This window comes from Chelonia mydas, chromosome 19 (assembly GCF_015237465.2).
Source record: "Chelonia mydas isolate rCheMyd1 chromosome 19, rCheMyd1.pri.v2, whole genome shotgun sequence".
NCBI classification, from domain to species: Eukaryota; Metazoa; Chordata; order Testudines; family Cheloniidae; genus Chelonia; species Chelonia mydas.
In genome coordinates, this window is record NC_051259.2 from 19,566,870 (window position 1) to 19,707,663 (window position 140,794).

Below are 140,794 nucleotides of genomic sequence, written 5' to 3' on the forward strand. Positions count from 1 at the left end.
TATGTTCACTAAGTGACAAATTCCATCATATTTTAAATACAGTATTTGTTTGGTGCAAAATCTGAAAATGGCCAGTGTATTATCCCATTTTAAAATGTATGTGTTCTTAGGCTGTATGCTCTTTTCTTAGTCCTAACATTTTAATGCTTATAGAAAAGAGTTAATGAATTTTTTTTAATCTATGTATTTTAATAGCAAAATGTACACAATCATTTGTTTTAGGTTTTTGAACTATTTGCAGAAACTTCATATTTAACACCACTACCAATGCACGTAATAAACAATGGCCCTTAATTCACTTACCAAAAACAAACAAACCAAATTAAAACTCCTGTAATAAAAAACTATGAAGATTTACTGTAGGGTAAATCAAATACGGGTGAAAAATTGTAGTTTATTGAAACTCATAACTCAAAAAATATAAGATGCTGTAGTGTACAATATGTTACACAACGCACCCTTAGGTGCACATTCAAGTCAAGTAAGAACTCCATCTTTCCCCAAACCCTGGTACCCTAGTATTTGTTTCATATACAATCATGCACACTTACTTTGCAAGAGGAAGCCCCCAGTATTCTGAGGTGTTAATTAGCACCAAAAACAGCACATTTCATTTAAAAAAAATGAAACTGGGGAGCTAAATTAACTTAGCTAATACTTTTTGACAGACACATTCATGGAATTAAACAGCCTAATCTAACCTAAACAGTGTGTGTACTGTACCAGTTTCTGTTATAGTTTGCAATTCTTCCCGTATAGCAGTAGTGGAGAAGCCAGTTTCTAAACGAACTACTTATGTACTTCCTACACAAAGTTCATCTGACTTTTTTGTTGGAAATAAGCCTATAAGGGGTGTGGAAAATCTGGATCTTTCAAGGACAACTACTGGTCGTAAGTAATGGAGTTGTTTTAAGGCAAGGTCTCCGCAGTCTGTTAGTGCCTTGTCCAATATGGCCCTCAAGTTTTCTAAAGAAGGAATAGATGTTGACTCCGTTGATAATAAAGGCTGTATTTCTGTTAACTGTCCATGCACTGCAGGTCCATGATTTTGGGGTATGCTTACTTCTGTGTTTTCACACACAAAGTTGTCTACTATCACACTCCTTTGTAAGTCTCTATCTTTTTGTAAGACACCACCTATTTGAACTTGTTCTGGGGACTCCCATTCATCATCATCATCATCATCATCACCTTTTTCCTCACTTTCCTGAATAAATTTTAGAAATGAGGATTCAAATCCCATTGGTTTATATGCCTTTAAATCAAATGGTCTGGACAATGAATTCTTCTGAACCTTGTTTCTTGTGGGGTGGAGTGAATTTTTTTTAGCATTCTGATTGCTATGTTGCCAGCCTTCTGTCTCTTTCTCCCTTGGTAACTGCAAAGGTAAACTGTTAAAATAAGAACTGTTTTCTCTACTTTCAGGTAAACCTTCAGTTTTACACAAAGACTCCGTTATACTACATTCTTCAAAACAACTGCTTTTTGAACTATGGTTATATTTTAAAGTGCCTGAATACAAAAAAGCACCCGTGTCAAAAACCACATTATTTGCTGCACTCCTATTTTGATTTTCATTGCCAGTATCTTGATGATCATAAGCAGTGTTTGGTACACAATGTTTTCCATTTTCATGCAGGTTGTCTGTGTGCATTGTATTTTCCTTTTTAAACTCTCTGGGTTCCTCTTTATTTAACGATAGTTCTGTTTCCGAAGAGGGTTCCTTTTTAATCATTGTACCACTTTTAACACAAACTACCAGTTTCTCAGTCTGTTGTTCTATATACATATTGGTCATCTGATGTGTGCGTTTATAATGCCTCACAATACTGCTTTCCAATTTTACTACAGACAGACACCCTTGAACCATGCAAGGGTACTGAGTCTGGTTAGATTTCTCTCTGCACATTTTCAGGGCTTCCTCCTTTGTTTTAAAATGAATCAAATGTTTTTCTTTATTTTTGCCAATTTTCTTAGATTTTTCTTTTATCTGCTTCTCATTCTCATTTATATCATACTGATCTTTCAAACAGTCTTGTTCATTTTTATCATTAAGCAGATTATCCTGCTCCTTTTTATGTTTTCCAAGGAGACTATCATAATATTCACTATGGCGGAAATATACATGTTGAGAGTAATGGCTGTAATTTGTGAAAATCCTATCACAGCCATTAAGGTCACAATGAATTTCAAAGTCTTTGTTTAGTTCTTCTTCATTAGCATGCTGTTCTATCAAGTGATGCTTTAGCTTGTTAAAAGTATGAAATACAGCAGGGCATTGAGGCTGGTTACATCGAAATCTTGCAGATTCCATTTCAGAAAGCACTTTTTGATCCTCTAACTGATCAAGGTTATGAAAGTCACTGCAATGCTTAGCAAGAGCCTTAGAACATAAAAAGCGTTTACTACATTCTTTGTATTTGCATGCAAATATTTTTTTACATTTGACAAGTTCCCTTTTTGTTCTTGCTTTGTCTTTTTCTAAACAAAGCTGCTCTTTGTTATACTGATGTACAGTTCTATAGTGACGAATCAAGCCTTTCTGATTGGTAAAGGCAGAGTTGCAACTTTTATGAATACAATGGAATGGTTTGTGGTACTTGTGCAATATATAACATAAATTTCCTTTGGCAACTGTTCTTTTACTTCCTCTCCCCTCTCTTGCTTCCAATTCTTCCCTGTGGCTGTTTAGTGAGGATATTTTAGAGGGTTTTCCAGTTACATTACTATCTGTGTCTTCACTGGACTCCAAATCAGTTTCAGAACTACACTCTTCCTTCTTCGGGTGACACAGCTGCTCAGCAGATCGCTCAGTTTGTTCAGTATGGTCTTCATCTCTATTAGTACAGAAACCAGGCGTTGAAACTGCATTATTTTTTAGCTTGCCCTCTGCACATGCACCTATGTGCTCACATTTTTCATTAGCAAACAGCTTGTGAGTTATCTTCTCATTGCCAATTTGATGTTTGTTTCTATAATGAATTCTAAGGTGTGTTTTTCTTGTAAATGATCTTTGACAAATATGGCATTTAAATGGTGAATACCGATGTTGAAACATATTTAACTGAAGAACTTTTTCCTTGGAATAATTATGTTTTTTAACATAATGCATTAAGAGAGCTTCTCTGGTCACAAACTCATATTTACAGCCTTGACGTTCACAGAAAAATGGTTTAGCTGCCAGTTGAGTGAGATACTGTGTAGGTAAGTTGTCTTGTTGCTCTTGAAAATGAAGTTCTGAGGTAGTTTCATTGACAACTGATTGAGGACACTTGGCATCATTTGATGGATATGACTGTAATGACCCTAAAAAAGGCTTGTGTGTTAAAGTGGAAGAATTTGCAGTAAAGTTAGACTTTAAACTTAAATGTTTCAAGCCCAACAGAAGTTCCAACATGGCATCTTCAGTATTTGGCACCTTAGAACCTTCATAAAAGTAAGTTTCTGGAGAAGAACAAATTTCTTCCTTGAGACAATTTTTTCCTTTAGAATTTGTATTACAATACAGACTTTCTGGAGAGTCAGTATTTGTATCCGAATTATGCCTAAAATCTGCACTAAGATCTCCAGTAGTTTTGCTGTTTTGACTATCATTGATTAGATTAAAAATATCTTTAGCTTTGATCCCCATCTTTTTTTTATGTTTGAAATGGTATGGATGAACCCTTCGAAGATGTTTTTGCATACCTCTGGCATTTTTATATGTTGAACTACATCCTTCAAAACCACAGGTAATTTTTTTCCCATCAAAACAAACTGCCACATGGGAGCATTGTTGTTTTAAACCAGAAGGGTGAAAGACTCCCTGTTGGGATATTAGGCTACCAGGAATTGTTTGATTCTGAGTTATTGTTTCTATCAAAGGGGATGCCTGCTTTTTGGTTACTACAGTAGTGGTTCTGTGGCTCCCAAAATAAACACTACAGTTGCTTTCACTATCAGTTTCGTCATTGTCAGAGACAGCTTCTTCCTTAATCTGTAGGATTTCTTGAGAACTTGTTGAGCCCACAGATAAAGTAAGATTTTCATATGGACTGAAATTATCTGCTTGATCAACCAGTTGAGACTCAGGAAGGTAACTGCATCTGTCTTTTGAAATAGGCTCTTCAAGTTTAACTGACGTCTCCTTCACTTCTCCATTTGATATTGCAATATTATGCATTACAAGGTGATTCTGAAATTCTGTTTTTGAATAATAGAACTTTTTGCAACCAAGAAAGTTACATGTGTATGATGCATCCCTAAAATGCTGAGCTTCATGGTGGTAAAGCTGCCCCAAGTCACTGAAAACTATGTTGCAGCCATTTAATTCACACTTATAACGCAGATCTTCATGCATTTGTTTGTGATTTAATAATTCATTAACAGACCCAAATCTAGCATAACAATCCATAGACACACACATGTAAGGCTGAGGACCACAATGCACTCGTTCGTGCTCCTGCAGATGAAAGGATGTCATGAAGTGACGTCGGCAAAAAGCACACTTCTCTCTTCTGTTTTTCATATCCAAGTAGTGTTTTGCATTTTCATCATTGTTTTGATGTTCAGCCTTTAGATGTACACTTAAATATTTAAATTGCTTAAATACTCTAGAGCAGTCTGTGCCAGGACATGGATATACGTCTCTGTCTTGCAGATGGTAATTTTCTAATTGGCTAAATGTGACATATTCATGTATGTCACTTTTGTTTTTTTCAGATGATTGTGGTTGCTGCTGCTTTTCCTCTGGTGATGCAGAAGGATTTCTGGATGTACTGGTCTTTTGTGGTGATCTCTCTTTTTTCAACAGTATTTTCTTTTTTGGTCTATATGTTCTACTAGGTGGCATTTTAACATGCTCCATTACATGTGGTACAAAAAATTCCTTTCTCTTGAACTTTTTTGTACACACTGGGCATGTATAAATACCATCTTCCATGTGCATCTTAGAATGATGTAGTATTCTAGCCTCTATACATTCCCTTTTGCATAGCACACAGAAGAATTTGTATTGGAGCCATCTCTGGTATCTTTCAGAAGATCCGATTGGCTTTTTCACTCTTGTTTTCTCCTTAGGTTGATTTGTTGCCTCTTTTCCTCCTTCATAGTATTTATGTTCTTTAGTCTCATCACAATCACTCAAAAGAGTTTCTAACAAGTCAGTTTCATTGACTGACATATCATTACAACTTGCATCGTCTTCAGAATCAGAAGCGGCTTTCCCTAAGAGTTTAAGACAATGCCGTTTTAAAGTCTTCCAGTCCCAAAATTCAGGATCAAATGGCCAATACGCTTTTAAAGCTAACAGAAGCTCACAACGTAGTGAGTTTGGAACCAGTGCATTTTCTTCATCAAATTTCTGATCTGGTTGCAAATGCAATTCTTCCAGCACATTGTATCCATCCAAACTTGGCTCGATCAAAAACTCAGTGAGCTGACATGCTCTTCTAACTTCAAGATCCACTGGTAAAAGGCATGCAATTGTTTTACATACAGATGTCTTCATTTCATCATTTCCATTTGATCTGATCTGAAGCGCTCTCACACATAACAAAATAGACACAGCAAGACCTGCTTCTTCTGCCTGTGTGGAAAAATACACACAAAAGTTATTTTTCATTTTTTTGATAGATGCATTCTTCCCTGAATCACACACTGTGGAACAACTGTATCTACATCTTGAAGTCTGCCTAAAGCTAGAAGTGATGTTTAGAATAGCTATAATAAAACTCTTAGCAGAATAGGCAATTTGGCAGCAGAAAAAATTCCAAATGGAGAAATTTGGGAGAACAAAGACAGTGGTAAATTGCACACTAAATTCTATAAAATCAAAAATTAGATATTGAAAAGAATTATTAGGCACTTTTAAAATAAATACTGATGGGTTTGCAAGTATAATCTTGTATGTTGTGCCCTATAAATTCTAACTTACTTAGCTATTGAGCTTCTACCATTTCTCTTGGCAAACTCTCACTGGCCCCCACCTCCACTGTTGTTTTCTTCTAATAATCTAATTTTCCTTTGGCGAATTTCATTCTATCATTCCTAGTAATACACAACAATTCCACTTTGTCCTTAGAATTCATTCTAATATTTGTAAAATTGTAGTTTGGTCAAATTATCTACATTTCTTTTATTTTCTCTCCTTAATCATTTTAGTTGGTTTTCTTTGAATTTCCTCCAACTGTTTTTCAAGCTTTGTCAACTACGTATACCCCTGGACAAGTAACTGGGATCCACTTCTCCTGTGGATAGTGGTGATTTCTTTTTCTTTTTTTTTTTTTTTGGGGGGGGGAGGGGAATGTCAGGGGATAATAGACACCTGAAGTTCACCCTCCATTCCATATGGTATTATGTTGTGACAGTTCCTGCTCTTGGAGCTTCACGGCAGCCCTCAGCTTGGCCGTTTTTCTGAATTCACAGTCCAGGTCGACGACTCCTGTGTCTGACCAGGAGTTGGGAGGATTTGGGAGGAACCCGGGCCCACCCTCTACTCCAGGTTCCAGCCCAGGGCCCTGTGGAATGCAGCTGTCTAGAGTGCCTCCTGGAACAACTGTGTGACAGCTACAACTCCCTGGACTACTTCCCCATGGCCTCCTCCCAACACCTTCTTTATCCTCACCATAGGACCTTCCTCCTGGTGTCTGATAATGCTTGTACACCTCAATCCTCTAACAGTCTGCATTCTCACTCTCAGCTCCTAGTGCCTCTTGCTCCCAGCTCCTCACACGCACACCACAAACTGAAGTGAGCTCCTTTTTAAAACCCAGGTGCCCTGATTAGCCTGCCTTAATTGATTCTAGCAGCTTCTTGATTGGCTGCAGGTGTTCTAATCAGCCTGTCTTAATTGTCTCCAGAAGGTTCCTGATTATTCTGGAACCTTCCCTGTTACCTTACCCAGGGAAAAGGGTCCTACTTAGCCTGGGGCTAATATATCTGCCTTCTATTACTCTCCTATAGCCATCTGGCCCGACCCTGTCACATATCCCCCCCTCTGCTCAACATTACGGGGTTGGGCAACTTGGGACGTCAGGCAGTGTACTCGTGACAAGCCATCTGCATTGCCATGGTGGCTTCTAGCCCGGTGTCGTATGGTGAATTGGAAAGGTTGTAGGGACAGGAACCATCTGGTCACCCTTGCGTTCTTCTTTTTATTTCGCAGCATCCAGTGGAGGGGTGCGTGGTCGGTCACAAGGGTAAACCGTCGTCCCAGAAGATAATAACGTAGTGTTTCCATGGCCCATTTCACAGCTAGGCACTCTCTTTCAACCACGGCATACTTCTGCTCTCTCAGGAGGAGTTTCCTGCTGAGGTAGAGGATTGGATGTTCTTCATCTCCGACCATCTGCGATAGAACAGCTCCCAATCCTACTTCAGATGCATCTGTTTGTAAAATGAATTCTTTGTTGAAGTCTGGGGCTTTAAGCATGGGGTTACTGCAGAGGGCTGTCTGTAGATCCATGAATGCTTTCTCTGCGGCATCTGTCCACTTCACCATGTCTGGACCCCGGGCTTTTATCAGGTCTGTCAGGGGACTCGCTCTGGTAGCAAAATGGGGAATAAATCGTTGGTAGTACCCCACCACACCCACGAATGCCCAGACTTCCTTTTTCGAATTCGGCCGGGGCCAATTTTGGATAGCCTCTAGTTTGTTTAGTTGGGGCTTGACCATGCTCCTTCCTACAATGTAGCCAAGGTATTTAGCCTCGGCTAGCCCTATAGCACACTTGGCTGGGTTTGCTGTGAGGCCAGCCTGTCCTAGCATGTCCAGAACCGCTTCCACCTTTCCTAAGCGGGTTTCCCAGTCAGGGGTGTGAATAATCACATCATCCAGGTATGCCGCTGCATAACTGCTCTGGGGCTGTAGGAGCTTGTCCATAAGATGCTGGAAAGAAGTGGTTCGGGACTATTTAGAAAAGCTGGACAAGCACAGTCCATGGGGCTGGATGCGTTGCATTCGAGAGTGCTAAATGAGTTGGCGGATGTGATTGCAGAGCCATTGGCCATTATCTTTGAAAACTCATGGCGATCGGGGGAAGTCCCAGACGACTGGAAAAAGGCTAATGTAGTGCCCATCTTTAAAAAAGGGAAGGAGGAGGATCCTGGGAACTACAGGCCAGTCAGCCTCACCTCAGTCTCTGGAAAAATCATGGAGCAGGTCCTCAAGGAATCAATTCTGAAGCACTTAGAGGAGAGGAAAGTGATCAGGAACAGTCAGCACGGGTTCACCGAGGGAAAGTCATGCTTGACTAATCTAATTACCTTCTATGATGAGATAACTGGCTCTGTGGATGAGGGGAAAGCAGTGGACGTGTTGTTCCTTGACTTTAGCAAAGCTTTTGACACGGTCTCCCACAGTATTCTTGCCAGCAAGTTAAAGAAGTATGGGCTGGATGAATGGACTATAAGGTGGATAGAAAGCTGGCTAGATTGTCGGGCTCAACGGGTAGCGATCAATGGCTCCATGTCTAGTTTGCAGCTGGTATCAAGTGGAGTGCCCCAAGGGTTGGTCCTCGGTCCGGTTTTGTTCAGTATCTTCATTAATGATCTGGAGGATGGTGTGGATTGCATCCTCAGCAAGTTTGCAGATGACACTAAACTGGGAGGAGAGGTAGATACGCTGGAGGGTAGGGACTGGATACTGAGGGACCTAGACAAATTAGAGGATTGGGCCAAAAGAAATCTGATGAGGTTCAACAAGGACAAGTGCAGAGTCCTGCAATTAGGACGGAAGAATCCCACGCACCGCTACAGACTAGGGATCGAATGAGTAGGCCGCAATTCTGCAGAAAAGGACCTAGGGGTTACAATGGACGAGAAGCTGGATATGAGTCAACAGTGTGCCCTTGTTGTCAAGAAGGCCAATGGCATTTTGGGGTGTATAAGTAGGGGCATTGCAAGCAGATCGAGGGACGTGATCGTTCCCCTCTATTCAACATTAGATTAAAGGAGTAACTGAGTAAAATGTAATGGGCTATAACATGCTGGAGGTCAGATGAAATGATCTAATGGTTCCTGCTGGCCTTGAACTCTGTGGTTGTTAATTTGGTGATTAAAGAGCCCTTGAGTAGCTGGCGTTTTCTACCATTACAATACCTGTACACTGTAGTCATCTCAATCTCCTTTTTGATAAACTGAACAGACTGAGCTCTTTAAGTCTCATACTGTAAGGCATTTTCTTCAGCCCTTGAATAGTTTTTGTCTGCAACCTCTCCAAGTCTTCAACATCCTTTTTAAAATGGGAGTCTCACCAATGCCGGATACAGAAATAAAATAATGGCCCTAACTCCTACTCTCATTTATATATCTAAGGGCCATATTAGCCCTTTTTTCCACTGACTGACAACAGGCGCTCTTGATGAATGCCTTGTCTATTTTGACCCCCTAAATCCTTTTCATTGTCACTGCTTTCCAGGATACATTCCCCTACTCTGTAGGTATGACCTACGTTCCTTGTTACTAGATGCGTAACTTTGCATTTGGATGTGTTAAAACTCGTTTGACTAGGTCCAGTTTACCAAGTGATCCAGATGACTCTGTGTGACTGCTCAGTTCTAGTCATCATTATTTACCATTACACCAAACTGTCAGAGTGATTTCATATTTACTTCCAGTTCATCAGTGAAATTGTTGAATAGCATTGTGCCTACTACTGATCCCTTCAAAACCCAACTATAAACACTCCACTGACTACTTTGAGATGTCAGCCAGTTCATAATTCAAATAATGTGTGCTTTACTGATAGTGTACAGTGCTAATTTTTTACTCAGAATATTCTGCAGTACTAACTCAAATGCCTTACCAAAGTCTAAAATATTACACATATGCAGTTACCTTTATCAACCAAACTAGTAATCTCCCCAAAGAATGAAATCAGCTTTGACAAGATTCGCTCCCCCCTTCCGACATAAAACCGTGTTGACTGGTATTATCCTATTTTTTAACTCTTTATTAACTGAATCCCATATCAGCTTTTTCCATTATTTTATCCAGGACTTATAGCAGGTTAACTGGACTACAGTTATACAGGTCATCCCACTTGCCCTTCTTGAATACTGGCACAACATTAGCATTCCTCCAGTCTTCTGGAATTTCCTCAGTATTCCAAGATTTATTAAAAATGTGTTTAGTTGCAGGTTACCTAGTGCTTTGTTTAATTAAGGGTAACAGAAAAATGAATGCAAACATGTATATTTAGTTGTAGGTGTAGATGTAGGAAAGAGTTTCCTGGTGTGGTAAGCCAGTTAAGTACAAAGAGCAGCATCTGGGGTGGTAGATCCTCATAGCTAGGATGTAGCATTTCCCTTGCCTTCTTTAAGGGTGACTAGGTGTGGCACAGTTCATAGGGCAAAGGGTTTGTAGGTAAGAATAAGCACCCTTCTTGTAAATAAGACATCGACCTCCCTCTCCCATCAAAGGGGCAGACTTTGATTTGCAGGGATTCCCAAGCACTTTTATGAGGCTTGGTGGTAATTCCTGGGTAGCGGCATACTAAGGATCTTGGCCTTAGAATGAAGGCTCACATCAGGTGTGATTAAATGGGCTGGTTATGTCCTGGAATTTTTGAGAGGGTTTGGATGTAAGCCAATAGGAAAGAGGGTCTGGAACAGCCCCTCACAGGCCATCTTCCCTCTTAGCTGTTGTCGGGACAGGTGGTGTCTGAGGTTATTTTGTTAGTCTCTAAGGTGCCACAAGTACTCCTTTTCTTTTTGCGAATACGGACTAACATGGCTGCTACTCTGAAACCTGTTATTTTGTTGGAATTACCGTTCCTAATTGTGCTTTTGAATAAAGTTGTGGCCATTTAGCCAAAAATTCCAAGTATCTGCATCTTCACTGGCCCATTCCCCTTTGCAAATAATAATTATGCTAGTAATCACAGTCGTTGCTCAGATGAACATGTGGCAAACAGTCGTAAAACAGTATTTTTTTTTTATGACTGTGGCTGATGTTTGTCTGTCCTTTATGTAATATGCAGTGCAAATATTTTCTATTTTTGCTGTGACACCCACAAATGTTAGCAAATCAATATCTTCTGAGCAATTAATGTACTTTAAAATATTGTTAAAAATGTAGTGAGAATGTGTAAACAATTCATCTGTATGCAGATTTTAAAATTTGGTATATTTCCAGGTCAACAAAGACAAAAATGGAAAACAATGTTTCGATAAACTGACATAAGAATGTGTTTCTAGGTACAAAGTACTTAACTGCACTTATTGTAAATACGGTAACGAAATATATATCTAATTAAGATGTATTAGAACGAAATACTGATAACAAGTAACTGATCATGTTAATGATATGATTTAATTCTCTTGTTGTATTGCAGTATTGTTGTAGCCATGCTGGTCCCAGAATATTAGCGAGACATGGTGGGTGAGGTAAATATATTTTATTGGACCAACTTCTGTTGGTGAGAGAGACAAGCTTTTTAGCTTAGAGAGAGTCTGGAAGAAGCTTGAAAGCATGTCTCTCACCAACAGAAGTTGGTTAAATAAAAGATGTTACTTCACCCACCATGTCTCGCTAATTCTAAGCACATACAAACACACTTGTACATATATACACACATATATATGTATGCTAAAATATTTAAATTATTCTTGTGTCATACTTGATCTCTATACTATTTCCTACAAAAGCTTATTAAAAGATTATTAAGGTTTGCAAAGTCAAGAACTCAAAAGTTGGGAAATACCCAGATGAAGACTGCTTGTGTGACATTCATTCTCCCCCATTTGTGTCTAACTACAGGATCATATTCTATTTTTTTTCCCCCATGAGGACCCTATAATGCTCAGTGAATGAGGCAGCTGTTCAATATTTCTTTTCAAACACATAAACCAACCTGTGGCCTTATTTGCTGCCTATTCAAATCCTGCACTGAAAAAGGAATTTTTAGATTTCTTCATGGACTTTTCTGCACTGCACTTACCCTCTGTAGTATCTGAGCCTCCACAAACGTTAATTTACCTTCACAACACACCTGCTAACCCTTGACTGCACTGGAAAGTTTTTGCTATAAACTAAGGTGTGAATTTAAAAACTGCTATAGTTCACAGAATCATAGAATAACAGAGTTGGAAGGGACCTCTGGAGGCCATATAGTCCAACCCCCTGCCCAGAGCAGGACCAATCCCAACTAAATCATCCCAGCCAGGGCTTTGTCAAGCCTGACCTTAAAAACTTCTAAGGAAGGGGATTCCACCACCTCCCTAGGTATCACATTCCAGTGTTTCACCACCCTCCTAGTGAAAAAGTTTTTCCTAATATCCAACCTAAATCTCCCCCACTGCAACTTGAGACCACTACTCCTTGTCCTGTCATCTGCTACCACTGAGAACAGTCTAGATCCATCCTCTTTGGAAACCCCTTTCAGGTAGTTAAAAGCAGCTATCAAATCCCCCCTTTCTTCTCTTCCGTAGACTAAACAATCCCAGTTCCCTCAGCCTCTCCTCATAAGTCATGTGTTCCAGACCCCTAATCATTTTTGTTGCCCTTCGCTGGACTCTCTCCAATTTCTCCACATCCTTCTTGTAGTGTGGGGCCCAAAACTGGACACAGTACTCCAGATGAGGCCTCACCAGTGTCGAAGAGAGGGGAATGATCACGTCCCTTGATCTGCTGGCAATGCCCCTACTTATACACCCCAAAATGCCATTGGCCTTCTTGGCAACAAGGGCACACTGTTATACCAGTATCAACCCTCGCATGGCCACTCCTATCCTAATATGGAGTGGCTTTTTTCAGCTTAGTTTAAACCACTTCCCAAGCGATATAAACTAATTTAATTTTTTTTAAAGCCTTTCTTATACTGAAATAAGAGTGTCTACAAAGGTGGCTATATCATTATATCTGGTAAAACTTTTCCAGGCAGATAAGGCTTCAGATACAGAAATATTAGTCCCATTTTACAGCTGAGGAACTCAATAAGAGAGACAGAGACCAAAATTTATGGAATGGTCCATGAATTTTGGGTGCTCAACTTGAGACACCTACCCTTATTCTGAGGTGCCGAGTACCTCCAGCCCCCACTGTCTTCAGTAGGAGCTCTGAATGTTCATCCATTCTGAAAATCAGGCTCTCGGGTATCTCAAGCTGGGCACCAAGAAAATGAGGCATACGCTATTAGCAGTCACATCTGAAAATTCTTGTGTAAGTTACTTGCTTAGTAAAACAAAGGAAGTCTGTGGTGATTCCAAGAATAGAATACAGTACCCTTATGTCCCAGACCAGTACCTTAACCACGAGACCATCCATTTTCCTCTTGCAATCCACTGCCTTTTTCATTACACACCATATGAAGTTAATGAGGTGGGGTCCTTGAGACAACAATCTCAACACTATACATCCCTGTCTCATTCCCTGAGTATAGTCCATCCTGTGCACTGAATAAGGCAGGGTTCAGTGTAAAAAAAATAGTATGTGACCGTGTAATTAAAGACTAATATAATGCATAGACAGATAAGTGAGCAGAATGAAGGTTGTACAGGCTATACACAGGCCCCTAACTGTGGCATTTCTTAACTTCTGAGTGCTTCCCTTTGCAACCTTTATTATGTCTTTTTGTATGGAATGTCCTAGTTTTATTTAAATGAACAACCAACCAACCACATACTTTACCATGATTTGAACCTAGAGCCTCCACATTAACGTCAAGCCTCTACCACGTAAGATGAAAGAGTAACTATTAGTTACTAGTGTTTAGCAGGCTGTTATCCTCTACCTGCACCAGCTGTTTCCTGTGGATTGTACAAGTGTTTTCTAGACAGTTACAGGAATTGGCATTCCTATTCCAGGAAAGGAATGTGGTCTAGCAGTTAGGGCAGAGAACAGAGAGAGGACTCCTGGGTGCACTTTGTTTGTTAATGATGTATTCCATTTACATAGTACTTATACAACTGTGGATCTCAAAGGTGGCCATTAGAGACAAGCCATAGCATATTCATTCAGAGAAGTGTTGCGGTTAAGTAGATGAAGCTTGGGTGTGCCATATCAGAGACCTCGGTTTTATTCTTAGCTCTGTCAGAAGGTATCTTGTGCAACCCTTCAGATTGTCACTTTCCCCTCATTTGTAAAATGAGGGGAATGATACTTCCCTTCCTCCTCTTAGGCCTACTCAATAGGTTGTGATGTGCACGGAATTTACCTTAGTCAGAAGAAGAGATAAGGCTACAATTTATGGTCTCCTGGCTCCCAGGCAAGTGCACACTCAGGCCACAGGATATCTCAATGAGAAAAAGCACCAGTAGCAGCAGCAGTTTTCTGTGTCCCATTTTGAGTTCTAGTTCTGTGCTAGATATCCACATGATGCAGGAAACTCAGTGGAATCTGGTATGCACAGTGAGTTGGAACATTCAGAAAATTAAGATACATGTATCAAGTTCTACTTTGCATGTGCAAATGATTGCTTTTCAGCATCTAAATCAATGAAAACTGGATGGCACATCTCTAACCTCAGGACAACCCTCAGACCTAATTTCAGTTTTCTCCAATACACAAAGATGTTAGAGCAATTCAAAAAATGGTCAGAAAACGTTACCATTAGCAATCAGCCTATTTTTTGTACCCTTGTCCTCAAAAGTGTTTAACTTATTCTTTGCTAATTCCTTCCGCCACAAAAGATCCAGTCTGAGGCAAAGAACAAGCATGGAAAATTTCAGTCCAAACAGCTGAAATATGTCAAAAGTTATAAGCATTTGGAAACAAAGGATTATAATAGAAAGTATTAAGATACCTTAACCATAGGAATAACTATTGCTTTGCCTATTAATAGTGTCCCACCATATTTGTCACCTTTAAACTACACAATTCCAGTCTTCCATCTCCCCTCATGCAGAAATCTTCCCGGGCCTATAATAATTTTTTGTTGCCCATCTTTAGCATCCTTCTATTACTTTTTACAGTTATAGTGGAGGTGGGGGGATTTACAATTAATTTAGAACCCAGCAAAATACATAGCTCAAATGCATTACCTTGCATTTATCAGCAGTGAAATCCATCTGCCATCATGCTGCCTGGCTTTAACTCAAATCCTGTCTGAAATTCCTCAGTCTTCTTTAATCTTGACTAACCTAAATGACTCATCTGCAAATTTTACCACCTCATTGTTTACCACCTTTTCCAGCTCCTTATTGCACATTTTGAACATCAGTATATAGTATACATCTTGGGCCCACGCCATTAAGCTTTTGGGAAAAAAGGGAACAATGCTCATTTTAAAAATTATATTATTACAACTATACTTCAAAGCAGAGCTGCATTTTAAGATTAGTGAGTATGGCACTGTGGTGTATTTGCTCTTGTTTGAGGAAACGTTAGTTGAGCAATCTATGAGAAATGTGCCCAGGTACTACACTGATAGGTGCATTACAAATGTATGTAATAATTATAAAGTATGTTTATGACTTCTGTTGGAATTATGTTTTTTAAAAATCTTCAGTTATTCAATTTGTTAGTCTCTAAGGTGCCACAAGTCCTCCTTTTCTTTTTGAGGATACAGACTAACACGGCTGCTACTCTGAAACCTGTCAAATATTATTGTTATAGCAAAGCAACAAATTAAGTCATGTTCTATGGTGCAATTTGTACATGGACTCAATAATAAAATGAAATTAACAGCAGCAGACTGCAACATAAATTACTTACTTCAGATTGTATGACTCTAATAAGGAAGAATAAGTGTTGTAGCGTTTTAGCTATTATGCCAAACTGCCGACATCTCTCCAAAAAAGAATCTAAAGAAGGATCAATTCTTCTTTGCAACTTGCTCCAGAATAGAGTCAGCTCCCTGTGAAAAGAGTTCAAAGCAGATTGTAAACATAATGCAAGGTGAGGAAACTGTGTGAGATTTGTCTAAAATCTCCACAATGTAGCTTTAAGGGTTAACACAATATTAACTACTGGGGAAAAATCCATATTGCCTGATATTAATCAGGCCCCTATCTCTTAGGCAGCTAACATAAGGTTAGTACTGTTAAGGTTACTCTTATTAAACAGAAATCAGAACAAAACCTACCAGCTTGCTATTCTCTCTTCAAGCATGAAAGACAGTGGGGTCTTTAAAGATAGTTTGCTCTCCTAAAGCACCTTCCCAGATGCATGCTCCAATCATTAGGCTACAGAGAGTTACTCTCATGCGCGTGTACTCTCTCTAGCCCAAATGACTCAGAAAGCATGCACAAGCATGAGAATGACTCTTTAGCCTAGTGGTTAGAGGACGTGGGAGACCCAGGATCCAATCCCCCTGCTCTGATGACTAATTATTTATGTAAAGTAGAACAGCTTCAACTGGAGAAACAGAGGGAGCCTCACATCAGAATATCTATATCCCAGCAGTTAGGGCACTCACGTGAGAAGTGGCAGATCTTCACTCAAATTCCTTTTCCCCCTCAGGTGGAGAAAGGACTTGAATTGGGGGTCTCCCACATCCTAGGTAAGCCCCAAGTTAAAAGTTATGAGGAAGGTCCTCCTCCTCCACCCCGTTTGTGTGAACTCACATGAGGGCCCAATCCTGTACCTGACCTTTGAGAACACCTACTGGATCAAGCCCCACATGCAACTAAGGTGCTCAGCCACCCTGGTTTCTGAATCACTCTGGGACTCAGGCAGAAGGTAAGTATTTGGATGCCTAGAGGGAGGCAGTAGAGCACTTGCCCAGAGGCAGAAACACAGGTGCCTAAAGAACTTTTACTGCAAAACTTTAGGCACCTAGTGAATTTAGGAGCCTACAGAGTTTAGTTGGTTGGGAACTGCAGTGATGCCAACACCAGGATGTAGGCACCTAACACCTTTTGTGTATTCAGACCTATATTCTTCGCTCCAGCTGACATTAGGTATCCTGGATCCGGGCAGGGCCAGGAAAGACCTGTTTCAATTCTGAAGCCCGCTTCAGAGGGCTAAACTAAAGAAACCTGTGCCAAAGTTAATGCTCACCACCACATCCACAGCAAGGGGCCTGTCAGAGGAGAGTTCTTCAGTGTTGATGGACCATCAGTGCTGGAAAACAGCCTCATGCTTCCTCCAGCAGTGAAAGGACCTTAAAGAATCTTTGCTATGCTGGCGCCTTGGAAGTGGTTGATTCAGTTGATCCCTCCCCAGCCTCTGATGCCAAGCCTCCTTCAGACACCAGGAGGCCTCCTCTTTTCCCTGACCTGAAGCATAAAGCTAAGAGCATGTTTTGAATTCCCCAGCACTGAATGTGTTTATTCCCAGAAAGCAGTGGCAGCACACATTCAGGGACACAGGAAGCTATGTTGCTGATCCAGATTCACCAGTGCTACGGGCCCCGTCAGCCCATTTTTGTGCCACTGGATATCCCCAGATGTCAGCTTTGAGGCTAAGACCATTCCCTGTACCAGTGCCGTCTGGTTTCAAATCAGCTCCATTCAGATCCTTCCCGGATCCAGACAAGGAGGATTCTTCTTCTGGGTCTTAGTTATGTACAGTTGGCCTGCCACCTTACGAGGTGCTTACGGAACAGGAATTCTCTCATTTTCATGGGATCTGCTTCCTCTACAATCTCTCTCAGGTTTGTTGTGGGAGATTACAACATGCACTAATGTCATTGGGCTGACATCCCCTTGGATGATGGATCTCTAACGCCCAAGAGAGCCTTCAAATTATAAATGCAGGAAGGCCAAGCCTGCTATTTTCTTGCCCGTCAGACTCTCCCAGACCTGCATCTCCTCTTTTTACAGTTTCTCTAATCCTTATGGAGCTACCAAATCCACCTGCATCACTGGGTAATAGTAAAGACTAGCTGCCATGGAATGTTGATGTGGCACCAGATAAGGAGGGTGCTTTTGGTCATACAGATAGTCAGCTTAGGATGAAGCTCCTCAGAAGAGAGAACGGGTGCATATTTCTTCCACATCTGCAACAGTTAATCTCAAGCAGTTTGAGCAACTTCTTAGCAAGATGGCTGGAGCTCTGAACCTGGAAGCTATGTCAATATTAGAGAACACCACTTTTTGTTGTTGTTTTTTTTGGGATAGGTAGCGTTGTACCCATGTTGGTCCCAGGATATTAGAGAGACAAGGTGGGTAAGATCTTTTATATTTTATTGGACCAGCATCTGCTGACGACAGAGACATTGTTTCAAGCTTACACAGAGCTCAAAAGTGTGTTTCTCGCACCAAAAGTCAGTCCAATAAAAAGATAGTACCTCATGCACTCTCTCTTTTTTTTTTAAAATAGCTTCAGATCAAGAGAGTGGCAAAGTCATCTTGACAGTGAATGAGGGTGTCCTAGAGCTTGCTAGAGACAATGCCTAATTCCATACCTTCTACACCTCTACCCCGATATAACGTGGTCATCCGAAGACAAAAAATCTCACCGCATTATAGGCGAGACCGCGTTATATTCAACTTGCTTTGGCCCCCCCGTTCCTTGTTCCTTGACCGCCCCCTTCAGAGACACCCGTCCCTAATCACCCCCAGGACCTCACCCCCTACCCAACCCCCCTGCTCCCTGTCCCCTGACTGCTCCGACCCCTATCCACACCCCCCGCCCCCGACAGGCGCTCACCGGTAGCAGCGGGAAGCGGAGCAACACAGCCCCAGCCCGCTCCACTCCGCCACCTCCCAGCTGCGGCGTTCCACTTCCCGCTGCTGGTGAGTGCAGGGAGGTTGGGGAAAGGACACCCCCCTACTCACCTGCGGCGGGAAGCAGAGGGCTGCGGCTTGGAGCTGGTGGAGTGGAGCGAGCTGGGGCCGGGCTGCTCCGCTTCCACTGTTGCTGGTGAGTGTGGGGGGGATCCGTTCCCCCAAGCCCCCTCCCCTGAGCAACACTGCTGGGGCCGGGGAAGCGGAGCAGGCTGCTCCCAGCCCCCCACTAATCCCCCGGGCCACTCTGGGACTGCGGGGTCCCCAAAAGTGCCCTCCCACAGCTCCTGCCTCCCAGATCCTGACAACCCCCAAGACCCACTGCCCCTTATCCAACCCCTTGGCCCCAGCCCGGCCCGGCCCCCTTAACACGCTGCTCAGAGCAGTTGTCAGAGCTTTACCGCGTTGTATGTGAACCCACGTTATATCAGGTCGTGTTATATCAGGGTAGAGCTGTATCTCCAAGAAAGATAGGCTGTAGTAAGCACTTCAATATTTTAGGGTATTTTTTCACCACCCTATTCAGAAACTCGACTGTGCCGCCAAGAAGTCCTTGCATTCTGTACTTTCTGATAAAGGGAAGAATCTGGACACAGTTAGCCAGAAGATCATTTTGGGGACACATTAGGTATCTGGACAGCCAATTATCAAGCTAAAATGGCATGTAATCACTACAACCTCTGGGAAAAAATACCAGCCATTACTTCAGTATCTCCATTAGGAGAAGACTATTTATTTATTATTGTGTGTGTATGTGTGTGGTGACGCATGTACTCAAAGCAGCTTTTGAAAGGTCAGTGGCTCAGGCACATATCTCCAACACTACTGTTGGCTTTGCTAATTAGGGATAATGTTTGGATTCACAGGTTTATGCAGAAGAATTTACTTTTAATGGGATGGGTCTGTTCACCTCAGACTGACAATATGCTGGAGAAACTGAAATGCACTAAATAAGGAGCTTGTTGTTTTGGGACTGTTAAAATCACCTCAAAATAAGAAATGTTGACTTCATTTCAGATTCCAGCAGAAATACTTGTTGTCCTACAATTCTTAGTGTCAAATTTAGCCCTCAGCTATGCCTCCTGCCCAACATTCTGCCTGTCCACTAAATTCAATATTTTGGTCAAGCTAAAAATGTGATGGTGCATCTAAGCACCTAGAACCAGTTATGTTCTCCTTTACTTCCTCACCTTCTGTGGGGGGCAGTTTCTCTCAATACCTTGTGGAGTTACAGGGAGTCCTTGGACTTATGACACAATTCGTTCCTCAGAATTGCACTGTAAGTCTAAACCACTTTTCCCATAGGAATCAATGATATGAAGAGGGGATTGGTTCCTGAACCAAGGCTTGATACACTATTTTCAAAATAACCCAGGTTTTTGTATTAAATGAATTACAGATGACTAATCTATTTATTTGGTAAACAGCATTCAAATAAACATATAAAAATCACATATGCTTTGACTTTCCAGAACTTTTTGAAGGGCTCTTGGCTGGGGGCGTCTCTGAAGTCTAGGCTGCAGGTTTCTCTGGAGTCTTCTCTGCCGTCTTAAAGAGAGTGTCCAAGAAAGTTTGGACAGATGGTCTCGTCTCCTTGTAAATTTCTCTGCAGCAGCTATACATGTTGGATATGTCCCTATTCACAGATGCACTGTGTTCAATGTTGGGGTGGTGTTCCTCAAACAGGGACATGGCAGCTTCCAAATGGTGAAATGCCTCAGCCAACACTTTTGTTGTCAAGACTTTACAGGCAGGAGTCTCAGCAGTGGGTGCATCTTCTTCCTCTGCCTCCTTCTGCTTTTCCAATTCAATGAGGTCCTCATTAGTTAATTCCTCACAACGTGATGCCAGCAACTCATCAACATCCTCTGGTGCAACATCTAAGTTGAGTTCTTTGCCCATCTCAACAACTACTTGGGTCACCTCTTCAACAGTGCCCGTGAATCCTTGGAAATCAGACACAGAGTCAGGACACAATTTTTTCCAAACGCCATTCAAATTGGATTGTTTCACCTCATTCCATGGCTCACCAATGTTCTCAATTGCATGGTAAATGTTGAAGCCCTTCCAGAATTCCTTCAGAGTTGGTCCACCTTGCTTCTCAGTTGCCCTGATGGCCTGGGCAATTGTGCTCCTGAGATAGTAGGCCTTGAAGGATACAATTACCCGCTGGTCCATGAGGTGCAACAATGAGGTGGTGTTTGGGGGCAGAAACACCACTTTGACGTCAGGATGCATGTCGTCAAGGGTGGTTGGATGACCAGGAGCATTGTCGAGGATTAACAGTACTTTAAATGCAAGATTGTTGTTGCTGCAATAGCTCCAGACACTTGGCACAAAACGATGATTAAACCAATTCTCAAAAATGTTATTGACCCATGCCTTAGAATTGGATTTCCATATCACTGGGAGAAATGCCTTGGAATTTCCCTTGAAAGCCCTGGGTTTTTCCGACCGGTAAACAAGCAAGGGTTTGAGTTTAAAGTCACCTTCAGCATTTGCACTGAGCAAAAGAGCGAACCTTTCCTTAGCAGCTTTGAACCCTGTCATGGATTTCTCCTCTTTGCCTATGTAGGTTCTTGGTGGCATTTTTTTTTTTTTCCCCCCAAAAGAGCCCAGTTTTGTCAACATTAGGGTTGAAACTTGACAAGCACAATAGCCACCCTCCTCAATGATTTTAGCCAATGTGTCAGGAAAAGCATGAGCTGCCTCCTCATCAGCACTGGCAGCTTTGCCTGAGACCCTGATGTTGTGCAAATTGGCCCTGGCTTTAAAACGCATAAACCAACCCCTGCTTGAATTAAAGGGCTCATGAGTAGAACTCTCCCCGTGTTGTTTCTTTAGCTTTTCATGAAGACTCCTAGCCTTTTCCTGAATTATGCCTAAACTCACAGGAGCTTGGCGTTAATTTTGATCCTCCAGCCAAACAATTAACAGTTTTGCAACCTGAGCAATGAGTCCAACACGTTGCTTAGTTATCACAGTTGACTGCATAGGAGCCGAGCCCTTGACATGTTCCTGAATTCTGACCTTGTCTTTCAGGATGGTCATGAAAATTGTTCAGGGGATATCCAAAACTCTGCTGATTTCAGTTGCTGTCTCCGGTTTTCCAGATCTCTTAGTGACATCCATTTTTGTTTCCATAGTAATGGTTCTGCGTTTCTTAGAAGAAGAAACATCACCTGCACCAGATTTATGCTTTTCTGCCATTTAAAAAAAAAAATTAGAACCACAAAGAACAGCAACTGGGCGTCTTAAGTCAGGCTGAGCAGAAAGGCAGGATGGGCAGTATGCCAGGAACTCAGCTGCTCAGAATGCCGGCAACATACTATGCAGAATTGGGCTTGCTTTTTACAGAGTCGCTTGTAAATAACTTTGCGGTTGCATTATAATGAATGGAGCTGGAAGGGGTCCCTTGTATTCACTTGTCTGATTGGCTTCCATGGCCAGGGTAGCTTGTTGCCGGGTAACCTTGCCGCTTGTTTTTGATTGACTCCCAACCCTGGGTTCAGCCAATCAGAAAGCTTGAACAATGAAATCAGTGATTGGCAGAGGCTCAGCATGTGATGTGTGCTGTTCTCCCTGCCGGCTTTCGTTGTAAGGGCGAAACAAGTGTCGTAGGGGCAAAAAGAGCAGTCAATTGAAAAGCGTCATATGTGGCATCGGACACAAGTCAGGCGTCGCAAGTCCGAGGACTCCCTGTACTTTGTTCTTTGGGTATAAACAGTCATTGAATAGTTACACAATTCAATTTCACCCCCACTTCATGCTACCTCTCAACCAACTTCACTCATCACCTTTCAGGGATCACTCTCACAAAACAGTAATGAAGATGAAGGAAACTCTTGTTGACAGTGGGAACAACAGAAAAGGATCTAGAAGAGCAGTGAGAGAAGGGTTTCTACCCTAGATACTTCCTCATTCCAAAGAGAGACTGTAGGCTTTGCCCTGTCAGAGCTCAAGAAACTGTAGATTCTCAAGAAGTTCAAATTTTGTGTAACTGCCCAATCTTCCACCATTTTCTCAGTTTCCAAACAGAACCAGTTTGGGGCTGTCAAACTGAAGAATGCCTATTTCCTCGTCAGCATCAAGTGGTTCCATTAAAGATCTCGGATTATACTAGCAATACAAGTTCCTAGCTTTCAGTCTCTGCTCGGCACCCAAATTCTTCAAGTATGTAATTGTGGATTACACTCATATGAGATAAAGAATTTATGTCCATCAGTAGTTAGATAACTCTCTGATTCAATATTTGTCTTAGTCTTTGGACATTTTGGAAAAAACTTGCAACTTATTTCAGAAGGCAGGCCTTTTTAGTAACTGGAAGAAGCGAAATCCAAAAGGATTTTGTTCCTTTTAGCTATTTTGGACTCTGTTCACACAAAAGCTTTCCTGCCAGAGACAGGATATTTGAAACTGCATCAAGCCATAGGGACCTGAAGGTCAACTTGAGTAAGTTAGTGACATTTTGTCTCAGAGATCAAGGACTGATGACTTAACTATCTGCACATTTGAGAATAAGGCCTTTAGATAACTGCCTGGCTCAAAACTACAGGCTAAATGAGAACAAGTGTAGCTCCAAACGTACCCTGGTCATTTCAAATGATGGCAGCAATGACCAAATGTTCTAAGAGTGGAATTATTTACAACTCCATCACCAGATGCATTAACAGTTTTAGATGCCTCTAACTTGGGTTGGGGAGCTCACTGTCAAGACCTCAGGATTCAGGGATGGTGGAACATACTGGAGGTGAAGCTTATATATTCTATATGTGAGTGTTGCGGCTTCTGCACACCTGATGTCAGCTGCCCTAGCAGAGAATGCAGCTTTCTGATTCAGCCAACCATGATGATGTTCATAAAGAAAGACCACAGCTTCGGTTCGCTGGCGAAGACGCGTGGCCCCATAAGAACTACAGGTACACTAACACATGTATACCCATCAGTTCAATCAGGACACCAAATTTTGTGCCCAATGCTAGCACAAACATGCCCCTCCTATGGCTTTTTCTTTTATACATTGATGCAAACAAGTTAGGTATTACACTTCATATGCTTTTCATTAGTATTTTGTACCTTGTATTTATTAGTTCGAACAAAACAACTGCATCCATTATTTTATTTCCTCTTTATTTTATGAGGAGTCTGCATCTTTGTACCACCTTCTAGAAATGAGTTTACACAGTAATTTAAAAACTCTGGGTGTTTCAGTACCATCTGTGATATGACACTCCATATTCTTCATAGAAATATTGTTATGGTATGAATATGACCTAAGATATATTTTTTGCAAGATGGGTCTTGTAAGGTATTATTGGAAAGGTTATAATTTACTGAATGTGATTATCCATTTGTATGCATATATCATTTCTGTATCTGAAGTTATGAATATTGACTATGTAACAATTACAACTGTGTGTATACTTGGGGGAACGCCCACCAGACAGTGAGCATTCACCCTAGATAAGCCATTAAGGAGAAAAATAGAACTTTGAAAATGCTAATCTCACTCCTTCCTGAGAAGTTCACTGGGATGCTGCACTGTCACTACAAGAGGTCAGGTGATAATATCACCTGATGCAAAATACCATCTTGGATACTGCTGGTACTTTTCCACTGGAAACAAAGGCTTCCTGGCTTATGTAAATTCTATTTAAGGTTGGGGGGCAAGGCCATCAGGACTCTTCTCCCCTTCACTGCCTTCCCACCCAAGAAGTGAGACTGCTAAAAGTACCTGAAGAGACAACGGAACTAAGCTGAGGAAAAGGCAAGGGCTGAGTCCAGACTGAGACAGAGGAGTCTAGTCTGTAAAGAGAAATAACTGGAAATCTAAGCTACAGAAACTCTGCATCCCGCCCAAGTCAACATTTAGGGTGAGAAATTACATTTTGTAACCTGTTTCTTACGTGAATCAAACTTAGTTTGCGTGTTTTGTCTTATCTGCTTAGTAATCTGCTTTGTTCTGTTTGCTATCCCTTATAATCACTTAAAATTTACCTTTTATAGTTAATAAACTTATTTCTTGTTTATACCATAACCCCATTTGTGCAATTTTTAACTGGGTGGGAAAGAAGTTGTGCAAATCTCACTGCACATTGAGGGGGAGGGCGAATTTTTATGAGCTTGCGCTGTGCACATCTGTCTATACAGTGCAAGACAATATCTTGGGTGTACTTTCCAGAGGGAAGCTGCACTTGATTGTTGGGCAATTTCCTACCTGAACCTTCCCATAGAGAGCTGTTTGCAGCGTGTGTGTGTGTGTGTGCGCGCGCGCGCGTGGCCGCCAGAGGTCAGAGAGCCTAATTCAGCAAAACAGGGAGAGGGAGCCCAGGCTAGTGGAGCAGGCATGCTCAGTGAAATCCCAGTACATCAGGTGGCAACCCAGAAGGGGGGTTCAACGCATCACACCATCATTTCAAGAATGTGCTTAATGTTACCTAATACATGGTGCGTTGCTATTTTCCCAACGCCAGGCCTACTCTGGTTCACAGCCTTAATGTCACTTATGCTTACGGCCCCAACAAAGTCTACATTATATACTAGAATAACCTGTCAAAAGTGGATCTTCAGACCTTTCTCCTGCAAATATGAATCATTAGGTCTAGGTCACCACAGAAATAAACCTACAATGTACTACATCAACAAGCAGGGAGGAGCTCACTTCAGACAAACTCTGCGGGAAACTCTGTTACATAACTTGCATATAGGACAAATCTAGCCCATGACTATTTATTTATCTGCCCAAGGGTTGCTCTTTCATGCTCCAGACCCACATTAATGCTCCCTGAAAAAGATTAAGGTAAACTGGATATTTTGGAAGGTCACCTTGTGGCAAACGATACCCAAGGCAATGGACTGTCTCTAGGACTTTTCTTATACATTGGAGCAGGGTGACATTCTAAGCTTCCTCAGACAACTCTCCTGATTTCCACATATCTAGAAGACAAGACAGGGCTAGAGTCATCTTAGTGGCTCCAACATGAGCCAGACTGATCTGCTGGATATAGCTCAAATCTTCTCCCCATCTACTGCTTTCTCCAAAACTGCTAACTCAAGACAATGGCAAGATCCAATATCTCAACCCAGATTATGATAGCATGGATTGTGGGACTTTAACTGTGTAAGATTTAAAAGTTTTGTTCAAGTGCAGGAGATATTACAGCAGTCCAGAAAGTCATTCACTCTACAATGTTACTCTCACAAGTGGAAGAAATTCTGCATTTGGGTGGCAATAATTTTGGAGAATCCCTGCACCTAAAGTCTGTGTCTTTGAGAACAAAGAGGCTCTTGAAGAGTTAATGTTCTAGTTAAGTATTTTTTCACTAAAGACTTACAAGTCTCTCTATGGGATTTATATCTGGTGCTCATTAAACTGATAGAGGAACCATCTTATCCTCCTGAAAGGTGCTAATTATTCCAGGTATCCTTAAAAAAATGCACATTTTTAAATAGTGAGGGTAAATTAAACATTGGAAAATCTCACATATGGATGTGGTGGATTCTCCATCACTTGAAGTTTTTATATCTCAGAAGACTGGATATCTTTCTAAAAGATATATTATAGCTCAAACAGATATCACAGGTTGGAAGCAGAACCCACGAGATAAAAGTCTCTAAGTACACTACTGCCCTCTGTGCCTTTGATGAGAGATTTCTCATAGCAGTGTCCTTGCAGTCCACACATGCATGTTAGTCAGTCCAGCGTCCCTAGCTGTTATATCATAGAACATCAGGGTTGGAAGGGATCTCAGGAGGTCATCTAGTCCAAACCCCTGCTCAAAGCAGGGCCAATCCCCAACTAAATCATCCCAGCCAGGGCTTTGTCAAGCCTGACCTTAAAAATATCTAAGGAAAGAGATTCTACCACCTCCCTAGGTAACGCATTCCAGTGTTTCACCACCCTCCTAGTGAAAAAGTTTTTCCTAATATCCAACCTAAACCTCCCCCACTGCAACTTGAGACCATTACTCCTTGTTCTGTCATCAGCTACCACTGAGAACAGTCTAGAGCCATCCTCTTTGGAACCCCCTTTCAGGTAGTTGAAAGCAGCTATCAAATCCCCCCCTCATTCTTCTCTTCCACAGACTAAACAATCCCAGTTCCCTCAGCCTCTCCTCATATGTCATGTGTTCCAGTCCTCTAATCATTTTTCTTGCCCTCCGCTGGACGTTTTCCAATTTTTCCACAACCTTCTTGTAGTGTGGGGCCCAAAACTGGACACAGTACTCCAGATGAGGCCTCACCAATGTCGAATAGAGGGGAACGATCACATCCCTCGATTTGCTGGCAATGCCCCTACTTATACATCACAAAATGCCATTAGCCTTCTTGGCAACAAGGGCACACTGTTGACTCATATCCAGCTTCTCGTCCACTGTCACCCCTAGGTCCTTTTCTGCAGAACTGCTGCCGAGCCATTCGGTCCCTAGTCTGTAGCGATGCATGGGATTCTTCCGTCCTAAGTGCAGGACTCTGCACTTGTCCTTGCTGAACCTCATCAGATTTCTTTTGGCCCAATCCTCTAATTTGTCTAGGTCCCTCTGTATCCTATCCCTACCCTCCAGCGTATCTACCTCTCCTCCCAGTTTAGTGTCATATTGCATTGCACAGGTGGACCACCTACCTTCTCGACTGCAAAGCCCCATGGCAGAGAACTCTGAAGCAAAGGGGAAGGACTCCAAGTAGTGGAGCACCCATAGGGGGACATATCTTGAAGAACCACAGTTACTTTGCAGAGTAAGTAACCATTTCTTCTTCGAGTGGTGTCCCTATAGGGGCTCCACAATAGGCGATTATAGAGCAGTGCCCTCTAAGGTGGAGGGGAGCTTTGGAGTTGATTCCAGTATGGAGAAAAATACAGCCAATCCAAACACAGTATCAGAGGCAGAGTCGTCACTCATTGCATACTGATAAGTAAACATATGTATAGATGCCCAAAGTATAGGCTTTAGAGATTTCGATAACTGGCACGTTTTTGAGGAAGGCAGTAAAGGGACAATAGACCTTGCAGAATGAGTGCACATAATCTAAAGTGGTTGAATGTTGCAAGACTGGTCATAAGAGTTAATGCAGCCTGATATCCACTTGAAAAATCTCTGATTAGAGATTGCTGACCCTTTTGACCTATTGCTAGTGAGATGAAAAACTTGTCAGTCTATCTGATGGGCTTTTTTCTGTCTAGATAGAAGGCCAGGGCTCTCCTGACATCCAGGGTGTCCTGGCAATGAAGATGCAGTTTGGGGTGGAAGACAGGCAAGTGAATGGATTGTCTGAGATGGAACTTGGAAGAAACCTCAGGTGAGAATTTGAGGTGGGGCCACAGCATGACCCTGTCCTTAAAAAATGCAGTGTGTGGGGGGGTATGCCATCAGGGCCCCCATTTCTCCTACGCATTGCACTGATGTGATGGCTATCAGATATGCCATCTTCACAGACAAATGGAGCGGTGAGGAGGTAGTCAAAGGTTCAAAAGGTGGTCTTGTGAGGCAGATGGAGAGTCTGCCAAGAATGACCTTGAGTGGATCATTGCAGACTATGTGGCTCTGGGAAGAAAGATAAAAGAGTTTGGTGCACAAGTGGCATTCTCGTCCATCCTCCCGGTTGAAGGAAGAAGCCCGTGCAGGGACCATTGAATAATGCAAGTAAATGCGTGGCTACACAGGTTGTGTTGGCAAGAAGGCTTTTGGCTTCTTTGACAATGAGCTGATGTTCCAGGAAAGAGGATTACTGTACCGGGATGGGCTCAGTTGTCTGGCTAACTTGATAAGGAGAGCTTTAAACTAGGCCCTACGGGGGATGGTGACAAAAATCCAGCCAACGCGCATCCAGATCAAGTAATGACGACAAGATAAGTTCATGGAGAATACGTTCATCTATCAATGCCAATGATGGGCAAGGATGCAAAGTCATCCTCTGAAGCGTCCCTAGCCTGTTTACCAGAAGATGGGAATGGGTGACACGGAATGGATCACTTGATGATTACCCGAGTGCTGTAGGAGCTCATGGGGGGGGGGGGAAGGGTGTAAGCTGGGGGGCACCATGGGTGCTCATGGGGCCGGGGGGGAGAAGTAGCCCGGGGGACACCACAGGTGCTCATGGGGGAGCAACCCAGGGCTGGGTGGCAGGCTCTATACCCGGCTCCTTGGAAGCAGCGATATGTCCCTCCCTCAACTCCTAGTTCCACACGCTGCCTCCGCCTGCAGGCACTGCCCCCACAGGCCGCAGTTCCCAGCCAATGGGAGCCACGGAGCTGGCACTTGGGGCAGCGCGCGGAGATAGGTGCTGAGGGAGGGACATGTTGCTTCTGGGGCGGCCCCCAAGATAAGCACTGCCCAGAGCCCTCACCCCTTCCCACACCCAAACTCCTGCTGCTGCTGGGGGGGGAGAAGGGGGCAAGACTACCCCAGCAGCAGCCAAAGCAACTGGCCCGGGGGCCAACTGAGCCAGCCGCACCTGACACTGCAGAAGTCACGTAGGTCCTGGAACGCCACGGAATCCGTGACTTCAAACTCGCACCCTTAGTCATGGTATATGAAAAAAAAAAAAATGACTTAGTTAGCATTACAGAGACTTGGTGGGACAATTCCCATGTTTGGAGTACCAGCATTGAGGGATACAGCTTGTTCTGAAAGGATAGGTATGGGAAAAAAGGAGGCGGCGTTGCGCTATACGTCAAGAGGTACAGTAGAACTTCAAAGATACGAACACCAAAGTTACGGACTGACCAGTCAACTGGACACCATATGAAACCGGAAGTAACCAATCACGCAGAAGCAGAGATTCCCCCCCCCCCCCCCAAAAAAAAAAAAAGAGAAATATTGTACTGTGCCTGTATTACATCTTAAAGGTAGGAACATCTGGGCTGCCTGTCCCCGTCCCCACCCTCACACGTGGGGCAGCCACTTACAGCTACAATAAGAAGTGAAGACACTGGGACTGCCAGCCCAAGGCAGCCGGAGCCAGCAGAGCAGGAGCAATGCTGGGGTCTGCGCTGCTTTCACCTCCCTCCCCCTGGAGGGGGACCGTGCTGTTTTCATCCCTCCCCGACCTCGAGGGGGATGTGCTGTTTACACCCCCACACCCCACACCCACTCCCCCCCCCCCGACGGGAGGGAGACAAGTTTGAAAGAAGCTGTCTGCTGGAGCTGAGGAGGGAGCTCAGCTGCTGCTGAAACCTAGCCTGGAGTGTCAGCTGCTGGATCTGGTGTCCAAACTGTGCTTTGTTCAGAGTTACGAACAACCTCCATTCCTGAGGTGTCCGTAACTCGAAGGTTCTACTGTACCTTGCTCCGAGGTACAAGGGGAAGTGAGCAACAGACCTACTAAGAGTCTCTGTATGTGGATAAAAAGGGGAAAAAAAGAAGTGATATTATGGTGGGGGTTTAACAGAGAACACCAAATCAGGAAGAGGAAGTGGATGAGGCATTCTATAAGCAGGTATCAAGATTAGCTAACACAAGCTAGTAATGGGAAATTTTAACTTCGCCAATATCTGTTGGAAGATTATTACAGCAAAAAATAATATGTCCTGCAAATTCTTAGCATATGTAGAGGACAACTTTCCGATTCAGAAAGTTGAGGAAACAACAAGGCGGTCATCCATTTTGGATATGGTTTTGACCAATAGGGATGAATTAGTTGTGAACATGAAGGTGGTGAGGAACTTGGGAGGAAGTGCTCATGATCTGATACAATTCAAGATCCTATGGAAAGGAGAACACGAGAACAGCAAAACAAGGATACTGGACTTCAGCCGACTCAGAGAAAGAGCAGGCACGGTCCCATGGAAAGAGTTCAAGAGGGCTGTTCCTAAACTATGTAATACTAGTGGCTCAATATCAAGCTATTCTGGTGCAGAGGAAAAATAAGAGCCACAGGAGGCCAATGTGGCTGCACAAGGAGCTTTTTAGATACCTAAAAACGAAAACGGATACATACGGAATATGGAGGAATTTTATAGACAAAGAGTTCTTCAAATATGTTAGACAAAAAAGAAAGATCAAGGACGGTGTGGATCTGCTGCTCAATGGAGAAGATGAGCTGGTAACGGAAGACGATATCAAAGCAGAACTGCTCAATGCTTACTTTGCTTCGGTCTTCGTACAAAAAACAACATGTAAGTGGACGACTAGCGAAGTTACCGCAGACAATAAAGGGGAAAGGATGCAGATCAGAATAAGTAAAAGACATGTCAGAAACCTTCTGACAAATCTGAATGAATTCAAATCAGCAGGGCTGGATGCTATTCACGTGACAGGACTGAAGGAATTAAATGAAGAAATCTCAGAGCCATTGGCAATAATATTTATAAATTCATGGACAGCAGGAGAGGTCCCAGGGAGGTTTGGGTTGGGCATTAGGAAAAGCTTCCTAACTGTCAGGGTGGTTCAGTACTGGCATAAAATTGCCTAGGGAGGTTGCAGAATCTCCATCATTGGAAATTTTTAAGAGCAGGTTGGACAAACACCAGTCAGGAATGGTCTAGATAATATTTAGTCCTGCCATGAGTGCAGGGGACTGGACTAGATGGCCTCAAGGTCCCTTCCAGTCCTATGATTAGAGAAGAGCTAACTGTGCCCATCTTTAAAAAGGAGTAGCTGGGGAACTATAGTCAAGTCAGCCTGATTTCAATACCTGGGAAGTACTAAACCAATTAATAAAACATTCAAATTGTACATACTTGGAGGATGAAGGGGTAACCACGTAGCAGGCAGCATTGATTTACTAAGAATCAATCACGCCAAACCAGTTTGATTTCATTCTTTGACAGGATAACTGGTTTGATGTACGAGGGAGTGTGGACGACAAAATATACCTGAACTTCGGCAAGGCTTTTGACACAGTCCCACATGACTTTCTAATCGGTAAGCTGGAGAAATGCAGGCTTGGCCAAACTACCATTAAGTGAATACATAACTGGTTAAACAACCACAAAGAAAGAATAACTATTAATGGAATGTTTTAGAGTAGCAGCCGTGTTAGTCTGTATCCGTAAAAAAAAAAAAAAGGAGTACTTGTAGCACCTTAGAGACTAACAAATTTATTAGAGCATAAGCTTTCGTGAGCTATGGCTGAATATATCTGATGAAGTGAGCTGAAGCTCACGAAAGCTTATGCTCAAATAAATTTGTTAGTCTCTAAGGTGCCACAAGTACTCCTTTTCTTTTTATTAATCGAATGATATCAAATTGAAGGGCGGTCTCAAGTGGCGAATCCACAGGGATCTGTTCTGGTATTGTTTAACATCTTTATTAATGACCTCGATGTAGGAATAGAAAGCATACTGATCAAGTTTACAGATTACACAAAACTAGGGGGTTGCCAACATCTTGGATAAGAGAACTAAAATTCAGAGGGACCTTGATAAATTGGAGGACTAGGCTATTGACAACAAAATGAAATTCAACAAAGACAAATATAAGGCGCTACACTTAGGGAAGAAAAACCAAATGCACAAATACAAAATGCGGGATAACTGGCTTAGCAGTAGCCCTGCTGAGAAGGATCTGGGAGTTATGGTGGATCACAACTTCAAAATGAGTCAGCAATGTGATGCTGTTGCAAAAAAAGCAAACAATTTTAGGCTGCATTAACAGAGGCATAGCATGCAAGTCACGGGAGGGGATAGTACTGCTCTGCTCTATTGGAAAAAGGCAAATATAGTGCCCATATTTAAAAAAGGGAAGAAAGAGAACCTAGGGAACTATAGATGGGTCAGCCTCACTTCAGTCCCCTGCAAATTCATGGAGCAGGTCCTCAAGGAATCCATTTTGAAGCGCTTGGAGGAGAGGAAGGTGATCAGGAACAGTCAACATGGATTCACAAAGGGAAAGTCATGCCTGATCAACCTGATTGCCTTCTATGATGAGATAACTGGCTCTATGGATATGGGAAAAGCGGTGGATGTGATATATCTTGACTTTAACAAAGCTTTTGATATGGTCTCCCACAGTATTCTTGCCACCAAGTTAAAGAAGTATGGATTGGATGAATGGACTATAAGGTGGACAGAAAGCTGGCTAGATTGTCGGGCTCAACAGGTAGCAATCAACAGCTCGATGTCTAGTTGGCAGCCGGTATCAAGCTGAGTGCCCCAGGGGTCGGTCCTGGGGCCAGTTTTGTTCAACATCTTTATTAATGATCTGGATGGTGGAATGAATTGCACCCTCAGCAAATCTGCAGATGACACTAAGCTCGGGGGAGAGGAAGATAAGCTGGAGGGTAGGTATAGGGTCCAGAGTGACCTAAACAAATTGGAGGATTGGGCCAAAAGAAATAAGGTAAGGTTCAACAAGGACAAGTGCAGAATCCTGCATTTAGGAAGGAAGAATCCCATGCGCAGCTACAAGCTGAGGACCAATTGGCTAAGTGGCAGTTCTGCAGAAAAGGACCTGGGGATTACACTGAACGAGAGGCTGGATATGAGTCAGCTGTGCGCCCTTGTTTCCAAGAAGGCCAACGGAATATTGGGCAGCATTAGTAAGAGCACTGCCAGCAGATCGAGGGAAGTGATTATTCCCCTCTATTTGGCACTGGTGAGGCCACATCTGGAGTACTGTGTCCAGTTTTGGTCCCCCCACTACAGAAGAGATGTGGACAAATTTGAGAGAGTCCAGCAGATGGCAACGAAAATGATTAGGGGGCTGGCGCACATGACTTACGAGGAGAGGCTGAGGGAACTGGGATTATTTAGTCTGCAGAAGAAAAGAGTGATGGGGGATTTGATAGCAGCCTTCAACTAACTGAAGGGGGGGTCCAAAGAGGATGGAGCTAGGCTGTTCTCAGTGGTGGAAGATGACAGAACAAGAAGCAATGGTCTCAAGTTGCAGTCGGGGAGGTCTCGGTTGGATATTAGGAAACACTGTTTCACTAAGAGGGTGGTGAAGTACTGGAATGGGTTACCTAGGGAGGTGGTGGAATCTCCATCCTTAGAGGTTTTTAAGGTCAGGTTTGACAAAGCTCTAGCTGGGATGATTTAGTTGGTGCTGGTCCTGTTTTGAGCAGGGAATTGGACTAGATGACCTCCTGAGGTCTCTTCCAACCCTAATATTCTATGATTCTATGTTCAGTGCTGGTTAGGCCTCCACTGGAATACTTTTTCTAATTTTGGTCACCAATGTATAGAAAGGATCTAGAGGAACTGGAAAGGATCCACAGACGAGCAAAGATGATCAAAGGAATGGAATGCAAGCCGTCTGAGCAAAGGCTGAAGGAACTGGGTACATTTAGTTTGGAAAAGAGGAGATTAAGGGGGAGATATAATAGTCTTCAAAATACTTAAAAGGCTGCCATAAAAAAAGACAGAGAAAAGTTATTCTCTTTTGCCACAGAAGGCAGGATACGAGGCAATGGGTTCAAACTACAGAATAGCAGATTTAAATTAAATCTCAGGAAAAACTTCTTAACTGTAAGAACAGTAGGACAATGGAAGAGACTGTCTAGGGAGGTTGTGGAAGCTCCTTCACTGGAGGTTTTCAAAAAGAGGCTGAATAGCCAGCTGTCTTGGATGACTGAGACACAACAAATCCTGCATCTTGGCAGGGGGTTAAAATAGATGACCCTTGCAGTCCCTTCTAACCCTATGATTCTATGATTTAAGGACCAGATTGAGGTCCCATACAGCTTGAGCGGATCACTGCAGACTACGTAGCTCTGGGAAGAAGGATAAAGGAGTTTGAGGCGCAAGTGGTGTTCTCGTCCATCCTCCCTGTGGAAGGAAAAGGCCCGGGTAGAGACCGTCGAATCGTGGAAGTCAACAAATGGCTACGCAGGTGGTGTCGGAGAGAAGGCTTTGGATTCTTTGACCATGGGATGGTGTTCCAAGAAGGAGGAGTGCTAGGCAGAAACGGGCTCCACCTAACGAAGAGAGGGAAGAGCATCTTTGCAAGCAGGCTGGCTAACCTAGTGAGGAGGGCTTTAAACTAGGTTCACCTGGGGAAGGAGACCAAAGCCCTGAGGTAAGTGGGGAAGTGGGATACCGGGAGGAAGCACGAGCAGGAGAGCACAAGAGGGGAGGGCTCCTGCCTCATACTGAGAAAGCAGGACAATCAGTGAGTTATCTTAAGTGCCTATACACAAATGCAAGAAGGCTGGGAAACAAGCAGGGAGAACTGGAAGTCCTGGCACAGTCAAGGAATTATGATGTGATTGCAATAACAGAGACTTGGTGGGATAACTCACATGACTGGAGTACTGCCATGGATGGATATAAACTGTTCAGGAAGGCCAGGCAGGGCAGAAAAGGTGGAGGAGTTGCATTCTATGTAAGAGAGCAGTATGACTGCTCAGAGCTCAAGTATGAAACTGCAGAAAAACCTGAGAGTCTCTGGATTAAGTTTAGAAGTGTGAGCAACAAGGGTGAGGTTGTGGTGGGAGTCTGCTATAGACCACCAGATCAGGGGGATGAGGTGGATGAGGCTTTCTTCCGGCAACTCACGGAAGTTACTAAATCGCAGGCCCTGGTTCCCATGGGAGACTTCAATCACCCTGATATCTGCTGAGAGAGCAATATAGCGGTGCACAGACAATCCAAGAAGTTTTTGGAAAGCATAGGGGACAATTTCCTGGTGCAAGTGCTGGAGGAACCAACTAGGGGCAGAGCTCTTCTTGACCTGCTGCTCACAAAGAGGGACGAATTAGTAGGGGAAGCAAAAGTGGAGGGGAACCTGGGAAGCAGTGACCATCATATGGTCAAGTTCAGGATTCTGACAAAAGGAAGAAAGGTGAGCAGCAGAATATGGACCCTGGACTTCAGAAAAGCAGACCTTGACTTCCGCAGGGAACCGATGGGCAGAATCCCTGAGAGAATAACATGAGGGGGAAAGGAATCCAGGAGAGCTGGCTGTATTTTAAAGAATCCTTATTGAGGTTTTCGGAACAAACCATCCCGATGTGTAGAAAGAATAGTAAATATGGCAGGCGACCAGCTTGACTTAACAGTGAAATCCTTGCTGATCTTAAACACAAAAAAGAAGCTTATAAGAAGTGGAAGATTGGACAAATGACCAGGGAGGAGTATAAAAATATTGCTCAGGCGTTTAGGAGTGAAATCAGGAAGGCCAAATCACACTTAAAGTTGCAGCTAGCAAGAGATGGTAAGAGTAACAAGAAGGGTTTCTTCAGGTATGTTAGCAACAAGAAGAAAGTCAAGGGAAGTGTGGACCTCTTACCGAATGAGGGACGCAACCTAGTGACAGAGGATGTGGAAAAAGCTAAATGTACTCAGTGCTTTCTTTGCCTCTGTCTTCACGAACAAGGTCAGCTCCCAGACTGCTGCACTGGGCAGCACAGCATGGGGAGGAGGTGACCAGCCCCCTGTGGAGAAAGAAGTGGTTCGGGACTATTTAGAAAAGCTGGACAAGCACAAGTCCATGGGTCCGGATGCGCTTCATCCGAGAGTGCTAAAGGAGTTGGCGGGTGTGATTGCAGAGCCATTAGCCATTATCTTTGAAAACTCATGGCGATTGGGGGGGTCCCAGATGATTGGAAAAAGGCTAATGCAGTGCCCATCTTTAAAAAAGGGAAGGAGGAGGATCCAGGGAACTACAGACCAGTCAGCCTCACCTCAATCCCTGGAAAAATCATGGAGCAGGTCCTCAAGAAATCAATTCTGAAGCACTTGGAGGAGAGGAAACAGTGAGCATGGATTCACCAAGGACAAGTCATGCCTGACTAATCTAATTGCCTTCTACGATGAGAACTGGCTATGTGGATGAAGGGAAAGCAGTGGACGTGTTATTCCTTGACTTTAGCAAAGCTTTTGATATGGTCTCACAATATTCTTGCCAGCAAGTTAAAGGAGTATGGGCTGGATGAATGGACTATAAGGTGGATGGAAAGCTGGCTAGATCGTCGAGCTCAATGGGTAGTGATCAATGGCTCCATGTCTAGTTGGCAGCCAGTATCAAGCGGAGTGTCCCAAGGGTCGGTCCTGGGGCCGGTTTTGTTCAATATCTTCATTAATGATCTGGAGGATGGCGTGGACTGCACCCTCAGCAAGTCTGCAGATGACACTAAACTGGGAGGAGTGGTAGATACGCTGGAGGGTAGGGATAAGATACAGAGGGACCTAGACAAATTAGAGGATTGGGCCAAAAGAAATCTGATGAGGGTCAACAAGGACAAGTGCAGAGTCCTGCACTTAGGATGGAAGAATCCCATGCACTGCTACAGACTAGGGACCGAGTGGCTAGATAGCAGTTCTGCAGAAAAGGACCTAGGAGTTACAGTGGACGAGAAGCTGGGTAGGAGTCACCAGTGTGCCCTTGTTGCCAAGAAGGCTCACGGCATTTTGAGATGTATAAGGAGGGGCACTACCAGCATATCGAGGGGCGTGATTGTTCCCCTCTATTCGACATTGGTGAGGCCTCATCTGGAGTACTGTGTCCAGTTTTGGGCCCCACACTACAAGAAGGATGTGGAAAAATTGGAAAGAGTCCAGCGGAGGGCAACAAATATGATTAGGGGACTGGAACACATGACTTATGAGGAGAGGCTGAGGGAAGTGGAATTGTTTAGTCTGCAGAAGAGAAGGATGAGGGGGGATTTGATAGCTGCTTTCAACTACCTGAAAGGGGGCTCCAAGGAGGATGGCTCTAGACTGTTTTCAGTGGTAGCAGATGACAGAACAAGGAGTAATGGTCTCAAGTTGCAGTGGGGGAGGTTTAGGTTGGACGTTAGGAAAAACTTTTTCACTAGGAGGGTGGTGAAGCACTGGAATGCGTTACCTAGGGAGGTAGTAGAATCTCCTTCCTTAGAAGTTTTTAAGGTCAGGCTTGACAAAGCCCTGGCTGGGATGGTTTAGTTGGGGATTGGTCCTGCTTTGAGCAGGGGGTTGGACTAGATGACCTCCTGAGGTCCCCTCCAACCCTGATATTCTATGATTCTGTGGTATAGGACATTGGACCAGCAGATAGAGGTTACCCAGCCTGCTCAGGAATCTCACTGTGGTTGATTAGGCAAAGATGGAATAACTCTCTATTGGGGAGGGTGGCTGCCAGGTTGACTATTATAGAGCTCATCGAGAGACCCAAGGTTTTCAGAGTTAGTGTATATTCCAGTATATCCGAAGTGATGTGGTCACTGGTAGAATCTCTCTGCGATCACATCAGCTAGCAAACTGCATTCATTTTTGAGAATACATGCAGTGAACAGACTGTTTCCTGCGGTGTAATAGCACTCTTTTTATGTCTTCTCAACAGGCTCTCTCTAATCCCATAGCCATCAACCAACCATGCTTTAAGGTGGAGCACTGTGAGAGTAGGATGAAAAATCCTATCACCTCCCGTGATTTGCAAGCTATGCCTCTGTTAATGCAACCTCAAATTGCATTTGCTTTTTTTTTTTTTTTTGCAACGGCATCACATTGCTGACTCATGTTGAGGTTGTGATCCACCATAACTCCCAGATCTTTCTCAGGAGGACTACTGCCAAGCCATTTATCCCCCATTTTGTATTTGTGCATTTGTTTTTTGTCCCTAAGCATAGCACCTTACATTTGTCTTTGTTGAATTTCATTTTGTTGGGAGAGAAGGTGGGGAAAAGTGTGCAGAGTAATTAGAGAGCAAACAGACAGCTGTATCGGGTAAAGAAACCACATTTGCCTGGACTAGGTCAGAACTGTTAGAATGACTCTTGCTCTGTCTTCCTGTATTCTGAGCATAACTCTGGTTATTAGGAGAGTCCGCAGGAATACATATAGTAGAGCTGATGACTACTGAAGGATACCCTAAGTAACGGTGACCAAGTCAGGCCCTCAAGCAGAAGGAGGTGCATTTCTTGTTTGACTCTGTGGTGAATAACTCTATCTGAGGGGTGCCCAGTGATGGAATGCGTTGTGTAATGTGCTGAAGTTCATTTCCCATTCGTAGTCTTAGAAGAAGTGTCTGCTGAGTGCATCTGCAGTCACTTTCTGAATCTCTGAGAGATAGGTCACTGAAAGCCTGAGATTTCAGGCAAAGCCTGAAAACCTCGGTGCAAAGGGAGGGTGATTTTGCTCCTCCTTGGAAATTAATGTAAAACATCCATGATATATTGTCCGTCATGATCTTTGTGTGTTTGTCCCTAATTAGTGGTAGGAATTGGAGACAGGGTATCTGACTACTTGGATTTCTAGCAGACTGATGTGTAGCATCACCTCTTGTGACATCCACTTGCCCTGGATCGTGAAAGTTTCTAGATACACTCCCCATCCTAGCAGAAAGAAGTCTGTTGCTATAATGGCCATAGGGGGAGGACATGCAAATGGAACTGTGCACATGTTGTGATGGTCTTTCCACCAGTCGAGGGATTGTTTTATGAAGGTAGGTATGGAAAGAAGCATATTTAGACTGTCTGGTGAGTGAGCAGACAATTCTGAGCCACACTTGAAGGCAGTGCATTTGAAGTCTGGCATGTTCTGTAACAAAGTTGGTGGCTGCCATAGACTCATAGGACTGGAAGGGACCTTGAGAGGTCATCTAGTCCAGTCCCCTGCACTCATGATAGGACTAAGTATTATCTAGACTAGACCATTCCTGACAGGTGTTTGTCTAACCTGCTCTTAAAAATATCCAGTGATGAAGATTCCACAACCTCCCTAGGCAATTTATTCCAGTGCTTAACCACTCTGAGAGTTATGAAGTTCTTCCTAATGTCCAACCTAAACCTCCCTTGCTGCAATTTAAGCCCATTGCTTCTTGTCTATCCTCAGAGGTTAAGAAAAACAATTTTTCTCCCTCCACCTTTTAACAACCTTTTATGTACTTGAAAACTCTCAGTTGTCTCTTTTCCAGACTAAACAAACCCAATTTTCTCAATCTTCTCTGATAGGTCATGTTTTCTAGACCTTTAATCTTATTTGCTGCCCTGCTATGGACTCTCTCCCATTTGTCCACATCTTTCCTTTAATGTGGTGCCCAGAACTGGACACAATACTTCAGCTGAGGCCTAATCAATTCAGAGTAGAGCAGAAGAATTACTTCTCTTGTCTTCCTTACAATGCTCCTGCTAATACATCCTAGAATGATGTTGGCCTTTTTTTGCAACAACGTTACCCTGTTGACTCATATTTAGCTTGTGGTCCACTATGACCCCCAGATCCCTTTCCGCAGTATTCCTTCCCAGGCAGTCATTTCCCATTTTGTATGTGTGCAACCAATTGTTCCTTCGTAAATGGAGTACTTTGCATTTGACCGTATTGAATTTCATCCTATTTACTTCAGCCCATTTCTCCAGTTTGTCTAGTTCATTTTGAATTTTAATCCTATCCTCCAAAGCACTTGCAACCCCTCCCAGCTAGGTATCGTCTGCAAACTTTCTAAGTGTACTCTCTATACCATTATCTAAACCATTGATGAAGATATTGAACAGAACTGGACCCAGAACTGATCCCTGCAGGACCTGACTTGTTATGTCCTTCCAGCATGACTGTGCACCACTGATAACTACTCTCTAGGAACAGTTTTCCAACCAGTTTTGCACCCACCTTATAGTAGCTCCATCTAGGTTGCATTTCCCTCATTTGTTTAAGAGAAGGTCAGGCAAGACAGTATCAAAAGCTTTACTAAAAAGTCAAGATAGACCACGTCTACCCGCTTCCCCCCTATCCACAAGGCTTTTTACCCTGTCAAAGAAAGCTATCAGGTTAGTTTGACACGATTTGTTCTTGACAAATCCATGCTGACTGTTACTTATCACCTTATTATTGCCTAGATGTTTGCGAATTGATTGCTTCATTATTTGCTCCATTATCTTTCCGGGTATAGAAGTTAAGCTGACTGGTCTAATTCCCTGGGTTGTCCTTATTTCCCTTTTTATAGATGGGCACTATATTTGCCCTTTTCCAGTCTTTTGGAATCTCTCCATTCTTCTATGACTTTTCAAAGATAATTGCTAATGGCTCAGATATCTCCTCAGTCAGCTCCTTGAGTATTCCAGAGTGCATTTCATCAGGCCCTGGTGACTTGAAGACATCTAATTTGTGTAAGTAATTTTTAACTTGTTCTTTCCTATTTTAGCCTCTTCTGATCCTACCTCATTTTCACTGGTATTCACTATGTTAGATGTCCAATCACTGCCAACCTTCTTAGTGAAAACCGAAACAAAGAAAACATTAAGCAGTTCTGTCATTTCCACATTTTGTGTTATTGTTTTTCTCCCTTCATTGAGTAACAGTCTTACCCTGTCCTTGGTCTTCCTCTTGCTTCTAATGTATTTGTAGAATGTTTTCTTGTTACCCTTTATGTCTCTAGCTAGTTTGACATCGTTTTGTGCCTTGGCCTTTCTAATTTTGTCCCTACATACTTGTGTTATTTGTTTATATTCATCCTTTGTAATTTGACCGAGTTTCCACTTTTTGTAGGACTCTTTTTGATTTTTAGATCATTGAAGATCTCCTCGTTAAGCCAGAGTCGTCTCTTGCCATACTTCCTATCTTTCTTACGCAGTGGGATAGTTTGCTCTTGTGCCCTTAATAACGTCTCTTTGAAAAACTGCCAACTGTCTTCAATTGTTTTTCCCCTTAGACTTGCTTCCCATGGGATTTTAACTACCAACTCCACGAGTTTGCTAAAGTCTGCCTTCTTGAAATCCATTATCTTTATTTTGCTTTCTCCCTCCTACCATTCCTTAGAAACATGAACGCTACCATTTCATGATCACTTTTCACCCAAACTGCCTTCCACTTTCAAATTGTCAACCAGTTCTTCCCTATTTGTCAAAATCAAATCTAGAACAGCCTCTCCTCTAGTAGCTTTCTCCACCTTCTGTAATAAAAAATGGTCTCCAATACATTCCAAGAACTTGTTGGATAATCTGTGCCTTGCTCTGTTGTTTTCCCAAAAGATGTCTGAGTAGTTGAAGTCCCCCATCACCACCAAGTCCTGTGCTTTGGATGATTTTGAAAGTTGTTTAAAAAAAAGCCTCATCCACCTCTTCTTCCCGGTTAGGTGGTCTGTAGTAGACCGTACCATGACATCACTCGTTTTTTACCCCTTTTATCCTTACCCAGCGACTTTCAACAAGTCCGTCTCTTATTTCCACCTCAACCTCAGTCCAAGTGTATACTATAATATATAAGGCAACACCTCCTCCCTTTTCCCCCAGCCTGTCCATCCTGAGCAAGCTGTACCCTTCTATATCAATATTCCAGTCAGGCATATTATCCCACCAGGTCTCTGTGATGCCAACTATGTCATAGTTGTGTTTATTTATTTCCCATACTTCTTGCATTAGTATACAGACATCTAAGATACTGATTTGATTCCCCCACCCCCAGTTCTATCTTGTCTCTGATTTATCCCTGCTATTACAGCGCAAGCTCCCCCCAAAATCTGAACCTTCTCCCAGGTCTCCATGTTCTTGACTTACCTGTGGGCTTTGGTCACCTGCCCCCTTTAAGCCTAGTTTAAATCCCTCCTTACTAGGTTAGCCAGTCTGTATTCAAATATGCCCTTCCCCTTCCTCAATTAGCAGTCCTTCTTCCTGGAACAGCATCCCGTGGTCAAGGAAGCCGAAGCCCTCCTGGTGACACCATCTTTGCAGCTAGGCACTCACCTCCAGGATGCATCTGTCTCTGCCCGGGCCCCTACCCTTGATTGGAAGGATCAAAGAGACCACCATCTGTGCTCCCAACTCCTTCACCCTTACTCCCAAAGCCCTGTAGTCACTTTTGATCTGCTGAGGGTCACACCTCGCAGTATCATTAGTGCCCACATGGATGAGTAGCATGGGGTAGTAATCAGAGGGCCAGATGAACCTTGACAATCCCTCCATAATGTGCCACAGACGGGCCCCTGACAGGCAGCATACCTCCTGGGATGCCATGTCAGGGTAACAGATGGGGGCCTCCATCCCCCTCAGAAGAGAGTCACCAACCACCACTACCCTACGTTTACTCTGGGGAGCAGTGGCTGCGATTCTCCCAGCCTTGGGGGTACATGGCTTCTCCTCCTTCACCTTTGGGGGTGATTCCTCATCACTCATTGCCAGGGTGGGTGGGTTGGAAATAGGGGTGGAGTACTATCTGCTGCCAGAAGTAACCAGCTGCCAGTGTCCTCCCTGTGACTGAGCCATATCATCCTTCCCGGGAGGTGTGACAGCAATCCTCTGTATCTGGATAGCTTCCTCAGCCTTGGATGTCTCCATATGAATTCTCTCGAGGAATTCCTCATGGGCACAGATGATCCTCAGCCTAGCCACCTCCTCCTGTAGCTCTCCCACCTGCTTCCTTAGAGATTCCACCAGAAGGCACCTTTCACGCCGGATGGTCCCTCCAACCTGGCTTTCCATGAGCGGGAAATGCAGACCACAGTCTCTGCAAATTCACACCAGGATCTGGATAGAGGCATCCATGGTTAGGTTGTCTCTCTTGACACAGGCGCAGGAGGAGGACAAAGGAGCAGCATTGGCACTGGCAATGCAGCCCTTCCTAACCATAGCGACTATATTACAACTCCCTCCTACAAACTCCCCTGTTGGTGGTCCCATTTGCTAGCTCCCCTTGGTCGCTTAGCCTCTGGCTCTTAAGGCCTTCTCTCCTAGGTCAGCCGTACCCGCTCGTTAATCGCACAGAGGGAGGGTGATCGCAAGGCTGACTGAGGCTTGCCCCAGTAATTGAATGCAACTCCTGACTGTGGTTTGGTGGCTGAATTCTGTTTACTATGTTGGAAAGAGCCACAAACCCGTGCAGGGGAAGGTAGGCGCTCGTTGTCACTGATTCAAGATTAAAAGAACCCATCTGAAGAACTGGTGTTTTTCACCCACGAAAGCTTATGCCCAAATAAATCTGTTAGTCTTTAAGGTGCCACCGGACTCCTGGTTGTTTTTGTGGATACAGACTAACACGGCTACCCCGATACTTAATTCAAGATGGTCCCTCTGAACACAAGTTTTGCACAGGGGTCAAGGTGGATTTTTGTATGTTCAGTTGTAGGCCCAATCTGAGGAATAGGTCTATAGCATCGGAAGGAACCCAAGACATCAGTTCCAGGGAGCAGCCTTTCAGCAAGGGAATACTAAGATACCTTTTCGGCAGACCATCAAAAAGACCGTTAGGACAGATAAGCTGAAAGGGAACACTCAGTATTTAAAGTGGTCCTGGCCAACAATGAAATGGAGGAATTGTTTGTGGGATGGAGGTATAGCAATGTGGAAATATGCATCTTGAAGGTTGAAGGCTGAGAACCAATGGAATTATCGCTGCAAGCATCACCATTTTGAATTTCTGTGCCTTCACACAGGTGTTGAGTAGCCTCAGGTGAAGGATGGGTCTCCAGCCTCTACTCTTTTTGGTATCAGGAAGTACCTTGAATAAAAACCCTTCCCTTTGTGCTGCATTCTATAGCTCCCAAATGTAAGAGCATATTTCTTGATGAAGCATGTTTTCGTGAGAGAGTTCCCTGAAAAGGGACGGGAAAGAGGGGTTAATTGGTGGAAGTGAAGTAAAGTGGATGGTGTAACCTGTGGAGATGATCTCCAAAACCCACTTGTCACTAGTGACCGACTCCCAGGCTTGCCTGAAGCGGTGACGGTGGTCGCCGAAAGGAGGAAAACTGGTAAATCAGTGCAGCTGAAGAGGATGAGGATGGCAGGTCAAACCCTCAACCAACCCATCAAAACTGCTGCTTGGAGATGGATAGGTGCGAGGCAGGAGGCTGAGAAGAAGAAGGTTTCCTTCTCTGAAATCTCGGTCTTCTGGGAGATAAGGAATTGGAGGGCGTGGGATTTCTGGTCTGTTTCACACTTGCTGAGTTTTCTCTTGTAGGTCAGAGTTTAGATATCAAGAAAACACAAGGTCACTCCAGAGCCTTTCAATGTTTGCAGAGACTTGTCTGTGCTATTTGCGAGCAACTTTGACCCATTCTCTACTGTACTCAGAGAAGGTCCTCTACTGTATTCTGGACCTCCTTTGGGAATCCAGAGAGCTAAAGCCAGGAGACTCTCATCACCTCCGCTTCAGCAGCTGAACAGGCGGCAGTATCAGTGGCATCAAGGGAGGCTTGTAGGGCTGTCCTGGCAAGTAGTTGGTCCTCCCCAACAATTGCCTGGAGCTCTTCCCTGTTTTCTGTCAGTAGATCTTCAAACGAGGCCAGCTTGGTGTAGTTCACGTGGTTGTATTTTGATGGCAAAGCCTGATAATTGGCAATTCTAAATTGTAGGGAGGCCAAGGAGTAAGAGACTTTCTCCCTACTTGATCCAGGCACTTGTGGTCTTTGCCGTCAGGTGTGGATTTAGCATGGTGCTGTCTACCACGTTCATTCACTGCACCCACTACCAAGGAATTAGGTGAGGGATGGGAAAATAAAAATTCTCAATACTTTGCTGGGATGTAATACTTCTTATCTGCTCTTTTGTATGTAGGCAGAATAGAAGCTGGGGTGTGCCAGATGATCTTTGCTGGATTTAGAAGAACCTCAGAGTGGAGAATGTTGAGGCGCTTACAATGAGGCTCTGTAATTTCCTTGAGGGGAATTTGTAGGGAGTCTGCAACTCTCTTGACCAGGTCCTGGAAGTGTTTAAAATCATCCACCAGGAGATTATTCCTGGGAGAATTCTGCGCCAAAAAATTAAAAATTCTACACATAACATTTCTGCAAAATTCTGCATATTTTATTTGTCAAAACACAATATAATCATGCCAGTTTCAATTATTTTGGTAATTTATTTCAAAATCATCTGTCAGCAGGTATGTCTGTAACAATACAGAGCAAAAAAAAAAAAAAGATTCTGGTTAATTTTTTTTGGACAAACAGATTCCTTACTAGGCATATTAATTCAGAACTTTGTGCATTTCATTTAAATTACAATACAGAACTTATTTCCTGCACCTATCAGAAGCAGTGCAAAGGCTTAGGGGAGTCAGGGTAACAGAGGAGCTGAGGGAGAGGGAAGGAGCTAAGGAGTGAACCTAGAGGATGTTGGGTGTGAGGTTTTTTGTGTTTTTTTTTGGGGGGGGGGGGAATTGTTAGGGTGTTCGGAAGCCTCCCCCATGCAGACCCTGGCTGACCCCAAGCCTCTCCCTTCAGACAGGCATGTTTGCCCCTGTCCCCACACCTCTCATCTCCATGGATCTCTGCAGCCCCCCTTCCCCATCCCAATGCTCAACTCTATCACCCCACTAGCTTCTGAGCCCATGCTCCAGTGTGTGTTCCCCCCGCACTAGCCATCTGAACCCCAGTCTGTGACCCCCCAGCAGCCCTGTGTGTTCTACTCTAGCCTAACCTGGCTCCGCGGGCAGGGTGCTGTGATGAACTTCTACTCCTGGGGGAATTCTGCAGCACTGGGCACAGAATTTTGTATTTTCCCACATAAAATACGTTTTGCCTAAGAAGTGCTGCAGTTCTACCTTTTTCCCACCAGAGGTTGCTGTAGCACTAGAACAGCCAGCCTGAACGCAGATGGCTGTTCTGGCACCACAGAGGCCTCTGGTAGGCAAAAGGCAGAACTGCAGTACTTAAGCAAAATGTTTTTCATTTGGGAAAATACAAAATTGCGTGTGAGATGAATTCTGCATGTCCGCAGATACACAGAATTCCCCCGGAGTAGAAAATGAAGAGGAGATGTTGCCATAGGAGAGATCCCTTCATCAGCTCTAGCCTCCCTTGTCTTGAAGCATCAGGTCTCTGGAGGGAGTAGGTGAAGCTGGTTGCTCCTCTCTGTGGTGGGGGGCACTCGATATGCTGGATATTATTGGCAATAAGCTGCCCAGGGAGGAGGTGCATACGTTATAGGAGGCAGCACCCATGGGTGCTCATACCAGCACGGGGTTAGCGGTAATCGTGGGCCACGAACAGTTAATCCTTCAGAGGAGGGTTCTGGGAAGGGACCTCCATAGGAGTGAGGAGGAGAGCCCGGAACTGACACTTGAATCCTCTTCCTCACGTTCACTCAGGAAAGGTGGGGCATCTGGAGACATCTAAGGCGAAAGGTGATTGGTACAAAGGATGAAGTCTGCACTGAGGGAGTTATGGCTAAGGCCGCTGAGGGTTCCGCAGGCTTTGGGCGCTTAGAGGGAAGCATGGTTGCTGATAGCACCAAAATGTGGTTGGAGCCCAAGTGGGCTTCTTTGCTACCGAGGAAGCATAGGAAGAGCTCTTCTTGCTGCCTTGATCTGATAAGGTTATTAACGGTCTCTCCAGGCTTGTGGCTTTCCTGCCTTGTGGTCTAACCACACCCTGGGTACCTTAGGAAGTGGGAGCCTCAACAGCAACTGATTGAGGAGCCAGTGGTGGCAGGTTACCTGAGGAAACTGATGTTCTTGGCTTTTCAGAAGTAGGATCTCTACCAGGTGAACCCAGAGAACGTTCTTTTGAGGGCTTATGAGAGGAGTCTTGTCTCTTCCTCTTAGATGCCATGGAACTGTAGGGCTCTGAGGGAGCAGACTTGCAGGAGGACTGACATACAGGGAGGGTCCCTTTGGCCTGGGTCAGAGGCCAGATATAGAGTGCTCTCCATCATGAGGAGGTGAAGCTTTATCTCTCCATTTTTTTCTAGCTCTTGATTTCAGTGGCAGAGAAAAGTTGCAATTCTGACCAACGTGCAATTCCACAAGGCAACAGAAACTGTGGGAGTGTCTGTCACTGACCAGGATCGCCTCCCAGCAAGCCAGGAGAACTGGGCATTACCGCACAGTAAGAAGCAGTAATAACTATCTAATATCTAATAAGTAATAAGTAAAGTAATAAGCCACCAGGACCAGATGGTATTCACCAAAGAGTTCTGAAGGAATTCAATGTGAAATTGCAGGACTACTAACTGTAGTCTGTAATCTATCTTTCAAATCAGCTTCTGTACCAAATAACTGGAGGATAGCTAACGTGACACCAATTTTTAAAAGGGCTCCAGAGGTGAGCCCAGCAATTACAGGCTGGTAAGCCGGACTTCAGTACCGGGCAAACTGACTGAAACTATAGTAAAGAACAAAATTATCAGACATATAGATTAACAGGATTTGTTGGGGAATACTCAACATTTTTTTTGTAAAGGGAAATCATGCCTCACCAATCTACTAGAAATCTTTGAGGGGGTCAACAAGCATGTGGACAAGGGGGATCTAGTGGCTACAGTGTATTCAGATTTTCAGAAAGCTTTTGACAAAGTCCCTCACCAAAGACTCTTAACCAAAGTAAGTTGTGGGATAAGAGGGAAGGTTCTCTCATGGATTGGTAACTGGTTAAAAGATAGGAAACAAATGCTGGAATAAATGTTCAGTTTTCAGAATAGAGAGAGGTAAATAGTGGTGTCCCCCAGGGGTCTGTTCTGGGACCAGTCCTATTTAACATATTCATAAATGATCTGGAAAAAGGGGTAAACAGTGAGGTGGCAAAATTTGCAGATGATACAAAACTACTCAAGACAGTTAAGTCCCAGGCAGACTGCGAAGAGCTACAAAAGGATCTCGCAAAACTGGGTGACTGGGCAACAAAATGGGAGATGAAATTCAGCGTTGATAAATGCCAAGTAATGCACAATGGAAAACATAATCCCAACTATACATATACAATGATGGGGTCTAAATTAGCTGTTACCACTCAAGAAAGATCTTGGAGTCACTGTGGATAATTCTCTGAAAACATCCACTCAATGTGCAGCAGCAGTCAAAAAAGCAAACAGAATGTTGGGAATCGTTAAGAAAGGTATAGATAGCAAGACAGAAAATATCATATTGCCTCTATATAAATCCATGGTATGCCCCTATCTTGAATGCTGCTTGCAGATGTGGCTGCCCCATCTCAAAAGAGATATACTGGAATTGGAAAAGGTTCAGAAAAGGGCTGCAAAAATGATTAGGGGTATGGAATGTCTGCCATATGAGCAGAGATTAATAAGACTGGGACTTTTCAGCTTGAAAAAGAGATGACTAAGGGGGGATATGATAGAGGTCTGTAAAATCATGACTGATGTGGAGAAAGTAAATAAGGAAGTGTTATTTACTCCTCCTCATAACAAAAACTACGGGCCACCAAATGAAATTAATAGACAGCAGGTTTAAAACAAAAGGAAGTATTTTTTCACACAATGCACAGTCAACATGTGGAACTCCTTGCCAGAGGATCTTGTGAAGGTCAAGACTATAACAGGGTTTAAAAAAAGAACTAGATAAATTCATGGAGGATAGGTCCATCAGTGGCTATTAGCCAGGATGGGCAAGGATGGTGTCCCTAGCCTCTGTTTGCCAGAAGCTGGGAATCAGTGACAGGGAATGAATCAGTTGATGATTACCTGTTCTGTTCATTCAGTGTGGGGCACCTGGCATTGGCCACAGTTGGAAGACAGGCTGCTGGGCTGGATGGACCTTTGGTCTGACTCAGTATGGCCATACTTATGTAGAGAAAATGAAAAGATGCCCAATGCAGAATTTTGCAGAAATCCATGGGCTCGCAGAATTTCTTCCCCCATCCACAGAAATGGGTTGCAGAGATACTGGCCACCACTAGGGGCTGCTGAACTCGGTAGATCCCAGCTCACAAAGAGAAGACAAGTCCGGGGGAAGGAACTGGAGGGTTCCCAGCACACCCTGAAGGAAGGAGGCAGTGGTATGCAGGAAACTCCATTCAAGCCTAGGACCCAGCATCAGGTTATTTCTCCCTCTGGATCCCAGGGCTCTGGGAGGTAGAGCGTGAGAGTGTCTGGGCTGGAGGGGGTGGGGGGAGCAGCATGGCTGGGTTCTGGGGGAAGGGGGTGAGTGTTTGGTGGCCCTGCAGCTTGCGTCTGGGAGGGAAGGTGGTTGAGTGTCTGGCGCCCCCCAGCTGGGCTCTGGGGGGATAGGAGGCCGAGAAACAAACTGGGTTGTTGTAGGGGTTTCTTTAAATTCTACTCCCGAGGGAAATTTTGTGTGTGTGTATTGTTACATACTTGCTGACAGGTATTTTGAAATAAAATTACCAAAATAATTGAAATTGGTATGATTATAGAGTGTTATTTTGACAAATAAAATATGCAGAATTTTGCAATATTGTGTGCAGAATTTTTATTTTTTGACGCAGAATTCCCCCAGGAGTAAGCTTCTATCTATAGAAAACTAATGCTAGCACTACCATTACTATCATTATGAGAGAAAAATAGAGTTAAGGAAATCTCAACAGGACAATTGCGAGAGCTCCATCTCAGGCCGAGGCAGTTGAGAAGAAACTGAGGGTGGTTCACCAGTGCAATGCTATATAGAACAGCTGGCGGCACGAGACTGACTAACATGCATGCGTAGGCCGAACAGACACTACTATGAGATATCTCCAATCAAAGGCACAGGGGGCACTAGAGCACCTAGAATGGAGCACCCAGAGGGACACTACTCAAAGAAAGAACTACAAGTTGTTATAGCTAACCCCACAATCCTCACTCCCAAATTGTTATTCCACATGGTTGTCAGACATCTCTACCCCAATTCCTTCTTATAATTCCTTCTTATAACTCTAATTCTCCCTTCGTTTTGGGATTTTACTGTAACCAGACCATTATTTCTCAGATCCTCATTCACATCAAGGCTCTGCCAATGTGCTATTAGCTAGAGAGATGTAAAGTATTTAAGAAAAATAGACTGTTTGAATGAATATGAGGACCACTTTAAGAGAATCCCAGTACTTCCTGTCATCTATCCAAACAGATAAGAGTTTGAACAGAGATATGCTACACCTTAGCCAAGGTTCCTGGACCACAGCTATGGTTTTATTCAGCAAGAGTCAGCAGCTTCTCTGCACTGCTTCTGCCCCATTCCCACTGAGTTATGTAAGGGGTGCACTTCTTCCTGAATTAGACATGCAGATCTGATGTTTGGATTGGGAGAGTATTTTTGAAACACTGTTCAGTTAAGAACACCTAGTCCCAGCATTCTGGGGATTGTAATGCTTTCCAAATTTTCATCAGTGGGAATGTAAAGAGGTCACCTGAAAGAAAAAGAGGTTTCTTACAATAACTGAGTTTTTCAGGGGTGTTGCCCCTGCACATTCTCTCTACCCAACCCACTTTCACTTGTTCCCTATAGACCTATCTATCTACCTTTGGCTCTGGGGTTCAATGAAAGAAACTGAAGTACTTGAGTTACATGCTTCTTATAATCTTGGTCCCTAAATGTTCAGTGCCAAGACCAGGTACCTGTGCAGCTTATCCAATATTTCTGTGATCCTAAGGTGCTGGTCATGAATCCCAATAGTATGAATGTGCAGAAGCAACAACCCCAAGAACTCCAGTTAGTTACCCACAGATAACCTCTTTTTCACAGAACGTATATTTTTATGAACTGCACCAATTTATTCTTGTTAGTAGCTCAGCTACTTGGCTTTTTACTGCCTCTAGAATTCTCAAATGAATGTGATCAAGTTCTGGAGATTTAATTTCTCAAGAGGTACCATTATCTCTTTTTCGATACCTATCTGACAATGCTTCACCCTAACAGATTGAAAAAGTATGATTTCAGATAGGTCACTTTATCTCTCCTTAACACAATGATGAACAGTTTGCATATACTGTAGAAAAGCTAATTTGACATCCGGTTTTAGTCTAGTTATCACTTTCTTATATTTTTTATATGAAAAAGCAGCATTTAAAACTCATGGTAAACTGTTTGTTGCACTTTTCATAAACCATACATGAGAAGAAAAAATATATATATATTTATACATATATATGTGTATATATATATATACACGTGTGTGTGTGTGTTACTTACCAAGAGCAATACACGGTTGCAGTTTGAAGTTGCTGGGTAAGGTATGTTGTACAAAGAATAAACGCAGTGTTATCTTGCCCCTCAGATTCCAAATTACATATGATCTCTAGTACTTCTTTGCAATCCACTTTTGCAATCTAACAAAAACAATGTTATCATGTCAAAAAGAACAATGTAGAGTTTCTTCAGGGATTTTTTTTGCAAAATCTTCTAAATGATGTAAGTTAACAGACTGTATTTAACATTAGTTAATTTTTCTACTTGCAAATATTCCTAGCTTCTTTTGGACATGTGAAATTCAAGGTTTAGGGAAAACCAGGAAAAACTACTCCTGGAGTAAGCCAGTCTCATAACCTCTTTCTTCCTCTCTCAGACTCATAGACTTTAAGGTCAGAAGGGACCATTATGATCGTCTAGTCTGACCTCCTGCACAACGCAGGCCACAGAATCTTACCCACCCACTCCTGTAACAAACCTCTAACCTATGCCTGAGCTACTGAAGTCCTCAAATCGTGGTTTAAAGACTTTGAGGTGCAAAGAATCCTCCAGCAAGTGACCCGTGCCCCATGCTGCAGAGGAATGCGAAAAACCCCCAGGGCCTCTGCCAATCTGCCCTGGAGGAAAATTCCTTCCCGACCCCAAATATGGCAATCAGTTAAACCCTGAGCATGTGGGCAAGACTCATCAGCCAGGCACCCAGGAAAGAACTCTCTGTAGTAACTCAGATCCCACACCATCTAACAACCCATCACAGGCCATATCTACCGCTAATAGTTGAAGATCAATTAATTGCCAAAATTAGGCTAACCCATCACATCATCCCTTCCATAAATTTATCAAGCTTAGTCTTGAAGCCACATATGTCTTTTGCCCCCACTGCTTCCCTTGGAAGGCTGTTTCAGAACTTTACTCCTCTGATGGTTAAAAACCTTTATCTAATATCAAGTTTAAACCTCCTGATGGCCAGTTTATATCCATTTGTTCTTGTGTCCACATTGGTACTGAGCTTAAATAATTCTTCTCCCTCCGTGGTATTTATCCCTCTGATATATTTATAGAAAGCAACCATTATCTCCTGTCAGCCTTCTTTTGGTTAGGCTAAACAAGCCAAGCTCTTTGAGTCTCCTTTCATAAGACAGTTTTCCATTCCTCGGATCATCCTAGTAGCCCTTCTCTGTACCTGTTCCAGTTTGAATTCATCTTTCTTAAACATGGGAGACCAGAACTGCACACAATATTCCATATGAGGTCTCACCAGTGCCTTGTATAATGGTACTAACACCTCCTTATCTCTACTGGAAATACCTCGCCTGATGCATCCCAAGACCGCATTAGCTTTTTTCACGGCCAGGTTTTATGTTCTCCTATGTTCTCCAATAGTCCTCTGTTTATCCTTCCCCATATTTTCTGATATTTTAATTCTCTTTAATAGATTTTTGGCAAGACTCCCTTTGTTGCACTACTGCCAATGGGTTTAAGCTAAAGTACCACTTCAGTTGTGCACCAGACATGCCAAATCCACGGGAAAAAAAACAAACACATTCGGCTTGTTTTTGGCTTAATTGGCTTGAGTTGCTTGTTGGCTAGTTTTTGGCTTATAGCTTGTTGCTTCTTTTCTTCTTTTTTTTTTTTTTAAATCGGCTCCCGGCAAGCAGGGGCAAGAGAGGGAGGGAGAGAGAGAGTCAGGGGTGCACAGTGGGCCTACCACAGTCCCAGACTGCACGCTAGGGGGATCTAGTCACATAGAGTGTTGGGGTTCTTAGGGATTGGCTTGTTTTTGCCTTGTTTTGAAATGGAATTTGCTTGATTTTTGGCTTATTGTGAAAGTCGGGGTGCTTATTTACTGTGTGAAAGTTGGCAACTGTGTTGTGTACATTTCTTTAATTTTACAGTGTACCGGGATTAGATTAAAAAAACAATAATACCCTATTTAAGAGCTATCGACAATCTAGGTAGTCAGATATTTCAAATGTTTAAAAATGAGTACTAGCGAAATAGCTTCAATACTGTCTATTAATCACCAATATTAGCCTTCTGACACAAACACTACAGAATCATAGAAATGACTGACTGGAGGGAAACTTGAAAGATCATCTAGTCCCATCCCCTGCAGTCAAGGCAGGACTACATAATAACTAGATCTTTCCTGACAGGTGTTCATCTAATCTGTTCTTAAATAACTCCAATGATAGAGATTCCACAACCTCCCTAAGCAATTTGTTCCACTGCTTAACTACCCTGATAGTTAGGGATTTTTTCTGATGTCCAACCTAAACTTCCTTCACTGCAATTTAAGACCATTGCATCTTGTTTTATCCTCAGAGGTTAATGAGAACAATTTTTCTCCCTCCTCCTTGTAAGAACCTTTTATGTACTTGAAAAATGTTATGTCCCCCCTCAGTCTTCTATTTGCCAGACTAAACAAACACAGGTTTTTCAATCTTTCCTCATAGGTCATGTTTCCCAGAACTTTAATCATTTTTGTTGCTCTTCTCTGGATTTTCTCCTACTTGTCCACCTCTTTTCCAAAATGTGGCACTCAGAAGTGGATACAATACTCCAGTTGAGGCTTTATCAGCGCAGAGTAGAACGGAAAAATAACTTCTTGTGCCCTGCTTACAACACTCCTGCTGATACTTCCCAGAATTATGTTTGCTCCCCCCCCACCCGCAACACTAACACTTTGACTCCTTCAGCTTGTGATCTCATTAATGATCTGGATGATGGAATGGATTGCATCCTCAGCAAGTTTGCAGATGACACTAAGATGGGGGGGAAGAGGTAGATATGCTGCAGGGTAGTGATAGGGTCCAGAGTGACCTAGACAAATTGGAGGATTGAGCCAAAAGAAATCTGATGAGGTTCAACAAGGACAAGTGCAGAGTCCTGCACTTAGGAAGGAAGAATGCCATGCACTGCTACAGGCTGGGGACCGACTGGCTAAGCAGCAGTTCTGCAGAAAAGGACCTGGGGATTACAGTGGATGAGAAGCTGGATATGAGTCAATAGTGTGCCCTTGTTGCCAAGAAGCCAAACGGCATATTGGGCTGCATTAGTAGGAGCACTGCCAGGAGATCAAGGGAAGTGATTATTCCTCTCTAGATGTGGCCTCACCAGTGCCGAATAGAGTACTCTGTCCAGTTTTGGGCCCCCCACTACAGAAAGGATGTGCATAAATTGGACATAGTCCAGCGGAGGGCAATGGAAATGATTAGGGGGCTGGGGCACATGACTTACAAGGAGAGGCTGAGGGAACTGGGGTTATTTAGTCTGCAGAAGAGAAAAGTGAGGGGGGATTTGATAACAGCCTTCAACTACCTGAAGGGGGTTCCAAAGAGGATGGATCTAGACTGTTCAGTGGTAGCAGATGACAGAACAAGGAGTAATCATCTCAAGTTGCAGTGGGGGAGGTCTAGGTTGGATATTAGGAAAAACTATTTCACTAGGAAGGTGGTGAAGCACTGGAATGGATTACCTAGGGAGGTGGTGGAATCTCCATCCTTTGAGGTTTTTAAGGCCCTGTTTGACAAAGTCCTGGCTGGGATGATTTAGTTGGGGTTGGTCCTGTTTGGAGCCGGGGGGTTGGACAAGATGACTTCCTGAGGTCTCTTCCACCCCTAATCTTCTATGATCCACTATATTCCCCAGATCCCTTTTCACAGTCATTTCCCATTTTGTATGTGTGCAATTGACTGTCCTTCCTGAGTGGAGTACTTTGCATTAGTCCTTATTGAATTTCACCCTATATGCTTCAGATGATTTCTCCAGTTTGTCCAGATCATTCTGAATTGTAATCCTATCCTCCAAAGCACTTGCAACACCTCCCCACTTGGTACTGTCTGTAAATTTTATAAATGTACTTTCTGTGCCATTATCTAAATCTGTGATGAAGATACTGACCAGAACTGAAAGCAGGTCCAATCCCTGTGGGATCCCACTCAATATACCCTTCCATCTTGACTGTGAACCATTATGGAGATGAATGGGGTAATTCAGGGCTATTTTTTCCTCTGCACACTTGGGAAGACATAACCACTTGGTTCAAATTACAGGATTTCTTCATAACCATAAGGACTAGCAACTTAAGACGTGACTAAAACTTAAGTGTGGGATTCCATTTTTTTGTATCACAATGAAACTGCACACTATTAGCAAAGATATTCTTCCCAATCACCAGTACTGCAAAGTCAACCCAAATTTTGAGAGTCAATGCTGCATTCTTTCTACCTTGTGAGTAATCACTAGAAATAAACATTCTCTGGAATAAATTATGCCCTCTGACATCTTTGAAAAACACAGTTGTGCAGGTGTCCATGACAGGAACAATTCAATTGATAACTGAAGATGGAACAGAATCCAGCTCCACCTCTCTAGCAGTAAAATTTTTATTTGTCACTAAAGTAAAAAATACACACCAACAAATCAGTAAGGAATCATTTTTACTACAAAGTAGTGCTGGTATGGTATACCTCCAAATACCTGTTCAGTCTGACCCACAATTATTAACCCAACTTAATAATTGCTTAATTTAGTGATTTGAGCGTGAGACTTAATACATGCAAGGATTTGTGGAACTGTTTGTACAGAACACTGTAGAACAAACAATATACCACAAACAACCTACCACAATCCTAACTCTGGCCCAGTAGGAATGTCAGCCTGCTAGCACACCGTTCACCCAACATGAGCAATTTACATTTTCAAAAACTTACAGTCTCAACTGGATGAGTATTACAGTGGTGACTGTGAGCATTTGTATTAATAGGGAAGCAGTTATTGAATTAGATATTCACATATAACTTCTAGTGCAAGATGCTTTTTGTTTACATTCTGACCCAAATTCTCTTTCTGTTGCAGGTACTTTGTTCCACTCAGGACTTTAAAAAAAAAAAAAAAAAAGGAGTACTTGTGGCACCTTAGAGACTAACAAATTTATTTGAGCATAAGCTTTCATGAGCTACAGCTCACTTCATCGGATGCACGCAGTGGAAAATACAGTGGGGAGATTTTATATACACAGAGAACACGAAACAATGGGTGTTACCATACACAGTGTAACGAGAGAGTGATCAGGTAAGGTAAGCTATTACCAGCAGGAGAGAGGGGAAACAAACCAAAACAACACACACACACCTTTTGTAGAGATAATCAACGTGGGCCATTTCCAGCCGTTAACAAGAAACTCTCCCTCCCCGCCCCCCCTCCAAGTTCAGGGAGCACTGCCCTGTGATTTGGCTCAACTGTTGCTCCTTCCAGGGCTTCCTCAGGAGGACAGACCCATAGGGAACACAATGAGAAGGGGAAGGGGATTGAAGGAAGAGACAACTGTCTCATGGTTAAGGCAGCTGAATACCACCTTGGAGAACTGGATTCTATCCCTGCCTGTGCCACAGATTTGCTATGTGATGCTGATGCAACCAAAGCCTTGTCAACACTACAAATTCTTTCCTGGTATATTTATCTCAAACGAGCCCGCAGTGTAGATTAAGTACTTGTCAATAGGAATTTTTCGGCCCGGATCATACCACCAACTCCACAAATATTATCTATGCTGACAGAAGCTATGTCTACACCAGGGTTTTTGCAGACATAGCTATGTCAGCTGGGGGGGGGGGGGGGGGGGGGTGTTTTTCACACCCCTGACCGACATACCTATGCCAACGTATCTTTGTAGTATAGACCAGGCTCAAACTTTTCACAGGGGGTCATTAATGGTCCCTCTCACTATCACGATGGCTGAGCTGAGACTGGGGGTCTGATTTATGTAAATGGTGAATACACACACACACACACACACACACACACACACCTGCAACTGAAGTCAATGGAAACTGTGCTTTATATGTTCAAAGTACTATCAATAGGAAAAAGTTAAGTTAATGTAGACTTATGGTTGCTTGATGGTATATTGTCCCCTTACAGAGCACTGAGTTGAGGGGGGAAAATCAAGCAAGCAAGCAAGCTTCTGATAACCAGGAAATACAGAGTTAAGACTAAAAGAAAAGGAGTACTTGTGGCACCTTAGAGACTAACAAATTTAATGAAAATATATAAAATATAACGAAAGCTTATGCTCAAATAAATTTGTTAGTCTCTAAGGTGCCACAAGTACTCCTTTTCTTTTTGCGGATACAGACTAACACGGCTGCTACTCTGAAACCACAGTTAAGACTGGCCATGCAAAATTAACTCTCCTCCTCTTCAGCAGTGCTCCAATATACTCTAACACCAGACATACCTTTACCTTGCCAGCCCCAGTTACTGAAATGTACAAGGAAGAGCCTCCTTTTACAACCTATTCATTCTCATCCACAGGATTCCATCTAACACTATTAAATGACAAACAACAAAAAAGGTTGCATATATCACCTTCCCTCTACCCTCTTTGAGAAATGCCTCAGTTTGTACACAGCACATTCTCACAGTGGCCTTTGGCACGGTAAGATTCAGGAAGTTCCAGATCCTGGCATAAACTCTCACACTTAGCCCACTCCCAGGAAAACAGGGCTTTGGAGCGGAACCTGGAGCAGCGGAGCTGCAGGTTTTTGCCTGGAGCTGGAGCGGAGCCGGAGCACAGCTCCAAAGCCCTGCAGGAAAGAATATTAAGCACGTACAATTTAAGAACCACTTCACAGTCTTCTACAACTCCCTTACACTCACTCCCAAGATACAATCTCACTTTCACTTAACCAGCATTAAATAATTAGAATCCTTTCATATTCCACCTCACTGCTGACAATATCCTTTACAGAAACAGCACTATGCCCTGCTATTGACATAACCTACAAAATTCTGAATAGAAATAATTTTACACTGCAGGTACATGTGTACTGCTTCCCTTTCCTCACACAAATGAGGGTGGAAAACAGATCTCATAAATCACAGCCCTGTCTCTCACCTCAGAGTAATCCACACATCCTCCTACCACAAACACACCTTTACCAAACAGGCTCAGCTACTGCCTGCACCATTTAGTGTACACTTAAACACACTGACTGCAGCTGGAGTATCCAAATAATTCCCATTGGCTACTGCCACCTCCAGGGGATCAGAGGGAAGGTGGCATGGGCAACCTTTTCTCCTCTTCTCCTTTTTGTCCTTTAACAGTGTTAGATGAATATCTATGGGTGAGAGTGAATGGGTTGTAAGAGGAGGTGAAGAGCTTGCCCATTTCAGCAACTGTGGAGTCAGCAGAGTAAAGGTATGCGTGGTTGGCCACATAACATTAACTGGGCATTTCCTAGTTTTCAGAAGCTTGAGTTTTTGCTCAACTCAATGTTTTGCAAGGAGACGACATATCAAACAACCTTAACTCTGCATTAATGTAGGTTTTTTTTGCCAATTTCCCTAGTTTTTTTTAACAGGAAAAAGATACATTGTTGTAGGAGTTAGTAGTCATTTAAGGCATTTGTATGTATCATGCCCTGTAATTAACATACCTGAGCCAACCATCCTCTCCACTCCCCCATCCCCAGCTGCACCCCATCAGCCCTGCTTCAGCACATCTCCCAAGCCATGCCCATAGCCCATTTAATGCATTTCCCCTTCCAACCTGGCCACCTCCCCATTACTGTCCCGATGCCTCCCCACCACAAGCAGGGAAGACATCTCCCTGAAACCTTCACTCCCCGGTATACAAACATTTCCATCACTGTTAATTCCCCCTCCTGTAACACAACTCATTGTGTTACCAACTTCACATAGCAGAAAGTCATCAGAGAAACCCTGAAAAGTCACTAGATGTCGCTATGTAACCTACATGAGGGAACATTTCAGACAGATGCAATAAGAAATGTCCATCTCATATGAGGGGAATCTGTCTCCTCTCAATGAGCCAGGGGCACCCAGGGCAACGTCCAAGTGAGGGAGTCTCTCCCCGGGGCCAGGGTCCATGACAGGGAGTCCTGGGGAGTGGGGGTGGGAGGATGGGGAAGGCAATACTCACTGGAATACTACAGTACCCATGAGGCACCAGTTCTCACAGGGTTTGGGAGGCAGTGGCTGAAACTCCATCTCCGCTGTGCACACCTGACCAAGCCGCGCTCATCCAGACTCCTCCCTCTCAACCTGATCATAGCCTTGCCAAGCCTGATAGGGAGCGCCAAACTGTTCATCTGCTGGTGTGTACGGCGACTCCAGGGCAGGATATGTCTGCAGATCAATTACTCTGGCTGCTGCTGCGCAGGCCTCCCCTAGCTTGGCAGGTTTGCAGTCTCCAGTCTGGACACCATCTCCTTCTCTTCCTCCCCCTGCCACCACTCCCCAGGGCTGAGGGCTGCCAGCAGGATCGTTTAGTAAGAAAAGCGTGGAATGGATTTTGTATAGTCACCAAATCATAATAAACTGGCGACTTCTTTCTCTGAATATCACTGTAATTGGCAGTGAAAGTTATTAGATTTGTGGCTGGTCGCTTTGAACTTACTTCCTCGCTAGGGAAACCAAAAAGTCACTAAATCAAGTGACAAAAATTGCTACTTTGGCAACAGTGGTGGCTTGGGTGCACTGGCAGAGCTGAAGGGTGTCAAGCCTCCTTACTTGAGCCAACAACTTCTCTCGCCTTCCCTACCACTTATCCCCATTTATCCTCCTTCCCATAACCCCTTCCACTCTCCCACCTGCTCCCCCACTCCTCCTCTCCCAGGAAGCATTCACATATCTAATCCCCTGCCAAATATTTTGATTACATTCCCTCACAAAATAAACTGCCACCCATGACTCAAATCTTAGCATCTTCAGCCACTCAATTCAAAACTCGTTTTGTTTTAAGTGGGGGTTTGTGATTTACTTATCCTAAATTATGTTAATTGAATGGTAACTTCATAGCAAACACAAGGAGGTCTGTGATTAATTCAGTGATCAGTACCTCTCTGTTTAACAGTGAGAGGCAGCAGAAGAAAAGTTATGGGGGGGGGGGGGGGGAAGAGACCTGTAATTCGGGAACTCCTCAGTCAAATGACCCTAAATATGGATCACCAACACTGACCTGTGGCCTCATGAAGGGCACCAAATTTCAAAAACAGTCAGATTAACCATTGGGATTTTAGAGCATTTACAAGAGTAGAGCTTTAAAGCACCTAAAATGGCAGAAATGGAAACCCTCTAGTTATGTTTCTGTATTGGCACAGACACATTAAGAAAACATGCATTCTCCATTTGGGTCCCCCAAAGATTTAGTGATTGCCATGCACTACCTTGGATAAAACTCAGACCCACATCACATCAATAGTTTGATCTTTAGCTCTCCACAAAAACCCTAAATGGCTTTCCCCCCAGACTTCTCTGGAATCCCTGGCTCAAATGACTTAAAATTTGGGTCACGTAAATAACCTTACCCTGCACCCTTCTGAGGCACACCAAATTTCAAAGAAATCCAACTAACCATGTGGATTTTAGAGAACTTAGGCAAAAGCAACCTTAATTCTGGAATTTCCTGACTGAGTGCTTGTCTATGCAACCTTAATGTTCTTTTAACAGTTTTTGAGGTGTAATTTCCTAGATTTTTTAAAAATGCAAACCAAAAAACATACGTGATATTTTGTGGCATCATACAGATACCCACATGGGTCATCAGCAGGACTGGAACCTTTGGATCTATCAAACATACCTCATCATCTGAAATACTGGAGTAACTGATAGAAGTTGTAGGCTATCCTCTACGTGAACCAGCATGAGAGAGGAATGGGACACTTTGCCTGTGAGTTTCACGGGAATTTACTAACAGTAGTCTAATGGAGGAATGGTGAGACTCAGGAATATTGTGATCCATTCCAGGCTCTTGAGGAGAGTGTACTCTAGTGGGCACAGTCTTCTACCCATTCCCCTCAAGTGTGACCCCTCTTGCCTCCTCCCCTCCTACTTGGCTGTCTCAAACTTGTCTCATCCCCTCTGTGGCTCCTTGTCCCAGTCCTATCCCCAGTCTCCACTGCTCAAGCTTCTCTGGTCCCAGTCTCCTTTTCCCATCCCATCCCAGTCTCTCCCCATCAATCCTGGCTTCCAGTTGCCCAACCCCACCCTTGTTTGCAGTCCCCACTGGCTCCCAGTCCCAATCTACCTCCCACAAGCTCCTCAAACTTCAGACCCCACTACCCCATGGCTTCTTGTCCCAATCTCTTTGCCCAATTGCACCCTGCTGTGCTAGATCAGAGCAGCTCTACCTTTATTCCCCTCTATGGTCCACCAAAGGCACCCACTCATGCTTCCAGCTCCCTGGCCATCACCTCAAGTGGAGACATGTGTCTCTCCCTCTTGATTGGGTTTTTTGCCAAGCTGCACTTTCTTGCCTACACTGAGAATTCCCCAGTAGGTCAGAATGCCTAAGCAGGCTTGCTTTGTTTTCTCCTCAGAGGCTACAAACAGTGTAATTGCCCATAGGTATAAGTTACCACGCTGCCCTTTCTAAGCAAGCACATTTATTCTTAAAGTGGAATCATTACAGAAAAAACATTAAAATGATTAAAAAAATACACTACACATGCTAATAAGCTCATCTGAGATCACCCCAATTCCAACAAAGGCTCTGACAGTGATCTGTTCTTCAAACTCTATCAAGAGGTTTTTTTTGTGGTCACAAGTTCATAACAGCCGCTAGCTTAGAACAAGCATCCCCATGAATAGGTCAAGTTCTTCCAACGCTTCCCCCAAAGGAGTGGGATTTCTCTTGGACAGAATGTCCTGTCCATTTGGTGGATCAGAAAGTAGGCCCTCAGCCCATTTAAACTCAGTCTATTAAAGAGACGATTTCCCGATAGTCTGTTGGTTCTCTGGATACTCCAGTCTGAACGAGTACATCCAAGCCTCTCCAGGTGCTGGTTGCTCTCTGGAGTTTTACAACCTGAATGAATTTGCCTAGTCATCCTCCCCTGTTCTTCGCTCCTGAGGGATGTGGTTCCCCCACAATGGAATTACTTACAATCCCTGGCCCACAATAAACTTAATTCAGTAAGATTTGTCCAGATTACAGGAAATTACCAAATCGGTCACAACAGTCTCCCCACTACCCCCAGTCTCCTTGTCTCAATCTAACGCTCCACTAAAGGTTGGGCTCTTACCCACTCTGCATGTAAATCAGATGGTTTCTTCCTTCATGCTGCCTGGGCCCAACAAGGGGTGTGGCTGCACATGTGTGTCACTGGCAGAACAGAAACGGGGGGGGGGGGGGGGGGGGGGGCCTGCCTGTCTCAGTTCAGGTGCTTGAACTTGAACCACGCATGGCCTGACAACAGTCTCAGCTGCAGCAGCAGGGAAAGTCCTGCTCAACCTCAGGTTGCAGCATGCCCACAGCAGATGGGATCTTTGGGGAATTTAGTGGCATGTACAAATTACTATATCTTTCAAAGGCTTATACGCAATGGGATATTAGATGGGGTGGGATCTGAGATACCCAGGAAAGAATTTTCTGTAGTATCTGGCTGATGAATCTTGCCCATATGCTCAGGGTTTAGCTGATTGCCATATTTGGGGTCGGGAAGGAATTTTCCTCTAGGGCAAATTGGAAGAGGCCCTGGAGGTTTTTTGCCTTCCTCTGTAGCATGGGGCATGGGTCATTTGCTGGAGGATTCTCTGCTCCTTGAAGTCTTTAAACCACGATTTGAGGACTTCAATAGCTCAGACATAGGTGAGAGGTTTTTCGCAGGAGTGGGTGGGTGAAATTCTATGGCCTGCGTTGTACAGGAGGTCAGACTAAATGATCATAATAGTCCCTTCTGACCTTAGTTTCTATGAATCTATGAATAACTTTGCCAAACTTGGACAGATTTTCACAGAGATTGTAGAACGCACATCCTTGACACAAAGGACACCCCCACTGTCAAAATTCAAATCCCTGCTCCAAAGTATGGAGGCTCTAGAGTTTGTCAAAGAAGAAACTGACAATTATTTTTTTTTAAACACAGGCAAAACAACATTTTTTCCCTAACCTAGTTCTCAGAAATAGCTGAAATTCTTGGCTGAAATTTTCCAAAAATATTCAGAGCATGAGGGAGACACATGGCATGGAAATTTCAACCCAAATAGTTAAAAGTTTAGCAAAATTATAAGCAACTGAACAGGATCTAACAATGAAAAGTGTCAGGCAAACTGAATCGACTATGCTACCAGCCCTGCCTATAATACTTGTGGGACAAGTGTGCCTAAGAACTAGAGAGCAAGAGAGCCTCCTGAGCAGTTTTGGAAAGAAGGCATATAAGTAGCTGTACATATATGCGCAACATCTTTCTAAATAAGCATCTGAAGAAACCACATGCCCTACTCCTGCTAATACCAGTTCTTTGCATCACTCTTCGCCACCTTGGCTCAACTTCTTGACTCAAAGTAATTGGCTCTGTGCAGCTCAGCTGTCCAGTTAACTCCCAGGCAAAGCATTGTGACTATGTTTAACAGATTTGCTAACATACACAAAACACCATATTTTCAAATAATGTGTTTGCTCTTAATTTTTTCCCCCTGAACTGAGCAGAGAGGCCTTAATTAGGGGCCTATTCTCTTGCAGCTGGGAAGTGCAAACATCTGAGTTATTCAGCCATATTTCATTTTAAACAATGGCAAGTCCTGTTCACTATCTCTCCTCCCTCAACCCCCAAAAAATATTGTTTAAGAGATTTTGCTCAAACTCCCCCCCACCACAAAGTCTCATTCAAATTGACACCAAGCATTTAAGATTTCAGCCCAACCAGTGAATTCAATAAAAAAATAACAAGTGGGGTTATAGTGGCAACAGTTTTCCCACCTTGATTACAATGTTCACTATTAGCACAGTTGTCACTACACTGAAAAAGAAAAAGATGTTTGAATCAAAGTAGTCGGAATGGGTCATAAAGATTCAGGCCAGTAGACACTAGAGGAGTTTGCCCATGGCTCCCCAGGCCTCCTTTTCTACATTAGTTTTCATTCTATTAAAACAGTCATTTTGTTCTTTGCATCAGAAGAGTACAGAGTCACAGTGCATAGGGCAGCTGAAGGGAAGACTTTAGATTTATACTTGAAGCATACGAGGATCTAACACACAAACCTTTTTTGCATGATGTATAAGCCCACATTAATAGACTGTATATAATGCATATGTGTATCTGTAGCAACAACATTAAATGCACTTTCATACTACTGCCTGAAGTCTTTATATTTTAGTTTTTCTTTAAAAACTCTATAACCTTAGCATTAGCCAAACTGATTTAGAAATGCACTTGATAGAAACTTCACACATTAATAGGGGATATGATTACTAACCTCTTTAATAGAGTCTTCATTAGGCAGCATAGAGCACAAACATGTGATGTAGGCTTGGCGAAAAGATGATACATTTGAAATTTCTGGAGAATCTGCACACAATTTTGACAAGAAAGTAGCTTGTGGAATGCAGTTTGACTTCATCAAGTGTTTTACTCGCATCTGCAGAAAGGAAGGCCCTTCTCGTGTAACCAATTTATTGACTAGGAAAAGAAAAAAACCTTTGAGAATACACCAAATTTACAGTTGGCACTTAGTTGTCTCATTGCATTCACACCACTTTGATTTTGTAAGAAACATGCTGAGGTCTGGTCAATGTTTAGATAAGAGATATGAAACCCTTGTTGCAGTAGAAATGGACAGTAATGAATAAGCAGTGGTGTTCTTTCATACAAATTAGCACACTAGAAGTGCACCTGTGTAGCAATAAGGGAATGCTATGCTACAAAAGTAGTGCTAGTATATTAGTAAGGAATGGTAGCTTCTTTGGCTCAGTAGATACATTACAGCACAGCATTAGGAGACACGGACAGCGATGGCACTACTCATATCCTATAGTAGTTTTCATACGACTAGAAATATTAAATTTGACCAGGACAACCAGGGTAAAAATCTAGTAATTGAGTTTTGTCTACCTACACTTTTTCCTGTACTTTAAGTTGGGTAAGTTTAATATATTTTATTTCTACAGCATTTATGACGAGAAAATTAAGTATCTCAAACAATACACTAAACACTTATGTTCAGCAAAATAAAAGCATGCTTTATGAAATGTGTCTAAAATCTAGTTATATCACTACCAAAAAATTACAAAATATAGAAGTCCTTTTCTGACATTAATTCTGTGGAAGGAAGGAAGAACGAAAGAAAGAAAGAACTAACGAAAGAACCAACGAACAAAAGAACGAAAACAAACTACTTGACTTCAAACAGGAATTAATTCATAGAAGTTCTATGGCCTGTGTTACGCAGGAAGTAAACTGGATGATTACAGGTTTCAGAGTAGGAGCCGTGTTAGTCTGTATTTGCAAAAAGAAAAGGAGTACTTGTGGCACCTTAGAGTAACAAATTTATTTGAGCGTAAGCTTTCGTGAGCTACAACTCACTTCATCGGATGCATCTGATGAAGTGAGCTGTAGCTCACAAAAGCTTATGCTCAAATAAATTTGTTAGTCTCTAGGATGATTACAGTTGTCCCTTCTGACCTTCTGCTCTATGAATCTATGAAAACTATTCTAAATACACAGGTGTCCTGTATTCACATTCAAGCCCAACCCAATTTTAAAAACCCCAAAACAAAACAGCCTCAGTGGCACAGGCAGGGTCTCAGGGTAGCCACCTGAGTACTATCCCACACAACACCCTGATACATACTTGGGTGGCCTGCCTGAGTCCTGGCCTGCATCACTGCAGCCATATTGCTATTTTTAATGTGATTGCTCAAGTGAAGCTTGCATGTCTGTCTATCCACGTTCCCAGCTGCAGTGCAGACACACCCATTGGTGCCTGAGCTAAGATTCCCTAAAAAGGGGGTTGTCTTCAATCCATTTGTGACCATTTATGTTCCACGAATGGTACTAATACCCACTGTTTGCATTGCTGAGTTCTTCACCGAACGGGTGACAAACTCATAATGCTCCCAACATATATTACTGTTTGGCAGAAAGGTGATACTTATTAGGCACCTAAAAGATCTGATGTTCAAAGATGTCAAGCAGATAAAGCTCTCATTAACTTCAATAAGATTTGTTGGCATTCAGCACTTCTGAAAATCATGTCACTTATTTAAATGCCTACCTATGGATTTAGAGCCTCCACTTTAGACATCCAAGTTTGAACACTGTGGCCAAGATCTACATCTGCAGTACTGACCAATTACCTTCCTTCAGGTGCTAGTCTTCCACATGAAGGACCTGGAGAAGAATAGCCTATTGCGTTACTTGCCCCATGGGCTGTATGTTTGATACCACTGTGCTAAAGAAAGCACTCCAAGAAATTGTAGAAAAGAAGGTAGGAAGTGTAGCTGAGCAGACGCAACACATATTAAAGTCTCCAGGTACTAGTAAGCAACCCTTTTTTCTCCTTTAAGAGTTGCATCTGTATACCACCTATCTTGGGAATGCAGAAAGAAGTAACTGATTAAAGGGAGACAGAAAAGAAGGGCTTCAACTAAACTGAGATTCCACTCTTGCCCATACCATGTATCATATCATGGTGTCAAATACAGAATAGTGCTGTGTAAGAGTAAGAATGAACCTTGCCTATCCTAGAGAACTAAACTGATGAGAGCACTAGCATGAAGTACCCTGTAGTGGGGCGATCACCCCGCTCCGGCTCAGAAAGGGTTAAAAGCCAACCCTTGGAGAGGGCTGGTGCTGAGAGCCAATTAGGAAGAGGCAGGAGGCAGCCAATCAGAGCTGGCCAAACCACTATAAAAGAGAGCAGACCAGAAGGGGTAGGTAGTCAGTCTCTCTCCAGCCTTGGAGAGAGATGGACCAGGCTGCCTGAAAGAGCAAAAGGTACCTTGGACAGTGCAGTGCTGGGGCAGGGCAGGAGGAGATGGAGAAGCTCCAGCCTGGCAAACCCCCAGGTAGAAGCCGTGCAGTCAGGGCCGGAGGAGGTACTAGGGCTGTGGGGAAGCAGCAAGGGAAGGAAGAGACACCTGGTCCAACCCCCCTGGCCAATGATGAGCGGACACTTCAGACTGCAGTTTGCCCCTGAGCGAAGGAGCTAGATGAACACTGGCAGTGGGTCACTGAGGCAAGGTGGGATTAGGGGATTGGGGTTCCCGGAGAGGGGAGGACCCCAAACGCATGGGGGCACTGCTGCAGGGCAGTACCCAGGAGAAGGGGCACTGTGGGCTGGTGAGGGACATGGAGCCTGAAGTACAGTGGTGGAGGTTGACCAGGAAGCAGGTACCGGTATGGAGACACCGGCCAGCAGGCGGCGCTCCAAGGCGAGTGTGAGCTAATGCCCAGACTGACCACCAGGAGGCGCCGCGGCGGCGAGTGCCCGCCCTGCTACATACCCACAGTGCAACAGCTTGTCCACACTAGTCATTGTTTCAGGTGCAGGTCTGTAGCAGTTTTGCTTAGCATCCCTGTTTGCACTCACCTAGCATTGCTGTTGTGCACCTTTGGGTACCTGTCTCACAGCAATTTCTTCTGGGAGATTTCAGAAGCCTTCTGGGCCTTTTAGAGATCCAGGAGAAAACTGGAAGACATGAAACTACCATAGTCCCCTACTCCCAGCTCCATTTAGTTTTTTCCTTCAAAATGGAAGCTAACTATGAATGCTCAATTCTTTTTCAGCAAGGAAGGTTTCAGCTAAAGCTAAGGAAAAGCAGTCTTGAGAGAGGAGAGGATGTTCCAACAGTACCTGCAGACTGAGTTCATAATGCATAAAGACACAATTCTGTCACAGATTCTGTGACTTTCCGTGACTTCTCCTGGGGCAGGGTTGGAGCAGCTGGCCATTGGCCAGCCCCAGGACTAGCCCTGGGGCTGCCGGAGCAACTGGTAGGATAGGGGTGGCCAGAACAGCTGACTGGCACAGTGAGTGGGGCTGGGTCATCACCACAGGAGCAGCAGCGGGGCTGAAGCAGTTGCAAGCCCTGGCAGCACTCTTTCTCCCCATCCAAACCCCTAGGGTATTTTTAGTGAAAGTCAGGGACAGGTCACTGGTTTCCATGGTTTTTGTTTATTGCCAGTGACCTGACTTTTACTAAACATAAGGTGATACAGAATCTTAACCCTTAATAATGCAACACTCATCCACCTCCCCTTCACTGCCTCTGCACACAGGTGTGTGCTGTACTTGCAGATAAGATGCTGCAGAGGGATTACCACTCCCGTGTATAAACCGCAGGGCCCGACCTAGCTGAGGCCTTTATGTGCCTCACATCTGGACACAGAATTCTTCCCTGGTCTTGCAGGGGGCTGGAGTGCTGGAGGAAGGATGTTACAAAGCTCAAGTGCTATTGTCCTAACTGATGCCATATCATCAGGCAAGAAGTTCAGGCACGAGAGAAGGGGGAAAATACTGGGCCAAACCATCAGTCAATTTTATTTCTACCTTCTTACTCTGAACTTTTCCAGCTGAAACTGTATCCCCCATTTGCTCCTCCCTCTCATTTCTGAAGTCCGCCTGCATGATTTCCTTGTCATCACTCCGAAGAGGTCCTGTTTTGCCACCCATTGCTCAAAATGCCCATCCTCCCTGTGATGATTTGTGGAATCTGCCTGCACAGCCTATAAACTCTGTTTAATACTGGGGGCTCTTTGCATGTACCTGACAGGCTGCAGACTCCCTATTGGACATGGGATTCTTTATCTTATCTGTTGACTCTTTACTCCATGATGGACTAAAATGGTACATGACAATAGAGGGTTGTTAAATCAGGATAGTCCTCTACTGAACTACAAACATCTTAGACAACAGACTAGCTCTTACCCTGTAGAATTGGTTTGTCAGGGAAAGGCTCTCTGGCAATAAAGCCACCTGGTAGGACTCTAGGTCATCACGGAGGCTGATCAGGAGTCACTTGATAGAGGAGAGTGCAAAGTTACAAAGAAATGGAGTGGCTTTATTCAAGAGGGTTTTTTGGCCGTTTTTTTCCATCAGTATAAGAATCATAGAATATCAGGGTTAGAAAGGACCTCAAAAGGTCATCTAGTCCAAACCCCTGCTCAAAGCAGGACCAATCCCCAACTAAGTCATCCCAGCCAGGGCTTTGTCAAACCTGACCTTGAAAACCTCTAAGGAAGAAGATTCCACCACCTCCCTAGGTAACGCATTCCAGCGTTTCACCACCCTCCTAGTGAAAAAGTTTTTCCTAATATCCAACCTAAATCTCCCCCACTGCAACTTGAGACCATTACTCCTTGTTCTGTCATCTGCTACCACTGAGAACAGTCTAGAGCCATCCTCTCTGGAACCCCCTTTCAGGTAGTTGAAAGCAGCTAACAAATCCCCGCTCATTCTTCTCTTCTACAGACTAAATAAGCCCAGTTCCCTCAGCCTCTCCTCATAAGTCATGTGCTCCAGCCCCCTAATCATTTTTGTTACCCTCTGCTGGACTCTTTCCAATTTTTCCACATCCTTCTTGTAGTGTGGGGCCCAAAACTGGACACAGTACTCCAGATGAGGCCTCACCAATGTCGAATAGAGGAGAACGATCACGTCCCTCGATCTGCTGGCAATGCCCCTACCTATACAGTCCAAAATACTGTTAGCCTTCTTAGCAACAAGGGCACACTGTTGACTCATATCCAGCTTTGCGTCCACTGTAACCCCTAGGTCCTTTTCTGCAGAACTGCTGCCTAGCCATTCGGTCCCTAGTCTGTTGCAGTGCATGGGATTCTTCCGTCCTAAGTACAGGACTCTGCACTTGTCCTTGTTGAACCTCATCAGATTTCTTTTGGCCCAATCCTCTGATTTGTCTAGGTCCCTCTGTATCCTATCCCTACCCTCCAGCGTATCTACCACTCCTCCCAGTTTAGTGTCATCTGCAAACTTGCGGAGGGTGCAATCCATCCCATCATCCAGATCATTAATAAAGATATTGAACAAAACCGGCCCCAGGACCAACCCTGGGGGCACACCGCTTGATACCAACTGCCAACTAGATATGGAGCCATTGATCACTACCAATTGAGCCCGACGATCTAGCCAGCTTTCTATCCACCTTATAGTCCATTCATCCAGCCCTTTAACTTCCTGGCAAGAATACTGTGGGAGACCGTATCAAAAGCTTTACTAAAGTCAAGGAATAACACATTCGCTGCTTTCCCCTCATCCACAGAGCAAGTTATGTCGTCATAGAAGGCAATTAGGTTAGTCAGGCTGAGTGTTCCTGATCATTTTCCTCTCCTCTAAGTGCTTCAGAATTGATTTCTTGAGGACCTGCTCCATGATTTTTTCAGGGATTGAGGTGAGGCTGACTGGCCTGTAGTTCCCTGGATCCTCCTCCTTCCCTTTTTTAAAGATGGGCACTACATTTGCCTTTTTTCCAGTCTTCCGGGATCTCCCCCAATCGCCATGAGTTTTCAAAGATAATGGCCAATGGCTCTGCAATCACAGCCGCCAACTCCTTTAGCACCCTCAGATGCAGTGCATCCGGTCCCATGGACTAGTGCTCGTCCAGCTTTTCTAAATAGTCCCAAACCACTTCTTTCTCCACGAAGGGCTGGTCACGTCCTCCCCATGCTGTGCTGCCCAGTGCAGCAGTCTGGGAGCTGATCTTGTTCGTGAAGACAGAGGCAAAGAAAGCACTGAATACATTAGCTTTTTCCACATCCTCTGTCACTAGCTTGCCTCCCCATTTCAGTAAGAGGCCCACACTTTCCCTGACCGTCTTCTTGTTGCTAACATACCTGTAGAAACCCTTCTTGTTACTCTTAAGATCTCTTGCTAGCTGCAACTCCCAAGTGTGATTTGGCCTTCCTGATTTCACTCCTAAACACCTGAGCAATATTTTTGTACTCCTCCCTGGTCATTTGTCCAATCTTCCACTTCTTGTAAGCTTCTTTTTTGTGTTTAAGATCAGCAAGGATTTCACTGTTAAGCCAAGCTGGTTGCCTGCCATATTTACTAATCTTTCTGCACATCGGAATGGTTTGTTCCTGCAACCTCAGTAAGGATTCCTTAAAATACAGCCAGCTCTCCTGGACTCCTTTCCCCCTCATGTTATTCTCCGAGGGATCCTGCTCATCAGTTCCCTGAGGGAGTCAAAGTCTGCTTTTCTGAAGTCTAGGGTCTGTATTCTGCAGCTCTCCTTTCTTCCTTTTGTCAGAATCCTGAACTCTACCATCTCCTAGTCACACAGATTCCCATCCAGTTTTGCTTCCCCTACTAATTCTTCCCTGTTTGTGAGCAATCATCTAAATGTGGGTAGATTATGTCCCCTTGCTTGCGCAGGTGGGCCACCACCACTGCTAGAATTTTGGAAAATACTCAAGGGGGTTATGGGGAGGCCAAAGGGTAGTACTATGTACTGAAAGTGGCCCTTTTGTCCCAGTACAAAATCAGAGGAATTGCCTTTGTGCTGGGTGCAAGGGGACGTGAATATATGCATTTTGCAGGTCGAGTGCTGCAAACCAATCCCCTCGTTCCAGTGCAGAAATTGTTGCTGCTAAAGTAACCATCCTGAAACGTGTTTTGACAAATTTGTTTAGTTTCCTGAGGTAGAGAATGGGTCTCCATCCCCCAGACTTCTTTTGTGTTAAAAAATAATGGAAACAGAAGCCTCTCTCTCTTTGTTGTACTGGCACTGGTTCTACCAAGCCTCGTTGCAGGAGGTATTCTATTTCCTATCTCAAGAGTGATTGGTGAGAGGGATCCCTGAAGAGGGACGGGAGGGTGGAGAGGAACTGGATGGAGTAGCTGGTCCTGATGATCTCTAATACACATTTGTCGGCAGTGATAGTACGCCAGAATGAGTAGAATGGTACCAGACAGTCTGTAAACGGATGGTTGGTGGAACATGGAGTTAGCAATCAAGCCCTTGACCAAACCCTTAAATTTGGTGTTTGGAGGCCAGTTGCTGTGATGTGGAGGGCTGCGAAGAATTTGATCTTCGTTTGGGTGGTCTTTGCCAACATCTTTGAGGATCATACTGTCTCTGGTTCTGTGTGTACGGAGCCTAGGACGTTGTGATGTATAGTACCTGCCCTGTTTGTGTTTTGTTGAAGGTATATAGATGCCTAGAGATCTAAGAGTGGCTCTCGAGTCCTTTAAGGAGTGAAGTGACTCATCAGTCTTGCAGGCAAACAGGTTCAGACCCTTAAAAGTAAGGTCCTCTACTGTAGATTGCACCTCCCTTGGTAACCCCAACAGGTGCAGCCAGGAGGCCCGATGCATTACTATGGCAGTTGCGATGGTCCTCGCCACCATGTCAGGGGAATCCAATGATGCCTGAGGGGTTGTTTGAGCTATAAGGTGGCCTTCAGAAATGAATATAAACTTCTCTCTCTTTTCCTCTGGTATAAGTTCAATAACGTCTGCTAATTTCTAATATGTCATGTGGTCATATTTTGCCAAGAGAGCTTCATAATTGGCATTTCTAAATTATAATGTTGCTGATGTGTAGGCCTTGCAGCTGAGTAAATCCAGCCTTTTCCACTCCTTATCCTAAGGTGTGGACCTGGAATAATGTTGCCTGCCTCTTTCATTAACAGCATCCACCACAGCAGAATTTGGTTGGGGGTGGGAAATATACAAATTCTAGCCCCTTCAAAGGGACATAATACTTTTTGTCCACCCTCTTACACATAGGTGGGATTGTGGCGGGGGTTTTCCAAATGATTGTGGCGGGCTCTATAATGGCCTCGTTTATGGGGAAGGCAATCTTGGAAGATGTTGATGTGCGGAGTATGTCCAAGAGACTGTGCTGAGATTTGGTAACCTCTTCAAGAGGGATTTGAAGTGTGTCAGCTATTCTTTTAAACAGTTCCTGAAACTGTTTGAAATAGTCTCTGGTAGTAGGGAGCGGAGGCATGGTGGTCTCATCAGGTGAGAAAGACGAGTTGGTTGCAGGAATAGCCTCCTGGTCTAACTCCTGCTCTGTTTCCTCAAAAGTCTATTCCCGGGAGATGTCAGGTGATGTTACTGGCTTTGGTGAGGAGTGTCTAGAAATTTCCCTGTTGCTTGGTGGCTTGGGAAAATTTTGCCTGTATGCTGCCCACGGGTCCCAGACTGATCATTCCCAGACATGAAACAGGTGAGGGTCCCCATACCACCCTTGTACGACTGGTCTGGATAGTGTCTAGAGAACTCTTGTGGCTCAGATCTGATACTGGTCTGCAGGGTCAAGGAATGTTGAGATGAAGAAAGTTCCCCCTTCTCATCCTCCTGGATCCTCATCACTGGAGGTGGGGAGGGTTCAGATGCAGCTGGTGGTGTGCGTGGTGCTGAAAGCACAGATACAGTGTCAGTACCAAGAAGAGGGGATGCAGGTTCCAGGCTCACTGTCAGGCCCTTAGGTGCAAGGAACTGCTGTATTCTCGGTATCGGAGGAGGCACTTGCATTTGTTGTGGTGCCAAGAATTGTTGAGGTACCAGGAAGTAGTTTGACACTGTGGGGATAGGTGCCGATGTTGACTGCACCAAGGACTTAGGAGGCTTTGGTGACGATGCATCACTGATGTGCAGCAGAGAGAGACAGAGAGACAGAGACACGGCGCCAGTGACTTAGAAACTGCAGAGGCACTCGGTATGGAGGATTGTTGCTGTTGCTGCCAGTGCTGTAGTGGAAAGGGCACTTTTCTCTGCCTTCCTTTTTGGAACCTGCCCACTTAGGTTCTGTGGCTTTAGTCCCTGCTGATTTGAAGGTACTTTGCTGCAGCGCGGTCAGTACCTATCCAGTAGAGCAAGCTAGGGAACGCTTCTTTTTAGATGCAGGTTTGACAGGAGGAGTGGAAGCTCTCCTCTTTGCAGGTATTTTAGGAGACAGGTCCCTCCCACATGAATCTGAGGAGGAGGAACTGTCAGAAGCTGCCGTCGGTAATTGGTCACCAGCAGAAGTTTGCGTTCCTGGGCGTGAGGCAGGCTTAAATTTGAGATCCCTTGCTTTCCTTGTGCAGGTCTTCAGATTATGACAATGTGTTTCCCCCAGGCACCTGACGCATTGTGAGTGTCCATCAGAGATAGGAAATGCCTCTCGGCAGGAGATACAAGGTTTAAACCCAGGAGATCCTGGCATTTCAAAGGGAATACCCCATGGCAGGGTGAAGTTATAAAGAAAGAATTATTTTATTTTAATACAGGGAGAAGAAAAATAGAAAGTCCTAATCAACTAATCTAACTATTATTTACAAAAACTGCTAACAAGAACGCCTGAGGTAAAGCAAGTGAAGACACTGCTGGAGCTCTGACTTGGACAAAGGGCAGTTAAGAAGGAAGAGAGAGAGAGAGAGAGAGAGAGAGAGAGAGAGAGAGAGAGAGAGAGAGGGAGAGAAAGAGAAAGAGAAAGAGAAAGAAACACGGCTGCACGGCGCTAATCAGCTACGATGACAGGTGCGAGACAGGGAGAGCGCACGTGCAGCCCAGCCAGGTATTGCGGTCGAAATTCTCCGACTAGAAGCACAGAGCAGTCAATCACCTAAAGTTAAGCACCCACAGGGACATCACTCGAAGAAGAACTTATTTTTATCCTTCGCAAGTAACCTTTAAAATTCTCTCCCCATCTGCAACACATGCATTGGTCAGAAGTGGCAAAGACTTATGCAAGTCAATCTACTGAAAAATTTTGGGGAAGGAAAGAAAATTCCACATTGGCAGTAAAAGAATGAAACATTTCTCTGGCAGACTATTTTTTTAAATGGTAGTTCTTTCAAGATGCTCAAATTTAGAATATTAGAAATGGCCTAGGGCTGAAATGTATTATTAAAGATGATTAATGGACAGAGCGCCAGTGAGAAAGTTTCACGATAAATGCAGTTTATCACGTGGCTAGCATCATACAGCTCCAACTGAAATACTGCCAAATTCTGTAATAATGAGCAGTTCAAATCAGGATTGACAGGTACCTGCCCCCAACCAAAGGGTACCAACATTTTACTGGAATCCATATGTTATAAATCAGAATCTCAGTTCTTACCTTCTTCTGTTTCTACTGGTTGCTGTGATAGAATTTTAAGAAGAACTGGATTTTTCCACACGCCTTCCCTAGTAATGTCAACCAATATTTGGAGATTATTATTCCCAAATTCCAGTAAAGCATCATGTGAATCCTATAAAACAAAACAAAAACACAAACCCAAAATCCATTAAGAGAATTTTAAATAAGATTAAATATTTAATCTAACTTCAGAAAGACAACCAACCAGCTATACTCTTTTGACATTATACCACCAGAAAATGTGTTTAACACCTTTCAATTACATTATGGTCATTCTTGAATGCTTCATTTCTATTGTGCTGTGTTGGGACATTACAATGTTGCTTGTTAGCAAGCTGGCCCTAAATTCTGCAGCTAGGTCTTCAGGTTTCTGCAGCACTCTAGCAGCTTCAGTTAGAGGTTTTTACTGAATTAAATTAAAAAAACATGTCCCTACAGTAGACCCTAAACTATTTATTTTTATATTAAATATGTTTACACCATTTCTTCATTTTCTGTGTGCCTCAAATTTTCCTAGTTTCAACACAACTGAACAGAAGTTGTCAGAGGAGAAGATGGAGGTTTTGGCAGAGGATTAGGGATAGTTGGGGCTTTTAGTACCACATAAAACGTGGGGTGTGGTTTGGGAATTGTAGGATAAGGACATTAACTTGACCATTTTATGAGAAACAATGCAGATGGCTCAAACTGTCATCTTTCAGAGTTAACACTCCATTGAGATGAGTAGGGCTGGTTCACAACCTCAGAGAGAATGGCTATTTACCTTGTAGTAATTGTGGTTCTTTGATATGTTGAAGACACTGTAGATCCCACTGTAGGAGTGCATGTGCCTTGTGCACAGGAGATTCATGCACTCAACTTTCTCATGCTCACATGCGAGAGCATAAAGGGCACAAGATCATAACCTTCCCTCACTTCCCTCCCAATTCAAAGCTCGTGTTAGTTGAGGACTCCTAAAGCATGGACGGAGGTGGGATTATGGGATTCACAGATTACAACAACATTGAAGCAGCATAGTTATTATAGAATAAGTAACCACCCTCTTTGTGTATGTGTTGGTGTGGATCACCCCCATGATAGGTGACTACCATGCAGTACCACTTCTGGATGGTGGGATGAGGCATATCAGCTGCATCAGTCAAACAGGGATCATAGCACTACTCTCCAAAACCTGGTGTCTGTTCTGGCAACTAAGTCCAATGCATAACGCTTGATAAAAAGTCAGTGGGTTGCTCCATGCCGTTGCCTTGCAATGCAAATTGGAGATCTCTGAAGCAGGTGGAGGATGTCCCTTGAGCTCTAGTAGAGTAAGTCTTGATGTTCAGTGGGAGAGGTACACAGCCAACTGGTAACAATGAGATACACTGCATTAGCTAGTTAGATAGTCTTTGTGATGTGATGGCATGGCCTTTGGAACTGCCATGGCTATAGCCAGAAATAACTCAGGGGGGAAATCTGAACAGTTTGGGTCTGTCGCTGTAGTAAAAAGACACACCAGATGTTCCCCCAGGATTAAAAACTTTTATCCAGATGAAGAGTGGGGTTTTGGGAAGACGACAGGCAGGTTAACTATTCACACAAAATTCTGAGACCAACTGAGGGGCCATCTTAGGGGGAGGTTTCATGTGGGGAGGGTCAGCCATAAGTGCTTGGCACTCACTCTCTCCTGGCCAAAGTGATAGCATCTAGGAACACCATGAAGGTACTGGAAGACAGGCTGGAGTACTTCAGAGGCAGCAAATACTCAAGGATCTTCAGTACCCAAGCCTGCACAGGGTCCACACTACACTGAGCCACCCATATTGAGAACCTCTTCCATTTAGACAAATAATTCCTTCTGGTGGATACAGTCATCCTCTGCATGAGGATCTCCTGGACTTGCCTACAGCAATCCCCATCCATGGTACTTAACCAGCCAACACCCTGGATGTTACAGGGACTTGAAATTTTAATGGCATATCTAATTGTGGTGCTGTGAAATCAGATCCGGGCCACGTGGGAGTGAATCTCAAAAGACTATTATAGTGAGATGTGCCAAATGCTGAGGGCCCAAGGATTAGTCAAACTTTTGTGTCTCTAATGCTATATGTATCTTTGTGAGCTTGGGTCTGTGTTCTATCTCCTCTAGGGGGGAGGGTTACCAAACTTCTGCCGGGAACTAAAATCAATGGAGGTAATTACTGCAAATTCAAGATGAGGTAAACAACTCCCGAGAAGTTTGGGTCAGTTACATATAGTGGTTCAGACCATGTTCAGGAGGCCAAGGAGACAAAGAAGGGCGTGTGGTACAACGGGTTGGCATGAACTGACTTATGAACCTCATTTTGATTTAAAAATTGATGTGATTGTAGCTAACAGGGTAAAACTCTGCCCAGAAGAGTTTGAAGAACTGGATCTTGCCAAGGTCTCTACATGGAAGATAAGGGACACCAATTAAACTTAGCAGGCATATCAAAACAATATAATTTTATGGTGTTTTACCTGTAATGCTTTTGTCCTAAAATAAATGTATATTCTGCTTTGTGAAAGCTGGCTGGTCACTAGTAGACACTGTCATCGTCCCTTCAGCAATCTGCTGCGATACACAGCAAATTTCAGGGGGACTGCAAGCCTAAATCCCCCGTCTGGAGGAAGAGGAATTTGGACCCCTGCCCACAGAAAGGTGACAGCTGGAGGCCTGAGATCTAAAGGGGCACTTTTAGGTCTCGGGGGCAGAGATGCCATTAACCTCACAACTACAACAGGTGCTATGAGAAAGATTGTGGCCTTGTCCCTTTTGATTTTGGAAGTCACCCTAGGGATCAGGCAAATGTGTGGAAGGGCATGAAGAGAGCCTGGTTTCCACAGCAAAAGGAAGGTGTGTGTTAACGACCCCAGGATCATGCCCCCGCTGGAACAAACGTTTCAGCATAGGAAGCTATTCCCCCACACCCAATGATGGAATATTGGCTCTGTGATGGATCTCTGCAGGGAGGACTCATGATAGGGCCTGATGAAATACATCCTAGAATATTCAAGGAGCTGACTGAGGAGATTTCGGAGCCATCTGCAATTATGTTTGAAAACTCATGGAAGATGGGAAAGATTCCAGAAGACTGGAAGAGGGCATATATAGTGCCAATCTATAAAAAAAGGGAATAAGGACAACCTGGAGAATTATAGACCAGTCATCTTAACTTCAATATCTGGAAAGATAATGGAGCAAATAATTAAACAATCAATTTGCGAACACCTAGAAGATAATGTGATAAGTAACAGCATGAATTTGTCAAGAACAAATCACGTCAAACCAACCTAATAGCTTTCTTTGAAAGAATAACAAGCCTTGTGGATTTTGGGAGGGGGATGTAGGGGAGAGAAGCAGTAGATGTGATGTATCTTAACTTTAGTAAGGCTTTTGACACTGTCTCACCTGACAGTCTCATAAACAACCTAGGGAAATGCAACCTAGATGGAGCTACTATAAGGTAGGTGTATAACTGATTGGAAAACCATTCCCAGAGAGTAGTCATCAGTGGTTCACAGTCAAGCTGAAAAGACATATTGAATGGGGTCCCACAGGGATTGGTCCTGGGTCTGATTCTGTTCAATATCTTCCATCAATTTAGATAATAGTATAGAACTGTTGTGCACAAATATTTCCAGTCACACCCCTCTTACCATTCATGGAATTTGTCACACCTTCCATTACTTGAAGTAGCCCCCTTCTATGTTGCTGCTGGCAGCAGCGCTGCCTTCAGAGCTGGGTGGCTGGAGAGCGGCTGCTGCAGGCTGGGGCATTGCCACCCTTACTTCTGCACTGCTGTTGGTAGCAGTGCTGCCTTCAGAGCTGGGTGGCTGGAGAGCGGCAGCTGCTGGCCAGGGTGTTCACATTGTTTGTAGTATGAGAGGACCTTTTTAAATCCTGCTCCGGTCCTGACCCAAAATATCCACTCTATTTTTATCCCGCTCCCACTATTATGGCAGAAGGTCCTGTGGGACCGATGGAATCCTAGTTTCTTCCCACCCCCCTAGAGAACCTCTTGAGCCCCCTCAGGAGGGTACACCCCCCAGTTTGTGCACCACTGGCATTGAGAGTACACTTACAAAGTTTGCAGATGATATCAAGATGAGAGAGGTTGCAAGTGCTTTGGAGGATAGGATTAAAATTCAAAATGATCTGGACAAACTGGAGAAATCGTCTGAAGTAAATAGGATGAAATTCAATACGGACAAATGCAAAGTACTTAAAATTTTTTTAAAAATTGGATCTTGTGCTTATGCGATGCATGTGCCCCTACAGAACAATCCATGCTGCCACATACTCGAAGGCTATCTGCAGACTCAGGCACACAGTACTACATCATGACAGGTTTCAGAGTAGCAGCTGTGTTAGTCTGTATCTGCAAAAAGAAAAGGAGGACTTGTGGCACCTTAGACACTAACAAATTTATTTGAGCATAAGCTTTCGTGAGCTACAGCTCACTTCATCGGATATGAAGTGAGCTGTAGCTCACGAAAGCTTATGCTCAAATAAATTTGTTAGTGTCTAAGGTGCCACAAGTCCTCCTTTTCTTTTTGCGAGTACTACATCAGTTCACATTTTTAAGCTTTGTCATGCAATCTATCAACCTATTAACCTTAAACATGGAGGAGCTACATTCTTAACCTAAAGTACAACTTTTCTACTCTGCAGTTTACAAGAAATATTGGGAAACCTTTTTCTAGGACCATGAAATCCTTCAATCTATTTTTCAGCAAGCAGGTAAGTTACGTCCCTCTAGTGACTAGAGTACACAAGTTAGACGCCTGCTGCCCATTAATCCGAAATGTAGTCAGTTTTGCTTTTCTATAATTTTGCATTTCTTCTAGACTGCACAAGAAACCACTTTGTTGTTCTCAGCACTAGTGATCAGTGTTATTATGCACGTTTTAACATTGCAAGGGAACACTTAGCATCTTCTCACTAATCCCCACTACTCAACATTTGTAAATAAAGCATTTATTCTCAGTAGGTTTTGTGTAAAGCCCTGTTTTACAAAATGGCCTTAGAATACTTGAAGCAAAATAAGTTTTGTTATTCACCTGGTAAATCCTAGCTGTCACATAACCTGATCCCACTCACTCCATCCAAACCAGTGTTGCTGAAATCACTCCCATCTTGGAATTCCTCCACTGACTTCCCCAGTTCTGACTTAACTCCCACACATACAAGGCCATGTACAACTATGCCTGAGTCTACTGAACTTTGTCTCTTACTGCATCGCCACACCCCTAGCCAATGACGCCAGCCTTGTAGTTTAGTTCACCCACTTCTGTCTATGCCTTTTTCCATGACATCCACATGCATAAGGCTACATTTGCAATTCCTGCTCTCCATGCCACCACCCTCTCATTCAAGTCCAGCCTATAAACTCACTTATTGTTATACATACACAAATTCATATATTCTAAGGCCAGAAGGGACCACTGTGATCTTCTAATCTGACCTTCCATATTACATAGGCCACAGGACTTCCTTGAATTAATTCCTGTTTAAAATAGAGCTTATCTTTTAGAAATTCATCCAACCTTGATTTAACAGTTTCTAGTGATGGAGACTCCACCACAACCTTTAATAATTTGTTGCAATAGTTAATTATCTTAACTTAAAAAATTGTGGTTTATTTGCAGTCTGAATTTGGCTTACTTCAACTTCCAACCATTGGATCTTGTTACAACTTAGTGAAATACACTTACCTGTATAGACTGATTGAATCCTAACCATACTTCACATGGCAATTCACTTTCAGGCACAGAAAGCAGTAGTTCAAAACAACTCCTGTAACAAAAGAGCTGTATAAGTAAGAAAGCTGAAACACTGCTGTAGCAGCATTAGAAAGTGGCAGGTCTTGTTTTATTCCCGGACATGAAACTACATTAAGATGCAACCATGGTTGAGAGCATGTCTTAGTAGCTTAAGGGTTAAAAACAAAAAACAACAACAACAACCAACAAAAAACCAGTTACAGGGATGTAGTAATTATCACAAAACCAGGTATTACAAACCCAGGAAATTCAGAGTTAAGATTAAATTTATAAGAAATCCAAACTATGTTAAAGGTAAGAAATGCAGTTAAGACATCCAAACAACCGTAACTCTGTCCTATAGTGACCTCATGAAATAACCATACCATGACTGAGGGATTTTAGAGTTTGTCATCCCAGACTTCATTAAACTGATTTTTAAGAGTCACATTAGATTTAATATCCCCCCCTTGTGACATCACTAAAGGTCAAAATTAAGGTCAAGTTACCAGCATACAGCATGAGCCTTAATATCACTTAATTAAAGTGCTTTGTATGAGAGTTTGCCACACAGTATAATGAAATTTAAAACAAAGAGTCTCTGGAATAAGCATGTTTCTGCTGGGCGGTGAGAGAGATCAGGAGGCTGATAGCCCATCTCCCCATTCCTGCCATAACAGTCTAGAAGCATACTCTAGCCTCCAGTGATGTCCCAAAACTCTGAGCTGTGGGGGATAAAGGAGCTAGGGTTTGAAAGAGGTGTAGTCAAAGGAGAGAGCCTGAGACATGAGGCCTGGTAGAAGAGGCCTGAACTAAAGTGGTAGTCAGGCCCTGCTAATATAAAGCTAAGTTAGCAAAAGTCAGGGTGTGAGCAGAAGTCAAGGCCTGCCTGTGCACAAGTTCACAGAAAATGCTAAGAACAGGGCTGTTATTGCAAAAAACACTCATATTCCTAAGACATGCTAGGCACAGAACACTCATGTAAACACATTCAATAAGGACGGTATCAGAACACCCTGATACCCATATGGTACAAACACACTCACCTCTCTTAAAGATAAGATCAGGATGACAGCGTGATGGATAGAGATGTTTTGATCGAATCAAGTGTACAAGACAAAGGGTGGTAACTAACCACATCAGAGGGGGAATATGTAATTTGTCTGTACTGTGTATAAATAGGGGTCTCAGAGAAAGTGTCTTTTGCCAGCCGAGGTGGGAATGGAAAGTCCCACCATTTACTGAGCTGGTCCATTGTTACAGGGATACATGTTGTAGTGGTCCTGTCGAGTCTACGGGATACTAGGACCGTGCTTCATCAACAATAGACATGGTTGGGTGCCTTTGCTACTGAAACAGTTCTGTGGTTTTATTGGGCAGTTTGATCGAGGTCTGCTGTGTCGGCTATCTGCGCATAGCTGTGGCAGCATACTGAAAGAACACACACGCACACAGAGCGCCAACGACCAACTACAAGAGGTTGTACCAGAGCTGATAATGGAGTTCCCCAGTCATGGGCTCACCAGCCAATTAGGTAAACTGTCTGTTGCGCCATTCTTCATGCAGCCTCACAGAAAAGCCTTCTCCCCTTCCACTCGGTGTCCTCTGACATGTATGTGTGTGTATTGGGCTCTGCAATTCTCTGAGGAGCTGCTCTCAGCAGGTAAGTGGATTATTGACTTTACAAGGCCCATGATGCTCACACAAATACTGTCTGGGCAAAGGAGAGTCACTTCCTCCTCCCAACTTGTGGGTAGTATTCGGTCACCTGCATGGAGAACAAGGAAGGCCCCAACACATTCTATGTAGGGCAAGATGCGGGGGAGTAGAGTTAGACAAGAGTGTGGCAAAGGGAGGTAAGTGGGACCATCCAGAAATGGTTACTGTCTGGGGAAAAGGTTCTCTTGTCTACAGCAGTACTGCAGCAACTGAGTTCTGCATGACAGGTTTCCCTTGTGGACAAGCTGGGTCTTTAGCACAGGGGGCAGTTTGCTGCGCAAGGCCCTGTCTTTACAGTGACAAAAGGCAAGAGCACAGCCAGGCTGCAGGTAATACCAAAGCACACAGCCCTGCTCTAGAACAAAACAAGATTTCTCCTTGTGTCCAGGCTCCTGTTAATCACAAAGCAAGGCAGCCTACTCAGCATGGCTCAGCAGTTCCTGTATTACAGGACTGCTGCAGGTGTAGATGCCACCCCTCTCCAATCTACAGCCATGGGAGGCAAATACCTGCCCTGCCCCGCCCCCCCCGGAGAGTCTTCCAATACTTTCCCTAGCATTAGAAAGTACAAATTCCTTCCACAGGCAATGCCTGTTTGATGAGCCTCCTGCAGCATTTCAAACCAGCAGTTCACCGTCAGAGATCCAAAGTGGACTGCCAGCTGGGGAAGCTGATTTCTTTTGCGGTAAGTGCCCCCTCATCCCCCTGCATTCAAAGGAAGGAAGAAGAATAGAGTGATGCTGCCTCAAGAACAGCTCTACACAGCAGAAAGCTTGCCTGAACTTAGGGAACCACGGGCAGTTCACTAACTGGAGTTGCTGCAAAAAGAGACTCCAGAAGGAATGGAGTCAGAGCGTGCACAGAAGGTCACGGGAAGAGCTGTGTTGACACTTAATATAGGCCAAGAAAGATTTGTAAGGCTTTCCTAGGAACAAGACTCCTATGATGCTTTGCAATTAAGATTAAACTAACTTTAGAGAACAGAATTTTACTGAGCTTACAGTAACCCTTAGCATAATTTTCAAAAATGTTGGAGATGTTTTAGCAATGTACTAAAAGAAAAATATAAAATGAATTGCAATGGTACAGGGAACCTTCAAAATAGCCTAAAGTAAGAAGTGTGTAGCAAAAAAAGAAAATAGATGAGGACCAGAATGATACCTAATAAATGTGACAAAGGTATAACTGCCCCAAACTCATAGGGGAAAACAGACCATCAGCAGTCTAGCCACAAACTGTCAGTGAATTATAGGAAAGGTATTCCTCAACTGTTGGTAACTACATGCCTCTGGTATGTGCTGTCTTTACTGTTAATCAATAAATCCAATCAAAGCTGATTTATCCAAGGTTTGTTATTACTGAACTAATATAATCAAAGTTAAATATGTTATCAATAATTTGGCTATTGATCATTTACAAATTGATAATTATTGACAATTGATAGAGGGTCAGAGTTGTGCCAAAAGATCAGGAGAACAGTCAGTAGCGTGGGCAGCTGCTGGAGACCATGCTCCTGAAACAGCTTCAGCACCAGCTCTTCCTGTCATCCCATTAATGACTCCCCATTCATTGGAAAAGGAAGATCACCAACCCAAAGCCTCTGAAAAGGTGTTCGAACTACACAGATAGCAGTATGACCCTCTATATCCACATTGGGGCAAAGTGTGTTGAGAAAATTAAGACACAAAGGAATTTCAGCTACATGGCCAGAAGAAAATATTTTGCTCAAAGCTATGTCAAAAGACCTAGCTAGCATGAATTCCATTCTGGGCATTGTTCAGTTGACCCTGTAGTATCTTGACTGCATGGACAGCAGAGGATGAAGAGTAGATTTCAGCTTTGAAGAATCAATCCTCAGCTGCACAAGACAATGAGACCAAAGCAAAGGTTGGTGGATCTACAAAACAGATCTCAGTGCTGCAACCCAATCCCCTGAGGACGTGGAGAGTTAAGGTAGCTGAATTCCTTCAGTGCACACTGCAGCAGATCCTAGAGCTGCCTAACAAAGGCAATACAGGTCACTGGCATCACTGACCAGGAAAGGGGCCAGACTCCCAGTGAAATTCCTATTCACTGCTGCTACTTAGATTAGGGGGAAAAAGAGTCACAATGATCATCAGTCTCAACACCTGCATAACATAAGTCAAAAAAAGTCAGCAAATGATTCCTGCATCAAGCCCATAACTTCTGTTAAGCTAGTACATTTTAGAAAGACATCAATTCTTAATTTACAGCGATGGAGATTCCACCATACCCCTTGGTAAATTGCTCCGATGGTTATTTACTCATGTTAAAAAAATTGTGTCTTGTTTCCTGTTTAATTGGTCTAACTCGAACTTCCAGCCACTGGATCATATAATGCCTTTGTCCACCAGGTTAAATAGCTATCAGAAACCTTCTCACCATGTAGGTATGGATAGGCTGTGATCAAGAATCTTTGATAAATAGACTGTGCTTCTTAAGCATGTCAGTGTAAAAACAGTTTTTCCAGACAAATCATTTCTGTATCTCTTCTCTGAATCTTTTGTCAACTTTACGTGTTTACTGGAATACTGTGTCTAGTTCCTGTGATGGTCTTATCAATACCATCTCCCTACCTACATTGTTGTTTGTTAGTAAGGCTACGTTTTAGTCACGGGTATTTTTAGTAAAAAAGTCATGGACAGGTCACAGGCAGTAAACAAAAATTCACAGCCTGTGACCTGTCCATGTCTTTTTACTATATACACCCCTAACTAAAACTTGGGCGAGGATGCTCCGGGGGGGGGGGGGGAGAGACCTGAGACCCCGCTGGTGCTAGGGAGGGAGGTGGGGGAAGAGAAGGGTTGGCGGGGCTCGCAAGTTCCCTACCCGGCTCCACGTGTCCCGGCAACGGACGGGCGAGGGGGCTCCGTGCGCTGCTCCCACCACAAGTACCGGCTTTGCTCCTCCTATTGACTGGGAACCACAGCCAATGGGAGCTGCAGGGGCAGAGCATGCAGGCGCAGGCAGCGTGCAGAGTCCTCTGGCCCCTCAACGTAGGAGCTGCAGGGCTATGCCAGTGGGAGCTGGGGAACTCCCCACCCCAAAGTAAGTATCCCCCCACTCGTACCTCCTAACCCCTGCCCCATAGCCCCCCTCTCACACACTCAAACTGCTGCTGCTGGCCTGGGGCTGCCCAGCTCAGTCAGCCCGAGCCAGCATTGGCCACTGCAGAAGTCATGGAGGTCATGGAATCCGTGATTTCCGTAACAGACTCGCAGCCTTATTTATTAGCCATTTCAGTGACAGCAGAGCACAAGTTGCTAGAATTCAGTTTGTTATTCACCATGGCCTTTAAGTTCCTTTCCAGGATACAATCCCACATCCTGCAAGTGTCATCTGTACTGTTTGTTCCTAGATTTGCATTTGGCTTTATTAAAACTGACTGAGCCCAGCTTACCTAGCAACTTAGATAGTTCGCTATAATTGACAGGTCCACCTTATTTACAACTACAGTTTGTAGCATATGCAAATTTCCAAACACATATATAAAAATACTATGTAGCCTGTAGGACCCTATTTGAGACACATGCACTGGATGACTCCCCATAAACAACTACATTTTGAGTTCTGTTAGTTAGCTTTATTCCAGTTAATGTGTCATGTGGATTTTGTATAGTGCTGATATTTAGTAAGAATATTATGCAGTACTAAGATAAATGCTTTATCAAAGACTACATATACAATCTTTGAGGGACCCCACTAGAACAATGGCATCTGATGACCGTCCATTAACAACTACATTGATGTTAGCCCGTTTCCATTTCACATGTTATATTAATTTTGATATCAGAATGTCATGCAGTATTCTACAATGCTTGACTGAAACCCAGTAAGAGCAACACATTTACAATTTCATGAAAAAGTGGTATCAAGTTTGTCTGACAAACCTGTTTTCCATTAAATCATGTTAATTGACAGTAACGATGCTACCATCTTTCAGTTTTGTAACAGCCATTCCATTACTTTTGCTTGGTATCGGTCTTACAGGCTTATAACATAAGAACAGCCATACTGAGTCAGACCAAAGGTCCATCTAGCCCAGTATCCTGTCTTCCAACAGTGACCAACGCCAGATGCCCCAGAGGGAATGAACAGAATAGGTAATCATCAAGCGATCCATCCCCTCTTGCCCATTCCCAGCTTCTGGTAAACAGAGGCTAGACACACCATCCCTGCCCATCCTGGCTAACAGCCTCCATGAACTTATCTAGTTCTTTTTTGAACCCTGTTATAGTCTTGGCCTTCACAACATCCTCTGGCAAGGAGTTCCACAGGTTGACTGGGCAGTGTGTGAAAAAATACTTCCGTTTGTTTGTTTTAAACCTGCTGCCTATTAATTTCATTTGGTGGCCCCTAGTTCTTGTGTTATGAGAAGAAGTAAACAACAATTCTATCATATTCCCCCTTAGTCTTTTTTCCAAGCTTAAAAGTCCCAGTCTTATTAATCTCTGCTCATACGGCAGACATTCCATACCCCTAATCATTTTTGCAGCCCTTTTCTGAACCTTTTCCAATGCCAACATATCTTTTTTGAGATGGGGCAACCACATCAGCGCACAGTATTCAAGATGTGGGCATACCATAGATTTATATAGAGGCAATATGATATTTTCTGTTTTATTATCTATCCCTTTCTTAATTATTCCCAACATTCTGTTAGCTTTTCTGACTGCTGCTGCACATTGAGTGGATGTCTTCAGAGAACTATCCATAATGACTCCAAGATCCCTTTCTTGAGTGGTAACAGCTAATTTAGACCCCATCGTTTTATATGTATAGTTGGGATTATGTTTTCCAATGTGCATTACTTTGCATTTAACAACACTGAATTTCATCTGCCATTCTGTTGCCCAGTCACCCAGTTTTGAGAGATCCTTTTGTAGTTCCTCCCAGTCTGCCTGGAACTTAACTATCTTGAGTAGTTTTGTATCGTCTGCAAATGTTGCCACCTCACTGTTTACTCCTTTTTCCAAATCATTTATGAATATATTGAATAGGACTGGTTGCAGGACAGACCCCTGGGGGAACCACTTTTTACCTCTCTCCATTCTGAAAACTGACCATTTATCCCTAACCTTTGTTTCTTATCTTTTAGCCAGTTACCAGTCCATGAGAGGATATTCCCTCTTATCCTATGACGGCTTACTTTGCTTTGGTGAGGGATCTTGCTAAAGGCTGTCTGAAAATTTAAGTACACCATATTCACTGGATTCCCCTTGTCCACATGCTTGTTGAACCCCTCAAAAAAATTCTAGTGGATTGATGAGGCATGATTTCCCTTCACAAAAACCAAGTTGACTCTTCCCCAACAAATTATGTTCATCTAGGTGTCTGACAATTTTGTTCTTTACTCTAGTTTCAACCAGGGATCACCTCTGGCTCCATTTTTAAAAATTGGCATCACATTAGCTATGCTCCAGTCATTTGGTACAGAAGTGGATTTGAATGATAGATTACAAACTACAGTTAAATGTGAAATTGCCGAATTACTGAGTTCCTTCAGAACTCTTGGGTCATCATATCTGGTCCTGGTAACTTATTACTGTTTAGTTTATCAGTTTGTTCCAAAACCTCCTCTAATGACACCTTAATCTGAGACACTTCCTCAGATTTGTCACCTAAAAAGAATGGCTCAGGTTGGGAATCTCCCTCACATCCTCAGTCGTGAAGACCGATGCAAAGAATTCATTTAGTTTCTCTGCAATGGCCTTATCGTCCTTGAGTGCTCCTTTAGCATCTGGATTGTCCAGTGGCACCACTTGTTGTTTAGCAGACTTCCTGCTTCTGATGTACTTAAAAAAAATCGCTATTACTTTTCGAGTCTTTGGCTAGCTGTTCTTCAAATTCTTTTTTGGCCTTTCTAATTATGTTTTTATACATCACTTGCCAGAGTTTATGCTCCTTTCTATTTTCCTCACAAGGATTTAATTTCCACTTTTTAAAGGATGCTTTTTGGTTTCTCACTGCTTCTTTTACTTTGTTGTTTAGCCACGGTCGCACTTTTTTTGGTTCTCTTACTATGTTTTTTTAATTTGGGGTACACATTTAAGTTGAGCCTCTATTATGGTGTATTTTTAAAAGTTTCCATGCAGCTTGCAAGGATTTCACTTTTGGCACTGTACCTTTTAATTTCTGTTTAACTAACTTCCTCATTTTTATGTAGTCCCTCTTTCTGAAATTAAATGCTGCTGTGTTGGGCTGCTGTGGTGATTTCCCTGCCATAGGAATGTTAAATTTAATTATATTATGGTCACTATTACCAAGCAGTCCAGCTATATTCATCTCTTGGACCAGATCCTGTGCTCCACTTAGGATTAAATCAAGAATTGTCTTTCCTCTTATGGGTTCCAGGATTAGCTGCTCCAAGAAGCAGTCATTAAGGTGTCAAGAAACTTTATCGCACACTGGTACCTTCTTTGCGTTTTGTCAAATCGGTAGTGAAAGTGTTCTTAAAACGAACAAAATGCTGGGTCGTCATCTGAGACTGCTATAACATGAAATACATGGCAGAATGAAGGTAAAAAAAGAATAGGAGACATACCATTCTCCCCCAAAGAGTTGAGTCACAAATTTAATTAATGTATTTTTTTTTTTAAATGAGCGTCCTCAGCATGGAAGCACGTCCTCCAGAATGGTGGCCGAAACACGAAGGGGCATACGAATGTTTAGCATATCTGGCATGTAAATATCTTGCAATGCCAGCTACAAAAGTGTCATGCAAATGCCTGTTCTCACTTTCAGGTGACACTGTAATTAAGAAGTGGGCAGCATTATCTCCCGTAAATGTAAACGAACTTGTTTTTCTTAGTAATTGGCTGAACAAGAAGTAGGATTAAGAGGACTTGTAGGTTCTAAAGGCAGGTTTCAGAGTAGCAGCTGTGTTAGTCTGTATTCGCAAAAAGAAAAGTAGTACTTGTGGCACCTTAGAGACTAACAAATTTATTTGAACATAAGCTTTCGTGAGCTACAGCTCACTTCATCAGATGCATGCAGTGGAAAATACAGTGGGGAGATTTATATACAGAGAACATGAAACAATGGGTGTTACCATACACACTGTAACGAGAGTGATCACTTAAGGTGAGCTATTGCCAGCAGGAGAGAGGGGGGGAAAAAACCTTTTGTAGGGATAATCAAGGTGGGCCATTTCCAGCAGTTAACAAGAACGTCTGAGGAACAGTGGGGGGGGATAAACATGGGGAAATAGTTTTACTTTGTGTAATGACACATCCACTCCCAGTCTTTATTCAAGCCTAATTTCATGGTGTCCAGTTCGCAAATTAATTCCAATTCAGCAGTCTCTCTTTGGAGTCTGTTTCTGAAGGTTTTTTTGTTGAAGAATTGCAACTTTTAGGTCTGTAATCGAGTGACCAAAGAGATTGAAGTGTTCTCCAACTGGTTTTTGAATGTTATAATTCTTGATGTCTGATTTGTGTCCATTTATTCTTTTACATAGAGACTGTCCAGTTTGACCAATGTACATGGCAGAGGGGCATTGCTGGCACATGATGGCATATATCACATTGGTAGATGTGCAGGTGAACGAGTCTCTGATAGTGTGGCTGATGTGATTAGGCCCTATGATGGTGTCCCCTGAATAAATATGTGGGCACAGTCAGCAACGGGCTTTGTTGCAAGGATAGGTTCCTGGGTTAGTGGTTCTGTTGTGTGGTGTGTGGTTGCTGGTGAGTATTTGCTTCAGGTTGGGGGGCTGTCTGTAAGCAAGGACTGGCCTGGCCTGTCTACGCTACCAGTACTCCCAGGTATCTTCGAAACACCACTGACTTCCTGAGGAAACTACAATCCATCGGTGATCTTCCTGAAAACACCATCCTAGCCACTACGGATGTGGAAGCTCTCTACACCAACATTCCACACAAAGATGGACTACAAGCCGTCAGGAACAGTATCCCCGATAATGTCACAGCAAACCTGCGATGCATCCGATGAAGTGAGCTGTAGCTCACGAAAGCTCATGCTCAAATAAATTGGTTAGTCTCTAAGGTGCCACAAGTACTCCTTTTCTTTTTGCGAATACAGACTAACACGGCTGTTACTCTGAAAACAGCAAACCTGGTGGCTGAACTTTGTGACTTTGTCCTCACCCATAACTATTTCACATTTGGGGACAATGTATACCTTCAAATCAGCGGCACTGCTATGGGTACCCGCATGGCCCCACAGTATGCCAACATTTTTATGGCTGACATAGAACAATGCTTCCTCAGCTCTTGTCCCCTAATGCCCCTACTCTACTTGCGCTACACTGATGACATCTTTATCATCTGGACCTATGGAAAAGAAGCCCTTGAGGAATTCCACCATGATTTCAACAATTTCCATCCCACCATCAACCTCAGCCTGGACCACTTCCTGGACACTACGGTGCTAATAAGCGATGGTCACATAACCACCACCCTATACTGGAAACTTACTGACTGCTATACTTACCCTACATGCCTCCAGCTTTCATTCAGACCACACCACACGATCCATTGTCTACAGACAAGCTCTACGATACAACCGCATTTGCTCCAACCCCTCAGACAGAGACAAACACCTACAAGGTCTCTATCAAGCATTCTTACAACTACAATACCCACCTGCTGAAGTGAAGAAACGGATTGACAGAGCCAGAAGAGTACCCAGAAGTCACCTACTACAGGACAGGACCAACAAAGAAAGTAACAGAACGCCACTAGTCGTCACCTTCAGTCCCCAGCTAAAATCTCTCCAGCGCATAAGCAAGGATCTACAACCTTTCCTGAAGGACGACTCATCACTCTCACAGATCTTGGGAGACAGGCCAGGCCTTGCTTACAGAGAGCCCCCCCAACCTGAAGCAAATACTCACCAGCAACCACACACACCACACAACAAAAACACTAACCCAGGAACCTATCCTTGCAACAAAGCCCGTTGCCAACTCTGTCCACGTGTCTATGTAGGGAACATCATCATAGGGCCTAATCACATCAGCCACACTATCAGAGGCTCGTTCACCTGCACATCTACCAATGTGATATATGCCATCACGTGCCAGCATTGCCCCTCTGACATGTACATTGGCCGAACCAGACAGACAGTCTCTACGTAAAAGAATAAATGGACACAAATCAGATATCAAGAATTATAACATTCAAAAACCAGCCGGAGAACACTTCAATCTCTCTGGTCACTCTATTACAGACCAAAAAGTCACAATATTGCAACAAAAAAACCTTCAGAAACAGACTCCAAAGAGAGACTGCTGAATTGGAATTAATTTGCAAACTGGACACCATTAAATTAGGCTTGAATAAAGACTGGGAGTGGATGTGTCATTACACAAAGTAAAACTATTTCCCCATGTTTATTTTCCCCCCTACTGTTCCTCACACGTTCTTGTCAACTGCTGGAAATGGCCCATCTTGATCATCACTACAAAAGGTTGTTTTGTCTTTTTTCCCCCCCTCTCTCCTGCTGGGAATAGCTCACCTTAAGTGATCGCTCTCGTTACAGTGTGTATGGTAACACCCATTGTTCCATATTCTCTGTGTATTTAAAATCGTCCTTCTGTATTTTCCACTGCATGCATCCGATGAAGTGGGCTGTAGCCCACGAAAGCTTATGCTCAAATAAATTTGTTAGTCTCTAAGGTGCCACAAGTACTCCTGTTCTTTCTGCGGATACAGACTAACACGGCTGCTACTCTGAATACTATCTCCATGTGTGTGCTGCCAGAGGCCTGATTCAGCAAAACAGGGAGAGGGAATCCAGGCTAGTGGAGCAGGCAGGCTCAGTGAAATCCCAGCATATCAGGTGGCATCCCAGACAGTGGGGTGGGGGGTCCCATCTGTTTATCTCTAAAATCCACTTGCCTAAAGTGATAGACATCCATTCATAGTAGAAATGAGACAGGGTCAAAAAGAAGGTCAGGCAGTAGGTAATTCATGAATTGGCTTGCAGCTATTGATTTTTATGTCAAACCTGTGGCCTAACATTTGACAACGAGACCATAATCAAAGGATGCTTTATCTTCGTTTTAGGTTTGAACACACTCGCTGAGACTGTGAAGATGACTTGTTGCTGTTAATATTTTCTCCTCTAGCCATAATAAAAGATGAGGAAGACAGCAAATAAAATTGTTTGTGTAACCTGAACATGGGACCAGAAGACTCTTTCATAAGGCTGGAAGAGACTCCACTACCTTGCCACACCAACACTTTCATCAGTGGAACATTTCCCTTCTATTTCTTGATCTGTTGTACATAATCAGTTTGAGTCACAGGCTCTTCTTCCTCCTCTGGTAGCGTATCAGGCACTAGGATGGAAAAATGCTCTCTATGGAAAGGGTGACAAGGTGAAGACCAATATGGCCAAGCCACCAAATGCAGCATATGCCAATCCTGCCAGCTACTGAACTCTGGCAATGTGTCATTTCCTGTGGGGTGAGATAACTTTAGACTGCGTTCTGAGGCACAAAAGTCTTGATTAAAGCAGCTAATAGACCTCCGTAGCTCTGACCCAATCCAATCTTGGATCAGATAAAGAAATTACTGGAGATGTGACTAATGACAACATCTGAAGAACAGAACGAGGAGATGGGAGAACCTAATGGTGTCTTCAGTGGTGGAAAAAAGCTTTCTGAGGAGCTCCCTTCTAAGAGAGAGATGAGAAGATTTATCTTATTTCTAAGCATATTTTTAGATTTTTATCTATTTACATTTTCAGTTGCAGGAAATTATGGCTTGTCAGACAATTATTTAATGACAGGCACAGCTTTAAAAAGTTAAAGCTTCATAACCACTCAAACTCAAACTGTCAACACTATATGTGAAAATATACAAATCAAACTTTAGTAAGTTCTGAAGCAGATTTTCCACTTGCTTATCATAATTCCTGGTGCTGAAGTCACTGCAACCACGGATGCACTGCTTGAAGAAGTGGTACAGGTCATGTGCTATTATTGTTTCAGGTTTGGCATCCACATACTGCAGGACAAAATGCTTTTCCATAAAAACTTCGCAGCTTCAGACAGTCATATTACTGTTGACATTGGTGCTTTCTTCCACTTTTGATAGTGTCACATCTTTTGCAGCTTTTAAGTATATGCACTGTGATTTGTTTCTGAGGATAGGATTGCTTAAAACCATATCCTACAGTTCATCTTCAATAGGTGCTTTCAGAGCCTCTGTTGAGCATTTGTTCCTGCTCAACCCCGTTCAAAACAGATTTTTCTGTACTTGGCTTGTGCATTGGCCATTACCACCAGGTTGCTGTCCCATCTTCAAGGCAATTTATGAACTCCAACTGATTTGCACATTTTCCTTTTGCTTTTACCTTTTGGTTCTATACAGTCTCGGTGTAGCACTTGATGTAATACACAATGTCATATGCATGGGTGTCTTTTGGGTCAATGCACCTACTTAACTTTACTTTCCATGTAACGTTCTCTCTAATGTAGCTTCTCCTGTGTTGAAACTGTGCTTAATGCATCTGAAACGCATGCACAAATACGAATTAACCACATACACCTCTACCCCAATATAACGTGACCCGATATAACACAAATTTGGATATAACTCGGTAAAGCAGCGCTCCGGGGGAGCAGGACTGCGTGCTCCAGTGGATCAAAGCAAGTTCAATATAACATGGTTTCACCTATAACGCGGTAAGATTTTTTGTCCCGAGGACAGCGTTGTATCGGGGTAGAGGTGTACTACCTTTCAAGAAAAATGCTCCAACAAGTGAATTGCTCAAAGAATTTCATCATTGCATGGCATAATGAAGCTGCTGCCTCACACTGTTCAGCGGAGTTTCTTCTTAGTTACACTGAGAAGGCTGACACTAAAATTATCTTGCATGCTACGAACGTAACAGGAAGGTGCTAACGCTGGATTTTTGCACAAGACAGATGTTCTAGTGCTCTCTGAGAGATGCCGCAAATGCCTTCCACAAGATTCCATTTTTCTGCCTGATTCTGAGGAACAGAATCACTGTAAATCCCTCACAGTTTGGTCCCATCACTTGGCCCGATAAAAGCAACCATACTGCCAGGTTTCCACGCCCCTTCAGTATGTTACATTACTGTAAGGCTGACTGGAAAGATCAAATTATCTTACTGGAAGCCATTTGATTCAGCCTCCAAAGAGTCCTCCTCACTTTGAAGATGCTTGGAAAAAGCCGAGACAGTCACTGATGAGGTCATAAATGCACTGGAGACATTCATATGCAAAGTTTAAAATTTGAAGACCAACATTACAACACTTGCAGAGCTACGCTGGTGGATGTTTTTCAAGAAGCAGACGACTGAAAAAATATGCCAACATAGGGTGAATTTATACTTGCCATTGAAAGGGAAAATTATCAAGCAACAGAACACATCAGGGATGATTAAGCACATCCAAAACTACCCTCCCCTATAAGGCATGAACGGGTTTCGGGGGGACGGACTTATCACACCAGTTCTGTGTGAAACACCACATGGTCCCAAATCAATCCTTCAGCTAATCAAATGCTTTTGTACAAAGACCAGATGCTCACTACCCTGCAAATGTCTGGCCAGCAGCCTGCCTTGTACATAGAGTACAAGTGCAGCATGGATGAGGATCAGTGTGACTGTGTGTCTAGCAGTGGTGACCTACATGGCAACGACACTGATTATGACTTTGATGAACAAGTGTTTTCACTCCTACATGCCACGGACAACTTCCCTAGGATTAGCCAAGATCAATGTGTTTTTTTGTTTTGTTTTTTTCTAATGTAAGCAAGGTATACTGGTATTAAATTTCCTAGAACTTATATCTACCTAACTGTTCTAGGTTTGTCATGTTTGGTATCATTGTTTTCGTGGGACAAAGAGCTTTCAAAGTATACCAAACTCAGTACAATGTCGTCGGAAATGGGTTATCAAAATTTCCACCAACTGCAAGACATGGAGCTGGTGAAAAGGGGATTAGGGGATCAGTGAGCATGTCCCCTCTGCCATGCGGTAGAGGGTGACACCACTGAAATTACGATTATGTAGATTTTTGTGAATCAAATGACACCCCCACTTACCCTTCATTCATTAACTTGCCCATAAAATGAGATTTTACGACATTACACCCCTAGACTGAATAAGATCCAACGGCTAAAAGTTGACAGTAGACAAATTCAGATGAAATAAGATGTACATTTTTAATAGTGAGGGTAATTAATCTTTGGAACAACTTACCAGTGGTTGCGGTGGATTCTCAATTATTAGAAATCTTTCAATAAAGATTCGTTTTTCAAAAAGATATGCTCTAATTCTAACAGGAGTTACTTCAGTGAAGATCTAGGGCCTACGTTATAAAGGTCAGACTAGAGGATCACAGTGGTCCATTCTGGCCTCAAAATGTATGGGCTATATGAATGCTTAGCTTCCAAGCAAGCTGGGGTGTAAGTCTACCCCACACTAGCCTCCCGGACACTAAGCATCCATGTAGGTCCTGCTACTACACACTAAAAGTTCCATAGGATGCTTTGCTCTAAGCACACTACAGAATTCTTAGTTTGCGGCAGCAGAGTCTACACAGACACTTAGTGCATGTGAAGCTAACACGAGGTAGATTTATACCCCTATTTACCAAGAATTAGGTGGTCATACAGACAAGACCTGTAACTCAGCCAAACCTGAACAAAGTTTCACAGGACATGCAAAAAGCACATCTCTAGCCCCAAGGATTTATTTCTGCATTATTTCAAAGACCAGTTGTGTACAACTGAGGTGTTGACGCCTTCTCAAAAAACTTTCAAGAATATTTTATAATGGAAAGTGTTAGAGAACCTAAATATAGCAACTGCTACCAGCTCCCCATACAATTTTTAAGGCTACCTGGACTATTTAGACTCATTCTCCTTCCACCTACAACCCTGGCTATACTTTCAGCAGCAGACTGACACAGCAATTACTTTCAGTTCTCATTTTCTAATGAGAAAATATCAGGAGCCTAATGTAGTTTTTACCATATGAAGTGAACTTAAGTGGCCACGGGGCAAACAAAGTTGCTGAAAGAAGAGCTGGGCTCCTGGTAGATAAGTGCAAAGCAACAGCTACAATTAAGATTGCCTGAATATTTCCAGTATAAAGGCTCAGTATAAGCATTTCTTCACAGAACACACAGTCAACCTCTAAAATTCATTGCCAGCAGATGTTGTGAAGGCTAGAAGTACAACTGGGTTCAAAAAAAGAATTAGATAATCAACAATTGCTATTAGCCAATGTGGTCAGGGACACAAATCCATGCTCTGGGTGTTCCTAAACTTCAAGCTGCCGAAGCTAGGTCTGGATGATGGGATGGTTCAGTGGTTAATTGCTCTATTCTGTTCATTCCCTCTGAAGCATCTGGCACTGGCTACTGTCAGAAGTCAGGATACTGGACTAGATGGACCATTGGTCTGACCCAGTATGGCTATTCTTATGTTTTACGAAGTGCTCAGAACTTGCCCAAACTTTCTTCTTTTGGGCTAGAAAGACAAGGTGGGTGAGGTAATATATTTTTATTGGATCAAACTCTGTTAGTGAAAGAGACAAGCTCTGGAGCTTACATAGAGCTCTTCTTCAGGTCTGGCTGACATTTCCTGGACTTGGTTTCTGCCTAAGCATGATTTTTTTTTTAGTTCTTTTCATTAAGAATTGTTCAAAATATGTTATACTATTCAATAACTGCACTCCACTTCATACAGTGAAGTCATAGTCAGTTTGGGGGTTTGTAAAGGTAGAAAATCTCCTTTTAAATGTATGTAGTATTTAAATTTCTTTGTAAACAAAAATTAGAAGGCTTTCCTATCCCTTGTGTGTTTGTAAGAGTCTCGAGTGAGCTCAGTAGCCACATCAGACACGCTCAAGCATTCCCCTTTCTCTATTTTCAACAGTTGCAGGTTTGTTGCTGCAGCAACAGCTATATGCAAGCATTCTTTTGCAAACCTGGGAAAGAACACAGACATGAACTCCCCTCAGATCAGAGCCTCATGTTAGTGATATCATCACAACAGACAGGAAGTGAAAATCACTACCAACAAGAAATAGTGAAAAGGGGGTGAGAGTGTCTGGGTCAGGTAGAACCCTGCAGCTGGGCTCTAGGAGGGTAAGGGGTGAGAGTGTCTGTGCTGGAGGGGGTTGGGGGGACTGCAGCTGGCCTTGAGAGGGAACAGAAGATACTTAATTTAGCAAAATATAGTGAAATACATTCACTAATACATTGAGCATAATTAGAACTACAATTATCAAATTAAAATTTAAGTACAAGAACATTTTTTTGTTTATTGCTCACTCACAGATTTGCAAAATTTGGTAATCTGCAAAGTGATGAGATTCTATTGTACTCATTTTAAGAGATTGGTACACCAAATTAAACTTACAGTACTAGCCTGCCAAGTACCAGAAGGACATCTTCACATTCCGTAGTCAAGTATGGTCGTGCATTAGCAAAGCTTTGGATGGAGATTCGATATACTTCCAAAAAAGGCAAAATATGTTCCGATGCACCCCGGTTTCCAGCATACTGTAATAATGTCTGAAAGAAAACAAGTTTCGTTATTATAATTTTCATATGAAATTTTACATCTGAATGCAAAAATATACATACTATAGTAATGTTAAGACTACACCGTAAAAAAATCATGGAAAAGACAAAACTCCACTTAAAAAAGTGACTGGGAAAATGGCAACTTTTTGCTCAACAGAAGTTCTCCATATGCAGTCTCCTAAGATAAAAAGTATTAAAAATAAGCACTGAATTACTTTTACTAATTTTAATCCTGTTAGTGTGGTAGAAGTTCTACTTCAGAGTGAACTAGATTCTATAGTGACTCATGAATTAGAAGAACTGTTAACTAAGATCCAGTTAGAGGGGCAAATTCTGCCCTCATCTTCATCTGTGCAACTCATTGGACGTCAACACGGATATACAAGTGTAACACAGCAGGATCTTCATTGCTAGTGAGAATTCACAAGCAAAATAAAATACTTTAAATTACAGAGCAAGATTACAATGCTATTAGATAGTATAAGCATTTCAACACCTTCACAAAATGGATACGAAGTCACTGACAGAGAATCATCATAGAACCCAAAGTGATGCCACTGTTAAACAGTACTTCTCAAAGGGGAATCATACACCCATAGCTCAGTCCCATGTGCATGAGCGATGCAACACAGCTAGGCCTAGCACAATTAGAGGGCTGTTTTTTTTAAAGCGAGTAAATATTTACTGCTAAACATCGATGTCACAATACACACAATTAAAAATGTACAGATAAGCAAAGAAAGAAAAATGCTACTTAAGAGTCTGATTTAAGGTTATTTACTTTGTATATTTTGACATGTGATGTTGACAATTTGTCTTTTCATAGAATCATAGAATATCAGGGTTGGAAGGGACCCCAGAAGGTCATCTAGTCCAACCCCCTGCTCGAAGCAGGACCAATTCCCAGTTAAATCATCCCAGCCAGGGCTTTGTCAAGCCTGACCTTAAAAACCTCTAAGGAAGGAGATTCTACCACCTCCCTAGGTAACGCATTCCAGTGCTTCACCACCCTCTTAGTGAAAAAGTTTTTCCTAATATCCAATCTAAACCTCCCCCATTGCAACTTGAGACCATTACTCCTCGTTCTGTCATCTGCTACCATTGAGAACAGTCTAGAGCCATCCTCTATGGAACCCCCTTTCAGGTAGTTGAAAGCAGCTATCAAATCCCCCCTCATTCTTCTCTTCTGCAGACTAAACAATCCCAGCTCCCTCAGCCTCTCCTCATAAGTCATGTGCTCTAGACCCCTAATCATTTTTGTTGCCCTTCGCTGGACTCTCTCCAATTTTTCCACATCCTTCTTGTAGTGTGGGGCCCAAAACTGGACACAGTACTCCAGATGAGGCCTCACCAGTGTCGAATAGAGGGGAACGATCATGTCCCTCGATCTGCTCGCTATGACCCTACTTATACACCCCAAAATGCCATTGGCCTTCTTGGCAACAAGGGCACACTGTTGACTCATATCCAGCTTCTCGTCCACTGTCACCCCTAGGTCCTTTTCCGCAGAACTGCTGCCTAGCCATTCGGTTCCTAGTCTGTAGCGGTGCATTGGATTCTTCCATCCTAAGTGCAGGACCCTGCACTTATCCTTATTGAACCTCATCAGATTTCTTTTGGCCCAATCCTCCAATTTGTCTAGGTCCTTCTGTATCCTATCCCTCCCCTCCAGCGTATCTACCACTCCTCCCAGTTTAGTATCATCCGCAAATTTGCTGAGAGTGCAATCCACACCATCCTCCAGATCATTTATGAAGATATTGAACAAAACCGGCCCCAGGACCGACCCCTGGGGCACTCCACTTGATACTGGCTGCCAACTAGACATGGAGCCATTGATCACTACCCGTTGAGCCCAACAATCTAGCCAGCTTTCTACCCACCTTATAGTGCATTCATCCAGCCCATACTTCCTTAACTTGCTGACAAGAATACTGTGGGAGACCGTGTCAAAAGCTTTGCTAAAGTCAAGAAACAATACATCCACTGCTTTCCCTTCATCCACAGAACCAGTAATCTCATCATAAAAGGCGATTAGATTAGTCAGGCATGACCTTCCCTTGGTGAATCCATGCTGACTGTTCCTGATCACTTTCCTCTCATGTAAGTGCTTCAGGATTGATTCTTTGAGGACCTGCTCCATGATTTTTCCAGGGACTGAGGTGAGGCTGACTGGCCTGTAGTTCCCAGGATCCTCCTTCTTCCCTTTTTTAAAGATTGGCACTACATTAGCCTTTTTCCAGTCATCCGGGACTTCCCCCGTTCGCCACGAGTTTTCAAAGATAACTGGTTATAAAGCTTTAACTTTTTGAATCTCAACATCTACTGTCATTAAATAGTTGTCTGACAATCTGCCACAACTGTGAAAATTCAAATTCATAAAAATCTAAAAAAATACTTAAACATTGATATTACCCACTGAAATTACAAAAAAAATGTGCAATGCCTAAATACAGCCAAGTTGAAACCTAGAGTTCATTGGGTCCAAGGCAGCTTACTTTGACCTAAGTGCCTACACTAAAATTTCACTCCCGCTGACATAACTCACCCACTATGCCGACTTAACTCCACCTCAATGAGAGGCATAGTGTGTAGATCAACGTAGTTAGGTTGATGCAGTATAGTGTAGATACTGTGTTATTTAGGTGGACTTTAGCGGCCTCCAGGAGGTGTCTCACAATGCCCCACCTTGACCGCTCTGGTCACTGTTTTGAACTCCACTGCTAAATGGCCAGGTACACACCCCTCCCCTTTAAAGCCCAGCGAATTTTTGAAATCCTATTTCCCGTTTGCCCAGCTTGGAGAGCACACCTAGCAATTGCCCAGCTGACCATACTGGCTACATACTGCAGACACACTCCCATCTGGACTACTCAGGAGGTGTTGGATCTCCTCAGTCTGTGGGGAGAGGAGACTGCAGGCACAGCTCGGATCCAGCCACAGAAATACTGACATGTGGGGAAAAGACCAATTAAAGAGCTCTCTCCTATGAGATAAAAGCAGAACAAGACCCAAAGACTAAGAGTTGAATATAAACAAATTTGGACTAGAAATAATGTACAAGTTTAACTCTGAGGGTAACTGACTATTGGAACAATTCACCTAGGGATGTGGTGGATTTTCCACTTGAAATCTTTAAACTGAGACTGTGGACAAGTCTACACTTAAAACACTGCATCGATGTAGCTGCACCAATGCCACTGCAGCGCTTTAATGAAGAGACACTATGCTGAAGGGAGAGAGCTCTCCCACTGGCATAGTTAATCCACCCCATGAGAAGGGACAGCTATGTTGGCAGAAGATGCTCTCACAGCGACATAGTGCTGTCCACACCAGTGCTTAAGTCAGTATAACTATGTCACTCAGGCACATTTATTTTTCACACCTCTGAGTGATGTAGTTATAGCAAAGTAACTTTATAGTGTACACCTCCCCTGTATCTCTCAAAATGAAGTTATGGGTTTGCTAAAGAAATTACTAGGACAAATTCTATGGCCCACATTATGCAGGAAGTCAGAAAAGGTCAACACAATAGTTCTTGCTGACCTTAAAAATCTTTGAATCTATATATTTTATCAAGTAACTGCACCCCTATAATATAACATTATTCTGGAATGCATAGTGAGAAAGTAAATAGGTATTTGTTATTTCTAAAGTAGTTAGAGAATTGTTCTGACTCATTCTTTCCCTAACCATTGCCGATTAGAACAGATGTAATACAAAATTTGAACTGATACTTGTTAGGATACAGATATTCAGGCCTGTCTGTAAAGGCCTATACTCTAAGAATTTAGGTGTATTCTTATCACTTAGCTAGTTCTAGAGGTATAAAAGAGAGAATCAAAATCACTATCTGCCAGTGTAAGGTCCTTCTCTTACTGTGACAGTCTAAGGCCCTGCTCTTAGGCTAAGGCCTTTGGCTAAGCAACAAAGGCAGCCATAAGCTAGTCACACTGAAATAAGGTGCTACTGGGCTGTTAGGAATATAATCCTGTCCTGATAGTGCCCTTCACTTCCAGAGAAAGAGAAGTGCCTAGAAGATGTAAAAGGAAACTTAGTTTGATAGCATCCTGTCTGGCAAGAACTCACTTATCAATAGCTGGGATGTGAAATCCTCACTTCTGTATTGTTTTGTCATTATAGTTCCCACTTTGCTATTGTTTGTCTGTATAATCTCAGTCTGGTTCTGTGATTGTTCCTGTCTGCTGTATAATTAATTTTGCTTGGTGTAAACTAATTAGGGTGGTGGGATATAATTGGTTACATAATCATGTTACAATATGTTAGGATTGGTTAGTTAAATTTCAGGAAAATGATTGGTTAAGGTATAGCTAAGCAGAACTCAAGTTTTACTATATAGTTTGCAGTCAATCAGGAAGTGGGTGGGGGAAATGGGAACAGGGAATGGGGGTGGGGAAATTGGAGTCATGTTTGGCTAAGGGCAGGAATGGGAACAGGGACACAGGTGTAAGGCTCTGTGGTGTCAGAGCTGGGAAGGGGGACACTAAGGAAACTGGAATCATGCTTGCTGGAAGTTCACCCCAATAAACATTGTTTGCACCTTTGGACTTCCGGTATTGTTGCTCTCTGTTCATGCGAGAAGGACCAGGAAAGTAAGTGGGTGAAGGAATATGCCCCCTAACAATACTGAACACAGAAATTGTACCTTTGATCTTCTGATCTAAGAACCTTCCAAAATCCACATGGCCATCTCCAAACTATTTGTCATGTCAAGTTCAGAGATCAAAAGTTGCCTATGGTTTGATGACAAGGCAATAATGCACAGCAAAATGGATTTATTCTGCTTCAAGTTGCCTGGGTGCGCTCTAGCAATTTGATGCCAAGCTAGAAATTCTGTAGCAATTTCCTTTAAATAAATAATTTAACTTATATTGACTACAAAAAAAAACAAAAACAAATCAAATTCATGTAATTTCTTTGATATCAAAAACATCTTACTGGATCCTTACATTTTCAATATGATGCAAATTGAACCAACAAACACAACTGCATTAATACTCAAAGTAACAGCTAGAGAATTCTGTACCCACAGATGCAGTTAGCTATTACAGGTAAGAACATTAGCTGGATGTTTCTCCTGAAATGAGCACCGAAATTGCTAACAATGCTGACATTTAGATTGTCAATTTGAGATTTAAAACTTCCTCAGAGCTATTAACTAAGACAGCACTGACACATGTGTACCTTAATGCTGACAAGGGGAGAGCGAAACAATTTTTCTTAAAACAAAGCTTTCATTCTGGGGCACCCATTCGAGGACAAAAATACAACCTCACAGCACGCACAAACATTACTGATCAATTGTGTGCCCAAATTTAACACTTTAAATGCAAAGTAGCTCATACATTGGAATTGGAAGACACTCCAAATAACACAGTTCTCCTCTACAGCGGGCTGGGAAGCAAGGTTACACTCACCCACACTAATGCTCAGAAAAGGCTGTTTCTAAACGTTTACCTCGCCCGCACTGATGCCTCTGCGCTGCAGCGCTGGCGGCGATAGGCTTTCCCGACACAACCCCTCTGAGCTGCCGGGCTCCCGCACGCACAAGCGCTGCGCGGCCTAAGGCAAAAGCTGCCCCGCTCTACGAGGGACCACAGCCCCCGCCCGCGGTGCTCCGTGCGGGACCCCCGGGCCCCGCGGCTCCCGCCCGGCCCGGCCCGGCTCCCACCTGGCAGAACCCCCGGCAGTAAGCCCGAGACGAAGACTCCGAAACCTCCTGTTCGCGCAGCTCCGCCTGCAACTGCCAGAGACGGGCGCGAAGTGCGACCACGAGCCGCTCCATATCGGGGCGCGGAGACGCCTCAGCCTCTGCGTCCGCCATCTGCACTCGTCCCCACCGCGCGTAGGCAGCGATCACGTGAGCAGGAGCAACCTGATGACCTCACCGGCATGGAACGGAGTCACATGACTCACACGTGACTGGCAAACCCAAGCGTTCGCGAAACCACGTGATCAAGGAACGAGGCAAAACGGAAAAACGTTGAATAGGTGACGTTCTAAGACAGCGCCATATTGTTAACACGTCTGTTGGCCCTGCTCTCAACCGTCGCGCTAGGCTGTGCCGCTAGAGCCCCCCAACCGCCGCGGGGGCGCGCGGCGCGGCTCACGCACATGTGGACGGGAGGAGCCATGAGCTGCCACCAGCGAGGGCCGGGGAGGCGGGCGGGGAGTGGTCGCCCTGGTTATCTTTGTACCCCGCCTCCCCCCAAACCCTTCCCTTCTGCGAGGCAAGCTAGCGATGGAGCCTGGGTGCCCGTGCCCGGAGGTGCTGGCACTACGGTGTGCGGCGTGCTGCACCGCCCCCTGACTGGACGTGCGTTCCATCGTATGCAGGCGTTACAGTTCGGTTCGGTGGGTCTCAGCACCCCACGGAAATAATTCTTCCAGCACCCTTGCCAATGCTTGTGTGTCACATAAGCCTGGAAGCTATGGACATAGGTGGTCCGCCAGCAAAAGGTCCTGAGAGCCAATTCTGCTGTATCTCAGCGGCCAGCATGCGGTGTGTCCATGGCACCAGTCCCAGATTCTCTCTTCCACCAGCAGGAGATGGGGTCATACTGCCATTACTGCTGTAACTCAGCGGCCAGCAAATGGTAGGTTCATGATGCCACTGCCTCTCTAGATTCATTTAATCACTGCGCTGTATCTCAGAGGGCAGATGGTAACGTGTTCATGGCACCACTGCCGCTGTATCTCGGAGGAGGGCAGGCCGTGGGCACATAGTACCACTACTGCTGTATCTCGAAGGCCAACAGGCTCTGGTTCACGCTATCACTGCAAGAGCATTTCCTAGTCTGGCAGGCGGCGGATTCATGGCACCACTGCCGCTGTATCAGAGAGGACAGCAAGCCGTGGGTCCAAAGTATCTCTTAGGCCACCCTGTGCTGGGTTCACAGCACGGCTGCTGCTGTATCTCAGAGACGACCACTCACTGGGCTCATAGCACTACTACTGCTGTATCTCAGAGGCTACCAGGCGGCGGGCTCATGGTACCTTTGCCTCTGTACATCAGAATCCAGCAGGGGGTGGGTTCCTGGTCATTTAGGCCAGCAGGCGGTGGCTTCATGGCACCATTGCTGCTGTATCTCTTAGGCCAGCAAGCGTTTGGTTCATGGTGGCACTGTTGCTTTCTCTCACAGTCCAGCAGACAGTGGGTGCATGACCCCACTGCTGCTGTATCTTACATGCTAGCAGGCCGTGGTTACATGGACCCATGCCAAAGTATCTCCTAGGCCAGCAGCTGGGGGGGCTCATGACAGCTCTACCACTGTATCTCCCAGGCCAGCAGTGGTAGGTTCAGGGCAGCACTGCTGACGTATTTCTTAGGCCATAATGCAGTGGGATCATGGTGCCACTGCTGCTGTATCTCAAAGGACAGCACAGCGTGGACTCATCCCAAAATATCTCTTAGGTCAGCATGCGGTAGGCAGTATCTCAAAGGCCAGCAGGCAATGGGTTCATGGCACCGCTGCTGCTATCTCTCACAGTCCAGCAGGCAGTAGGTTCATGGCACCACTACCACTGTATCTCAAGCACCAGCAGGCCATGCATTCATGGCACCACTGCCATTGTGTCTCACAGGCCAGCAGTGGTAGGGTCAGGGCAGCACTGCCAAAGTATCTCAGGCCAGCAGGCAGTGGGTTCATGGCACTACTGCTGCTGTCTCTCACAGTCCAGCGGGCCGTGGGTTCATGGTAGCACTGCCAAAGTATCTCTTAGGCTAGCAGGTGTTGGGTTCAGGGCACCACTGCAGCTCTATGTCAGAGGCTAGCAGGAGATGGGTTTATGGCATCACTTCCGCTGTATCTCGGAGCACAGCACATGGTGAGTTCACAGCAATACTGCCGCTGTATCTCACAGGTCAGCAAGTAGTGGGTTCAGAGCACCACTGCTGCTGTATCTCAGAGTCCAGCGGCCAGTGGGTTCATAGTACCACTGCCTCTCTGTCTCCTAGGCCAGCAGGTAGGGGGTTCATGGCACCACTGCCAAACTATCTCTTAAGCCAGCATGCGGTTTGTTCAGGGCACCACTGCCGCTGTATCTCATGGTATCTCCATGGTATCACTCCCAAAGTATCTCTTAGGACACCATGTGGTGGGTTCATAGCAGCTCTGCTGCTGTATCTCGGAGGCAAGCAGTCGGTGGTGTCATAGCACTACTACTGCCGTATCTCAGGCTCGCAGGCATCGGGTTCATGGCACCACTACCACTGTATCTCAAAGGCCAGCAGGAGATGATTTCATGGCACCACTGCTGCCGTCTCTCTCAGTCCAGCAAAGCTGTGAGTTCATGGCACCACTGCTAGAGTATCTCCTAGGCCAGCATGCAGTCTGTTCAGGCACCACAGCTGCTGTATCTCAGAGGACAGCACGGGGTGGGTTCATGGCAACGCTGCCAAAATACCTCTTAGGCCAGCAGGTGGTGGGTTGATGGCATCACTGCTGCTGTCTCTCACAGTCCAGCAGGCGGTGGGTTCATGGCACCGCTGCCACAGTATCTCACAGGCCGGCAGGCGGTGTGTTCATGGTAGCACTGCCAATGTATCTCACAGGCCAGAACACAGTGGATTCATGATACCACTGCCAAAGTATCTTAGGCCAGCAGGTGTTGGGTTCATGCCACCACTGCAGCTGTATGTCAGAGGCCAGTAAGCAGTGTGTTCATGGCACCACTACTGCTGTATCTCAGATGCCAGTAGAAGATGGGTTCCTGGCACCACTTCCAAAGTATTTCTTAGGCCCACAAGCGATGGGTTATGGCACCACTGCGTCACTATATCACAGGCCAGCAGCGGTGGGTTCATGGTGCCTCTGCCAAAGCATATCATAGGCCAGCAGGCGGTGGGTTTAGGTCACTACTGTTACTGTTTATCAAATGCCAATCGGCCATGGGTTCATATCACCACTGCCGCTGTCTCTCACAGTCCAGCGGGCCGTGGGTTCATAGTAGCACTGCCAAAGTATCTCTAGTGCCAGCAGGCGGTGGCTTCATGGCACCACTGCCAAAGTATCTCATAGGCCAGCAGGCGGTGTGTTCATGGCACCACTGTGTTGCTGTCTCTCACAGTCCAGCAGTCAGTGGGTTCCACTGCCAAAGTATATCTTAGGCCAGGAAGCAGTGGGTTCATATCACCATTGCCGCTGTCTCTCAGAGGCTAGCAGGCGGTGGCTTCACGGTACCACTCCCAGAGCATCTCCCAGGCCAGCAGGTGGTGGGTTCATGGCACCACTGCTGCTGTACATCAGAGGTCAGTAGCCGGTGGGTTCATGTTACCACTGCCACTGTATCTCTTAGGCCAGCAGGCGTTGGGTTCATGTTACCACTGCTTCTCTATCTCTTAGGCCAGCAGTTGGTGGATTCATTTAATCATTGGGCTGTATCTCAGAGACCAGATGATAGTGCGTTCATGGCACAACTGTCGCTGTCTCTCCTAGGCCAGCGGGTGGGAGGTGCATGGTATCACTGCCAGAGTATCTCTTAGGCCAGCATGTCGTGGGTTCATAGCACCTCTGCTGCTGTATCCCAGAGCCTAGCAGGCGGTGGGCTCATGGCACCACTGTCGCTGTATCTCAGAAGCCAGCTGGTGGTGGGTTAGAGTTACGGTTAAGGGTGTAGGGTTAGGGTTAGGGGTTCGGGGTTAGGGTTAGGGTTAGGGGTTAGGGTTAAGCTTCGGATTAGGGGTTAGGGTTGGGTTAAGTTAGGGTTATGGTTTAGGGTTTCGAGGTTTTTTTTTTTGTTTGTTTGTTTTTAAAGCAGAAAAGAATTTTATTTGTGTAACACTTACAAAGAATCACCAAAAAGGATAAAGCAAAACTATGCAACAAAACAAAAGCAAACACAAGGTATAACACAGCAGCCTTCAGGAGGGAGAAGTGTTCAGGCTAGCCTGGGCCCACAGCGGGGTGGCTTCCTCGACACTCAGTCTTCCACCCTCCTGAGTTACCTGGTGGCCTAGAGCGGGGGGGCTTCCTCGACACTCATGGTCTTCCACCCCCTCGAGTTACCTAGTGCCACGCCCAGTGTCACCAATTATTCCTCTCCTGAGAGTGCCCGACAAGATGGGCATGGCTGTGGGGTGGGCAGTTTGGGGGTGGGGAGGACGTACACCAAGTGTGATAGGACCCCTCCTAGGTGACAGTGATGATGGTATCCACAGCGGCAACAGCTGGGGCTGGGGCCTCTCGCTCTTCCCCTCAATCAAAGGGTCAGACAGAGGGAACCGGACGGGGTCACCGAGCAGAGAACCTTGGACAGCACCCACCGCTCCACGAAGGCGTCAAGGGAGTCAGTGGACGCTGCCCAGAGGAACTCCGCCCGGATACGTCAATGTACTGAGGATCGGAAAACGGCCCTAGAATCGCAGGACACTTCATTAGCCAACCTCCCCTCTCTGGTTTTATAATGGCTGTTTTAGCTAGGGCTAGGAGGAGGTTAACCAGGAGATCTCGCGATTTTGTGGGGCCACGGATGGGGAGTGTGTAGATAAAAAGGTGAGGGGAAAAGTGTAGCCAAAAGCATAATAAAATATTCGTGAGGAGCCAGAAAAGGGGCTGCAGCCTGGCACACTCTAAATATACGTGTGCCAGGGTTTCCCTCATGTTGCAAAAAGGGCAAGTATCCGGGCTGGGGGTGAACCGTGTCAAAAACACGCCCGTACTCACAGCTCCGTGAAGGAGCTGCCAACTAATGTCCCCGACGGGCCTCGGGACCAAGGTGGAATACAGGCTGGTCCATGGGGTTGCTCACCCTCCAAAGGTGGCAGGGGGTCCCGCCACTTTGTATCGGGGTGGGACACCAGGGTGTGGGCGTGAAGAGTGTGAAGTGTGAGTGTGTATAGATATTTCCGTGGCGTGATTTGGAAGCTGACCGGCTGCAGTTCATGCAGCCGGCTCGCAGTGAAAGGGTGAGAGGTTTGTTGGGATCCACGGGGTAGGGGCCCAATTGAAAGGTCCGGTGGGGATGGGGTAGAGGGTGGGCGGGGTGCGTCCTCGCGCAGGGCTCGGTTGAGATAAGCCCGAGCAGCGGGCGTCAAGGCGGCCTTCACCTCCTGAAGTTCGCGCCGGGGGGGTACGAGGTCTGGAGAGCCCTATGCGCCGAGCGAGCGTCAGGCGATCCAGCCAGTCTCCCCAGTCGTAGTCCAGGAGGTCGCCGACTCTCGTGACTTCCGCCAGGACCAAACTCTGGCGCACCGAGCGGGACTCCGCCGCCTGCACACGGAGCTGGGGGTTGTGTAGCAGGGGCTCCACGAGGAGATCTGCTCCCACGGTGGCCGCCACGGACCTGGTCATTGAAAACAGTTTCCAGGTCCGGAGGAGGTCCTGGTAGAAGACGGGCAACCCGGAGAGGTCTCGCGGAAAACCTCTCGGACAAAGATAAAAGAGCTGCCGGTCGTATCGGAGCCCTTGGAAGCGGCGCAGGAAGGCATGCGCCAGTATGCTCCACGTCGAACTACCTGCACTATAAAGGAGCCTCTGCAGGGCCTGGAGGCGGAAGACATGGACCTGAGTGTGCAGGCACTTCAGGCCCTGCCCTCCTTCCTTCAGGGGTAGATGAAGAATGCCAACAGGGGCCCAGTGCATTCCTTACCAAAAGAATTCTAGAATTGACGTCTGGAGGTTGGTCAGGAAACCCGGGGCCGGGACCAGGGTGTTGAGCCGGTACCAGAGCGTGGACAGGACTAGTTTGTTAAGCACCAGTGCTCTCCCTCGGAGGGAGAGACATTGGAGTAGCCTCATCCATTTCCGGAGCCGCTATATCACCCCACCTTCTAAATTTTGCCAGTTCTCCAGCAGAGAAGGGTGCGTGGCAGAAAGGTAAACACCTAGGTAGAGCAGTGGACCCACGCTCCACCGGATGGTCTGAAGCGCGGGTGGGAGGGAGCTCACCTGCCGCCAGTCCCCCACCGCCAAGCCAGAGCTCTTGACCCAGTTGACTCGGGCGGAGGAGGCTGCCGAATAGATGGCCTGGCAAGCCTCCACCTGTGCCAAATCCCCCGGGTCCTGGACCACGAGGAGCACGTCATCGGCATACGCCAACAGGACCAGCTGCAGCTCCGGCTCCCGCAGCACCAACCCCGTCAACCTCCTGCAGAGGAGACAGAGGAAGGGCTCGATCACCAGAGCGTACAGCTGGCCCAAGAGGGGGCACCCCTGCTGTACTCCTCGCCCGAAGCTGACCGGTTCGGTCAGGGTCCAGTTGAGCCTAACCAGACACTCCGCGGAAGCGTACAGCGCCTGGAGAAAACTCACAAACTGAGGTCCGAATCCAAATGCCTGCAGAGTGCCCAGGAGGTACCCATGGTTCACTCTATTGAACGCCTTCTCCTGATCAAGAGACAGGAGGGCAAACGACAGACCGTCTCTACACCCGAGTTCCAAAAGATCTCGGACCAGAAATAGGTTGTCAAAAACGCTGCGACCCGGGACAGTATAGGTCTGGTCTGGGTGGATCACGTCCACCATCACGGACCCTAGCTGCAGCGAGATTGCTTTCACTACGATTTTGTAGTCCGTGCTAAGGAGCTTAGGGTTAGGGTTTAGGGTTAGGCTTAGGGTTAGGGTTTAGGTTAGGCTTAGGGTTAGGGTTTAGGGGTAGGGGTGAGGGTTTAGGGTTAGGGGTTAGGGTTAGGGTTGGGTTAGAGTTAGGGTAGGGTTAGGGGTTAGGGTTGGGGTTTAGGGTTAGTTTTAGGGTTAGGGGTTAGGATTGGGGTGAGGGTTAGGGTGAGGGTTTCGGGTTAGGGTTAAGGTTTAGGGTTAGGGGTTAGGGTTCAGGGTTAGAGTTGGGTTAGGGGTTTGGGTTTAGAGTTAGGCTTAGGAGTAGGGTTAGTGTTACGGGTAGGGTTAGGGTTAGGGTGAGGGGTTAGGGTTTAGGGTGAGGGTTTAGGGTGAGGGTTAGGGATAGGGTTTGGGGTTAGGGTTTAGGGTTAGTCTTAGGGTTAGGGGGTCAGGGGTCAGGATGAGGGTTTAGGGTGAGGGTGATGGGTTAGGGTGACGGGTTAGGGTTAGGGGTTGGGGTTAGGTTAGGAGTTAGGGTTAGGGGTTAGGGTGGGTTAGGGTTTAGGGTTAGGGGTTCGGGTTTAGGGTTAGGGGTTAGGGTTAAGCTTTGGGTTAGGGGTTAGGGTTGGGTTAAGTTAGGGTTATGGTTTAGGGTTTCGAGGTTTTTTTTTGTTTGTTTGTTTTTAAAGCAGAAAAGAATTTTATTTGTGTAACACTTACAAAGAATCACCAAAAAGGATAAAGCAAAACTATGCAACAAAACAAAAGCAAACACAAGGTATAACACAGCAGCCTTCAGGAGGGAGAAGTGTTCAGGCTAGCCTGGGCCCACAGCGGGGTGGCTTCCTCAACACTCGTGGTCTTCCACCCTCCTGAGTTACCTGGTGGCCTAGAGTGGGGGGGGCTTCCTCGACACTCATGGTCTTCCACCCCCTCGAGTTACCTAGTGCCACGCCCAGTGTCACCGATTATTCCTCCCCTGAGAGTGCCCGACAAGATGGGCATGGCTGTGGGGTGGGCGGTTTGGGGGTGGGGGGGACGTACACCAAGTGATATAGGACTCCTCCTAGGTGACAGTGATGATGGTATCCACAGCAGCAATAGCTGGGGCTCGGGCCTCTCGCTTTTCCCCTCAATCAAAGGGTCAGACAGAGGGAACCGGACGGGGTCACCGAGCAGAGAACCTTGGACAGCACCTACCGCTCCTCGAAGGCGTCAAGGGAGTCAAGGGAAGGCTGCGGTTCCCGGCCAATGGGAGCTGCGGGGGTGGAGCCTGCAGGCGAGGGCAGTGGGCGGGCGGCGCTTCCAGGCACTCTCAGCTTCAGCTCCAACTCCAGCCCAGCACGGTGAGGGAGGGACAGCAGTGCACGAAGCTGCCTTCCTGTTCCCCGCTAGGAAGGGCCGGATGCAGGGACATTAGTGGCTGCAGTCCAGGGTCCCGGGCTAAGGGGGCCGCACAAAAAGATCTGCAATTCTGGTAGCCTGGAGATCTTTTTGCGGAGCCCCCCTTAGCCCAGGGCTGCAGTCCCTAGAGCCCCTGCAATAATCCTGCCCTGTCTGCACCCCAAACTCCTCACCCCCAGCCCCACCCCAGAACCCGCAGCCCCCACACCTCCCAACCACTGGGTCTCATGATTTATAAAATTGCTATATGCAAAAATCCAAATATTGAAAATTAATTCCTGGATCCTGCAGACACTTAAATAGACACAGAACTTTACTCATAGAAACAGTCCCGTGGTTTAAAGTTCAGTGAGCATTTGCAGCATCAGGGACTCAGAGTATTTTCATTAAGAACTTGTCATGTGGTGGCATAAAATCTGTCACTTCAAAAGTAAAACAATTTTGTTTTAACAATAAAAAGTTATTTAAATTCTCAGTAATTTACAATAGCAATTTTTTTATACCGGCCAAAGTTTTCAAAAAGTGGAGCCCAAAATTAGGCTCTTCCCCATGCCTTTAGCCACCTAAGGGAGGGGTTTTCGAGAATGCTCAGGGCACAAGTCCTATTGACTTCAAACTGCAAATCCTGATGGTTGAAGCATTTCAGCTCTTTACTTGTGGAAGTACAGTGTCCTGGCCAGAAATCCTCTCGCTCTTCCACGTCACTAGTAGATCTCAAAGCTCTTGACCAAGGAGGCACAGAGCACAGGCTTCTTGATTTCCAATTCTGCGTCTGTATAGTCTCATACTAGCGGATATTAATGAGGCCTTGGGCTTGTCTTTTTCAGCACAGATGAGCATTTTAAGTGTGAAACTTCTTAGTAGAAAAATATTGACATAAAATCCGTAATCTTATTAACACTTAGAAAACTAAAAAAAAACAAACAAGTAGAAAACATCCACTTTGACAATTTAAGACCATAAAATGGAAGAGAAGAACTAGCAATATGTAGATAAGAAATTCGATTTAAATTTTCAAAAAAACCCTATATTTAAATGTCATAATTTAAATAAAAACTTTAGTTGTGATTTTTAGTCACCCTAAGAAGGGGAGCTCCCAAAGGGTGCTGATGAAAATGTGGACAGGTAGGAGAAACACCAAAACAAAACCAAGACCTGTTGTTTGAAAACACAAGAACATAAGAATGTAAGAATGGCCATACTGGGTTAGACCAAAGGTCCAGCCAGCCCAGTATCCTGTCTACCGACAGTGGCCAATGCCAGGTGCCCCAGAGGGAGTGAACCTAAGAGGTAATGATCAAGTGATCTCTCTCCTGCCATCCAGCTCCACCCTCTGACAAACAGAGGATAGGGACACCATTCCTTACCCATCCTGACTAATAGCCATTAATGGACTTAACCTCCATGAATTTATCCAGTTCTCTTTTAAACCCTGTTATAGTCCTAGCCTTCACAACCTCCTCAGGCAAGGAGTTCCACAGGTTCACTGTGCGCTGAGTGAAGAAGAACTTCCTTTTATTTGTTTTAAACCTGCTGCCCATTAATTTCATTTGGTGGCCCCTAGTTCTTAAACTATGGGAACAAGTAAATAACTTTTCCTTATTCGCTTTCTCCACACCACTCGTGATTTTATAGACCTCTATCATATCCCCCCTTAGTCTCCTCTTTTCCAAGACAAAAAGTCCTAGCCTCTTTAATCTCTCCTCATATGGGACCCATTCCAAACTCCTAATCATTTTAGTTGTCCTTTTGTGAACCTTTTCTAATGCCAGTATATTTTTATTGAGATGAGGGGACCACATCTGTACGCAGTATTCAAGATGTGGGCGTACCATGGATTTATATAAGGGCAATGAGATATTCTCCGTCTTATTCTCTATCCCTTTTGTAATGATTCCTAACATCCCATTTGCTTTTTTGACTGCCGCTGCACACTGCGTGGACGTCTTCAGAGAACTATCCACGATGACTCCAAGATCTTTCTCCTGATTAGTTGTAGCTAAATTAGCCCCCATCATATTGTATGTATAGTTGGGGTTATTTTTTCCAATGTGCGTTACTTTACATTTATCCACATTACATTTTATTTGCCATTTTGTTGCCCAATCACTTAGTTTTGTGAGATCTTTTTGAAGTTCTTCACAGTCTGCTTTGGTCTTAACTATCTTGAGCAGTTTAGTATCACCTGCAAACTTTGCCACCTCATAGTTTACCCCTTTCTCCAGATTGTTTATGAATAAATTGAATAGGATTGGTCCTAGGACGGACCCTTGGGGAACACCACTAGTTACCCCTCTCCATTCTGGAAATTTACCATTTATTCCTACCCTTTGTTCCCTGTCTTTTAACCAGTTCTCAATCCATGAAAGGATCTTCCCTCTTATGCCATGACAACTTAATTTACGTAAGAGCCTTTGGTGAGGCTTCAGAGTGATAGCCGTGTTAGTTTGTTTCAGCAGAAAGAACGAGGAGTACTTGTGGCACCTTAGAGACTAACCAATTTATTTGAGCATAAGCTTTCATGGGCTGAAGCCCACTTCGTCAGATGCATGCAGTGGAAAATACAGTAGGAAGATATATATATATATATATATATATATATATACAAAAGGAACATGAGAAAATGCGGTTTGCCATTCTAACTCTTAACGAGACCAATTGATTAAGGTATCACAACAAAAGTGTTTTTTTCTCCTGCTGCTAATAGCCCAGTTAATTGATTGGTCTTGTTAAGAGCTGGTATGGCAACCTCCATTTTCTCATGTTCTCTCTATACATATATATATCTTCCTTCTATATTTTCCACTCCATGCATCTGATGAGGTGGGCTTTAGCCCATGAAAGCTTATGCTCAGATAAATTGGTTAGTTTCTAAGGTGCCACAAGTCCTCCTCATTATCTTTTCCTGACTGATTGTGCTGGGGGCTCTGCCTGGCTCCAGCGCTCCGGTCCCTCAGCTACCAAGGCCACCTGGGAACCCTGATCGATTCCAGCTTCAAGGAGTGCTGAGATCCATCTGTCTCTTTCTGTGCCTCTGTCTCTCTCTAGGTATAGCCTCCTGACCCTGCCTTATATGATCAGTTATCGTTTGCTAGCCCTAAGTTTTCTAATCAAATTGAAGTTAGATTTAATCTTGGAACGGTTTTCTTTGTTTGGCTCCCCTTGTAAGGTTACTACCTGGAAATAAATAGCTTTCATGGTTAAGCTGATTGCTCTCCCCCTTACCCTCCTGCCCCACCTCCATGGGTGTTTTTGGCTTCTCCATTCACTCTGCAGCAACACTCCTTATCCCGAAGCTAAAGATCCCTGCAGCCCCAAAAATCCTGTGGGATTAGCTCATCAAGTGGGTTACTAGCAGAATGGTTGTGGTGTGAAGGTGGGGATAGGGAGGTGCTGAACCTGGGGCATAGGAGGGTGGCAGATTAAGCTGTTGCTCAGCCCAGCCCCGTGAGACCAAGGACATATGAGGATAACAGCTTTAAATTGCTGTTCAATCCAGCCGACTGACTCCAGGGACACATAAGGGGTCAGCTTGTGAGTGCTGATTACCCAGTCCTCTCTGACATGCTGTGTTCATGTGTGTGTGTGTGTTCATCAGATTTGGGGGCTGGAAGATGCAAGCCCTGGGGAACCGAGGTCCTGCAGGGTAGCTCCATTGGGAGGGAACTTGCAGAAGGAAGGAGTAGCGCTCCATAGGAAAACACAAGTGACACAAGCAGCACATTGACAGAATTGCAGAATCTCCCCCCCCCCACCAGAAGAGTAACCCTAACAAATGGGCGTACCCCAAGGTAAAGGGCAAATCTGGTAACAGCTCATTTTGGGCTTCTTTTGAAAGGGGATTGACCTCATTCTTGGGACAAGTAAGCTGCTATGGCCAAAAACACTTTAGCCCTGTGCGCCCTTCCAGACAAGTCTTATCTCCCAAATACTTTGGGTCTTCTGGGATAAGTCCCTGAATAATCAAGGATCTTGACCGAAAAGGTCGTCACGTCTAAAAAGGAAGAAAGATTGTCATTGTGGAGACCATGAAACAAGCCCTGCAACTTTTGGACACGTATCCCGACAGTCCACAGGGTGCATATCAAGGAACATTCAAAGCGACAAGGGCGTTCTTTTTGGGGAGACTAACCCCCATTGCGCTGACCAGGAGAAGGGGGAAGTGGGAGCCTGCAGCGCCATCTAGCGGCCAAAGGAGAAATCGCCGGCTTCTGGACCTGTGTGCGCCGTTGGTTGGGTTCACATGCAAAGCTGTGTAATGCCAGGTTGGGAAAACGGGGTTCTGCTGCACTACAACATCCTCTGGAATGACTCAACCCGACAGGACACCTCCTACGATACACTGCTACGAGTGACACTCTCAAACAGGTCCCCACAGCTCCCCAGCCTCCCCCCACCAGTAGGCAGGTGTGAGAGGATTGTTCTCTGAACTGACAGAGGGAGAAACGAAGGCTGAGAAAGGCGAAGGACCTTGTCTTCCATCACACAACCTGTCGGGATAGAGTTGGGAACAGGACCTGGGTGTCCTGACTTTCAAACTAATCATCATTCTGTGACGAGATAACTGGCTCTGTGGATGAGGGGAAAGCAGTGAACGTGTTGTTCCTTGACTTTAGCAAAGCTTTTGACACAGTCTCCCACAGTATTCTTGCCAGCGAGTTAAAGATGTATGGGCTGGATGAATGGACTACAAGGTGGATAGAAAGATGGCTAGATTGTCGGGCTCAACAGGTAGTGATCAATGGCTCCATGTCTAGTTGGCAGCTGGTATCCAGTGGAGTGCCCCAAGGGTCAGTCCTGAGGCCAATTTTGTTCAATATCTTCATTAATGATCTGGAGGATGGCGTGGATTGCACTCTCAGCAAGTTTGCAGATGACACTAAACTGGGAGGAGAGGTAGATACACTGGAGGGTAGGTACAGGACACAGAGGGCCCTAGACGAATTAGAGGATTGGGCCAAAAGAAATCTGATGAAGTTCAACAAGGGCAAGTAGAGAGTCCTGCACTTAGGACAGAAGAATCCCATACACTGCTACAGACTAGGGACCGAATGGCTAGGCAGCAGTTCTACAGAAAAGGACCTGGGGTTACAGTGGACGAGAAGCTGGATATGAGTCAACAGTGTGCCCTTGTTGCCAAGAAGGCCAATGGCATTTTGGGGTGTATAAGTAGGGGCATTGCCAGCAGATCGAGGGACGTGATCGTTCCCCTCTATTTGACATTGGTGAGGCCTCATCTGGAGTACTGTGTCCAGTTTTGGGCCCCACACTACAAGAAGGATGTGGAAAAATTGGAAAGAGTCCAGCGGAGGGCAACAAAAATGATTAGGGGGCTGGAGCACATGAGTTATGAGGAGAGGCTGAGGGAACTGGGATTGTTTAGTCTGCGGAAGAGAAGAATGAGGGGGGATTTGATAGCTATTTTCAACTACCTGAAAGGGGGTTCCAAAAAGGACGGATCTAGACTGTTCTCAGTGGTAGCTGATGACATTACAAGGAGTAATGGTCTCAAGTTGCAGTGGGAGAGGTTTAGGTTGGATATTAGGAAAAACTTTTTCACTGGGAGGGTGGTGAAACACTGGAATGCGTTACCTAGGGAGGTGGTGGAATCTCCTTCCTTAGAAGTTTTTAAGGTCAGGCTTGACAAAGCCCTGGCTGGGATGATTTAGTTGGGGATTGGTCCTGCTTTGAGCAGGGGGTTGGACTAGATGACCTCCTGAGGTCCCTTCCAACCCTGATATTCTATGATTCTATGATCAGTGAGGAGTTTCACACACTGAATGATCAGAATAAAGTCACCTGCAATGAGCTGCAGACCAACAACCATTCACACAGATTCTTCAGCAAGTGTTTCAGAAGCACGAGAACACCAGCGAGAACCAGGGACAGCTCCCACCTTAATCTCCTGTTTTCCGTGCCGAGAATTTGGCCAGCACCATGTGGATCAAGCTGCCTCGGTACCAAACCTCTCTGGGGCTCTTACCTTCTGCACAGGGACGTCTGTCTTCTCGCTCAGTGAGCAGTGGGAAAGGAGAAAACTCCAGAGAGGCTCCACCTCGCTCTCACATACGAGACCCTGAATTCTCTCTCAGTCCTAAAGGAGACACCTCAAGAAGGAGACTCCCTGCAGCAAAGCCCCGGGGGTCTCTGAGATCCCCCTGCCCTGCAGCCTGTCCTCCCTGGCCATTGTCATGGATTCTCTGTGAGGTCACCGCCTCCCAACCTCCTTTGACCAATCAGCTGAGTGCTGCAAAAGGCCCTTGTGATGTCACTGCCACCCCCACCCCTGCCCTGCAGGGCTCTTGTCCTGCCCCGAGCCAGCTCCTGTGCGTGTTTGAGCTGCTCCCCCTTGGTCACCCCCACACACTCAGTGGTCGTGCAAGGGTTCAAGCAGGCGACACGTGGAACCATCAGAGGATGCTCAATGTGCCGCACTCAGTTTTGCAGAGATTTGGAGACTTGAAGGCCAGAAGAGACTGTTAGATCATCTCATCGGGCCCCCCTACACATCACAGGCCTCGTGCATGGCGCAGTAGCGAGTTTTGGACCAAAGCAGACTCGAGAAAGGCATCTGATGAAGGAATGGAGGAAGCACCACTTCCCTTGGGAGTCTGGAGGAAATTGATGCTGTCGGGGGCAGGGAATTGACCCCAAGGCCACACTTGTGAGTCTGTATCTTAACACACATGGACAACAGCACTGCGCAAAGTATGTACACATCACTTTAACTAACGTTTACAGGTCTGGTCTCTATGGTGTTCTTTGTGCTTACAGATTGATTTTGGGGAGAGATGCAATCATTTAGTTCAGAGTGGGAGCCCTGTTAGTCTGTATCAGCAAAAAAACAAAAACAAAATGAGGAGTAGTTCTGGCACCTTAGAGACTAACAAATGTATTTGGGCACATTTGATGGTGTGGCTGATGTGATTAGGTCCTAGGATGGTGTCCCTAGAATAGATATATGGACAGAGTTGGCAATGGGTTTGTTGCAAGGATAGGTTCCTGAGTTAGTGTTTTTGTTGTGTGGTTGCTGGTGAGTATTTGCTTCAGGTTGAGGGGCTGTCTGTAAGCGAGGACTGGCCTGTCTCCCAAGGTCTGTGAGATTGAGGGATCATCCTTCAGAATAGATTGTAGATCCTTGATGCTGCCCTGGAGATCTTTTAATTGAGGGCTGAAGGTGATGGCTGGTGGTGTTATCTTCCTTTCTTTGTTGGGCCTGTCCTGGAGTAGGTGACTTCTGGGTATTCTTCCCTTTCAGCAGGTGAGGACTGTAGTTTGAAGAATGCTTGATAGAGATCCTGGAGGTGTTTCTCTCTGTGTGAGGGATTGGAGCAAATACGGTTGTATCTTAGAGCTTGGCTGTAGACAACGGATCGTGTGATATGGTCTGGATGAAAGCTGGAGGCATGTAGGTAAGTATAGCGGTCAGGATAGGGTGGTGTTTATGTGACCATTGCTTATTAGCACTGCAGTGTCCAGGAAGTGGGTGTCTTGTGTGGCCTCTCCTTCTGCCCCTCCACCTCCACGAACATGATACAGTTCTGCGGTGACCTGGAATCCGACTTTCCATGTCTCCGAAGGAAGTAATATTTCCAACACACCTCTGAACAACACACTAATCCACAGAGACCTTCCTACCAACACTACAAAAAGAAGGATTCTGCCTGAAGGTCGAAACAGCAGACTGGACTTCAACTCGAGTGCTTCAGCCGACAAGCACGGGCTGAAGTGGTCAAAAAGCAGCATCACTTGGTCCATAACCTCAGCCGTGCAGAACACAACACCGTCCACAGCCTCAGGAACAACTCTGACATCAGAATCAAAAAGGCTGACAAAAGAGGTGCTGTCGTCATCATGAATAGGTTGGAATATGAACAAGAGGCTGCTCGGCAGTTCTCCAACTCCACATCCTCCAGCCCATTCCCCTCTGATCCCACTCAGGGTTACCAAGAGAAACTGCACCATCTGCTCAAGAAACTCCCTGAAAAAAGCACAAGAACAAATCTGCACAGACACGCCCCTGGAACCCCGACCAGGGGTCTTCTATCTGCTACCCAAGATCCATAAACCGGGAAATCCTGGACGCCCCGTCATCTCAGGCATTGGCTAGGGGTGGTTGTCACGCAGGGCCTGAGGAGAGAGTTGACATAGCCAGATAATCCTGCTACCAGGATGTCCATGCCTGAGATGATTTCATCGCAGTCTCTGACGAGGGGGTTCAGGCTCCAGTGCTCTGCTCTGTTTTCCCAGCCCTGTCCAGGGGGTTGTTTCCAGTTTCAGAAATGGGGCAATGTTGACACACTCCCAATGCGTCTTTGCATAACTCAGGCCCTAAGCCAGGGGCAGGAAACTTTTGGCCTGATGCCGGATCAGGTTTCAGAAATTGTACGGAGGGACAGTTAGGGGAGGCTGTGCCTCCTCAAACAGCAAGGCATGGCCCCGTCCCCGCCCCATCCGACCCCCACTTCTCGCCCCCGGACGGCCATCCCGGGCCTCCGGCCCCATCCAACCCCTCTGTTCCCTGAGGGGCCCCAGATCCCTCCGCCGCTAACAGCCCCCCACCACCCCATCCAACCCCCCTTCTCCTTCCTGCCTGCCCCCCACCACTCCTGCCCCATCCAACCACCCCTTCTCCCTGACCGCCCCGGGACCTCCTGCCCCCATTCATCCCCCTGTTCCCCGCCCTCTCACCGCCCCGACCCCATCCGCCCCCCAGCCCCTGGCCACCCCCCGAACTCCCCTGCCCCACCCCTCCCCCGCTCCCTGCCCCCTGCCCGCGCTGCCTGGAGCCCCGGGGGCTGGGGGCGGCTGCCCCAGGACCGGCCATCGGGCCGCGCCGCACAGAGCCCCGGGGTCGGCTGGGCTCGTAGCCCCGCTGCCCGGAGCATGGGCCGGCGGCGCCGGGAGCGGAGGCTGCGGGGGGGGGGGGAACAGCAGGGGCGGAGCCCCCGGCCCCCCTTCTGCCCCCCCGCTCCCCACTTGTCGCTGCCCCCCAACCCAGGGAGCTGCCGCAGCTTCCCTCTGCCCGAGGCAGGGACTCGCAGCCCCCCCGCTGGGAGCAGCCTGGGGCCCCCCCCACCCCCACTGGCTGCCCCGGGAGCAGCTCCCTGGGGGGCAGGTCTCCCCTTCTCCCCCCGGGGGCACTGCTAGAACCCCCCCGTTCCCCGCTGGGGCCCCCACCTGAGATGCCCCAAGACCGACCCACAGCCATGGCCGGCTGCCACCCCACCACCCCCTCCCCACCAGAGTGGCCGAGCCCCTCCACAGTCCCCCCCCAACTGTCCTCCTCGCCCCAAGCCAGGCTGCAGCCACCCCACCCCACAGACCCCTCCCCTCCCTACAGCCCCCCACAGCCATGCTGTGTCCCCCTGGGGACGGCCATGGAGCTGCCCCTCCCAACCCAACCGCCACAGCCATGCCATTGACCCAAGTCCCCGATCCATGTCCCCTATAGCCTCTCCCTCCCCCACAACCTTCCCAGACCCCGTCCCCATCCCTACAACCCAATCGCCCCCTGTCCACAACCCCCCTGTCCTCCTCACACAGCACGAATCCATCCCCTACCCTCCCACAGCTCGCACCACACAGACCCCTCCACCTCCCAGCTGGGCCCCCTCCCCGCCCCCCACCGCCCCACCCACCCCGTCAGACACCCACCCCTCGCTGGTGCACCAGGGTTTCCCCAAGACCGACCAACAGCTGTGAATGGTGTGGAGGAGAAGGTGTTGGTATTTGGTTGTGTATTGGTATTATCTGTATATATAGAGGCTTGTGGGGTCTTTGTGCTGGGGTAGAAGCTGAGCCCTGATTCGGGGCTGGGGCTTCTCTGACTCGGGGTCCTATAAAGGGAGCCAGCCAGTCAGGCCATGGCACAGGAGCCAGCAAACAGGGCTGTAAACAGGGGAGTCTGAGGGGCAGTTTGTGGGGGGAGTTTGTCTTGTGGTGCTTGTTTGGGGTTTGTTGTTGCTGTGGGGGGTGGGGTTTGGGTGTGGTTTGTGTTTCCCAGATGAACAGGATTTCTGTGGGAAGACGATGACAGACACAGAGGCAGCAGTGGGAGTGAGCCATGTAGCGGAAGATACAATGGAGATGACTGGATGTGGAAGCTGCCGTATGTCCATGATTCTGGAGGGGGGACCTGGTAAGAGTTTTGTCTGCATGAAATGCCATCTGATAGAGCTGATGGAGGAGAAGATCCGTGGTTTAGAGATGCAGGTGGAAAGTCTGGTTGAGTTTAGAAAGGGGTTTGAGCAGATGACGGAGCAAAGACATGAGGTATCTGAAGGGAAAAGCTCAGACGTGCAGATGGAAGGAGGACTGAGGAATTCTGAGGGGAGACAGCTGGGTGAGGAAAGTGGTCAGTGGAAGCATGGGTCTAAAAGAACCAGGCAGAGGAAAAGACGGGCTAGTGAAGGAGAAATAGAGCTCAGGAATAGGTTTTGAGAGTTGGAAAATGAAGAAGAAGGGGCTCAGCAGGTAGTCACTGAAGGTGGAGGGGCAAAGAAGAAGAGAAGAGCGGCTAGTCCTATTGGAAAAGGAGAACAGTCAATGGAGACTACACCAAATATGAGCCCCAGGAGGATACAGGATGGGTTGAAGAGGATTACAAGGGAGAGTAGGAATGGAAAGAACTTGCAGCCAGTGGGAAAAGGGGATAGACTGGAGAATAGCATCGTCACCAGGGAAAGGCAGGGCTACGTGATCGGGGACTCTTTACTGAGAAGACTAGACAGGCCTGTAACCAGAGCTGATCCAGAGAATAGAAGGGTGTGCTGTCTTCCAGGTGCTAAGATACGGGATGTAGATCTGAGGTTGAAAAGGATCCTCAAGGGAGCGGGAAAGAATCCCCTATTTATCCTTCATGTGGGAACAAATGTTACGGCTAGATTCTCGCTGGAAAATATTCAGGGAGACTGTGCTAGGCTGGGGAAGACGCTTAAGGAAATCAAGGCTCGGGTGATCTGTCGTGGGATTTTGCCTGTTCCTGGAGAAGGGCAACAAAGGCGTGACAAGATTATGACTATCAACAGATGGCTCAGGCAGTGGTGCTAGAAGGAGGGCTTTGGGATGTATGGCCAGTGGGAGGCATTCCTGGACAGAGGACAGTTCTCTCGGGATGGACTTCATCTGAGTAGGGAAGGAAATAGACTTCTAGGCTAGAGGCTGGCACAACTGATTAAGAGAGTTTTAAATTAGGAATCTGGGGGAGATGGTTGGTTGGGGGATGTCCAGGTAATCTCCACACCGGATTTTAGCCTTGAGAGGGAAGAAAACAAAGTAAGAAAGGATACAGCCGTGGGTAGGAGAATGGCTATAAGGAGGAAGGGCAGTGTGGATACCAGTCTAATAGGTTCTACTGGCTGTAGAATGACCGTGCCTAATTGGGTAAAGAATGTGAGCGAGGCCCAACAGCAAAAATGAAGATGTTTGTACACTAATGCGAGGAGCCTAGGTAACAAAATGGAGGAACTAGAGCTACTGGTGCAGGAAGTGAAACCAGATATTCTAGGGATAACAGAAACAGGGTGGAATAGTAGTAATGACTGGACTACGGGGATTGAAGGGTATGTGCTGTTTAGGAAAGACTGAAATAAAGGTAAAGGTGGTGGAGTAGCATTGTCTATCAATGAGGAGGTAGAATGTAAAGAAATCAGCAATGGAATGGATAAGACAGAGTCCGTCTGGGCAAAAATGACATTGGGGAAGAAAACCACTCGAGCCTCCCCTGGGATAGTGCTTGGAGTGTGCTAGAGACCGCTGGGATCTAATGTGGATATGGATCGAGCCCTCTTTAATGTTTTTAATGAAGTAAATACTCATGGAAACTACCTGATCATGGGAGACGTTAACTTACCAGATCTAGACTGGAGGACGAGTGCTAGTAATAATAATCGGGCTCAGATGTTCCTAGATGCGATAGCTGATGGATTCCTTCATCAAGTAGTTGCTGAACCGACAAGAGGGGGTGCCATTCTAGATTTGGTTTTGGTGAGAAGTGAGGACCTCTGTATAACCTGCATGCGGGGTCCCCTCCTGATTAGCAGGGGGGCACCACGCTCGAGCGTAATAAACTTAGTATTTTTGGGAACCCTGCAGTTGTGGACTTCATTCTTGTGCCTCAGCCTAGACTCGAACTGTGCGTGACCAATCGGGTATAATTCGCAGCAGTTTCTGTGCATGACCTGTCAGGTATAATTCGTAACAGTGGCCACCCACTGTCACTGTTGCTCTGTGAGGGAAATGGTTTGTGCATTATCTGGATTGGCCACCTGGTGTCACTGTTGCTCTGTGAGGGAAATGGTTTGTGCATTACCCTGAGTGGCCACCCAGTGTCACTGTTGCTCCGTGAGGGAAATGGTTTGTGCATGACCTGAATTGGCCACACACATCACTGTTGCTCGGGGGGGTGGGGTGGGGAGGGGAATTGTGTGTTACTCCTGAGTGGCCACGTCGTGTCACTCTTCCTCCATGAGGGGAATGATTTGTGCATTACCCTGTGTGGCCACCCAAGACGACACACACAAAACATCACACACACAAAACACGACAGATGACACTGACACACACACACACAACACGACACCGACACACACACACACAACACGTCACACATTCAGATGGGTAGTGTAAATTGCTAAAAATGAGACATTCATTACTAATCAGATGTAGCCGTTGATGTCTCATGCACTCTTCCTCGAAAAGCCATTCGGATTCTCGCCTGATCATTTGGTAGAGATCTGTTCAAGAAAATTACTCCTAATGAGACATACATTATTGACAAGTACTAGTGATCAATTTCTCCTCAAATGATTCACCAAAAAGCTTTTCGATTCCCTGCTGGTGATTTGGAAGAAATCGTTTCTTGAAATATACTAAAATAGAGAAATTCATCTTTGGGCTGTGTGACAGATAAATTTGAGAGGGAATCTTCCTGAAAGCCCCGAGGATTCACTTCTCACGCTATGTTACAGATCAGTTCGTGAAAATTAATATCAGAAAGTTATTCCTTCTCAGGTCTCCTGATAGATTTCTCATGCAATCATGCACCAAAAAACAATTGTATTATCTCTTCAGGATTTGGTAAAGCTCGCTTCGTGAAAATTACTAAAAATGAGGAAATCATTCTTAACCAGTACTAGTGATAAAGACTCCAGCAATCATCTTCCAGCTGTCAAAGTCAGATTCAAGACTCACTGAATTTGTCAGACCACTCTGTTTATTAGCAAAACGCATTGCCAATGCACCCAGACAGATGTGAGCCTCCTGCAAAACTCAAGCTAACTTATTTATATAGATAAGGTAAAGCCAATTTAACATAGGAGACAAAAGGAAGCGGAAACTGAGAAATATACATACATATCTTATTTGCACACGAACGTTTACCAATCTCCTAGCTCAGTCGGAGCTCTAAGTTAATTAGTTTGAGGACCCATTGACTCACACTCCTTAATGTTTCTCTTCCTGACAGCTATATTTCAACAAACCCTTCAAACAGCATTTCTTTAATGAATTATAATTTCAGTACAATTTATTCTACTTTCACACAACACTCTTTTCCAGTCTCTGAGGATGACGTGGAAGTAATCAGTTCCTGAAAATTTCTAAATATGAGAAATTCATCATCGATGTGTGCGACCGATAACTTTCTCAAGGAATTGTCTGGAGAGCCAGTAGGATTCACTTCCGGTCAAAGCTGCAGCTCCATTCCTGAAATTTACTGAAGAATGAGAAAGTAATGCCTTCTCAGGGCTTCTAATAAATTTCTCATGGAGTCATCCGAGAAAGCCATAAGGATTCTTGCCTGAGGATTTGGTGAATATCGGTCAGTGAAACTTACTACAATGGAGCCAGTTATACCTGAAAAGTGCAAGTAATTAGTACCTCATGGAATCATCCTCCAAAGATCTTCTAGATACTCTCCTGGTCATTTGGTAGAGATGGGTAGTGTAAATTGCTAAAAATGAGACATTCATTACTAATCAGATGTATCCATTGATGTCTCATGCAATCTTCCTCAAAAAGCCTGTCGGATTCTCGCCTGGGCATTTGGTAGAGATCTGTTCGAGAAAATTACTCATAATGAGACATACATTATTGACAAGTACTAGTGATAAATTTCTCCTCGAGTGATTCGCCAAAATGCTTTTCGATTCTCTGCTGGTGATTTGGAAGAAATCGGTTCTTGAAATATACTAAAAATGAGAAATTCCTCTTTGAGCTGTGCGAGAGATAAATTTGAGAGGGAATCTTCCTGAAAGCCCCGAGGATTCACTTCTCGTCATACGGTACAGAGCAGTTCGTGAAAATTACTCAAGATGAGAAAGTCATTCGTAATCAGGTATCCTGATCTATTTCTCATGGAACCATCCACCAAAATCCAAGTCTATTATCTCTTCGGCATTTGGCAGAGATTTGTCGTGAAAATTGCTAAAAATGAGAAAGTGATAACTGATCCTTGCTATAAATCAATTACAAATGGAATCATCCTCAGGGAGCGGATGGGTAGGATCCCCTGGGGGACTAACATGAAGGGGAAAGGAGTCCAGGAGAGCTGGCTGTATTTCAAGGAATCCCTGTTGAGGTTACAGGGACAAACCATCCCGATGAGTCGAAAGAATAGTAAATATGGCAGGCGACCAGCTTGGCTTAACGGTGAAATCCTAGCGGATCTTAAACATAAAAAAGAAGCTTACAAGAAGTGGAAGGTTGGACATATGACCAGGGAAGAGTATAAAAATATTGCTCGGGCATGTAGGAATGAAATCAGGAGGGCCAAATCGCACCTGGAGCTGCAGCTAGCAAGAGATGTCAAGAGTAACAAGAAGGGTTTCTTCAGGTATGTTGGCAACAAGAAGAAAGCCAAGGAAAGTGTGGGCCCCTTTCTGAATGAGGGAGGCAACCTAGTGACAGAGGATGTGGAAAAAGCTAATGTGCTCAGTGCTTTTTTTGCCTCTGTCTTCACTAACAAGGACAGCTCCCAGACTGTTGCGCTGGGCATCACAACATGGGGAGTAGATGGCCAGCCCTCTGTGGAGAAAGAGGTGGTTAGGGACTATTTAGAAAAGCTGGACGTGCACAAGTCTATGGGGCTGGACGAGTTGCATCCGAGAGTGCTAAAGGAATTGGCGGATGTGATTGCAGAGCCATTGGCCATTATCTTTGAAAACTCGTGGCGAACGGGGGAAGTCCCAGATGACTGGAAAAAGCCTAATGTAGTGCCAATCTTTAAAAAAGGGAAGAAGGAGGATCCTGGGAACTACAGGCCAGTCAGCCTCACCTCAGTCCCTGGAAAAATCATGGAGCAGGTCCTCAAGGAATCAATCCTGAAGCACTTACACGAGAGGAAAGTGATCAGGAACAGTCAGCATGGATTCACCAAGGGTAGGTCATGCCTGACTAATCTAATAGCCTTCTATGATGAGATTACTGATTCTGTGGATGAAGGGAAAGCAGTGGATGTATTGTTTCTTGACTTTAGCAAAGCTTTTGACATGGTGTCCCACAGTATTCTTGTCAGCAAGTTAAAGAAGTATGGGCTGGATGAATGCACTATAAGGTGGGTAGAAAGTTGGCTAGATTGTTGGGCTCAACGGGTAGTGATCAATGGCTCCATGTCCAGTTGGCAGCCGGTGTCAAGTGGAGTGCCCCAGGGGTCGGTCCTGGGGCCGGTTTTGTTCAATATCTTCATAAATGATCTGGAGGATGGTGTGGATTGCACTCTCAGCAAATTTGCGGATGATACTTAACTGGGAGGAGTGGTAGATACGCTGGAGGGCAGGGATAGGATACAGAGGGACCTAGAGAAATTGGAGGATGTTTGATTTTTTGTAATTTTCATGAACCAAATTGGAGGATTGGGCCAAAAGAAATCTGAGGTTCAATAAGGATAAGTGCAGGGTCCTGCACTTAGGACGGAAGAACCCAAAGCACAGCTACAGACTAGGGACGGAATGGCTGGGCAGCAGTTCTGCGGAAAAGGACCTAGGGGTGACAGTGGACGAGAAGCTGGATATGAGTCAGCAGTGTGCCCTTGTTGCCAAGAAGGCCAATGGCGTTTTGGGATGTATAAGTAGGGGCATAGCGAGCAGATCGAGGGACGTGATCGTTCCCCTCTATTCGACATTGGTGAGGCCTCATCTGGAGTACTGTGTCCAGTTTTGGGCCCCACACTACAAGAAGGACATGGATAAATTGGAGAGAGTCCAGCGAAGGGCAACAAAAATGATTAGGGGTCTGGAACACATGACTTATGAGGAGAGGCTGAGGGAACTGGGATTGTTTAGTCTGCAGAAGAGAAGAATGAGGGGGGATTTGATAGCTGCTTTCAACTACCTGAGAGGTGGTTCCAGAGAGGTTGGTTCTAGACTATTCTCAGTGGTAGAAGAGGACAGGACAAGGAGTATTGGTCACAAGTTGCAGTGGGGGAGGTTTAGTTTGGATATTAGGAAAAACTTTTTCACTAGGAGGGTGGTGAAACACTGGAATGCATTACCTAGGGAGGTGGTAGAATCTCCTTCCTTAGAAGTTTTTAAGGTCAGGCTTGACAAAGCCCTGGCTGGGATGATTTAGTTGGGGATTGGTCCTGCCTTGAGCAGGGGGTTGGACTAGATGACCTCCTGAGGTCCCTTCCAACCCTGATATTCTATGATTCTATGATTCTATGATTCATCCTCCAAAAGCCTTTCAGATTCGCTCCTTGTGATTTGGTAGCTATCAGTTAATGATTTGGTAGAAATTACTAAAAATGATTCTCTTATTACTGATCAATGTCAGTAATCAATTACACATGGAATCATTCTCAGAAATACTTTGATAATTAGCTTCTGGTGATTTTGAATAAAATCGGTTCGTGAAAATTACTAGGAATCAGAAAATTCATTCCTCATCCGTCTTCTGATAAATTTCCCATGGAATCATTCACCAGAAAAGCAATTGCATTCTCTCTTGGTGCGTTGGAACAGATCGGTTTGTGCAAATTACTCAAAGTAAGAAAATCATGATTTACAAGTACCTAGTGGTAAAGACTCCAGCAATCCAGATTCTCTCCTGGTGAGTTTGTAGAGATTGGTTCATGAAAATTACGAAAAAATCAAACATTTATTACTGCTCGTAATTAGTATCTCATGGCATCATCCTCTAACCATCTTTTAGATACTCTGCTGGTCATTTGGATGAAATAGTTTGTGTAAATTACTAAAAATGAGACATTCATTACTAATCAGCTCTAGCCATAGATGTCTCAGGCACTCTTCATCGAAAAGCCATTCGGATTCTCTCCTGATCCTTTGGTAGAGATCGGTTCATGAAAATTACTAAAATTGAGACAGTTCTTACTGATCACTGCTAGTCATTACCTCCAAATGGAATGATCCTCCAAAATCCTTTCAGATTTGCTTCTGGTGATTTGTTAGAGATCGAGTCTCGAAAATTCCAAAAAAATTAGAAATTCTTAACGGCATAGTGGTAGTCATTCATTCCTCACATAATGATTCTCCTTAGTACTTTCCAATTCGATCCTGTTGACTTGGAAGAAATCTGTTCCTGAAATATACTCAAAATGAGAAATTCATCTTTGATGTGTGCGACAGATAAATTTGAGAATTAATCTTCCTGAAAACCCCGAGGATTCACTTCTCGTCATATGGTACAGAGCAATTCATGAAAATTACTCCAGATGAGAAAGTCATTCGTAATCAGGTATCCTGATCTATTTCTCATGGAACCATCCACCAAAAGACGAGTCTATTATCTCTTCGGCATTTGGTAGAGATTTATCGTGAAAATTGCTAAAAATGAGCAAGTTATAAGTGATCAATGCTCTAAATCAATTACAAATGGAATCATCCTCCAAAAGCCTTTCAGATTCGCTCCTTCTGATTTGGTAGCTATCAGTTCATGATTTGGTGGAAATTACTAAAAATGAGACTCTTATTACTGATCAATGTTAGTAATTAATTACACATGAAATCATTCTCCAAAATCCTTTGATAATTAGCTCCTGGTGATTTTGAATAAAATCGGTTCGTGAACATTACTAGGAATGAGAAAATTCATTCCTCATCCATCTTCTGATAAATTTCGCATGGAATCATCCACCAGAAAAGCAATTGCATTCTCTCTTGGTGCGTTGGAACACATCGGTTCGTGCAAATTACTCAAAGTAAGAAAATCATTATTTACAAGTACCTATAGGTAAAGACTCCAGCAATCCAGATTCTCTCCTGGTGAGTTTGTAGAGATTGGTTCATGAAAATTACTAAAAAATCAAACATTTATTACTGATCACTGCTAGTAATTAGTACCTCCTGGAATCATCCTCCAAAGACCTTTTAGATCCTCTCCTGGTCATTTGGTAGAGATGGGTAGTGTAAATTGCTAAAAATGATACATTCATTACGAATCAGATGTAGCCCTTGATGTCTCATGCACTCTTCCTCGAAAAGCCATTCGGATTCTCGCCTGATCATTTGGTAGAGATCTGTTCAATAAAATTACTCATAATGAGACATATATTATTGAAAAGTACTAGTGATCAATTTCTCCTCGAATGATTCGCCAAAATGCTTTTCGATTCTCTGCTGGTGATTTGGAAGAAATCGATTCTTGAAATATACTAAAAATGAGAAATTCCTCTTTGAGCTGTGCGAGAGATAAATTTGAGAGGAAATCTTCCTGAAAGCCCCGAGGATTCACTTCTCGTCATACGGTACAGAGCAGTTCGTGAAAATTACTCAAGATGAGAAAGTCATTCGTAATCAGGTATCCTGATCTATTTCTCATGGAACCATCCACCAAAAACCAAGTCTATTATCTCTGCGGCATTTGGTAGAGATTTATGGTGAAAATGGCTAAAAATGAGAAAGTTATAAGTGATCCTTGCTATAAATCAATTACGAATGGAATCATCCTCCAAAAGCCTTTCAGATTCGCTCCTTGTGATTTGGTAGCTATCAGTTCATGATTTGGTGGAAATTACTAAAAATGAGACTCTTATCACTGATCCATGTTAGTAATCAATTACACATGGAATCATCCTCTAAAATCCTTTGATAATTAGCTCCTGGTGATTTCGAATAAAATCGATTCGAGAAAATTACTAGGAATGAGAAAATTCATTCCTCATCCATCTTCTGATAAATTTCCCATGGAATCATCCACCAGAAAAGCAATTGCATTCTCTCTTGGTGCGCTGAAACAGATTGGTTCGTGCAAATTGCTCAAAGTAAGAAAATCATGATTTACAAGTACCTAGTGGTAAAGACTCCAGCGATCCAGATTCTCTCCTGGTGAGTTTGTAGAGATTGGTTCATGAAAATTTCTAAAAAATCAAACATTTGTTACTGATCACTGCTTGTAATTAGTACCTCCTGGAATCATCCTCCAAAGACCTTTTAGATCCTCTCCTGGTCTCCTGGTCATTTGGTAGAGATGGGTAGTGTAAATTGCTAAAAATGAGACATTCATTGCTAATCAGATGTAGCCTTTGATGTCTCCTGCACTCTTCCTCCAAAAGCCAGTCGGATTCTCGCCTGATCATTTGGTAGATTTCTGTTTAAGAAAATTACTCCTAATGAGACATACATTATTGACAAGTACTAGTGATCAATTTCTCCTCGAATGAAAGCCCCGAGGATTCACTTCTCATCATACGGTACAGAGCAGTTCGTGAAAATTACTCAAGATGAGAAAGTCATTCGTAATCAGGTATCCTGATCTATTTCTCATGGAACCATCCACCAAAAACCAAGTCTATTATCTCTTCGGCATTTGGGAGAGATTTATGGTGAAAATGGCTAAAAATGAGAAAGTTATAACTGATCAATGTTATAAATCAATGACAAATGCAATCATCCTCCAAAAGCCTTTCAGATTCGCTCCTTCTGATTTGGTAGCTATCAGTTCATGATTTGGTGGAAATTACTAAAAATGAGACTCTTATTACTGATCAATGTTAGTAATTAATTACACATGAAATCATTCTCCAAAATCCTTTGATAATTAGCTCCTGGTGATTTTGAATAAAATCGGTTCGTGAACATTACTAGGAATGAGAAAATTCATTCCTCATCCATCTTCTGATAAATTTCGCATGGAATCATCCACCAGAAAAGCAATTGCATTCTCTCTTGGTGCGTTGGAACACATCGGTTCGTGCAAATTACTCAAAGTAAGAAAATCATTATTTACAAGTACCTATAGGTAAAGACTCCAGCAATCCAGATTCTCTCCTGGTGAGTTTGTAGAGATTGGTTCATGAAAATTACGAAAAAATCAAACATTTATTACTGATCACTGCTCGTAATTAGTACCTCATGGCATCATCCTCCAAAGATCTTTTAAATACTCTCCTGGTCATTTGGTTGAAATAGTTTGTGTAAATTACTAAAAATGAGACATTCCTTACTAATCAGATGTAGCCGTTGATGTCTCATGCACTCTTCCTCGAAAAGCCATTCGGATTCTCTCCTGATCATTTGGTAGAGATCTGTTCACGAAAATTACTAAAATGGAGACAGTTATTACTGATCACTGCTAGTCATTAACTCCATATGGAATTATCCTCCAAAATCCTTTCAGATTTGCTTATGGTGATTTGTTAGAGATCGAGGCTTCAAAATTCTGAAAAATGAGAAATTCTTAACGGCATAGTGGTAGTCATTCATTCCTCACATAATGATTCTCCTTAGTACTTTCCAATTCGATCCTGTTGACTTGGAAGAAATCTGTTCCTGAAATATACTCAAAATGAGAAATTCATCTTTGATGTGTGCGACAGATAAATTTGAGAATTAATCTTCCTGAAAACCCCGAGGATTCACTTCTCGTCATATGGTACAGAGCAATTCATGAAAATTACTCCAGATGAGAAAGTCATTCGTAATCAGGTATCCTGATCTATTTCTCATGGAACCATCCACCAAAAGACGAGTCTATTATCTCTTCGGCATTTGGTAGAGATTTATCGTGAAAATTGCTAAAAATGAGCAAGTTATAAGTGATCAATGCTTCCTCAAAAAGCCATTCGGATTCTCGCCTGATCATTTGGTAGAGATCTGTTCACGAAAATTACTAAAATTGAGACAGTTCTTACTGATCACTGCTAGTCATTAACTCCATATGGAATTATCCTCCAATATCCTTCCAGAATTGCTTCTGGTGATCTGTTAGAGATCGAGTCTCTAAAATTCTGAAACATGAGAAATTCTGAACAGCTTAGTGGTAGTCATTCATTCCTCACATAATGATCCTCCTTAGTACATTCCAATTCGCTCCTGTTGACTTGGAAGAAATCAGTTCCTGAAATGCACTCAGAATGAGAAATTCATCTTTGATGTGTACGACAGATAAATTTGAGAAGGAATCTTCCTGAAAGCCCCGAGGATTCAATTCTCGTCATATGGTACAGAGCATATGGTTTCACTTCCTGCACCAGTAGCTCTAGTTCCTCCATTTTGTTACCTAAGCTCCTCGCATTGGTGTACAAACATCTTCATTTTTGCTGTTTGGCCTTGCTCACATTCTTCACCCAATTAGGCACGGTCATTCTACAGCCAGTAGAACCTATTAGACTGGTATCCACACTGCCCTTCCTCCTTATAGCCATTCTCCTACGCACGGCTGTATCCTTTCTTACTTTCTTTTCTTCCCTCTCAAGGCTAAAATCCGGTGTGGAGATTACCTGGACATCTACCAACCAACCATCTCCCCCAGATTCCTAGTTAAAAGCTCTCTTAATCAGTTGTGCCAGCCTCCATCCTAGAAGTCTATTTCCTTCCCTATTCAGATGAAGTCCATCCCGAGAGAACTGTCCTCTGTCCAGGAGTGCCTCCCAGTGGCCATACATCCCAAAGCCCTCCTTCTAGCACCACTGCCTGAGCCCTCCATTGATAGTCATAATCTTGTCACACCTTTGTTGCCCTTCTCCAGGCCTGGTTACAGGCCTGTCTAATCTTCTCAGTAAAGAGTCCCCCATAAGGTAGACCTGCCTTTCCCTGGTGAGGGTGCTATTCTCCAGTCTATCCCCTGTTCCCTCTGGCTTCAAGTTCTTTCCATTCCTATTCTCTCTTGTAATCCTCTTCAATCCATCCTGTATCCTCCTGGGGCTAATATTTGGTGTCATCTCCATTGACTTTTCCCCTTTTCCTATAGGACTATCCGCTCTTCTCTTCTTCCTTGCCTCTTCACCTTCAGTGACTACCTGCTGAGCCCCTTCTTCATTTTCCAACTCTCAAAACCTATTCCTGAACTCTATTTCTCCTTCACGAGCCCGTCTTTTCCTCTGCCTGGTTCTTGTAGTCCCATGCTTCCACTGACCACTTCCCTCACCCAGCAGTCTCCCCTCAGAATTCCCCAGTCCTGCTTCCATCTGCAAGTCTGACCTTTTCCCTTCAGACACCTCATGTCTTTGCTCCATCATCTGCTCAAACCCCTTTCTAAACTCAGCCAGACTTTCCACCTGCATCTCCAAACCTCCGATCTTCTCCTCCATCAGCTCGAGCAGACGGCATTTCATGCAGACAAAACTCTTACCACGTCCCCCCTCCAGGATCATGGACATACGGCAGCTTCCACAGCCACTCATCTTCACTGCGTCTTCCACAACATGAGTCACTCCCTCTGCTGCCTCTGTGTCTGTCATCGCCTTCGCACTGAAATCCTGTTCATCTGGGAAACACAAACCACACCCAAACCCCACCCCCCACAGCAACAACAAACCCCAAAACAAGCACCACAAGACAAACTCCCCTCACAAACTGCCTCTCAGACTCCCCTGTTTACAGCCCTGTTTGCTGGCTCCTGTGCCACGGCCTGACTGGCTGGCTCTCTTTCTAGGACCCCAAGTCAGAGAAGCCCTGGCCCCTAATCAGGGCTCAGCTTCTCTCCCAGCACAAAGCCCCCAGAAGCCTCGACACATACACATAATACCAATACACAACCAAATACCAACACCTTCTCCTCCACACCATTCACAGCTGTTGGTGGGTCTTGGGGATACCCTGGTGCACCAGCGGGGGAGGGTGTCTGATGGGGCAGGTGGGGTGGCGGGGGGGGAGGGGGCCCAGCTGGGAGGTGGAGGGGTCTGAGTGGTGCGAGCTGTGGGAGGGTAGGGGATGGATTTGTGCTGTGGGAGGAGGAGTGGGGGGTTGTGGACAGGGGGCGATTGGGTTGTAGGGATGGGGACTGGGTCTGGGAGGGATGTGGGAGGAGGGAGAGGCTATAGGGGACTTGGATCGGGGACTTGGGTCAATGGCATGGCTGTGGCAGTTGGGAGGGGCAGCACCATGGCCGCCCCCAGGGGGACACAGCATGGCTGTGGGGGGCTGTAGGGAGGGGAGGGGTCTGTGGGGTGGGGCGGCTGCAGCCTGGCTTGGGGCGAAGAGGACAGTCGGGGGGGAACTGTGGAGGGGCTCAGCCACACTGGGGCCTGGGGGCTGGTGGGGAGGGGCAGTGGGGTGGCAGCCGGCCATGGCTGTGGGTCGGTCTTGGGGCATCTCAGATGGGGGGCCCCAGCGGGGATGGGGGGGTCTGGCAGTGCCCCCGGGGGAAGAAGGGGAGACCTGCCCCCCAGGGATCTGCTCCCGGGGCAGCCTGTGCGGGACGGGGGGGCCCAGGCTGCTCCCAGTGGGGGGGCTGCGAGTCCCTGCCCCGGGCAGAGGGAAGCTGCGGCAGCTCCCCGGGGTTGGGGGGCAGCGACATGTGGGGAGCGGGGGGCAGAAGGGGGGCCGGGGGCTCTGAGCCGTTCCGCCCGGCCCCGAGCTCCGGAGAGCCCCCGGCCCCGCCCCTGCTGTTCCCCCCCCCGCAGCCTCCGCTCCCGGCGCGGCCGGCCCATGCTCCGGGCAGCTGCCCCCAGCCCCTGGGGCTCCAGGCAGCGCGGTCAGGGGGCAGAGAGCGGAGGAAGGGTGGGGTAGGGGGCAGGGGAGTTCAAGGGGGGGTCGGGGCGGGGGGGCGGATGGGGTTGGGGCTGTCAGAGGGTGGGGAACAGCGTGTTGATTGGGGGCAGGAGGTCCCGGAGCGGTCAGGGAGAAGGGGCGGTTGGATGGGGCAGGGTTCCGGGAGACAGGCAGGAAGCAGAGGAGGGGGTGGATGGGGCGGTGGGGGGCAGTCAGGGGTGGGAGTTCCAGGGGCGGTCAGAGGGCAGGGAGAAGGGGTGGTTGGAGGGGGCAGGGGTCTTGGGGGGCAGGCAGGAAGGAGAGGGGGGGTTGGATGGGGTGGTGGGTGGCTGTTAGCGGCGGAGGGATCTGGGTCTCCTCAGGGAACAGAGGGGTTGGATGGAGCCGGAGGCCCGGGGCAGCCGTCAGGGGGTGGGAAGCGGGGGTCGGATGGGGGCGGGGCCGGGCTATGCCTTGCTGTTTGAGGAGGCACAGCCTCCCCTAACTGTCCCTCTGTACAATTTCTGAAACCTGATCCGGCATCAGGCCAAAAGATTGCCTGCCTCTGGCTTAGGGCCTGAGTTATGCAAAGACGCATTGGGAGTGTGTCAACATTGCCCCATTTCTGAAACTGGAAACAACCCCCTGGACAGGGCTGGGAAAACAGAGCAGAGCACTGGAGCCTGAACCCCCTCGTCAGAGACTGCGATGAAATCATCTCAGGCATTGGCATCCTGACAGCAGGATTATCTGGCTGTGTCGACTCTCTCCTCAGGCCCTGCTTGACCAGCACCCCCCAGCCAATGCCTGAGATGATGGGGTGTCCAGGATTTCCAGGTTTATGGATCTTGGGTAGCAGATAGAAGACCCCTGGTCGGGGTTCCAGAGGCGGGTCTGTGCAGATTTGTTCTTGTGCTTTTTCAGGGAGTGTCTTGAGCAGATGGTGTAGTTACTCTTGATCACCCTGAGTGGGATCAGAGGGGAATGGGCTGGAGGATGTGGAGTTGGAGAGCTGCATAGCAGCCTTTTGTTCATATTCCAACCTATTCATGAAGATGACAGCACCTCCGTTGTCAGCCTTTTTGATTCTGATGTCAGAGTTGTTCCTGAGGCTGTGGACGGTGTTGTGTTCTGCACGGCTGAGGTTATGGACCAAGTGATGCTGCTTTTCGACCACTTCAGCCCGTGCTTGTCGGCTGAAGCACTCAAGTTGAAGTCCAGTCTGCTGTTTCGACCTTCAGGCAGAATCCTTTTTGTAGTGTTGGTAGGAAGGTCTCTGTGGATTAGTGTGTTGTTCAGAGGTGTGTTGGAAATATTCCTTCCTTCGGAGACGTGGAAAGTCGGATTCCAAGTCACCGCAGAACTGTATCATGTTCGTGGGGGTAGAGGGGCAGAAGGAGAGGCCACACAAGACACCCACTTCCTGGACACTACAGTGCTAATAAGCGATGGTCACATAAACACCACCCTATCCTGGACCGCTATACTTACCTACATGCCTCCAGCTTTCATCCAGACCATATCACACGATCCGTTGTCTACAGCCAAGCTCTAAGATACAACCGCATTTGCTCCAATCCCTCAGACAGAGACAAACACCTCCAGGATCTCTATCAAGCATTCTTCAAACTACAATCCCCACCTGCTGAAAGGAAGAATACCCAGAAGTCACCTACTCCAGGACAGGCCCAACAAAGAAAGGAACAGAACTCCACCAGCCATCACCTTCAGCCGCCAACTAAAAGATCTCCAGGGCACAATGAAGGATCTACAATCTATTCTGAAGGATGATCCCTCAATCTCACAGACCTTGGGAGACAGGCCAGTCCTCGCTTACAGACAGCCCCCCAACCTGAAGCAAATACTCACCAGCAACCACACAACAAAAACACAAACCCAGGAACCTATCCTTGCAACAAACCCATTGCCAACTCTGTCCACATATCTATTCTAGGGACACCATGCTAAGACCTAATCACATCAGCCACACCATCAAATGTGCCCAAATACATTTGTTAGTCTCTAAGGTGCCAGAACTACTCCTCGTTTTGTTTTGTTTTGTTTTGTTTGTTTGTTTTTCTGATACAGACTACCATGGCTCCCACTCTGAACTAAATGATTGCATCTCTCCCCAAAATAGATCTGTAAGCACAAAGAACACCATAGAGACCAGGCCTGTAAACATTAGGAAACATCAGAGTTAAGGTGACGTATACATACTTCACGCAGTGCTCTTGTCCATGTGTGTTATGATACAGACTCACAAGTGTGGCCTTGGGGTCAATTCCCTGCCCCCCACAGCATCAATTTCCTCCAGACTCCCAAGGGAAGTGGTGCTTCCTCCATCCCTTGATGAGATTACTTTCTCGAGTCTGCTTTGGTCCAAAACTCGCTACTGCACCATGCAGGAGGCCTGTGATGTGTAGGGGGGCCAGATGAGATGATCTAACAGTCTCTTCTGGCCTTCAAGTCTCCAAATCTCTGCAAAACCGAGTGCGGCACATTGAGCATCCTCTGATGGTTCCACGTGTGGCCTGCTTGAACCCTTGCACGACCACTGAGTGTGTGGGGGTGACCCAGGGGAAGCAGCTCAAACACACACAGGAGCCGGCTCGGGACAGGACATGAGCCCTGCAGGGCAGGGGTGGGTGTGGCAGTGACATCACAAAGGGCCTTTTGCAGCACTCTGCTGATTGGTGAAAGGAGGTTGGGAGGCGGTGACCTCACAGAGAGTCCATGACAACGGCGAGAGAGGACAGGCTGCAGGGCAGGGGGATCTCAGAGACCCCCGGGGCTTTGCTGCAGGGAGTCTCCTTCTTGAGGTGTCTCCTTGAGGACTGAGAGAGAATTCAGGGTCACGTATATGAGCGCGAGGTGGAGCCTCTCTGGAGTTTTCTCCTTTCCCACTGCTCATTGAGTGAGAAGACAGACGTCCCTGTGGAGAAGGTAAGAGCCCCAGAGAGGTTTGGTACCTAGGCAGCCTGATCCACCCTGTGCTGGCCAAATTCTCTGCATGGAAAACAGGAGGTTAAGGTGGGACAATTTTCCCCCAGCTAGGCCTTTGTCCCTTCGAGTCCTTGGGGTTTGTCTTTTTTGGTTTCCCTTTTCCTGCTTCCCTCTCTCCACTGGCGAGGAGGGGGCTGCTCTGTAGTCCTCATGGTGGAAGGCTTCCCAAAGAGATGGGACAGGAAGCGTGCTCTGAGAGTGATCCTCACCGGTGACCTGAGCCATCCCTGGGCCATCTGGGGAACCCTCAGCCCACCGCCAGAGTTTCCATGTTGATTGGCTGAGCAGGGGGTCTCGTGGCAGGGAGGAGACTCAGGACTTTGTTGTTCTCGTTTAAGGCCCAGCAAATAAGCCAGAACCAATCATCTGCTTGGTGAATTGTTCTCCTTCTCGCTGCTGATTGTCTCTGAGCCGTCCCTGGTTCTTGCTGGTGTTCTCATGCTTCTGAAACACTTGCTGAAGAATCAGTGTGAATGGTTGTTGGTCTGTAGCTCATTGCAGGTCCCTTTATTCTGATCATTCAGTGTGTGAAACTCCAGACTGATCATAGAATCATAGAATATCAGGGTTGGAAGGGACCTCAGGAGGTCATCTAGTCCAACCCCCTGCTCAAAGCAGGACCAATCCCCAACTAAACCATCCCAGCCAGGGCTTTGTCAAGCCTGACCTTAAAAACTTCTAAGGAAGGAGATTCTACCACCTCCCTAGGTAACGCATTCCAGTGTTTCACCACCTTCCCAGTGAAAAAGTTTTTCCTAATATCCAACCTAAACCTCCCCCACTGCAATTTGAGACCATTACTCCTTGTAATGTCATCAGCTACCACTGAGAACAGTCTAGATCCGTCCTCTTTGGAACCCCCTTTCAGGTAGTTGAAAACAGCTATCAAATCCCCCCTCATTCTTCTCTTCCGCAGAATAAACAATCCCAGTTCCCTCAGCCTCTCCTCATAAGTCATGTGCTCCAGTCTGCTAATCATTTTTGTTGCCCTCCGCTGGACTCTTTCCAATTTTTCCACATCCTTCTTGTAGTGTGGGGCCCAAAACTGGACACAGTACTCCAGATGAGGCCTCACCAATGTCGAATAGAGGGGAACGATCACGTCCCTCGATCTGCTGGCAATGCCCCTACATGTGCATCCCAAAATGCCATTGGCCTTCTTGGCAACAAGGCCACACTGTTGACTCATATCCAGCTTCTCGTCCACTGTAACCCCAGGTCCTTTTCTGTAGAACTGCTGCCTAGCCATTCGGTCCCTAGTCTGTAGCAGTGCATGGGATTCTTCTGTCCTAAGTGCAGGACTCTGCACTTGTCCTTGTTGAACCTCATCAGATTTCTTTTGGCCCAATCCTCTAATTTGTCTAGGGCCCTCTGTATCCTATCCCTACCCTCCAGTGTATCTACCTCTCCTCCCAGTTTAGTGTCACCTGCAAACTTGCTGAGGGTGCAGTCCACGCCATCCTCCAGATCATTAATGAAGATATTGAACAAAACTGGCCCCAGGACCGACCCTGGGGGCACTCCACTAGATACCAGCTGCCAACTAGACATCGAGTCATTGATCACTACCTGTTGAGCCCGACAATCTAGCCAGCTTTCTATCCACCTTATAGTCCATTCATCCAGCCCATACATCTTTAACTTGCTGGCAAAAATACTGTGGGAAACTGTGTCAAAAGCTTTGCTAAAGTCAAGGAACAACACGTCCACTGCTTTCCCCTCATCCACAGAGCCAGATATCTCATCATAGAATGATGATTAGTTTGAAAGTCAGGACACCCGGGTCCTGTTCCCAACTCTATCCCGACAGGTTGTTTGATGGAAGACAAGGCCCTTTGCCTTTCTCAGCCTTCGTTTCTCCCTCTGTCAGTTCGAGAACAATCC

General features: G+C 45.1%; 1 protein-coding gene across 1 annotated transcript; it reads right to left on the minus strand.

The window, feature by feature from the left end:
* Positions 1 to 374: 374 nt before the first annotated feature.
* On the minus strand, positions 375 to 104,382 carry RLF (RLF zinc finger). The gene is made up of 8 exons (XM_007066079.4): positions 103,805 to 104,382; positions 97,946 to 98,100; positions 80,789 to 80,870; positions 75,050 to 75,182; positions 64,453 to 64,655; positions 51,232 to 51,368; positions 15,634 to 15,775; positions 375 to 5,566 (listed from the first exon to the last, which is right to left on the minus strand). The coding sequence occupies exons 1-8, from the start codon at positions 103,955 to 103,957 to the stop codon at positions 794 to 796; spliced, it is 5,778 nt and encodes a 1,925-aa protein (XP_007066141.3). The 5' UTR covers positions 103,958 to 104,382; the 3' UTR covers positions 375 to 793.
* Positions 104,383 to 140,794: the final 36,412 nt, after the last annotated feature.

Bases quoted from the DNA above. Each gene is read 5' to 3' on its own strand.
- RLF (XM_007066079.4), bottom strand. From the start codon at position 103,957: ATGGCGGACGCAGAGGCTGAGGCGTCTCCGCGCCCCGATATGGAGCGG. The intron at 80,871-97,945 runs GTAAGTTTAATT...CTTTTGTTACAG, and splicing joins GTACTTGGCAGGCTAGTACT to GAGTTGTTTTGAACTACTGC. The intron at 15,776-51,231 runs GTAAGTAACACA...CTCTTTTCACAG, and splicing joins GCAACCGTGTATTGCTCTTG to GGAGCTGACTCTATTCTGGA.